General features: G+C 40.4%; 2 protein-coding genes across 2 annotated transcripts; both read left to right on the top strand.

Moving 5' to 3' along the window:
* Positions 1 to 1,589: 1,589 nt before the first annotated feature.
* On the top strand, positions 1,590 to 95,442 carry LOC101931777 (uncharacterized). The gene is made up of 20 exons (XM_005299360.5): positions 1,590 to 1,853; positions 2,711 to 2,811; positions 5,699 to 5,768; positions 7,080 to 7,210; positions 10,715 to 10,803; positions 14,314 to 14,413; positions 16,500 to 16,543; positions 17,808 to 17,885; positions 24,686 to 24,882; positions 27,382 to 27,446; positions 29,620 to 29,726; positions 34,991 to 35,102; positions 47,780 to 47,879; positions 66,371 to 66,410; positions 67,396 to 67,447; positions 76,867 to 76,978; positions 81,639 to 81,722; positions 83,446 to 83,569; positions 88,314 to 88,404; positions 90,521 to 95,442. The coding sequence occupies exons 1-20, from the start codon at positions 1,676 to 1,678 to the stop codon at positions 90,593 to 90,595; spliced, it is 1,950 nt and encodes a 649-aa protein (XP_005299417.2). The 5' UTR covers positions 1,590 to 1,675; the 3' UTR covers positions 90,596 to 95,442.
* A 2,398-nt stretch (positions 95,443 to 97,840) lies between these two features.
* LRAT (lecithin retinol acyltransferase) lies at positions 97,841 to 107,319 on the top strand. The gene is made up of 2 exons (XM_005299338.4): positions 97,841 to 101,081; positions 103,166 to 107,319. Exons 1-2 carry the CDS (start codon positions 100,470 to 100,472, stop codon positions 103,316 to 103,318), a joined length of 765 nt encoding a protein of 254 aa, XP_005299395.1. The 5' UTR covers positions 97,841 to 100,469; the 3' UTR covers positions 103,319 to 107,319.
* Positions 107,320 to 118,607: the final 11,288 nt, after the last annotated feature.

Genomic DNA, 118,607 nt, shown 5'->3' on the forward strand with positions numbered 1-118,607 from the left:
TTCAACCTCCCTGGCCACACAATAGCAGATGTAAAGGTTGCCATCTTACAGCAAAAAAACTTCAGGACCAGACTCCAAAGAGAAACTGCTGAGCTCCAGTTCATTTGCAAATTTGACACCATCAGATCAGGATTAAACAAAGACTGTGAATGGCTATCCAACTACAGAAACAGTTTCTCCTCCCTTGGTGTTCACACCTCAACTACTAGCAGAGCACCTCACCCTCCCTGATTGAACTAACCTCGTTATCTCCACACTGATATATACCTGCCTCTGGAGATTTCCATTACTTGCATCTGAAGAAGTGAGGTTCTTACCCACAAAAGCTTATGCTCCCAGTACTTCTGTTAGTCTCAAAGGTGCCACAGGACCCTCTGTTGCTTTTTACAGATTCAGACTAACACGGCTACCCCTCTGATGTTTTTATAATTATATCAACCAATGAGAATGCACCTTTCTTAGAAAATAACTGACCTACCAATGGAAAAGCTGATAAAAATTGATGATTTAAATCAAGGCTTTCCACCTGGTGATTTAAATCAATCCACCCTGAGTGCAGCCAGCATTCTGAATCAATTAGGACAGAATGCGAGTTACATTAGCTCCTGGTTTAAAGAAACACTTTGAAATAGTTTAGGATGTAGGTTTTAAGGATGGTCTTGTGGTAAATACACTGGACTAGGACTTGGGAGCTCTGACTGCAATTATTGTCTTTGCCACAGGCTTCTTTTGTCACCTTGGGCAAATGACTTACTCTCTCTCTCTGCCTCAGTTCCCCATCTGTCAAACAGGGATAATGATCTACATCATCTCTGCTTTAGTTGTTGCCTGGACAAATTGATTTATGTTTCTTATGTGCTCAGATATTACAGTGATATTGGATAAAAATCAATTTTTAAAATTCATTTGTAATATTAAAAACTTAGCTACACTACTGTGCATGCATAAAAATTATAAAGTAAAGCTAACTGAAGAAAAGGGGACTCTGGCTAGTTCAGTTTCATTCTTCAAGGTGTGAGGAATGTTTAGCTATGCCCCAAGAATGGTTCCCTGATCACCTTGTGGCATCAAGTGTGTTCATGTGCAGGCTTTCTAGAGGAGGACTTGGGATCATATATGTTAAAATACAGACACCACTCCTTCCACTGAAAGTAATACCTCAGAGCCAATTTCCACCCTGATCGTTCTGCTTGCACCTTGCATCCCTTTTTCCAATCATTGTCTGGCTGCAGCTTTTTTTAAATTGCAAACTTCTTGAGGCTGTAGTTCTGCCTTTCTATTGCTGTACAGGGCCTAGCACATTTTGGTGGCTCAATAACTAGCATATCCTCCTGCTTTTGTCTCTTTGCCCACAGGCTACCGAGGTGGCCTGCAGCAGGAGCCAGGGGTTGGGTTGTTGTTTTTCACACATGGTCGAAGAGGCCGGGTTGGTGACACTTTTCAGTAGAAGGAGATAGGAAGGGCTAATTTGTCACTAGCTGTAGGGGCCGTAGTGCTACCAGCCCAGGGCCTCTGCCCCAGAGCCAAGGCAGGGCCAGCTCCCCTCGGCCCTGGTGGTGGGGACTAGGAAGCACCGATCCAGCCGCGGGAGCCGGATCGGGCCCGGGGCTGAGTCAGCAGCGGCCCAGCCCTTCGCCTCCGCCTCCCGCCCCGGCCTCGCTCGCCCGGCGCCACCATGAGCTGCGCCGCCGCGCTGCTGGGGCTGAGGGGCGCCGCTGCCCCCCGGCTTCTGCGGGCAACAAGCAGCCGCCGCCGCTGGAGCAACCTGGGCGGCGGCTCCTGCGAGCCCCAGGCGGGCGCGGCCGTGCGGGTGGGCTGCGCTGCGGGTTTCTGGGGAGACACGGCGGCCTCAGGTACCGGCGTTGGGGGGATGGGCAGAGGGGTGGGGAGATGCATCAGCTCCCCTCCGCCCCCGGCGCACACCGCACCGCACCGCACGGCCTCCCGGCTGGGGTGGCCCATGGCGCTGGGGTGGGGTGATAAGCCCGGCACAACAACCCTCTTGTCACCGGAAGCGGATGGGGCCCGCGGCGCGCAAGATGAGAGCCGCTGCCTTGCTCCGCTCGAGCCCAGACACAGGAGTAAAGCTGGCCCAGCGCCGCTGGGGTGGGGGCTGACACAGCCGCACGAGAGGGGGTTTGTAGAGCCCGCCCTCCGTCAGCTCCCGTCCCGCGCGAGGCGCCTCCCAGCAAGGGATACCTAAACTCAGAACATTGTCAGCCCAACTTGATTGGCATGAGCATCTCTAGTGGTATTGGCAAAGCCAGCATAGGGCCTCATTTCCCCCCACCCCTATGTTGTAGGTATAGTTCTAGATATAGGTACAGTGCTTTGTGTTTGGACTGTTTGTTTTTTAAAAACTGTTTCCCCTTCCTCTCCCATACATAAATAAAACAGTGATCACAGCACAACACTAAGCATCAGCCCACAAACAACAAAATATTTAGTGTCCAATGTTACAGACACTTACTCATGTGAGTAATTTGCTCACACGTTGACTCTAACGGAATTGGTTAAGTGAGTAAAATACCTTGCATGTATGTTTGCAGGATTGGGCCCAAAATCTTAAAAGTGATATTTCTATCATTAATATATTGTTTCATGCTTTGCAGTAATGTATGTTTTTCTGATTTTGTTTTTTGAAAATGAAATGGCTTTTATTGTAAAATATGACTTCCAACTAAGAGTTACTTAATATCTTTTTGATTAGTTCCTCAGCTTCTCTATGGAGGAAAACTGGATTTTCTAGTTTTTGATTATCTTTCTGAAATTACAATGTCTCTGTTGACAGCTGCAAAAGCCAAATCACCGGTAAGGAAAGAATGATTTTAATTATGAAATAATAATTCAAGCAATTTCACATGAGAAAGGAATCACAAGAATTGTATAATTGATGGTTTGATTTAGTTAACTAAGTTTTACAGTCTGCGCTGTTTGAAATGTTCAGATATCGTCACAAAGTGATCAATGTTTTAAAAGTGCTTCAAATCTTTGCAGTTGCTGAGTGATGCAGGACAGTTGGCTGGAAAGCATTATCATACAAACATTAAGATTTTAAAATAAATCAGGCCCAATCCAGCCAACACTCCTGGGACTACTTGCATGAATAAGAATATGCAGGAGTAGGTACTTAGTATTAACATAGGAGAATGTTAATAGTCTTACAGTGCAAACATTTAGTCTTGATTATTTTAGTTTGAGATGACAGATGGCAGATCTGATTTGATTGACTAACCATAAAATCTTACTACTAAGAAATATCAGCAATATAGCTCTATTAGAAAGAGACTGTTAATTGCAATACAAACATATTGGAAGATCAGAGTGTTATTTACTCTTGGAGGAATTCTGCGCCACTATGCATGCACAGAATTTATGTCCCCTGCAGATTTCTTTGCTTCCCTGCAGGAAAATGACTTTCTGACGGGGAAGCAAAGGGTAGCCACAAGAGCGGTCACGCGACCCTACCCAGCAGTATGTTTCGGATGCCCAGGGCAGCCGGCAGAGAGGTAAATCACTGTGGGGCAGGGGGCAGGATTGGGGAAGATCCGGCTGGTGGCTCCTACCCTGCGCCAGGCTTAGCTGCTAGTGCTGGCTAGGCTGGAGAGGACAGGACTTCCTCTTCCTCTGCACGACTTCTGGGACCGGGTCAGACCATCACCAGATTTCTCCCCCAGCTACAGGAAGCTCTGCAAACTCTCCCCTCCCCCCCCCTTTCCTGTACCCCCTGCTCCTCAGCTGCAGGGGGAGGGATCCCTATACATGAAGCTGCTCCCCCAGCCACCCTACCCCGTGCATCCAGACCCCCTCATACCCAGTCTCTCCTGCTGAGCCAAACCCCCACCTGCACTCAGAACCCTCCTGATGAGCTCCACTCCCCCTGCATGTGTATCAGCCCACAGAGCCACCCGGATCCCCACCCCACCGAGCCCCACCCAGCTGCACCTGGATCCCCACCCCACTGAGCCCCACTCCCCCAGCATCTGGACCCCCCCCACTGCGCCCCCACACACCCAGGCTCCCCCCGCTTAGCCCCAATCACCTTCACCTGGATCCCCCTGCAGAGTCCCATTACCATTGCACCCAGAACCCCCCAACAAGTCCCTGTGCATCCAGATCTCCCCCGCACCCAGATCCCCCCCCCACTCCACACCCGGATCCCCCCACTCTAAGCCCCTCCACACTTGGATCCTGCTTTGCTGAGCCTGCCTGCCCACGCATGGTTCACCTGGCGTGGAGGGGCAGGGCCCTGGGGTGTTTCTGGGACAGGCCCGGTCCTTGCACTGTATCAGGGTTGGGTGCAGCTTCATCGCTGAGTCCGTGTCCTGGGCGGGGAGCTGCACAGTGATCTCCCACCTCTGTGCAGCTAGTTGCCTGTGCTCCCCAATGCCATGCTGGAGCCTCCACATTTATTTGACAAATAAAATTTGCAGAATTTTGCAGAATTTTAAAATACTCTGCACATAATTTTTCTTTTTTTGGCGCAGAATGCCCTCAGGAGTAGTCATTGTAGTTTCCATTATTCATTCTTATTCTGTAAATTATAGTCATGTCTGAATATAAGATGCCCTTTAATATAAACATAGTAATAGTACAATAGCTTCATAAGTTTAATAAACATATTATAACAAAATTTGAGATTCAAATATTTGATCTTGGCTGCTCCAGAGATCACTGCATTTCAGTGGAGGAGGAAATTATCCCTCACCATTCATATATCAATTTCAGGGTGGAATCTTGAGTGGTACTAAACATCATTAGCCTTTATTATTTCAGCAGTTGGTCAGTCCCTCATAAGGTCAGGCCTATTGAATTCCAAAGGAGTTTTCCCATTATCTTCAGTGGGAGCAGGGTTGAGTCCTTAGGCCCTGATCCTGCAAAGATATAGGCATATGAGTAATTTTAGTCACATGAGTAGTCCCATTAGATTGTGGATGAATTCAATTTAATGTTAAAAACAATGGGCCAAATATCTGCTAATGAAACTGGCAGAACTTCATTGCCTTCAAAGGAGTTCCGTCAGTTTACGCCAGCAGAGAGTTAGGCACACATGGCTTGAAATTTGAATGCATTGTCTCAATTCATATGGCTTCAATAAAACTTCTCCTTGAATGGGATAGTTGTGAAGTGTTTTTTTGTATGTTGTAAATATATTTTGTATTTTACTTTATAAATGGAATTGATTAGATCAATTGTTCCCTGTATGATTCCAAAAGCTGATTAAAAATAGTGGTATTTGAAATATATAATTAGACTCCTGTGAAAATAATCTGATGTCCATTTGTGTTGTATTTATGTTAACCTATACACCTCTACCCCAATATAACACTGTCCAAAAAATCTTACCGCGTTATAGGTGAAACCGCGTTATATCGAACTTGCTTTGATCCACCGGAGTGCGCAGCCCTGCCCCCCCCCGGAGCACTGCTGTATCGCGTTATATCCAAATTCGTGTTATTTCGGGTCACGTTATATCGGGGTAGAGGTGTATATTCTTAAGGATTTTTTTACTTTAGAGAAATGTTTTCCAGGTTTCCTTTAGAAAAATAAATCCACCATTTTTAATTATAGAATTAAGAAAATGAATATAGGTCGTTTTTCAATCTTTTCTGCAATCTAAGAGCCAATAAAGAGAAGGAGTTGATTTACCCATGACGAAGATTTGGCAAGTACATTATATAACTTTTTATTATTTCAGGATTTGGGTTACACTCCTGATTTTGTGTTGACTGCAATGGGTCCCTATATTAAGGACATTCACAGGAAAGGTATGTTATTGAATAATATGGGTTGGATAACTTTAATAATTTATAGCTTGATCTTTGAAGTGCTCATCACTCTTAACTACTATTGTCTTCAGTATTAGTTGGGGGTGCTCAGGACCTCACAAGATCAGACCCTTAGTGTTCATATCTTCATTGTGTACTTTGTTACTTCAAAGCTGAATATAGGAAGTCTGACTGTTTTTTCTATGGTTTGAATGAAAACATTCAGCAAAGGGAATTCTCATTTTCCCTTACCTAATACACTATATATTACTTACTGTATAAATTGAGCTATGCGTTTATTTTAAAAGGGAAATTACATTTTTCTTGTCTCCTTTGAGATGTACTTTTATCCAGTTTCATGTTAACTGTTTAATGAGTGAGGTGGGAAATGGTTTTCCCATCCCAGAGAATTTTCAGAATTTGAAAAAAAAAAATCCAAAACATTCCCCATCCTGAATTGGGGCAAGTATCTTGAAAACTTTAGTGAACAGAAAATCTGGAAAAAAAAATTGACTGGGTCAAATGAAATGTTTCACTTTGATAATTCTGAAACATTTTGTTTTGATTTCAACTTTTTTATTTTTCTACTTTTTTTTTTACTATAAATTACATTTCAAAATGAAAAGTCATTTCAAACTGAAATACAACTTTTTCATTTAGAAAGTGTCAAAACAGGATGGTTAGACAATTTTAAACTTTTTTTCAAAATTTTGTCTAAAATCAAAAATCTATCAAAACAAACCCTTTCCTGTGAACAGTTTCGGTTCTGATAGATCAGCATTTTCCAATGAAAAAACATGTCATTAAAAATTCCTGACCATCTCTATCTGTTTATATTAATAGAGAGACAAAGTGGGTGAAGTAATAACTTTTACTGGACCAACTTCTGTTGGTGGAAGAGACATACTGATTTATACTAATAGAAGGTTTATACTAATAGTATGCAGCCATACCAGTTTTCTTCACAACTCCTTAGAAGTCAGATTTGTGGGTAAAAGGTAGTACTAATCTCCCTAAGATCCTCTCATAATTCCAGATTATGCCTGTAATGTTAGAATAGCTGTATGTTTCTGCCCAAGAGTCTTCAGTGAAGTAGTGAACAGTGTAGACGTTTAAATTATGATTAGGTTTCAGAGTTGCACCAGTCACAACTCTGTTTATCTGTAGACTTGATAAGAAAGCACAACATTTGGTTTATTGTTCTGATTGATCAAGTGCTTGACAACATGCAACAGTGCATCCTGGGGCTCAGGGTGTTAAGCCTTGTAGTATAACTGGTGGTTTTAACACTGAACTTTTTGTTCTGTTAAGGTGTTCGTGTCATTAGTAATGCTGGTGGAATGAATCCACTTGGGTGTGCTGCTCATCTTCAAGAGGTGGCAAAGAAAGCTGATGTTGATTTGAAAATAGCTGTTGTTGCTGGAGATGATCTGATGGGCGAGGTATTTTATTGATGTTTTATGGCTCAGTAAAAGTGTGGGAAGTTTGATTAATTCTTTCATACAGCACAGGGATGACATTTAAAATATGTGGTGTCATTGGGAGCTTCACTTTTGTTTAATTAATTATTATACATTGCATCATTATTTGAGAAAATAGCCTCTATCCTTGGTCTGTTTTATATATGGCATGCACAAAGTTAAATGTATATTACTCAAATCAAATTTAACTTAAATGAGCTAGATTGATTGCAGACACAGCTGATTCCATAATCACTACTAGAGATCATGTTTTCTATTTGTTAAACTCAGAAGGCATGAGTTATCTGATCTGAGAGATTGCAAGAGTCTAAAGTGGCTCTGGTGTTTCAGTTCTTAGTGGTATATTCACAAAACTGACGTGTTTAGTATAGCTAAATAGTAACTTGAGTGTGCCTAGAAGCTAATGAATTCTGCTTTTTGAGCTGACACTGTAAGACTAGTTTTGGATTCTAATGTACTAATAGCAGGCCCTCTGTTTCTAATCATGCTAGTATTTCTAGTGGCTCATGTTACAAAAGTAGATATTTATTTGTGGGGGCAAGATGAAAATGTTTAGTAATCAGACAGGACATTTGAATTTCTAGTATGTTTAACATTGAGAAAAATGTCCAGTTTTCCCCAGCTGCTCATGAATGATGCTACATAAATTATGTGTGTTAGAAAAATAATTCATTTTAAAGGGAATGATTTGCTTCAGATCCATTTAAAATAAAAGTTAATAATAAAGTCCAAGGGTGAAACCTGGCCCTACGAAAATCAGTGGGAGTTCTGCCATTGACTTCAGGGGGCCAGAATTTCACCCCAAGTCTGCTCCAACTCCCCTTGTGCCGAGTCTAAGTAGTCACTTTGCTTTTGGCTGTGGAGAGATAGTAGAGATGCTCAATTACTTTTGCCTGGAGGATACCTGTAATGGCAGATACCCTGGCCTGCTTCAAACACTGTAGTACCTAGACTTGGCAGTCTGCAGAAGGTGTAACCCCACATGCATCAGGTCTGCAAGTCCTTGTCCACTTTGCACAGAAGCTCAGCCACTGTATATAAGGCTCTCTGAGTGCAGAGAAGGCAGGATTTAGCCCTAAGCTATTTTTAATTTCTAGTTGCCGTATAGACTAAATAATAGTGACTCTTTGAACATTCCATAGTTTGCACAGACTCAAAGCTTCATGTCTGTTGACTGCTTCCAATATAGTAGAACCTCAGAGTTATGAACACCATAGTTACGAACTGACCGGTTAACCACACACCTCATTTGGAACTGGAAATACACAATCAAGCAGCAGCCGAGAGAGAGAAAAAAATAAAATAAAAGCAAATACAGGACAGTACTGTGTTAAATGTAAACTACTAAAATATAAAGGGAAAGCAGCATTTTTCTTTTGCATAGTAAAGTTTCAAAACTGTATTAAGTCAATGTTCAGTTGTAAAGTTCGGAAAGAACCACCATAACATTTTGTTCAGAGTTATAAACATTTCAGAGTTACGAACAGCCTCCATTCCCAAGGTGTTCGTAACTCGGAGGTTCTACTGTAGCTTATAAAGTACTAGTAGGTTTCGTTAGTAGGTAACTTATTGTAATTAAGTCTAAGGTAGTTTATGGTTGGTAGGTTTGCCGTTTGGGTGCCTTAAGACATTTGAAATCTAGGTAATATTGTGCTAAGAGGCTGCATTTTCCCTCTATATGCAGACCGCCTATGCAAAAACCAAGAGAATTAGAATGGAAAATGCTGTGTTTCATATAATATCTTTTGCAGATGTGATTATTTTCCCTTTAACTCAGGAAGTCTAGCAGAAAACTGTTAGATATTTCAGTGCACTGTATGTTACACTTGATGGGAAAACTGGTATAACTTAAGACAGAGATGGCCACAGTGTTGTTCAAATGTACTTCAAGTGTCACAGATTGGCCTGCACCCTCTCAAATTATTAATACAGGGGCATGGCCAACAGACACTACAGTTCCAGTGGTGGCTCCAGGCACCAGCGCAGCAAGCGCATGCCTGGGGTGGCAAGCCGCGGGGGACAGCCTGCTGGTCCCTGTGAGGGCGGCAGTCAAGTTGCCTTTGGCGGCATGCCTGTGGTAGGTCCGCCGGTCCCACGATTTCGGCGGCAGTTCGGCAGCGGGGACGCCGAAGGCGCGGCACCGACATGCCGCCAAATCGCCGTGACCAGTGGACTGCCCTCAGGCGCGCTGCCGAGAGCCACCTGACAACCAGACTTGGGGTGGCAAAAAACATGGAGCCGCCCCTGTACAGTTCCTAGCATGCCATTAAATGTGAAGAAAGCTGGAATCTGCTCCATTGTTTACAAATTAGGTGCAACCCTTTGGCTTCTGGGGTGAAATCCTGACCCTACTGAAGTCAGTGGGGATTTTGTCATTGATTCTAATGGAGCCAGGAATTCACCTTTGGTATGTTGCTGTTCTGATCATCCCATGACCACAGTTTAGACATTCCTGATCTGCAGTCAGCATTTAGATTCTCTAATTTGTTAGTCCAGTTATCAAATGAGTGACACATAGTTATGTAGATGATAATTAGAGCCCTGTGCGGATTCAAAATTTGTATCTGCGTCCGATCCACGATTCATGAACATGGTCCTCAGATGTAAAGCAGATATCTAGATTTGCAGGGCTCTAATGATATGTATTGCTGACACCAAACATTTTAAATTGATCAATGCAGTGTGATAAAAATTTAGTGTGTGTAAAGTTCCAATCTTACACTTAATAAAAATAAATGTAGCAGAAGTGAAGATTTTTGTCAAATGCTAAGTTGCTAATCAATTAGAGTAGTCTCTGTCTTTATTAGCTTTGGTAATGAGAAATAGGGATGTACTGAAGAGAAAAGGTCAAAGATCAAGCCACTAAAATCCAGTTTATTAACTGGGTCAATACAGAAGGCCTGCCGGCACCTGTAATGTTGACAGCTGTCTAGGATTAGAAGTTAGGTTCTCAGAAAGGTTGTTTAGATAGGTAATCCAGATCCAAATATTGCATGTGATCCCAGAGTTATTCCACAATTAATGAACTGTCAGCTATCCACTGTAAGACTGAATTGATATTGTGCTACTGAAACCAGTGAGGTGAGGCCTGAGCCTTAACACTAGCTTCATTTTCTGACCTTGCAACTACTGTGATTACAGCAGATATTTCTGTGGAAAGGGTTTGATTATGTTCAATTTTAAATGTGTTAAGGACATCTGAAGAAATTGTAACTTACAATGAGTTGATAAATTGTGTAGGTTTACTATCTTTGAAGTTGAAGACTTTGTTTCCTCCGACTTCACGAAAGCTCTGATGAAAAAGGATTAACTCGGCCTCTTATTGGACAGTGTTTGTTAAAGTGATTTACTTTTTGTTAGGTATTTTAACAGTACCATTTTGCCTCGAGTTACGAAAAGATGGATATTTGCTGTTGTCTGATATTTAATACTGTAAAATATTCATAGACCTGGATGTTTTAACAGAAAGACAACCTAAAAGGAGATGGTATCACAGATATGGAGAGTGGAAAGCCATTTCCAGAGAATATTCACAGCATGAATGCATATCTTGGGTAAGATATTTTAAAAGTTGTATGTTTTGTATGTTGTTTTAAAAATGTTGATGTCATACACATTCTGTTGATTGCATCAAGATCGTTTGTTTTGGTTTGCAAGTAAAATAATAATAATGTAGTGAATTAATGGTGTTGGGCAGCCTGCAAAGTCAGATTTATTTGCTTTCTTTCTCATAAATATTTAGCACTGAGATTTTCCTGTTGTAACTCTTTGGCATCACTCACCATTCGTCCTCAGCTTTTATTTCATGCCAAAAAATTTTAGTTCAGTTTAATTTTAAACAATGCCAACAATCCCTTGAAATCCACATACAGAGGCTCCTCTCCTTGCATGGAACAGGGTTGTGGGACAGGGGGCAGCTGCTCTGGAGCCATCATCCCTAAACAAAAGTATTGGAATCTGTGAAAAAAGTAATGTAATCTTAGGCTGCATTAGCTTTTCTGTGGCGCCTCTCCCTGCTGTGAAACTCCTGATGGAGCTGGGCTGTCCCGAAGTCTCTGCATAGGTGGCCCTGCCCTCCAGAACCTTTATGGATCTGGGGATTCTGGGAACCAAACTTCCTGTCTGTCCCATGGGGAACATAACTGTTCTTTCCTCCTGGGGGAAAGGTTCAGAGAAAACTTCAGAAGAGGAACTTTCAAGAGTTTTCTTCCATTTGTCTCACTTCTGCAGGCTTTTTTGTGGAAAGGGGTGAGTTGGCCCATCATTCCTATTCTATATCACTATTTGACTGTTCAGAATTTTTTAATAGCTGTCCAGTTATAAGTATACATACATGCCTGGTTTACTTGAAGACAATGAATGTGTTGGCATATGATTCTAAAAGACTAAATGTCTTTAGTTCACTTTTCTTTTTCAAAATACTACTCTTGTAACTCTTCTCTCTTTGATTTTTGGCAGTCTAAAGTCTTTTGTTTGCAGAGAGCATAAGATATGTTTTAGCTCAACCATAAGTTATGGGCTTGATGCAGGGATCATTGGGAGAAATCGTGTGGCCTATTTGATGCAGGAGGTCAGACTAGATCAGGGGTGGGCAAAGTACGGCCCGCGGGCCGGATCTGGTCCAGCTAACATTTCTGTCCAGCCCGCCTTGACTAACATTTCTGTCCGGCCTCCTCTGCCCCCTCATGATCTCCGAGTCTGGGCTGCTCAAAGTCCCATGGTGCAGCCGGGCGCTCAGACAGGCTGCCTTCCTGCCTGCCGTGGCCCCACGCTGCTCCCAGAAGTGGCCGGCTGCTGCTGGCATGTCTCTGCATGCCCCTGGCGGGGCGGGGAGGGGAGAGAAGGCAGCTCTGCGCGCTGCCCCTGCTCCCAGCACTGTCCTCACAGCTCCCATTGGCTGGACACTGGCCAATGGGAGCTGCGGGGGCGGTGCTTGCAAGTGCGGGCAGTGCATGGAGACCTGCTGCCCCTCCCCCACAAGGGGCAGGCAGAGACGTGCCAGCAGCAGCCACCAGCAGCCGCTTCTGGGAGTAGTGTGGGGCTATGGCAGGCAGGCAGGCAGCCTGCCTGAGCCCTGCTACACCACCGGCTGGGAGCCGCCTCTGGTAAGTGCCTCCCAGCCAGAGCCTGCACCTTGCACCCCCTCCTGCACCCCAATCTCCTGCCCCAGCCCAGAGTTCCCTCCTGCACCTAAACTCCCTCCCAGACCCCACATCCCCTCCATTAATATAGTAGACATGTGTGGCCCATGGCAACTTACCGAAATTTGTGGAGTGCCCCCCCCTGCGAAAATTATTGCCCACCCTGGACTAGATGATCATAGTGGTCATTTCTGGCCTGAAAATATATGATTCTATGTAGCATAACCAGATAAGAATACAAATATATTGTAAGCTTTTTGTTGTAAGTTTACTGCTGATGAAAGCTGCCAGAGTTCTAGCCCCTACTATATATAGTGATCTCCTAACATACCAGGTACAACATAAGCAGTTCAGTATTCCCCACATAGCCCCACTATTTTGCTTTCACCCTGTTCCGTAGGGACAGCTTCTGTGGATAAGAATAGTATCCATCTCACTTAGCCTCTTTGCTGTGACTTCCCAAAGGGCTGCCCAGTCTAATGGTAATTTTTAAAAATAGCCACCTGCCCACAGTGAAGTGCACAGGGAGTCCTCCTGTTTCTTTCACATAGGCCACCAAAAGTCATTACATGTTTAAAAAACAAACAAACTCCCAAACAAAAATAGCTAATTGTTCAACTTCTCAAACATTTTCTTACTGCAAAAATCCACATTCCTGCTGTGTGAAAGTGGAGTTTTCTTTTGGTCCCGTTAAATAAATGGTTTCCACAGACTTGGATGCAGACTACATGACTGCACATCTTACCATCTAGGAAAATATTCAAGTATTCAAGGAAAGATAGTAAGTAAGTATTAAATGCAGCATACATATTTTTTCTAGATGGAACAAAAATATTGAAAGAGAGCTCTCTTAGTTTGTCAGTCAATATTTTCTTCTGAAATTGCTCTTGGCTTGTTTACTTATTGACCCTCAATATATAAAAAAGGAAAAGTCGCAATGAGCTATACACGAGGCAGCGGAACATAACATAAAAATGGTCACACTGGTCCATCTAGCCCCGTATCCTGTCTTCTGACAGTGGCCAGTGCCAGATGCTTCAGAGGGAATGAACATCACAGGGCAATTTATTGAGTGATCTATCCCCTGTCATCCAGTCCCAGATTCTGGCAGTTGGAGGTTTAGGGCGACCTAGAGCATGGGGTTGTCTGATCATCTTGGCTAATAGCCATTGATGGACCTATCCTCCATGAACTCATCTAATTTTTTTTTTAACCCAGTTATACTTTTGGCCTTCACAACGTCCCCTGGTAATGAGTTCTGCAGGTGAACTGTGCATTGTGTGGAGAAGTACTTCCTTGTGTTTGTTTTAAACCTACTGCCTTTTAATTTAATTCAGTGACCACTATTTTTTGTGTTATATGAAGGGGTAAACAACATTTCCCTATTCACTTTCTCCACATCATTCATGATTTTATGGATCTCTACCATATCCCCCTTTAGTCATCTCTTTTCTAAACTGAACAGTCCCAGTCTTTTTAATCTCTCCTCATACGGAAGCTGTTCCGTAACCTTAATCATTTTTGTTGCCCTTTGCAATTTTCCCCTCTGTGAAATAATACTTGCCCTCCTCTGTAAAACACTTTGAAATCTGAAGATCAGAGTGCTAAATATTATTGTTGTTAATAAAAAAATGGAACCCACAGATAACACATACCTCTTAGTGTGTGTGAAGACAACTTTGGCTGCATAATTTAGGTGGCTAGCTTTATTAGTTTGCCCTGTGTTTCTAATGAATGATCCTTTATATAATGAACATATTTAGGTAGCTAGAATGGGTGTTTTTAAGTTAATATCATAAAGGATGTGTGCATGATGTAATATGATACCTCTGGCATAAATTTAATTTTTAAAAGAAATTTTAAAAATAGTTATTTTAAAAGTGTGAATTAAATACTCAAAAAATGTTGTTTTTGTTATGTCAGAGCAAGACCAATAAGCAGGGCTCTTGACCTTGGAGCTGATATTGTTGTGACTGGTAGATGTGTTGATAGTGGCATTGTATTAGGACCACTCATTCATTCGGTAAGTATAAGTCGCTTTTTCATAACTGGAGCTTAACTCTCTTTTCATAGTACTGTATTGTGAATACATATGAATGAACGGTTAGTAATCATTGTCAAGTACTTTTCTTTTTAATTTAGTATCTACATTTTAATAAAATAATGAGGTCATGTAGCTTTTGGCCTTTTCTTTGTCGTTTGACATTCATATTAATATGCCATAAGGCACATGCCATCTTTTCAGTTTCATTTAATACATATGTTAAAATGGTCCCCTTAGGCTGGAGGGCATGGGGCTAGTCAACCCTGATTACTAAAGAGGCACACCTGAGTTGGATCAGGTAATTCCCTATAAAGGGCACCAAATGGCTGCAATGAAAGTAGAAGCTCAGGTAATTGTAAAGCAGGGGTTCTCAAACTGGGGGTTGGGACCCCTCAGGGGGTTGCGAGGTTATTAAATGCGGGGTCGCGAGCTGTCCGCCTTCACCCCAAACCCTGCTTTGCCTCCAGCATTTATAATGGTGTTAAATATATAAAAAAGTATTTTTAATGTATAAGGGGGGTCGCACTCAGGTTTGCTGTGTGAAAGGGGTCACCAGTACAAAAGTCTGAGAACCCCTGTTGTAAAGAAACAGTAGGAAGTGAGAAAGGTTTCTCCTATAGGAAAGACCATAATACCAGCAGAATGTAGTAGCCTGAGCCAGGATGCTGAACTCCTCCCAGGCTTTACCTGGCTGTGAATGTGAAGGACCCAGCTTTGTGAAGGAAATTTTGGAACTCAACTCCCTACCTAATTGGTGGGGCGGGGCGGTGGTGGTGGTGGTGGTGGGGGAGATTGTATCAGGGTTGGGACTTGGAGGGCCAAATTCTTATTGGGGGTGTGGGAGGGGGAGAGAGAATTGGGACCCAGCTCTGGAAAGAAGGGCTGGAGACTCCGTACCTAAGAGGGGAGAGACAATGAATTGGGGTTGGGGTCTGGAGGACCAGTGTGTGTTGAGAGGACTAAATAAATTGTACTCCCAGAACGGGAGTGACTTACTTAACTTTGGACTGAGTGAATTATTGAGGGGATCGGAAGAGGGGGATACACAGGCAGGGTGCCAGAGAGTGATCTCTGGCCATAGGGGGGCATTCAAGAGGCACCTGGTCATGGCAAACTCTCTTGTTCCATGTGGGATTTATTGTTCAAATAATGTTTTATCTGAAGTACAAAAAAATAGAGACACTGGGTGAAATCATGGCCCCATTAAAGTCAATATGAGTTTTGGTGTTGATTTCAATGGGGCCAGGATTTCACTCTTAATCTTTTCTACATTCAAATTGTAGTGCATAAGATTGTGAGATGGAAAATGTCCTTTGCCACAAGGTGGCACAAGTGCTTTTTTGTTTTGTTTATAAAATGCTGGTGAGCAGTTTTTTCTTCTTGTGCTGGTCTGTTTTCTAGGGCTAAACAATTTTTTTTTTAAATTGAATTTTAATGTGATGTTTCTCAGATTAATCTAGCTACAGAAATAACACAACGCAGGATGTGTGGCGTTTTTTGAGCACTTATATATACATAATACCTTTATGACCACACATCTTGGAATGTTGACATCTTTTTTTTCTTTTTGGTGCATATTAAATATTATTAGGTGTGTGTATGAATATAAGAATAATAAATAGTTCATTTTAAAACCTTATACTTTTTTGACTGCATGCTTAGAATGTCTAGCTAAACTTTTCCTTTTTTAGTTCAGGTCATTAGTAGTAGTTCTATCCATAACTTATTTAAATACGCGAGAGAAAAATTATTTAGTTTCTCCCACAGAAAGTTGCCATTATTAACCCCAGAGTGGCCTGTATGTGGTTTTTCATATATGGCTTGCCTTCTCTGTTAAGAAAGTAAAATGAGTAATGCTGAATATTTCATTACTTGTATTGTGTTAATTTTCATTTATTAATGCATTATACAATTAAAACAAACAAAAATCCCTTCAGATTTTCAAGGAAGATTGGGCTGCTGACAATGCTTTATTTCTCAGAGCATCCACTTAATTTTATTATCTCTTGAAGCCTGTGTGTGTGTGTGTGTGTGTGTACATAATGTATTTGTATTTTTTTTTTAGTTTGGCTGGAACAGGGATGAGTTTGACTTGCTAGCAGCTGGAAGGTAAATGATATAACTATTAAAAATGTTATAAAATTATCTTGATTTTTAAAATAAAATTAAGTGAGCTATTAAAGAGCTTCAACACACAGAATACGTGGGTGACCATTTTGTTGAATACACTTGTTTGGATGCTACAATTTATTAAATTAGCTCTTTAAAAAAGTAAACATTCTGTGAAGCTTTGGAACTTAAATTTTAATAAAAGAATGAGAAAAATTAAAAATATGCTTAAGAAACTATACAGATGGTTTGTGTCTATTTTGTGAGAAAAGGAGTGAAACCTTATGCTATAGACAATAAGGTAACGGGGCTGGATGCAGGTATTACTGGGTAAAGTTCTATGGCCTGTGGTAGACAAGAGGTCAGACTAGACCGGGGTCTCAAAGTCCCAGCCCGCGGGCCATCTGCGGCCCGAGAACCTTCCTAATGTGGCCCGTGGGGCTCCAGCAATTTTGGGGCCGGGTCTCTCCGTTGGCTCTGCCTGCTGCACCCAGGTGCGCCCTCCCACGTCTCCCCCACCCAAACTCCCTCCCAGAGCCTTAGGCAGGTGGGGGGTGGAGTTTTGGGGGGTGAGTTCTGGGCAGCATGAGTGATATTATTGGTCCGCTGAGAGGATTTGAGGACTGGCACTGGCCGTAAGGTAGATTGAGTTTGAGACCCCTGGACTAGACGATCAGACTTGTCCCTTTTTTGGCTTTGAAATGTATGAAAGAGTGATACTCAGCTAATCCCAGTGGACTCATCAACAGGGCTGGTCAAAACTCAGAATGTCTGCTCTGCAGAAAATTCTGACACTTTGAAAAAGTTTTTAACCTTATTTGGTATGAAAACTTGAAATGTCAGAATTTCCTTCAGAAGAGACATTCTGAAAAGTTTTTGTTTTGGAAAAATTGAAACATTTTGGTTTGACTATTCCAAACAAAATAGGCCAGCCAGCTGCCCAACTCCTGGAAAGTCCCCTGTGGATGTAGGGTCCCTAGAAATCCTGGGAGCTTTGGTTTTAGCTGGGGGTTCCCAGGTCTGCCAGGCTCCCAGCTGTGCAGCAGGGAGCCTCAGAGCCCCAAGCTGGGCACTCAAAATCACTAGTCATTTTTTAAAATATTGGCCTTGATATATAAACTGCATCAAATAGCTATGAAGGAGGTGTCCAGCATGTTCCCTTCTGTCTTATTTAACCCTGGTTATACTGTACTGTTATATTTGTGAATAAGTGGCAGTTTGTTTTTCAACGTAGTTACTCATTGGAGTGTTCTTTGTTTTCCAGTCTTGCAGGCCATCTCATTGAATGTGGTGCTCAGTGTACAGGTGGAATATTCACAGACTGGCATACTATTCCAGACTGGTAGGGAGCTGTAATACTGATATAAAAGTGTTTGTGTGTAGCCATTAGGCCCAGTTTTCTACTCTGTGCTTTTTCCTGTCTGTGTATTTTGTCATATTTCCTCTTTAAGATACACAACCTCCGTATTTCTATTATCTTTCCTGACTACATAGGGCCTGTCATGCTCCAAATGGAGTCTTGTCATCGATTTTGATAAATGCAGCTGTGGGGCATTTATCTGCATGTTTGTTGTCCTTGGTATTGTTTTCTCTAAAATATATGTGTATCTTCTACTTTTTAGAATGATCTGGTATTATTCTTGGTTCTCTACTGTCTGTTGTCTTCTCACTGTGTTCTTTGATACTGGCAATTGTATACTTTATAACTGCTATGCCAATCCTTCAGTTGGATCACCCAGGCTGCTATGCTTTTTCTGTTGCAAAATATATTTCTTAGTCCGGGTTTGATCCTGCAAGGCATTACATAATGCCTCCAACTCCCATTCAGGAGAGAGCATTCAGTACCTCAGGAGTTAGCACCTCGCAGGGTCAGATACTCTCTTTTCAGACCCTTGTTCATTAATGGATAGTGTTCTCCTACACAAAATAATCCTAATGATTGTACAGTTTAGCCTGAGAATCAAGTGACAGAGTTAGTGTTTGTGGTAACAAGATGTTCTGTTCAGCTTACAACATTATAAAACTAATCGTACTTACTGGGATATCCCCTTGTATCCTGCAGTACCATGAAACTGCTTAAAAATCCTATGTAACTGGATTCCAAAAGAGCTTTGTTATCTAAAGAGAGCCAAAGAAAATGCTGTTTCCTGTAAAAATGCTAGTAGATCTTTGTTTCTGGGAGTTTTTAATGCTAAATAACAGAGGTGAATGGTTTTAATAAAAAAGGAAAACATGTTTCAAATATATAAAACTCCATGAGATGTACATGTACACACACATTATGTATGGGTATATGTATCTGTGAATACTGATGTACTTATATACGTGTACATGTATATAGGTATAGTTAACTTACCTTGGTGTGTGTATGTATATACACACATTATGTATGGGTATATGTATCTGTGAATATTGATGTACTTATATACGGCTATCTAAAATCATGGTATTTCTATGACACTAGTGCTGACTGCTGGTAGCATAGAATTAGTGCGTAATAGTAGACTGGGACAAGGTACCTGAGTGGCAGAGACTGGGACTTTGGAATCAGGGGGCAGAGATAGGGATTGGCAGGGCAAGGAGCCTGGAACTGGGAATCTGTGAGGTGGAAGGAAGGGAGACAGATTTGACAAGCTTGGATGCAGGGGAAGAACTGGGACTGGGCAAAGAGACTGGGATGAGAAGTGGAAGGAGGTGAGGGCAGTGAGGTTGGATGAGAAGCCTGGGCAGGGAAACTGGGAGGAGATGGGCATGGAGAATATGGGTGGGAGAGAGAGAGACAGATCAGCGAAGGGCATGGAGAATATGGGTGGGAGAGAGAGACAGATCAGCGAATGGTGGAGGGAACTGGGACTGGAGGGACTGACCAGGCCAGAAGAGTGGGTGTGGGAGAGACTTGGGATAAGGAGTCTGGAAGGGTTGAGGTTAGGATTTACTGGGCATGGACACTGGGACTGGGATCAGAAGCCTGAGGAGTGGAGACTGTGGTTGACGAGGTGGGGAAAATGGGACTGGGACAAGGAGCCAGTGGTGAGGTAGAGACAGGATTGAGACAGGGACAGGTTGGAGGGGAAAGGGTAGAGGGGATCATGCTTGTGGGGAATGCGAAGAAGTCTGTTCCCACCAGAGCAAACTCCCATCTATTGCCTGAAATGGAACCCAAGATTCCTGAATCTCACCATTCCTCTGCTGCCAGCAAGTATCATCTGTGAAATCCACTGACAAAGTGTCTCATTCCTCTCTAGTGCTGACTAGAGGACAGCAACTTCTAGGGCTTTTTATTTTTGGTTTTAACCAATAAAATAGCCTTGAATAAAAAAAAAAAGCATTTATCCAGTTAGTATTGGAAAAACATTGGAAATAGTTACTTGTATGGAAGGGCTTGTCTACACAGAGCCGTAATGCCAACTATGGGCATGTGATTTCTAAAGCCTACTGACGTGTTACATATTTATTGGTCCATGTAGACCCTGCTGGTGTACACTAAAGGTTCCCTAGTCCGCTTTAATGTAGTGCTGTGTGAAACAGTAATACATTAAAATTCTATAGGGAACATTACAAAGAGATTACTCATGACTATATATACTACTGTAAAGAATAATGTGTATATAATATACATTACTCATTACAACATATACAAAGAGAGAACTCTGAAAAACCCAGCCCCAGATTTTTGGATATCTACATGAAGCTCAAAAATTGCTAAAAATAAACCCTGAAAAATGAAATTAATAAGCGCTGAAAAACAGAAGCCCTACAACTTACTGCTTTGATCAGTTACTGCTTTAGTTCAAGTTGCTGAGGTTGGTACTGTGGATGACCCATGTGGCTCTTAACATGATGCTACATAATGAAATTTCTGTTTCCTTTTTTAAAAACTGAGGAAATTACATTAAAACCACTCTTAAAACATTAAAAGAACATTATTAAGGGTTGCAAAGTCAAGCACTCAAAAGTTAGGAAATGCCAGAATTAAGGTTATCTGTGTAACCTTAATTCGACCCCTTTGTGCCTATGCATTTGTGACACAGTCTTTTATTACATGATCACATATTGTTTTCCCACAGGGCCCATCTCATTCAGTGTACAGATTGGATGATGCTCACTTAATGAGCAGCTATTCAATATTTTGTTTTCTTTTCAATGTGTGAACGCCTTATTTAATGACACTATTCAATCCTTGCTCTGAAGACAGAATTATTAATGTTCTTATAAGCTTTCCTCTGGTGCTCATCATTATAGTATCTGAGTGCTTCACAAACATTAATGAATTCATTTTCACAGCTCCCCTGGGAAATGAGTGGGCATTATCTCCATTATATGTTTGGTGAATTGAGAGATTAAATTCAAAAGTTTCCACTAATTTTGGGTGTCCAATTTGATTTTTCAGAGTACTTTTCATTATATAACACTTAGTATGTTCAAAGCACATTCAGTTGCAGCTACAAGTGCTCAGCGGTTCTGCAAATCAGACCTCACGGTCTCAGGTCAGGGACCTACAAAAAGAGGAACACACAATTAGTGACCACATGTGAAAAGTGGGGTGCTTACAGGTGGACCCACAGCTGGAAGTGAATCGTCTCAGAAAATTGGTGCAAAGTAAATTAAAATCAACTGACACTATCAATGCAACCTTCTTAGATGGTGAAGGGTACAACAGTCCATTTCCTACACATTGGAATCCTTGAACCAGTTCTGTGGAGAGACACTTTTTTTGAAGGAGACAAGACTTTGTGGTACAAAGGGAGACAATGGCAGGTAGTCCATTTTGGATCTTGGCTCGCTCCACAAGGAGATCAATATTCCTCGTGGAAATACTGAAATGTATCATGACCTTATCTTTCCAAAACTTCAGAATATGAAAATAAACCTCTTGGAGATTACTGAAGATATAATCAGGGAGAGTCACCCAGGGATACTTTAGCTTCTGCCCCAACAAACATTTTCAATACACAATGCTCCACTTTTGGACATGTAACTTCTACATGGATATTCACAAAAGTTATATCATCCCTCCATTGAAGCAAAAGGGATACATGTCTAAAGTTGTCTGACGACCTTCTCATGTTACACAGGGTCCAGGCTAAAAGCCTCCAGAAACATGACTTTGAGTGAACAAGTGGAAGGGCCATTTACAGCCCTCACAAAACTTTTCCCCTTTCTCTTATGTTTTGAAGGGCTTGAATGGTAATAGCTGCTATTAGATTGCCTGACATTTTCCATTATAATGCTGTTTTTAGTTGTGTGACTTTGTCAGATATTTAACCTTGTGAGCTGAAATTTTCCATGCTTTGTCTTTGCCTCAGGGTGGGTTTTGATTGTTTTTGTTTTTTGAAAGTTTGAGCAAAAATGGTTGAGCAGTTTTTGAGAATGAAGTTTGTAGGGAAAAATGCAATTTGTTCAATGTTAATTTTTTGCAAGCTTTTCTTTTTGACAAGCTTCAGTGTCTCAGTGGTTTAGAGTGCAAAGTTGAATTTCATCAGCAATACAGTCCTGGGGTTGAAGAATTGCCTTTAATGTCCATCTGAAATTGGCCAGATTAGGCCGAAGTATGAGAAGATCATTATTTCCATGTGTATAGTAGGGCCATAGTTAATTGGTGCTGTGGTGGTAGGATGGGTTGAAGCTGGGATGTTCCAGTTCCTCCTTGCCCTGCTCCTGCTAGTCTTGTGGCTGTGCTGGACTAGGTTGTTAGGAGATCCCAGAGGAAATGAAAACTTCCATTCTGCAGAATTTGGATTTGCCTGGGTGCCTCAAGCAGGCAGGATCCAATCTACAGGCAAGATGTTTGCATTACTGCTTTAAGCCGTTTGTTCTGTTCAGCACATATAGGCAGCATGGTCCAGTGAAGTAAGCATGGAGCAGGAGCCAAGAGCTCCTGAGTTCTAGTTCTGATTCTGCTACTGACTTGCTGTGTGGCCTCAGACAAGTCACTTTGCCTTCCTTTGTGTCTGTTTCCCCTACTTGCAATTTGAGATAATTACATGTGGTAGTGTACAGCCTCACAGCAATGTTGTGAAGTTAATGTTTGTGTTTTTTACAGTACATTATAAAGTGCAAAGTAAGTGTTAAAGATTATTTAATTTCCTTTTCCATTATTTACTGATCTAAGACCATATCAAATAACTTCTCAATATCTCAGTGCACTATGTTCAGTGAATTTCCCTTATCTGTTTATGGCTAAAATAGCTTCAAAGACCAGATTAATGAAGTATTACCTTTCCTGTTTGAATTCATGGTGGGCTTTTCTAAGTTTCCTGAACAGTCCTTGCTGATCTATAGTCACAGAGTTTGTCTCTTAATCCTTTATTTAAATAATGGAATTATGTTTGCAGATTCCCCATGCTAAGGAATCTCTCCAAACGCCTGTGAACTTTTACAAATGTCAATTAAGAGTTCACTGGTTTCTTTGCTTACTTCTAACTTCATGTATATCTGTTCTCCAGACTTTGTGCATCTAACTTTTCTATAACCAATTTTGTTGTGTGGAGTACACTGCCTATATTAGAACAAGAACATAATTAGTTCAGGAGGACTGTTCCAAAGGCAAAACAATTTTAAGTATGCATTTAGAGCTTGATGATCACTGATTTCAATGAGAATTGTGATGCTCAGCCTCTATCAAAAACAAGCCCTGAGAGAGAAGCTTTGGGGGACTATATAGCACCTTAGCTCCTCTTGTGCCACCATTTGTTCTTCTCCTCTCTTTGGAAAAAAATTTTTTGGACAGATCTCCACCTTCTTATGAGAGGAGTCGAGCCAGATGGCCTCTTTAGAAGCTATAACATGTTGGTTTTGTTTTAAGTGTCTTTCTTGATCATTGCTTCTATTCAGAGAAGTTCTTTGGAACAGAAAGAAAAGCCTTTAAAACTGGGAAAGCAACTTCCATAGAACCTCAGAGTTAAGAACACCAGAGTAACGAACTGACCCGTCAACCACACACCTCATTTGGAACTGGAAGTATTCAGTCAGGCAGCAACAGAGACCAAAAAAAAAAAAAAAAAAGGCAAATACAGTACAGTACTGTGAATAACCATAACGTTTGTTTGAATGAATAACCATAACGTTTTGTTCAGAGTTTCAAATATTTCAGAGTTACAAACAATCTCCATTCCCGAGGTGTTCATAACTCTGAGATTCTACTGTATTCAAGAGTTCGTCCAGATGTCCATGAAGAGTCAACCACATTTTAGCAGTGTTGGAACTGTATTTATTGCTGGTTTTTTTATCATTTTCCCTGTGCAATTACATTGTTTTTTATGAAAACCTTCTGTTTCTCTCTGTGTCATACTGCTCTTCTCCTGTTTGCCTCACTGTTTTCTCTTACCCATCTGGGTTTTATTATTTTACTGCACTGAATTATGATTTATGTGTGTCTTTAAATACTTCCAGTTTTCTGATGCTGATTTTCCATTTATTATTTATTACAAAGGCCACAAAAGTATCTTCAAAAGATATAATTAACTCAATCTCCCTACGTCCCTTTGCCTCCAAGATCCTTGAGCCCAGTCTGCTTCTGCTGTTTTGACTGCTCCTCTAGTACACTCCTGTTTTCTCCTCCCTCCATTCCACTTTACCTGCTCTAATAAATCGCCAGTGACCTCATGGCCAAGTTGTAGGGCCGGTTTTCCATTCTGATTTCCTGTATCTGCCTGTCTACTTTCAGAACTGTTGGTCATGACCTTCTGTCTGTGTTCTACCTCTTCCTTGGGTTTTCATGAGTCTTTACTCCTCTGATTCTCTTCTCACCTCTTCAACCACTGCCATAATCTATGGCGTAGTGTAGTTTAGTGTCGTAGTCTATGGCGGCTCCTTCACCCCTCTTTTAGTCGTTGGTGTCTTTGGGGGTTCTGTCTATGGTTACTTCTACATTTTAGTACTGGGCAACATAATTTATGTAAGTGTGTGGTCTTATCTGTCTTAGCCCAGGTAATACAGTTAGTTGATTGTCTTGACAGTTTATTCAGTATTTTCTTGAGTTTGTGTCTATAAAGGCTCTGTGCTGTATCTTATTGGCTAATTTTTAATTTAGTTGCTTGTATAAAAATGTTGGTGTGTGTTAGTTATTACTTATGAAGTAATTAATAATATTTTTTCTTTTATTCTGAACTCTTAACATTTTTAATGTTTTTAATTCTTTAGGCATAACATGGGGTTTCCCATAGTAGAATGTTCTTCTGATGGATGCTTTACTCTATCCAAAACACCTGACACAGGGGGCCTAATCTCTTTTGGCACCGTGGCTGAACAGTTGGTGTATGAAATTGGCAACCCTCAGTGTTATCTCTTACCAGATGTCACATGTGACTTTTCTCAAGTTTCCATTACTGAAATTCCAGGTTAGTGGCTGTTGCATGCAGAGGACCCTTATATTGAGGAAATCTATTCAGTAAGTTATGTTGGCAGACTAAAGTAGTTACTGTAGTTTCCATTTTTTCCATGTAACTTTACTTGTTAAGTCTGTTCTTTTGAAGCCTGATATTAAGATGGGCTGTCTCATAAGGATATCCAGATTGCTTTGTGCCATTCTTTGGAAATTTAGATTAGCTATGAGCAATTCAGCAGATTTTTGAGTAACCTAATTTTTTTTCTTTATTAAAATACATATATAATAATTACCCAGTTTAATAAATCATGTATTTCTGTAGCACTTAAAAATATTTTTGCTGTGACTTTCAGGAAGTACTCCCCATCTCTATTAGATTTCACTACATTTTAATCCAGTTCACCCTCCTTTTGTTACTAGTTACTGATGCAGCCCCCCCACCCCCACTGCCACACACACACACACACAGTCTCTCTCTCTAGTGGCAATGGGTAGCCACCACTCTGCTTAAGACAACACATGATAAACCTTCATTTTTTAGCCACTTGACTGTGTCACCTTTAAAAGGGTAAGATTTCTCAGCTAGAGAACAGCTGTTACAGAAATCCCACTGCACTACCCTCCAAAATACTTTAATATCAGGCCCAAATTTGAATACTAGACTTCAAGATCAGAAGTGTGGACAAGCCACCTTGCTAAACTGCTCATTTAGAGTAACTTGACATCTCTTAGTTCTTAGTCCCCATGTTTTATAGACAAACCAGTGTGAAAAGGAATTTGCTTTTTATGGATCTTATCCAATATGGGACTCTAGTTCCCTTATAAAACCCAAAACAATTAAAACTCAAACTAAAAACTCATTAGGATAAAATCCTAAACTTCATATTAGCCTTATTTTTAAGCAAAACATTTCTATCTTAAAATTGTACAGTGAACCTTCTGCTCATGCAACATAATCAAATGACAAATAGTCTGATAAGACCAGCTTGTTGCTTTTAGCCACTAGTCTTTTTAAAAAATAGAACCTTAACCTTCCAATGAACTTTTAGCTTGTAAATGACCCGATATGACACGTTTGAACTTAAAATGAACTTTCACATGAACTTTCAGTTAGTCCTCCTCTTAGAAATATAACAGATGGAAAATAGGCAGATTTCTTAAATACTTTTAGTTTTAAGTGCTTTGACACGTACACCAGAAAGAACAGGGCAGGCTATCTATTTTTGATGTTCACATTGCTGATTTTGTTGTACTGCAGGATTAGTTACAATACTCGCTTGAACTAAGAGGTTTTCTTTCTGTTTTCTTTTTGTTGATGGATGTCATGCATTTCTTTTTCACCTCATGTAAAAATCCTGCAAATCTTCCATCTGATTGTAGAGATATTATTCTATAATAGCAGAGAGGCAATTTAAATTAACACTAAATTAACCTTGCTGTTGTAGTTTTGACAGTGACATTTAAGATTATTGTAAATTTTCATTCTTCAGAAAATGTCTGAAGAAGTTCTCTTTATTTTTGGTCTTTACGAAGTTCAGAGTATTTGTATGATGGCTTTCATATTTTGCTAAACACTCGCAGGCATAGATTTGTTAGAGATAAACTGCATCTTATTTAGATGTAGGTGGGTTTAGACATACTGTATTTGAGTAAGACCCTGATCCTGCATTACTGAAGTCAATGGGAACATTGCTGTTGACTTCAGTGGGTACAGGATCAAGCCCTAAGACTAGACAGGCAGTGCTTTGACTGATTCCTCGCTCGTGTTATGATGTGCATTGTCAAGTACATTATTTGCCCTGAAATGTTCTCTAGATTATCTTGTTACTGTTATCAACAAAAAGATTAAGGCTACATAGGGCCTACATCTATACAACTTTTGCCATCCAGCTCCAGCCAGGACACATTTTCTAACCATGTTTCTTAGACAGACTCTGGTCTTTCTCCTAACATTAATTCCTTAATCTTCCCAAGTGAGGCAGCCAACTGCAGTCAGTGGTCTGGTACATTGCCACCTGCTGCTCTCTTTCCAACACCCTTTCTCTGAAGGCCTCCTCAGTCAGGGGAAGGGATCGGGTCACAATCCCAAAGATCCAAGAATTTCACCTTAATATGCTTAATATGAATTTTTTTTAAAAAAAAGCTTCAATCCTTGAATTTGCTGAGAATTGTAGATGTGTGTCATCCTTGCATTCGAACAGAAGACAACAGTTGAGTCCTAAGGCCATGTCATGTGTTACATATTCAAATATTCTGTGTGTAAATATTTCAACAGTTATGTTAAAAGGCAAATTGAAGATAGTCCATGGGTTTATACTCCATAGATTTTATGCTTGAGTTGCTAATGCAGACGTGGCTGTTCAATAGAAAACTTTCTCTTTTGCATGGATCTTGATGATAGGAGTATCAGTAACATTTTTTGCTTTGTATTGTGTCACATAAGGTGAATTGATAGTACTTTCTCAGAAATTATATTGAAGTCATTAAAATAGATGTTTTTTAACCATTGTAGGTATTGAAGGTGGGGCAGTGAAAATTCAGGGAGCAAAAGGATCACCTCCTTCAACGTTTTATAAGGTTCTTTTCTTATTGCTTTGATAATTATATAGAATGAAATGCTCTTGATTTATGAAATGTTGGTATTTTGGAGAAAAAGGCAATACTACTACCAGGTGAAACCCTTATTTTTCCACACCTAGTATATTAACGCACGTAAGTGAAATTGCTATATACAAAATTGAGGTTATGTTATAAGTCTTTGGGGAAGTCCACAGTAAACCATAGTAATTAAGATTGAGATGGTTCTTTAATTATAAAATTCTGTTTTCCGTCACAAAATCATATTTTAATTATAGTTGTCATTATTTTTTGTCTTGCTTCAATGTGAAACATATTAAGCGCATGATTCTCAAAGACAAAACACTGCATAATCACTTATATCAAGATAATTCTTTACAGTTTGATAAGGGTGCTGTGAAAGATTAATGAATTAATGTTTGTAAAGTCTTTTGATATCCCCCTATTGGAAGATGCTACATAAGTGCAAAGCTTTTTTTTAATTATGTGTTGTTATAGTCTTTACTCCCTGCAGGGACACCAATTTAGGCAACTACATCAAAGTACAAATAGGGCAAGCCTAATCCCATTTAACTCAATAACGAAATTTCAACTGACTTTCAGCGGGAACAAGATTGGATCCATAAATTAAAACTGCTCTTAATAGTGAGATAGCAAAGCAGAGTTAATTTGACTGGATCCATTTAAAACTTTTAAATTCTTTTTTAGAGATGTATAATTTGCAAATATGCTGACACTATTGTTTGTGTGATAAACTATAGCTCAGACATACCTTTTTAAAAGTCCAGTGATTACATTTAAAATATTTCTACCAGTTTGAAAGTTTGTTTTTTAATTTTTTTTAATATAATAAAAATATCTAAAGGTAGTGTTTAAGTGACCACTTTATAAAATGTATTTAAGATTTAAAAAATAAGCAGTATTGTTTTCAAAGAAGATGGAGGTATGATTTTGGACATAGGTGACCTCAGTGCAGAAGCCAAAGTAATCTCTAAAGACATTGGGTTGGAGTATATTACTAACTCTTTTTCAGATAAATGAATAGCTCCTATTTCATTTTTCTCAGGTGTGCAAACAATCCTTAAGTTTTCCACTCATGCATTATTTTTCTAATAATCATCTTTATGTCTGCTTTATAAAGGAATATATTTTGTCCTTAACTGTCACAGTATTGGCTACATACTCTATAACTGGATTCGCCATGGGTATTAGATCAAGATTTCTAATTACGTAATGTTAGAATAAAAAAACTCGTTCTGTGTGGTCTGTGCCTGGGAGCAAACTTTTTCCTCAAGTTTGGGGGGAAAAGTTTCAGTTGTTTTTGAACCTTAAGAATACCTTTAAAAATAAATAATGGAGAGGATTTCTGATTGTCCACTGATAGAACTCAGATTGCTTTGTTTTCCAGACTCAGATTTCATTAGTGAGTATGAAATCTGTGGACTAATCATTGCCTATTTTGATTTAAAAAAATATCATTTTTAAAAGAAAAAATATATTCTAAAAATGACACTGGATAAACAAATTATTACATTTCATATAAGGATAGTGTCAGAATCATTTAATTCCACATTTGAATGAACCAACAAAATATTTTAGATAAAGAAAATTTGATTAAAATATGCACTCTCTTTTTCATTAAAATAGTACTAAAATAATTGTAAATAAGTCAATAGGCCATTTAAAATATACTTGTTTCGAGACATTTTTAGAATATATACTGTAATTAAAATGATAAATATCATTTAAAATGGGAGGCCTTACTTAATGTTCTGAAAAATCAATATGACATTAATAAGAATTGTTTATATATTTATGTATTAGTTTTGTAGAACATTTTGTTTACTCAGAATCTCAGATACCATTATAATGGATGGACAGATGTCTTTCTTACATAACTCTTCCCCTCTGTCGTCCCGTCCCGTCCCGTCCCGTCCCCCGTTCGCCCCCCGAAAACCCCAAACAAAAACTTAGGCTTTATTTTGTGACCTCTGAGGAAAGAGCTAAATATGGATAGCTTTGGTAAGTGGTGAGTGGAGGGGCATGCTAATAGACTAGAAGTGTTTGAAGGGTGGAGGAAAATGCAGGAAGAAAAAATATCTAGTGAAAAAAATATCTTTTACGGTAAACTATGAGAAATCCCTCAATTCATTTTATAACCGTTAATTACTAGGTAAATGCCACTTACCTGGATGGTTTTAGAGCTACAGCTGTCTGCCCAGTGATAGGGCCAAAGGCAGTGGAAAAGGGAAGACAAACTGCGGAAAGCATTCTGAAAAGGTGAGTATTTATTACAGATATGCTTTATTTTGCCTTTTAAATTTAAAATCAAAATATAATGGTAAACTGTACTAATAAGTTGGCAGCTATATCAACTGGGAGATATCCTTGAAGATAGCATTCTTTTACATGGAAGGACATTTCAAAATATAAATGGTAGAAAAAGGTTCTATAATTTACTTCTCCATAAAATTATTATACAGCTACAAAATACTAGTGACATGATTTATCAGCAAATAGATTGTTTCTGAATAGTGCGAGAAGTTGGACTTTGTTGTTTAGCCAGTTTTGGTCCTAGACCTTGGTGACCTAGTGAACTGAATAGCTTGCTAACTTTTGACGAGGGGCCAGTTTCTGTCTAAGGCACCCTGAGGACCTTATTAGTCATTTTGGAACCTGAGTACATTTTACTTATTTTATTGATTTCTTCAAACTTTAAAAACTATAGATGTCCATCCAGGGCTCTGGGCACATATCCTCCCATACATTTAAAAATTGTAACATAAAGGACTGCTTATAAACATATCCACTTCCACCTGAACAAAAAGGGGATTAAATAGATGCCCAGAAGTTTAATGCATCTGAGCTCTGAAGGACCAAGGGTGGAGAAGAGAGTTCTACAATCAATGACCCCATCAGAGAATACTCTGCCAGCAGCCCCCTTTTGTGTATATTGACAGAGCTCCAGCTCAAGTGCTTCTGCTGATTTTGGTTCTGCCAGAACTAGACTGGGAGAGATGCAGTCCACAGTAGCTAGTGCACACTCATTACTCCACACTAACTCTCACTATGGACATTTTTACCACGCACTAACAGTGCCATTGTGGACATTAGCTTAATGCACGATGCACAAAATATGCTAAGTTAAACCACTGGAGGGAATTCTTAGTGCTCAGTAAGAGTGTCCACAGGGGGATTTAATTCGGAGTAACTAATACACTTCAAATTCACGCCCTAGCTTATTGCTCACTAACTTCCCTGTGTGCACAAGCCAGAGGTCTCAAACTCTTTGGGATTTATAGATTAAAACCAACATCTTGAATTCTATCCAGAAATATATTGGAATCCAGTGCAGATCCCAGAGTACTGGGCTAATGTGCTCTTAATGTGCAACTCCACTTAGGGCAGTTCTACATTACCGCTTAAGTTGATGTAACTTAGGTTGCCCGGGGGTGTGAAAAAGACATCCCCTTGAGTGACACAAGTTACAGTGACCTAAGCGTGGTCCACACAGATGCTATGTCAGGGGGAGATGCTCTCCCTCTGGCATAGCTTCTGCCTGTTGGGGAGTTGGAGTAATTATGCCAATGGGAGAGCTCCATTGGCATAGAGCATCTTCAGCAGACAGGCTACAGCAGTCTTCTAGTGTAGACTGCCCTTAGAATCCTGCAGACTGCTTACACCATTAGCTTCAGCTAGTGACAAATGATATCTCTGTCTCCTTCATTCTTCCCTTCCTTCCTCTCCATTGTTCAAAATGAATAATTTGCAGAAGCCTTATGAGTGGTTTTGAGTGTCTCCCCTTGGGATTTTTTGTGTGTGTGCATTCTAGTGCATTGCAAAGGCACATAAAGTGCTCTTCAAAATTATCATTGTGTTGCTAGCAGGTTATCCCAGGTAAGTACATGGTTGGGTAATATCCAGAGAAGGGAATGAATTTCATTCAAAGTAAGGAAATTCCCTCCATCTCCACTTTAATCCATTCACCCATGTTTGAGTTAAAGTGCCTGCCAAGTCAGGACTGAGCTGGCCTCTACAGGAAACCCAGCCAAGAAACAAAGCCATCATGCTGCTTTGGATAGGCACTTTGTAGAGCAGCAATGCTATTAGTGCTGCAGTAGAACGACTGCAAATCCCACAACAAGGGTTGGGTCAAAGGACCCACAGGACATAGCTATGGACTGAAAGCTGTCCACAGAACATATTTCAAACTTAAGCACCTACATTTTATATGTATCTGTTTACAGTAACTCCTCACTTAACGTTGTAGTTATGTTCCTGAAAAATGCGACTTTAAGCAAAACGATGGTAAGCAAATCCAATTTCCCCATAAGAAATAATGTAAATGTGGGGGGTTAGGTTCCAGGGAAATTTTTTCACCAGACAAAAGACTATATTATACACACACACACACACACAATACGTTTTAAACAAACAATTTCATACTGTACACAGCAATGATGATGGTGAAGCTTGGTTGAGGTGGTGAAGTCAGAGGCTGGGATATTTCCCAGGGAATGCCTTACTGCTAAATGATGAACTAGTACTTGGCTGAGCCCTCAAGGTTAACACGTTGTTAATGTAGCCTCACACTCTACAAGGCAGCACAAATGGAGGGAGGGGAGACAGCATGGCAGACAGAGACACACACCCTGTGTGTGAGAGATGCAGAGAGAGAGAGAGAGAGAGAGATGCTGACCCCACTCTAAGTACATTGCCTTTTTAAGTAGATCAGCAAGTTGAGACAGCAACTGCTGCCAGCAAGCTCCCTCCGTTCTGAGCCCTGTCCTGTCCCTGCCCTGCTCTATGGAGATGGGGTAAGTGGGGGGCAGGAGCAGGGGGAGGGGGACACCCTGACATTAGCCCCCCTCTCCCCCTCCTCCCCTGCACAGCAAGCAGGAGGCTCCCGGGTGCAGCTCCAAGGCAGAGGGCAGGAGCAGCACATAGCAGTGGTGGGAGGGACAGCTGAACTGCCTGGCAATTGATAGCCTGCTGGGCAGCTGCTGCACAGGGAACTTAGGGAAACTGGGAGCTGATAGGGGGGCTGCAGGTCCACCCTGGTTCCAAGCCCCCACCAGCTAGCTCCAATGAGCAGCTCTTTCTGCAAGCAGTGGACAAAGCAGGCAGCTGCCAAACAACGTTATAAGGGAGCATTGCACAACTTTAAACGAGCATGTTATCTAATTGATCAGCAATGTAACAACGTTAACTGGGACGACTTTAAGTGAGGAGTTCACTGTACTTCATTGGGTGCGGGGTTGCTCAGTGCATCGAAAAATCTTGGCCACTTGTATTTTGGTGTCATAAATATGAATTTAGGTGCCTGATTTTAGGCACCCAAGTTTGCAAATTTTTACCATAATGAGTAACACAGGAATATCATATTTATGAATCACTTTTAAATTAATCTTAAATACATTGGTCTCTTTACTGCTGGTCTCATGTGTAATATTGACAATTCAATGAGCATATACAATAGGTGTATTTAAAATCTTCCACTGGTGTGAAACATTCTGTCGGTTTTAATGTAATTTCCTTTTTGAACCTATAAAATCTCTTAATCTGGTGGAAATATGTAAGGGTGCCAGATATATGGTGTTGCCTCATATACTTGGTATGTGTTAAGGAAGCACTGACACTGGTAAAGGGAAACAGAAGCACATTTTACATTGTTGTTTTGGTTTTTTTTTATATATACTACCCTCCTATTGATTGCCTTCACAAAGTTGAACTTTCTGTCTGTACTAATTTTGACCTTTTATCATCTTTTTTTTATATTGATATTTTCTTGCAGTTTCAATGGAGTGGAATTATTATGACAATTTTTAGTTTGGTTACTTCCCTGGTTTTGTAACTGCAAAATTGAAGAGATCTAGTTCTGTGAATAGGGTAAAATACGTCACCTCTACTAGTTGAATGGCTTTGCAGAAACTAAGAATTATGGATTCTCTTGCACCAATCACTGTGAAAGCTCTGAAAGCTTGTTTCTAGTGTGTATTTTTCCATGTCACTAGATGACTATACAGAGTGTTTTGCTACTTGTGAGAGAGAAAACAACCTCTGGCAACAGTTCGAGGTTTTTGCATTGAGAGGTTATATAGTGTCTCTGATTTGAGCCTGAGGAAAGAATTTGGAGGATTTTAGACACAGACACATTCAAACTGTAAGTGCCACTGGGGTTTTCCCAGCTCTGTGTGGAAGAAAGAGAGGGATGTTCCAAGGATACCACCCAGACCTGTTCAGATTCTGGAGGATCCATTAGAGGCACATAGCTATATGTGCAAGTTGTTCTGGAGTCTCCTGAATCAATGCATCCACTATCCATCTTGGCTTCTCCCCATCTCTAGTCAGAACAGCCTACTTTGGGGGCTGTGCTGATTGGCTGCAGGCTTCTTAGTAGAGTGAAAATTTTCTACTACTATGGTTTGGGGTAGAAGTGTCTCAAAGCCCAGGCACCAGCCTGAGCCCAAACATCTACACTGCAATTTTTAGCCCTGCAGCCCAAGCCCTGCAAGCCCGAGTCGGTTCACCCAAGCTTTGAGACTTGGTGCCTCAGGTCTTTCATTGCAGTGTAGACGTACCCACAGTGAGTCAGTAGCTGAGCTCTTAGTAGGACTCAGAGTTCCTGATTCTTTACTCTAGACCATGTTGTATGGAATCTGGAACAGTGTAACTTCTATTATTTTTTCTCACTTCCAGTTGTTTTGACATCTGGTAAATATAGGTTAACCTATATTATCTGTGGCTCTGCTGAATATGACCTGCAATGGAAAAAAATGTGTGTATACTTCTTTTTAATGCAGTATGAAGAAAGCTGGAAAGATGTTTTTCCACTGTTTTCCCCCTTTCCTCCCTCCTGCTCGTTGTTAACTATAGACACATTAGGAATGTCAAGTCTTGCCTTCCTGGTGTTTAGTGGCAGTCTCCACTGGGAAGGACCCAGAAAAATGTATTGAGAGCTTCTCAGCTCTTAACTGAAGAGCTGGGGGTAGTAAAAATTCAACAAATAACTTTTCTTCCAACTGTTTTTAGGCATTTAATTTACATAGGAATTAACACAAAACAAGGAATTTTAAAGTCTGAATAAAAATTCCTCCTGAACTCAGTTAAGTAGATTTCATTTCTTTGGTACTTCTGATGTCATTCATGTATTTCTTAATTATTCATAGTGTCTTCCAGGGGGAGCAAATATAGGAGCTGAATTTCTAATGTGAAAGCAAGCAAAATGTATTAATTTTAATAACATTTTCTGCTTTCTTCATTCATCAGAATGAAGCAAGTAAAAAAGTACAAGCCCATTTATTTTTTCCTTTGCAGGCCATCTTTAAGATAACTTAAATAAATAGAAATTTAGAATCAAGAGGTCAGGATGTATTTTAAATATGACTAACTTGATATTGTCATATGATATAGCAGTAAATTTGCCCAGATAAGAAATATTCAAATCCAAATTTAACTAGAACAGAACTAAAACTGATGGACTGCACTGTTACTGCGTATAATATTTTTTAAGCAGTTTGATAATAACAAATAATCTGTTGCAGGACTCGCCTTATTTTCAGTCAGCTTGGGTATGAAGATTACTGTGCAGTTAACATACAAATTTTAGGTTCTGAAGATACATATGGACCCCATGCGAAAAAGAAAATAGATGATGTAAGTACTAAGCACAAGAATATGAAGCCTTTTCTGACCCATTTTAATTCCCCCATGTTATCTTTATGTAACTTTTTAAAGAGATTACTTACTGGGGGAAATTCCTGAGCTGACAACATCTTGCAAAGACTTTTGCACGTGCCTAACTTTGATGTTCACGGGTCTACACATGAACCTAATGTGAGTACTCAAATGTTAAGTAATGAGTAAATCTTTGTAGGATTGAGACCTTGCTGTGCCACAAATACATTGTTATGAAATCTAAAGAAACACTTTTTAACTTATGTGTGTGTGTAAATAAATATCTGCCCAAGAGCAAACTTCATAATAATAGGAGTTCTTTTGATGTGATCACATATTACACCTATTTAAATTATATTAAAATACTTTAAAAGAATGTTAAGGCTACACAGTTAAGCATTCAGAAGCTAGGAAATACCAGAATTAAGGTTGCCTTAATTAGGCCCCCCTTGTGTATATGCATTATGATAGTCTTTAATTACATGATAATTTGCTGTGTTTTGTGACTTGTTAAATTCATATGTACAGATTTGAATGGTAGCCATAGTGGGTGCAACTACCACGCATCTGCTTCAACTAAATCCACATATGAAGGTCTGTAAAAGACAGCAATAAATCTTGAGTTAAGTCATACACTTAAATATTTAGGTTGTGTGACTTGTTCCAAAACAGTAGCATCTAATTCTTCTTTGTCAGTTGCAAAGTCTTGCAAAATTCCAAGATACATGTTTGGCAAAGCTCAGTCTATGAATCTGATGTGAGGAATGTGTCAGTATTTTAAAATTGCTGAATATATATGTTTATAGGAGACAAGAACATGTGTTATGTAGAAAGTTAACAAACTGTTTATGAAGAGTCAATTTCCACAATAGAACTAGGTAACTTATCAGTGTAACTGTTTATTTTAATGTTTATGCTTAACTTCATTCCGCAGTGCAGCAAAACTCCCTCTGCTAAATCAGAGTGTAATACTTATGTGGCGGACCTATGCCTTCCCTTTCCAGGATCATATGCTCTGATTCTCTATTTTAAACACACACAAACTGTATTAAATAATATTACTAAGGTCAACCTCTCAGAAGTTAGGAAATGTCAGAATTAAAGTTGCCTGTGCATTATGGTGCTGTCTTTAATTACATGATATAATACTTCTCTCCCCCCTCCCCCCAGGACCCATGTTCTCAGTTAGTACACAGAATGGAGGGTGCTCACTTAATTAGCAGTTATTCAGTATTTTTGTTTTCTACTCCTTGTTCCATCTGTAGCCCTCACTTCTTATTTACTGTACAATATTAAAACCCTGCTCTAAAGACAGTATTATTAATTTCTTCATGAGCTTTTCTATGGAGCTCATCATTATAATATCTGAGTGCTTCATAAACATTCATTTATTTTTGCAACACTGCTATGAGATGAGTGGCTATTATAATCCCCATTTTACAGATAGGGAACTGACACACGGAGAATATAAGATCATCAAACCCCCTGGTCTCAACTCAAGTAGCCAAAAAAATGAGGAACACATGATTAGTTACTATCTGTCAAAAGGTTAGCTTAAGCGATTTGCTTAGAAAGTTTTTCGTAGAGACCGGGATAGAATCTAGTTCTCCAGAACCACATTCAGCTGCCTCAACCTAAGACCATCCTTTCTCTCCCTACAATCCCCTGCCTCGTTCACTACACATCTTCCAAGTTCTGGAACAAATTATGCAGTTGTCCTACAGAGAGTTTCCTTCACTACTTATTCATCCTCAGAGCAGGTCAATACCATGCACTGACTGAGGCAGAGATCCTATTGGGGGGGGGGAGGATCGCTCAGTGGTTTGAGCATTGGCCAGGGTTATGAGTTCAATCCTTGAGGGGGCCACTTAGGGATCTGGGGCAAAATCAGTACTTGGTCCTGCTAGTGAAGGCAGGGGGCTGGACTCAATGACCTTTTGAGATCCTTTCCAGTTCTAGGAGATAGGATATCTCCATTAATTTATTTATTTATTTTATAAGATTTTGTGGGTGGCATATGCAGAGCTGCTTGGGATGGGGATGAAAATGTAAAAGCAGACATTTGTGGATCTTGACCCACTCTTGGCCTCCCACTAGGGCCATGTAGGTTATTGTAGCCCCTGCAAAGCTCCTGGGTGGAAGTGGACAGCACCAGTGGGGAGATTGCTCTTCTTTAAAGGGTTGGGGGGAGACCCAAAATTTTGTTGAGGATGGTAGAAATTTCAGGGGATGGCTTTTCTGCCCCTACCTTATGATTACCAGGAGTATTAAAGCTGAAAGGGCCAAGATCTCATTTGTACTCCCTTGTTGACAATTCAGTTTCTGAGCTGTTAACTATAAACAGTGCTCTGTGGGCTGTGCAACCATTCAGTCTGCCCAGGTGTCAAGTTGGACAGAGAGTAATATACCTCCCTATTGGGAAGGTATTGTTGTTGTTTTTGTTTGTTTGTTTGTATTGCAGTAGTGTCCAAAGCCTCATTGTAGATCTTACAATCTAAATTTAAGATGAGAGACAAGATATCTGTATGATAGACGTGATAATAGTGAAACAGTTATGTATGGTATAATTAACACAGTCACAGCACACACCCCTGGATAACCATTGAGTCTACTTTCCATAAATGTCTGCTGAGGTGGGTGGAGTGAGGAGAGAGGGGTTGGCTGCATGAGCACAGCATGGTTATGGTGCCTTTCTTCAGGTTTCAGGTTAGCCTCTGTAGTTTTCAAGCCAAGGCATAATGCAGATTTAGCCAGGCCCAATGTCTGTAGTTAAAGTTTTGCATACTTCCTACAATATCTGTTCTGAAACTGTTTCTTTTAGGCCAAGTATTGTAGCATCAACTAGTCTTTAATTTAGACATATCAATCACACTTTACATTAAGAGTACGTATATAAATAGTTTTTATTAAGAAGTAATAAATGATTAAATAGATATTATAAGCGTGTTATAGATATGAATATTATATGTTATAGGTGGTTATAAGCATCCATTTAACTCAATAACAATTGATTAATCATTTACTGAGACATCTATTATTTGTTAATGCTCCACATACTGTTTATATACATATCCTTAATATAGGATATGACTGAAATATTTAACTTTGTCTAGCTAGCACTTTTTGCTAAATATGTGTCCACTAGATTTTTAAACATGACCATGTAAATCTGGATGTATTAATAACTATGCAGATATACTATACATCTGCAGTTCCCAACATTGGATTAAGGCACTGAAAAAGACAGCAATTTTGTGTTTTTTATTTTTTAGATCACTGCAGCATCCTTTATCTGAAGGCTAGGAAGTAAGCATAAGGCTGAATGGAAATATAAAAGGAATATTGAAGGCCTGATATAGTCCGGAAACAGATGTTTTATTTTGCATAGACATGTTTCCTACTAATTACCAGGCGACTTAATTGCACTAATTTAGTCCCTAAGTCTTGAAACTGTGGATGTGAAAAATACATTCCTTGTTAAATTTGAGCTGGAGGCTCCCTCCTGTTCTGTGTAGTAACAGTTCTTAAGAAGATGCCTGAAGATTGCTGCTTTGTTTGATTTTTTTCAGTTGTATAAATGTGGTCAGAGCACCGGCTGTTGCTACACTTTATAAAATATATCCTTAAAGTTTGCCCTCGTGGCACACTATCACATGTAATGGGAGCTATGAAAAATGGACTTTGTAATTTCAATTCTGTTTTGATAACTCTTAGGCCTGGTCCCCACTTAGTCCGGACTTCGGACTAAGGTACGCAAATTCAGCTACGTTAATAACGTAGCTGAATTCAAAGTACCTTAGTCCGAACTTACCGCGGTCCAGACGCGTCCGGAAGTCTCCCCCTGTCGACGCCGCGTACTCCTCTCGGCGAGCTGGAGTACCGGCGCCGACTGTGAGCACTTCCGGGATCGATCCGGGATCGATTTATCGCGTCTTAACCAGACGCGATAAATCGATCCCAGAACATCGATGGCGTGCCGCCGGACCAGCCGGTAAGTGAAGACTAGGCCTTAGTAGGGCTTGTCCTACATGGGAAGTTAAGCCGAATTAACCATTGGTGCCGAATTAACTATTGGTGCATTAAAACTCCTGTGTGGGTGCTTTCGTTCAGAGGTAAAGTGGTCTAAGAGCTTGTCTACATAGTGCCACAATGTGGACTGCAGGGGTATGAATTGTAGAGTGCTCTGAAATGTTGCGCTGTAACTGTCCCATGTGGACCCTGTTGGTGCGAACTAAAAGATACTTAGTTCGTATTAACGTAGTCATGGGACTATATCAGTGCTTTAGCTAGTACACTAAACTAAAGTGAATTAAGGCCACTTTACTTCTAAATGAAAGTGTCCACACAGGGGTTTAATGTGATTTAACTTACACACTTTAAATTTGCAACTTTAATTCATTTGGCTTCACTTTCCTGAGTGCACCAGTGTAGATATGCTCTTAGAATAGGAGAGGGTGAAAATGTCCCAACTTTATGAACAGGTAGTTAATTAGTCCAGGCTTCTATCAATCAGATACCTGTGTTTGAGTAAAAGGGGAAAAAAGAAAGTCAAATTATTATCATTTTATTATGAAAGCTTATGATTGGGTGATTTTAGCTGTGGAGTAGCTGAATCATTGATCTTCATGTCTTGAATGTGATAACAGTGAAATGAATTAATTGATTGATCGCCTTATTTAGCAAGTTTAGGTTGCTTAACAATTAAAGATAATTTTTACAAATGAATTCATACTGTCTCCTCTTGTTCATTAAGAACCTGATGCATAGTCCATTGAATTCATAGGAGTATTTCCGTGTAGTTTAGTGGGGATTGGATTGAGCATTACAAGAAGGTTCCAGAGATGACAGCACTGCTAGGACATTGGATAGTCTATAGTGTGTTTGTCCTTTGAATGAAGAGCGCATTTGGGTGCTTTTCTGGGTTTTTTTCTCACAGCTTACTATGCTCCATGTGCCCTCCATTCATCCCAAGGGAATGGGCAACAAATACGATCTGGGACATCGTAGGTTTTGATGTGAGAAGACATTAAAAATGTTGGGAAAGAAGAAGATTAAGAAAAGTTGAGACTATTTAATAATGGGTAGCATAAAGAAAACTAGTAAAACTTTCCTATTTACTTTGCCCATTGATAATATGATCAAGTGGGGCCTCTATGAGATTATAAGGCAACAAATTTTAAAATTTATATATAGAAATGCTTTAAAAATCAAATCACAGTCCAGTTGTAAAACTCATTGCCACATAATCTGATTGAGGTAGATGCTGCATCTTCGAAAAATGTAAACACTAGCTTGGATTTTAAAAAAGTTCAACAAACAAAAAAAAAGATACTTGTCAATCTTCCAGCATCAGTCATAAACTGTGTCATGCTGTCTGGATTGCCTCACAACTGAGAGTGCCTACCTCAGGGCAGACTCTCAGAAACCAGAGCAGACACCCCAAGCTGATAGGTGTATTCTGTAATTAGTTTTCACCAAGCCAGCAACAAATGTGACCTCCTGGATCATTATACCAGTCTTACCAGAATCCTGGTAATAGCACCAAGCAAATGCTTTCTCTGGGGAAAGTAAACTGTTTCTGTTAGTTCTGAAAATATTATCAGTGTGTGTAAACCCTGCAGTGGGCATCTAGCAGTAGGGAAAACTAACATACTGTAGAAATCAGATGTTTCCTGAAATGAGCCACAGTGGTGCATATTTCAAATACTGTATCTTGAGAGGTACTGGGCTGTGTATCAGCTATGTGATTTTAAGCACTAGGGAAGTTCCCTAGTGGTATATTAATACAAACCCAAGAGTATCTTATTTGTTAGTATCAGGGGGTAGCCGTGTTAGTCTGTATCCACAAAAACAACAAGGAGTCCGGTGGCACCTTAAAGACCAACAGATTTATTTGGGCATAAGCTTTCGTGGGTAAAAAACCCACTTCTTCAGATGCATGGAGTGAAAATTACAGTTGCAGGCATTGTTATACTGACACATGAAGAGAAGGGAGTTACCTCACAAGTGGAGAACCAGTGTTGACAGGGCCAATACAATCAGGGTGGATGTAATTCACTCCCAGTAATTGATGAGGAGGTGTCAATTCCAGGAGAGGAAAAGTTGCTTCTGCAATGAGCCAGCCACTCCCAGTCCCTATTCAAGCCCAAGTTAATGGTGTTAAATTTGCAAATGAATTTTAGTTCTGCAGTTTCTCTTTGAGGTCTGTTTCTGAAGGTTTTTTGTTCAAGTATGGCTACTTTTAAATCTGTTATAGAATGTCCAGGAAGATTGAAGTGTTCTCCTATTGGCTTTTGTATGTTACCATTCCTGATATCCGATTTGTGTCCATTTATTCTTTTATGTAGAGATTGTCCGGTTTGGCCAATGTACATGGCAGTAAGACATTGCTGGCATATGATGGCATATACCGCATTAGTAGATGTGCAAGTGAATGGGTTCCCTGATAGTGTGGCTGATGTGGTTGGGTCCTCTGATGGTGTCACTAGAGTAGATATGGGGACAGAGTAGGCAACGAGGTTTATTACAGGGTTTGGTTCCTGGGTTAGTGTTTCTGTGGAGTGGTGTGTAGTTGCTGCTAATGCCAGTAGGTACCTAGTCCTTCCTGCTTCACGGGGAGCTTTTGTATTATAAACGATAGGACTGATGATATTTTTTTTCTAAATAACATGGGTTATTCAAGTTTCACGCACAGAGCTATCCAGGCTTGATCTTTCATGTTTACGAGGATTGTAGTGGGGGACTCCCCATTTTGGGGAGAGGAGGAATCCCTGACCTCTTTGTGGCTGTGAAGGAGCCATCTGGGTTTCCACCGACAGCATTAGGATCATTGCAACCTCCCTCCCAGCCACTGGCTTGCTACCTGCAACTGAGCCAACTCCTCCTGTGAGTTACTATTGCAGCCTCTAGCTATAAAGGGGGAAAAGCTCAGTGAAGGAGCTGACAGGCTGCTGGAATATGGGTGGGCAGAGGAAGCAGGAACATGGTCTCCCCATTTACTCAGAGCAGTTCCCTGTGAGGAGGAGAGAAGGTAATAGCAGACTGGCAGAAGAAGTGTACGACCCAGTACCTGTTGGGGAGGAGGAAGTTAAAGGAAGGGTAGACCCTAGTGACCAGAGATGGTGCCTTCTTCTCTCTAGGGTCCTTCAGGGATGATTCTAATGGGAAACGGAAATAAAATGTGGAAGAGACAACTTAATGAAGTAAAAAGCAAAAAGGGCATTGAACAAACAGAGAATGAGGATAATCTCTGACTGGTTTGGCTCCACTTTGTTGGATTCTCCCTTTTTGGTTGCTTTACTTCTTTTGTCTTCCATTTTTTGCTAGAATATATCATGAGTCTAATATTCTTTATGCACAACATTCCAGAAGCAAAGTCTAAAGCACTATGGGTTTTGTAGAAACTAATAATATGTTTAATGTTTAATGTTGGTGTGTTTTCATAGAACATCTCCTTTCCCTGTGCAAATTTCTTTATAGCAAAAGGACAGAAGAAAATGGAAATGAGAAAAAACCCTCCTCGTCTTGAGAGGCCAAATCCTGCTTCTGTTTGAATCAATGAGAGTTTTGCCATTGTGTTAAATGGGATCAGGATTTCATGTGAACTTATCAAATAAACTTTTAGAATTTTTCTCTATGTTCACTAACAAATAGAGTAAATCTCTTAGCAAAACTAGGTTTGAGACACAAACACAGCAGTGAAGAAATTAAAGTTTGTATAAGTCTAACATGACCTTGGATAGACCTAGGGGGGTTGCAAGAAGAACTTAGCATGAACTGTAAATTATATAGCAGGGGTCAGCAACCTGCGGCACACATGCCAAAGGCAGCATGCGGGCTGATTTTTAGTGGCACGCTGCTGCCAGCCGAGGTCCCAGCCGCCGGCCCCGCTCAGCCTGCTCCCAGCCTGGATTACGGAACCCCAGACCAGCAGCGGGATGAGCCGCTCGGCCCCTTGCCAGCCAGGGTCCCGGCCGCCGGCCTCCCTCAGCCTACTGCTGGCCTGGATGGATGGAACCCGGGCTGGCAACGGGCTGAGCAGGGCCAGCAGCCAGGACCCCAGACTGGCTGCGGGATGAGCCGCTCAGCCCACTGTCAGTCTAGGGTCCCGGCCGCCGGCCCCTTGCCAGCCGGGGTCCCAGCCACCAGCCCCTTGCCAGCTCACTGCCAGCCTGGATGGATGGAACCCAGGCCGGCAGCAGGCTGAGCGGGGCCAGTGGACGGAACCCGAGACCGGCAGTGGGCTGAGCGGCTCAGCCCGCTGCTGGTCTGGGGTTCCGTCTGCTGCCTGCGCTACCGGTCTGGCACGCGAAACCTTAAATTAATGAAGACTTGGCACACCACTTCCCAAAGGTTGCTGACCCGTGTTGTATAGTATAGCTGACTATCAGGAAGAGGAAATATTTCACAACACTTTATAATTCCATGTGAGAAAAATCTGAGCTGTAGGGTTATAACTTTGTGCAATCCCATTTCATATAAAAAGTAGAAACATTTATTATTGTTCCTAGGGAACTGAGGATGGTATATTAGATTTGTATTCCAAATAACTGATATAGGGCTTAGTACTGGAAATTTGATCAAAAGGGTAGAATCAAAGCTGACCCAAGCATTTACCTTACTGAAGAACATAAATTCCCACTTGAAAAAACACAGGTATGGCTGATTGCTTGTGGTAAAAAAAGAAACCTAAAGCGGACAGAGGCTGTCATTGAAACGAGAGTAAAAGCAGAAAACTATCAGAGGAGGCTGGAGAAGGAATCTTATCCCAGCTGCAAAAAAGGAGAGTATTTAGAAATGCTGTGTTTAGGCAGATACAATTAGGGATTACATCTGCATAAGACAAGCAAAAATTGTTAAGTATAAAGAGAAAAACATACAATAGAGAGGGGGGTTTTGGGGGGCTTTTGTATTTTTTTTTAAAGGTGAAATCCTGGCACCATTGAAGTCAATGGGAGTTTTGCCATTGACTTCATGGGAAACAAGGTTTCATCCTAAAGCTTTCGCCAAAGTGTAGACCCCAATAGAGGCTCCTCCAGTGGCAGAAAGTCCATTTCAGGACAGACTTTGCAGAATGAAAATCGAAGTGAGAAATGGGTATGGTTGGCCTGGGAAGTGGAGTATGGCTAGGGAGCTAGAAGAAGGTATGGGAGGGTGGAGGCAGTGCATTGACTTAATGTGTCCCCACAGCAGTTTCTGCCAGCAACATAAGAATAACCATACTGGGTCAGACCAAAGATCCATCTAGCCCAGTATCCTGTTTTCCGATGGTGGCCAATGCCAGGTGCCCCAGAGGAAATGAACAGAACAGGTAATAATCAAGTGATCCATCCCGTCGCCCACTCCCAGTTTCTGGCAAATAGAGGCTAGGGACGCCATCCCTGTCCATCCTGGCTAATAGCCATTGATGGACCTATCCTCCATGAATTTATCTAGTTCTGTTTTGAACCCTGTTATAGTCTTGGCCTTCACAACATCCTCTGGCAAGGAGTTCCACACGTTGACTGTGTGTTGTGTGAAAAGATACTTCCTTTTGTTTGTTTTAAAACTGCTGTCTATTAATTTCATTTGGTGGCCCCTAGTTCTTGTGTTATGAGAAGGAGTAAGTAACACTTCCTTATTTACTTTCTCCACACCTGTCATGATTTTATAGACTTCTATCATATCCCCCCTTAGTTGTCTTTTTTCCAAGCTGAAAAGTCCCAGTCTTATTAAGCTCTCCTCAGACGGCAGCCGTTCCATTCCCCTAATCATTTTTGTTGCCCTTTTCTGAACCTTTTCCAATTCAGTATACCTTTTTTAATATGGGGTGACCACATCTGCACTCAGTAATCAAGATGTGGGCATACCATGGATTTATATTGAGACAATATAATATTTTCTGTCTTATTATCTATCCTTTTTTTAATGACTCCCAACATTTTGTTCGCTTTTTTGACTGTTGCTGCACATTGAGTGGATGTTTTCACAGAACTATCCACAATGACTCCAAGATCTCTTTCTTGAGTGGTGACAGCTAATTTAGACCCCATAATTTTATATGTATAGTTGGGATTATGTTTTCCAATGTGCATTACTTTGCATTTATCAACATTGAATTTCATCTGCCATTTTGTTGCCCATTCACCCAGTTTTGAGAGATCCTTTTGTTGCTCTTCACAGTCTGCCTGGGGCTTAACTATCTTGTGTAGTTTTGTATCATCTGCCAATTTTGCCACCTCACTGTTTACCCCTTTTTCCAGATCATTTATGAATGTTAAATAGGACTAGTCCCAGTACAGACCCCTAGGAAACACCACTATTTACCTCTCTCCATTCTGAAGACTGACCATTTATTCCTAGCCTTTGTTTCCTATCTTTTAACCAGTTACCAGTCCATGAGAGAACCTTCCCTCCTATCCCATGACTGCTTACTTTTCTTAAAGCCTTTGGTGAGGGACTATGTCAAAGGCTTTCTGAAAATCTAAATACACTATAACCACTGGATCCCCCTTGTCCACATGCTTGTTGACCCCTCTCCCCAAGAATTCTCGTAGATCGGTGAGTCATGATTTCCCTTTACAAAAAAACATGTTGACTATTCCCAAGCAAATAATGTTCAACTGTATGTCTGACAATTTTGTTCTTTACTATAGTTTCAACCAATTTGCCCAATACAGAAGTTAGGCTTACCGGCCTGTAATTGCCGGGGTCACCTCTAGAGCCCTTTTAAAAAATTGGTGTCACATTATTTATCCTCCAGTCATTTGGTACAAAAGCTGATTTAAATGATACGTTACAGACTACAGTTGGTAGTCCTGCAATTTCACATTTGAGTTCCTTCAGAACTCTTGGGTGAATACCATTTGGTCCTGGTGACTTATTGCTGTTTAATTTATCAGTTTGTTCCAAAACCTCCTTTAATGATACCTCAATCTGGGACAGTTCCTCTGATCTGTCACCTAAAAAGAATGGCTCAGGTTTGGGAATCTCCCTCACATCCTCCACCATGAAGACTGATGCTAAGAATTTATTTTGTTTCTCTGCAATGGCCTTATCGTCCTTGAGTGCTCCTTTAGCACCTCGATCATCCAGGTTGTTTAGCAGGCTTTCTGCTTCTGATGTACTTAAAAAAAATAAATTTGCTATTACTTTTTTTTAATCTTTGGCTAACCGTTCCTCAAATTCTTTTTTGGCCTTCCTAATTGTATTTTTACACTTCATTTGCCAGGGTTTATGCTCCTTTCTATTTTCCTCACTAGGATTTAACTTCCACTTTTTAGAGGATGCCTTTTTGCCTCTTTCTGCTTCTTTTACTTTGTTGTTTAGCCACGGTGGACCTTTTTTGGTTCTCTTACTATGTTTTTTTTAATTTGGGGTATACATTTAGGGTTGAGCCTCTATTATGTTGTCTTTTAAAAGTTCCCACACAGCTTGCAGAGATTTCACTTTTGGCACTGTACCCTTTAATTTCTGTTTAACTAACCTCCTCATTTTTCTGTAGTTCCCATTTCTGAAATTAAATGCTACAGTGTTGGGCTGCTGTGGTGTTTTCCCCGCCACAGGGATGTTCAATTTAATTATATTATGGTCACTATTACCAAGCGGTCCGGCTATATTCACCTCTTGGACCTGATCCTATGCTCCGCTTAGGACTAAATCAAGGATTGCCTCTCCTCTGGTGCGTTCCAGGACTAGCTGCTTCAAGAAACAGTAATATAAGGTGTCAAGGAACTTTATCTCTGTATCCCATCCTGAGATGATATGTACCCAGTCAATATGGGGATAGTTGAAATCCCCCATTATTATTGAGGGTTTTATTTCAATAGCTTCTCTAATATCCCTGAGCATTTCACTGTCACTATCACCATCCTGGTCGGGTGGTCGGTAATATATCCCTACTGCTATATTCTTATTATTTGAGCATGAGATTCTATGGTGCAGTTTGGTTCATTTAAGATTTTTACTTCATCTGATTCTACACTTTCTTTCACATTTAATGCCACTGCCCCACTAACGCGACCTGTTCTGTCCATCCGATATATTTTGTACCTTGGTATTACTGTGTCCCATTGATTATCCTCATTCCACCAAATTTCTGTGATGCCTATTGTATCACTATCCTCATTTAATACGAGGCACTCTAGTTCACCCATCCTATTATTTAGACTTCTAGCATTGGTATATAAGCACTTTAAAAACTTGTCACTTTTTAGCTGTAATTGAATGAGGGCACAGTGTTTTCATTGCCCTCTTCTCCGTGAGTGAATCCCTCCTGGCACAGCAGGCTCTCCTCATGTAGGGTTTGAGCCTGGCCCATTAGCTTTGACCCCACAATGTTTTCAATAGCTTCAAAATGAGACAAAAATGAGTTTGCCCACCCCAATTTGAAAGTGAAGTAAGTGTTTCTTTTACTTAAATACTGGTTGAGATCAAATTAAATTCAGAAGTTCTCTAAGGTATATTAGAATGCAACCCCAGGCTTGAATGTCATTGGATGCACATGGTTATAGTGCTTAGTAATATTGTATAGTGATTGGCTTTCTGCAGTGTCTTAATTGCAATAGTGGTAGTTCACTTTTGTATGATTCTACATGTTTAAATTTACTAGAACTCTGTATGTAAGTTAACCTTTGCTTATCATTCTTGAACCTAATACTCATAATATTTGCAAATAGGGTCCACGGGAAGCTGTTATCTGGCTTGCTGTACACCATAAGCAGAAAAAGGCTGTGGAAATCTTCTCCAGAGAGATTGCACCAGCTGGAACTGGAATGGGTAAATATTCACTACTTTCTCTTAGTATCTGCCACTTACTTTGTCGTTGTTGTTGTTGTTGTTTATTAATAATTGTGATAGAATAATTAATATTGTGATAGATTTGGGGATTGGTCCTGCTTTGACCAGAGGGTTGGACTAGATGACCTCTTGAGGTCCCTTCCAACCCTGATATTCTATGAACACAAAGACCCAGTTGGTGTCCCATGGTGCTATGTGCTGTATGAACACAAACTTGAACGTATACTTCGCTGAAATGGGGCCTAAGATATTAACAGACTTTTCAAGTATTGACTTTGTTTGGAGATTCACCTTTTACTCCTCCCATGTTTCTCAGCATTTCTGCTGCTGCTACCTTTTAAAAAAAAAATTTATTAAGGCAAAGTTGCTATAAAATGTTAACATACTACATCGTACATTATTTATTCAGGATCAGGTTAATATTCAAAGAATCTGGCTAAAGATTCTAGCGGGATGGATTTGATTTAAATCACTAATCAGGAAGACTCGATTTAATCATGGATTTCTCCATGAAAATGCATTCTTGTTGGTTGTTATAACCTTAATACATATTCTTCACAACTCAGAGATAGATCTAGGTTTCATTTTTAGAAGGTACACACTATACATTTTTAAAATGATTTATTTTGAAAAATTTTCAGATTAGTTTTACAGTGATATCAGGAAATGAATAATTGAAACTATAGAAAACGATGGTGCTCTTGAAGGTGGATAGTCTTCAGAATCCTGTATGTTGAGGATGGATTCTCATAAAATAAGACAATGCAGTTATTTAATTATTATTACCATACTGCTCATTTAGTATTACTCATTGCATTCACTGACACTCAGTACTACTTTAGAGGTGAAATTGTAAAAGGAAGATCTGCCTATTTCAGCTATTGTTTTTCATTGCAACTGCATCTAAAATGATAGTACCATACAGTATTTTTTGCTCAAACATGAGAATTCAAGGAAGTCCAGAAGGAAGACAGGCAGTCCTTAAGAAAGAAGTATGAAATAAAAAAGTTTACCAACCTGAAGATCCTGCATGTTCAGACATGTTCCTTTCATCATCTTCAAAGCAGCTTCCTCCTGAGAAGGAACACTTCTCATGATGTTGTTTCATTTGGGAACCCAGGCCTTGCATTTCTTTGTTGCACTGTTTGCATTTTGCATGCATGCCTATCTTATCCACATGTAGAGGAACTTCCATTAAAATATTCCCCAACTGGGTCTCTTTTACAGCCTGCTGCCATTATAGGTTTTCCCTTCTAGTGAGAGAATGATATGGTAGATCTCAAATCAATGAAGGCTATACTCAGAAAGACCTCAAGAATTCTGGAATATGCTGCTCAAACAGCTTCACTTTTGTTTCTACTGCCTGTCCCTCCCTTCTCACATTTATTTCCAGATTTCTTCTGCTTGTCCAGATCTATTCCACCACCAACGATTTTCTATTCATTGAACTTTTTGAAACTTTGTACTTTTAGAGAGAGGTAAGGGATTGACTCTGTGTACACAAATTTGCAGAGGGACAATAGGATTGAGGTCTGTTATTTCTCACCTCTATTTATTTATTTAAAACATTTTTTCTGTTAACAAGCATGTTATCTCTGGAGACACAAATCCACAGATTGAGAACTGCAAAACTAAGCATCTCTGGTGGTATCTTCCAGACTGAGCATTGAGTCCCATTGGGTAGATAGAAAGATGAACCTAAATAATCTATACAGAAGCCCCTGGAGCCCCATAAGATTGGTTCCCTAATCCATGAACTATTGGAAATCATTTACAAAACTTTTCTTAAACATTACATGAATATATTGTCTCATACTATAGAATTAGAATGTATAATCCCTATTCTGTGATGAATTATCTTTGAGCTATAATGTATCTTAATTAAAACTATCTTTAGATAGTTTTTTTTCCCTCAAAAAAATCCGATTTTATTTATTTATTTATTTATTTATTTTAAATCATTGATTTTTATCCACCCTGGATTCTAGGTTGCTGGTTGGGGAGCCCTCCTCATCTGGGTATTCATAGTTTTTCTTTCTGTCCACTTTTTATTGCCTTTCCACATACCTGTACAGCTATATGCTATATCTTTATTCTGTTACACCACATCCTTAGAAAACTCACAAATATCACTTTCACTAGAGGAATGCTATTTTTCTAGCAGAATTGGATTACATACTGCCATTTTGCTAGTGAAATAACATTTGTATCAGGAGATGAGTAACTCCTAGAGCAGGGGTCAGCAACCTGCGGCACGTGTGCCAAAGGTGGCACATGGGCTGATTTTTAGTGGCATGCTGCTGCCAGCTGGGGTCCCAGCTGCCAGCCCCACTCAGCCTGCTCCCGGCCTGGATTACGGAACCCCAGACCAGCAGTGGGATGAGCCGCTCGGCCCCTTGCCAGCTCCAGGTACCAGCGCAGCAAGCAGGTGCTTGGGTCGGCCAACGGAGAGGGGCGGCACGTCCGGCTTTTCGGCGGCAATTCGGTGGCGGGTCCCTCACTCTCATTCGGAGCAAAGGACCAGCCGCCAAATTGCCGCCGAAGACTGAAGCAGCGGTGGTAGAGATGAAGTGTCGCAGATCGCGATTGCGGCTTCTCCCCGCCTTCTTCTTTTTGCTGCTTGGGGCAGCAAAAACCCTGGAGCCGGCCCTGGGTACGGGAGGGGCGAGGGGTGCAGCAGAGGATTGGGGTGCAGTGTGTGGAGGGGGCTCCAGGCAGGGGATTGGGGTGCAGGCGTTGCGAGGGGTGCAGGGTATGGCAGGGGGCTCAGGGCAGGGAGTTGGGGTGCAGAAGGCATGCGGGGTATGAGCTCCGGCCCGGCGCCGCTTACCTAGAGTGGATCCAGGGTGGCAGCGCCGTGCACCACGGCCAGGGCAGGCTCTATGCCTGCCTGCCCTGTCCCCAGCCCCGCTCCGCTCCAGGAAGCAGCCGGAGTCCCTGGGGGGGAAGGGGAAACAGCACCATGTGCTGCTCTTGCTGCTCCTCCAGGTACCTCCCCCAAAGCTCCCATTGGCCACGGTTCCCAGTTCCCGGCCAATGGGAGCTGCAAGAGCACGGAGCCCTCTATTTGCCTCCCACACCCCTGCCCGGGGCTGCAAGGACATACAGTAGTTCAGCCGCTTCAGGGAGCGGCACGGGGCTCATAGCGACACGGGGTAGGCGGGGAGGGGGAGGCACGGGGAGCTTGGTGGGCCGCATGAAAGAACCCCACGGGCCGCATGCAGCCCGCGGGCCGCATGTTTGAGACCCCTGGTCTTATATGACAGGAGGAGGAGTAATGGCTACAGTAATACTGCCAAACAAATGATATATTTTCTAGATGACAGGTCTACAGAAAGATTATTGTAAAAGGTAACAAATAAGAATGCTTTGGGACCAAAAAGAATAAAAAGGTTATATTATTAAACTCAAAGGTGATTTGGTCTGAATTGAAGCTTTTCTTCCTGTTTCTTTTTCACATTTGGAGACTAAGCTTTGTAGGAGAGAGAAAGTGTACTGATTTACTCTGTACCAGATGTTCAAAAGGAATAGTAATTGGAAAAGTGTTGGTTTTTTTCTTTTTCCCACCTGCTTAGCAAGTTGACATTACATTATATTGTGTGTGCGTGCACGCACGCACTTGGGTGCCTAATTAATACTTATAGCACCTTTCATCACAAATGCTTAGTTGCAAACAAACTAAGCACTGAAACATCTGATGAGACAGGAAAGTATTATTTCGGTGTATAGATGGTTTTCTCAGCTAATACAGAGAATCAGTGCAAGAATGAGGAATAGAAATCAGAATTATAGATTCCCATTCCTCTTTCCTAACACTAGACTGATTGTGCATCTTATTCGAGATAACACAGTGGTGAGAGTAGTATAAATTCTAGGCAGTGCAGCTAGTGACACCTCTAGTTAAAATTGCCCAACACTTTTAATTTAGGACTCTCTTCAATTTTTTTATAAATTTCTCAAATGTGTAAACCACTCAGGTCAAAATTTTCAAAGCTGGGTATTTGCCTAAGGCTGAATTTTTGGGGGACATTTCTGAGGTGAATATTAGGGGAAATGTTGTTGCATTATCTGTTTTTAAAATTTTTTAAACATGTTTGTTGAGACATTCCAAAGCCTTCATGTTCTGGAGCACGGACTTAGAATTTGGCAGTGGGGTCTCCCTAGTGTTGGCAATGTGCTTTTTGCTGTCTGTGAAAATTTTGCTCTGTTTAGTTCATAGAATCATAGAATATAAGGGTTGTAAGGGACCTCAGGAGGTCATCTAGTCCAACCCCCTGCTCAAAGCAGGACCAATTCCCAACTAAATCATCCCAGCCAGGGCTTTGTCAAGCCTGACCTTAAAAACCTCTAAGGAAGGAGATTCCACCACCTCCCTAGGTAACCCATTCCAGTGCTTCACCACCCTCCTAGTGAAAAAGTTTTTCCTAATATCCAACCTAAACCTCCCCCATTGCAACTTGAGACCATTACTCCTTGTTCTGTCATCTGCTACCCCTAAGAACAGTCTAGATCCATCCTCTTTGGAACCCCCTTTCAGGTAGTTCAAAGCAGCTATCAAATCCCCCCTCATTCTTCTCTTCTGCAGACTAAACAATCCCAGTTCCCTCAGCCTCTCCTCATAAATCATGTGCTCCAGTCCCCTAATCAATTTTGTTGCCCTCCTCTGGACTCTTTCCAATTTTTCCACATCTTTCTTGTAGTGTGGGGCCCAAAACTGGACACAGTGCTCCAGATGAGGCCTCACCAATGTCGAATAGAGGGGAACGATCACGTCCCTCAATCTGCTGGCAATGTCCCTACTTACACAGCCCAAAATGCCGTTAGCCTTCTTGACAACAAGGGCACACTGTTGACTCATATCCAGCTTCTCGTCCACTGTGACCCCTAGGTCCTTTTCTGCAGAACTGCTTCCTAGCCATTCGGTCCCTAATTTGTAACAGTGCATGGGATTCTTCCGTCCTAAGTGCAGGACTCTGCACTTGTCCTCGTTGAACCTCATCAGGTTTCTTTTGGCCCAATCTTCTAATTTGTCTAGGTCCCTCTGTATCCTGTCCCTACCCTCCAGCGTATCTACCACTCCTCCCAGTTTAGTGTCATCTGCAAACTTGCTGAGAGTGCAGTCCACGCCATCCTCCAGATCATTAATGAAGATATTGAACAAAACCGGCCCCAGGACCGACCCCTGGGGCACTTCACTTGAAACTGGCTGCCAACTAGACATGGAGCCGTTGATCACTACCCATTGAGCCCGATGATCTAGCCAGCTTTGTATCCACCTTATAGTCCATTCATCCAGCCCATACTTCTTTAACTTGCTGGCAAGAATACTGTGGGAGACTGTATCAAAAGCTTTGCTAAAGTCAAGGAATAACACATCCACTGCTTTCCCCTCATCCACAGACCCAGTTATCTCATCATAGAAGGCAATTAGGTTAGTCAGGCATGACTTGCCCTTGGTGAATCCATGCTGACTGTTCCTGATCACTTTCCGCTCCTCTAAGTGCTTCAGAATTGATTCCTTGAGGACCTGCTCCATGATTTTTCCAGGGACTGAGGTGAGGCTGACTGGCCTGTAGTTCCCTGGATCCTCCTCCTTCCCTTTTTTAAAGATGGGGGCACTACATTAGCCTTTTTCCAGTGATCCGGGACCTTCCCCGATCACCATGAGTTTTCAAAGATAATGGCCAATGGCTCTGCAGTCACATCCGCAACTCCTTTAGCACCCTCGGATGCAGCGCATCCGGCCCCATGGACTTGTGCTCATCCAGTTTTTCTAAATAGTCCTGAACCACTTCTTTCTCCACAGAGGGCTGGTCACCTTCTCCCCATACTGTGCTGCCCAGTGCAGCAGTCTGGGAGCTGACCTTGTTCGTGAAGACAGAGGCAAAAAATCATTGAGTACATTAGCTTTTTCCACATCCTCAGTCACTAGGTTGCCTCCCTCATTCAGTAAGGGGCCCACACTTTCCTTGACTTTCTTCTTGTTGCTAACATACCTGAAGAAACCCTTCTTGTTACTCTTAACATCTCTTGCTAGCTGCAACTCCAAGTGTGATTTGGCCTTCCTGATTTCACTCCTGCGTGCCTGAGCAATATTTTTATACTCCTCCCTGGTCATTTGTCCAATCTTCCACTTCTTGTAAGCTTCTTTTTTGCATTTAAGGTCAGCAAGGATTTCACTGTTAAGCCAAGCTGGTCGCCTGCCATATTTACTGTTCTTTCTACACATTGGGATGTTTTTTTCCTGTAACCTCAATAAGGATTCTTTAAAATACAGCCAGCTCTCCTGGACTCCTTTCCCCCTCATGTTATTCTCCCACGGGATCCTGCCCATCAGTTCCCTGAGGGAGTCAAAGTCTGCTTTTCTGAAGTCCAGGGTCCGTATTCTGCTGCTCTCCTTTCTTCCTTGTGTCAGGATCCTGAACTCGACCATCTCATGGTCACTGCCTCCCAGGTTCCCATCCACTTTTGCTTCCCTTACTAATTCTTCCTGGTTTGTGAGCAGCAGGTCTAGAAGAGCTCTGCCCCTAGTTGGTTCCTCCAGCACTTGCACCAGGAAATTGTCCCCTACACTTTCCAAAAACTTCCTGGATTGTCTGTGCACCGCTGTATTGCTCTCCCAGCAGATATCAGGGTGATTAAAGTCTCCCATGAGAACCACGGCTTGTGATCTAGTAACTTCTGCTGGTTGCCGGAAGAAAGCCTCGTCCACCTCACCTCCCTGGTCTGGTGGTCTATAGCAGACTCCCACCACAACATCACCCTTGTTGCTCACACTTCTAAACTTAATCCAGAGACTCTCAGGTTTTTCTGCAGTTTCATACCGGAGCTCTGAGCAGTCATACTCCTCTCTTACATACAATGCAACTCCCCCACCTTTTCTGCCCTGCCTGTCCTTCCTGAACAGTTTATATCCATCCATGACAGTATTCCAGTCATGTGAGTTATCCCACTAAGTCTCTGTTATTCCAATGACATAGTTCTGGTGTTTCCTAATTTTTGAGTGCTTGATTTTGCTACCTTAACATTCTTGCAGTATTTTTGGAAGTAGTACATAGCTACACATTGATTTAGGGGGACAATAAAAATATGGATAGTCACAACAGAGAGAACCACTGTACTTGCCAATCAGTAAGTGATTATTGAAATAAACTTTTTCTTCTCTGGTGGTTTACATTGTTTGTTTGAAAATCAGTATAGAGAGACTTTAAAATAAGAAAGGTGTGCCATAAGTAGTTATGCTGATTTGGAACGGAGACTGGAATTCCATAGCAAAAACCAGTGTCTGAGAAGAAGCAATAGGAATGTTGCCTGTGTGTTGGAATTTGCTTGTGTATGTGTTCCTATGCTTTATAATAAATAAAAGGTGTTAGATCTGTCAAAGATAATGTTGAGAGAGCAGCACCTTTTAAAAATGTATATCTCCATAATGAAAAGCGAGTGAGTTAAAATCCACAGAGCTAATTCCTAACATATTCTTCCTAATCTTTATTTTTAAAGCCTAATGTTTCTTTTAAGAGAGTGTTTGCAGATGCAAACATACTTTATCAGTAATGCTATCTAAATACAAATTTTAATTTCGCATTGTCAAAATTAAATTTGAGATTCTTTCTGAGTTTAGTGAAAAGTTTGAAATTATAATCTGTGGATAAGTGATATATTGAAGAAGTTAGATACTGGTTTGTTACTCCTTTTTCTCTGTTGAAAAGGAAACTTCTTTATTGTACGATTTAGTTGAGCATTAGCTTTAGTTTGCCAGTTTATACAGTAGCTCAGATTTTATTTGAATGAGGCTGATCTTATTGAGATTAAAAGACTGCGGTCAAATAAAATGTTGTTTATAAAGACAAAACCAATGCCCTTATCTACATATGACTATTAACACCCGAGATTATTAAACCTGAAAGAATTTTTTTAAAACCCTGCCTTACTTTTTACCATGTGTTCTTTGGTTATTCCTTTTTTTTTCCCCTCTGCTTTTTAAATTAAATTAAAAGAGACCAGTAAATTTCATTTTTTAAAATAATTTCTATCAACTTCACTTACTTGTCTTCATGTATTTAAATACAGTATTGTAATATTTGGGTTACAAAAAAGGCAGGGGGATGTTAAAAAAGAAAATGTTTTCACTAAATATTTTACATTTCATCTAAATATTTCTAGTATTAGTTTCTTTTTACAAAACAAAATATTTTTGAATTTCAAAACTATATAGTGTTTAATCCCAGTAGTTGAATTCCTGGGTGGCCTAGGGGCATAGTGTTTTAAGATGAAATTATCAAAGCCAAAAATTGAAATATAGCCACAATTTTTTCAATCTAACAGATATTTTGCATGTGCAGAAATGTGTAATTTGATGACTATCCAGCAGTAGCAAAAAGATGCCGTTTGCAAGTACATATCAGAGTTTTGATGCACATGGAAATTTAGTGATGACATTATTAGAGGCTAGGATCATAGATTCATAAATTTTAAAGCCTGAATGGCTAAAGGTCATCTGGCCTGATCTTCTGCATAACACAGGCCATAGAAATTCGCCCAATAATTATAGAATTGAGAACAATAGCTTTTATTTGAGACCTCTGAAAATATGGTTAAAAGGAAAAAGACGGGTTTTTAATATTATTTGAAAATGTCTTCATAGTGATTTTAAGTCAGACCATTAACAGTTAAATAATTGTTGTAGTTGATTTGGGGGGGGGGTTGTTTGTTTTTTACTCTGAATTGTTTTCTTGTTCATATACTAGCACTAACAAAATGGCACTGTAGAGTTCTTAAGAGTGTCGGTAAGGCACATTGTTGTATGCAGTGTTGTGGTAGCCGTGTTGGTCCCAGGATATTAGCAAGACAAGGTGGGTGAGGTAATATCTTTTATTGTACCAACTTCTGTTGGTGAGAGCGACAATTTTTCACACTTATACAGGCTCTTCAGGTTTTGTGGTTTAATAAGAGTTCAGTAGCTAAGAAATATTTTACTAATAGCAAAAAATCAAGTGCTGACCCTTATTTCACATTAAAGTGACCGGAGTTTGACACCAAAATGACAGCTGGTTAATACAGCTTGAGATTTCAAAGTGCTTGAGTATATGTAAATATTATGACTGATCTCATAAGTGTGTTGGAAGACACTTCAAGAAATGTCCTAGTTGTAAGTTTACTCCAGTCCCCATGTTGGTTAGAGGATAATATCCCACAGGATGTTTTATCTGCTGACTGTAGAGGAAATGAATAGAATAATTAAGAACATATAATTGATCTCAATAAACAAAGATTATACTTATGTGCTGTACAGTATTATTATAACATAAGTGCTGTTCACTGCAGAACACAGGATTTCAGATTCCTGTAGCTTGGTAATTTAAAAAGATAATGCTTCAAAACCAGTTTGTTACAAAGGAATGTCAGTCTCCAAAACATGCTGCAAGTTCATTGGTAACATTTGGTTCAGCCTCTTTGCTTCCAAGGGAAATATGAAGGAGGAGGAATGTCAGATCCAAAAAAGGTAAGTCAGCATGGCAAGAGCCATGGCTACATTGTGTGACTCTGTGAAGTTTCAATCTGCTATGAAATATTAACTGTTCAAAACATTGTTTCTGTATATAACCTTTTTTACCCTTAAAGCATTTTACAAAATAATCTAACACCCACCATTTAAGTATTGCAAAATATCTTATTCTGTTGAAAAATATAGATTTGCACAAAATATAAATTGATATTTATGTAGTCATTAATAACCAAGGCTTATATACTGACAAAGTAAATTAAAGAGGGTAGGAACTAAAGGTAATAAGCCAAAATCAGACAGATGAGATGTGGCTTTTTAGATAGGGCTGGAATAGATTAAGATATTGTGACAGAGTTCGTTGAGGGGTTGTTCTCTGGAAAAGGAACAATATTGGCTTCAAGTTCCATCAATAAGTGGAAAGATGGATGAGGAAATTGAAAGTAGGCTAGAGGGAGTGATGAAACCAGTGGATAAGGTGAGATTGTGCAAGGAATTGAACAAACATAAGCAGATAAAGAACTATATTCTTTAGAGAGTATGAAATTCCACGAAGGTCAATATGGACCGAAGGTCAATAATTTCAAATCTGGATACCTAAAGTTAGGCGCCTAAAGTTAGGCTCCTAAATCAATACTGAGGCACCTAAATATAAGTAGCCTGATATTCAAAGCTGCTGTACACCTGCTGCTCCTACTAACTTCAGTGGGATTTGTGGGTGTCTGACATTTCTGAAAACATGCAATTTATAGATTAATAAATATAGATTTAGGAGCCTAACTTGTCTGAAACTTTTGGCCAAAGTGAACTGATCTCAGTGGGTTTTCAAGACAACGTTGTTAATTATTTTCTAGATAGGCTGGAGTTTGGTTCAAAGAAATTTAGGGAAACCAGCAAATAGAGAATTGCAGTAATTGAGATGAGCAGGAATGTGGACATGGGAAAGTATGTCGGCTAATGTAAAGATAAGGTCAGGTATGGACATTATTGCATACATTGATATGGTGGGAAGAAGTCAAGAAGGACATTGAGTTTCTCTATCATTTGGCAAGTAAGAAATTGGAATTAGTGAAGTGGGTTATGGAGAGGAAGAGCACTCTACTTTTGTCTCTGATCTTTTCTCCTCTCCTTCCCCACACAGAGGAAAGGGCTTTCCCCATCACCTTATTCCCTAGTCCTGGGCCTGAGTAGGTGACCCCCATCTCCAGGATATAAGGCCCTAGTGGCTTCCCTTCCCCGCAGTCGCATGGTCTCTGGGAAGAAAAACTGGACTACCAGGACAGGCACAGCCCTGAGAGTAAAGGACACTGTCCCCAAAAGTAGAGCATAAGGCCCAGATGGGGCCATGTCTTTAATATCTTCAGAACCCCTTGTATTACAAGTGGTGTTGGCAACAGACTCAGCTTTTGTCAGTTTGAACTTTGGACATACTGTTCTGACTAGTTCTTTGCTATGAGCCCTTCTCATTTCTGTTCCTCTCCAAATTTCCTTCCTCCTCTGCCCCTTGCCTACTTGCACTTCCCTCCCTTCCCCCCTCAGTGTACCAAAACCTTTTCCTTCCTACTTTTTCCCCCCTGCTGACGCACTCCCTTACTACTGCTTCTACAATATGGGAGGGAGTACATGAAATTTGCTAACCATCTTTCGGCTTCTCTGTTGTATCTAGAGTTGGGTAAAGAACAGTCATTCCATTTGAAATTTGTTTTTTTACTGAATTAGAATAAAAAGCAATTTTTTGAAATTCTCCAAGAAATGAAATTAACTGTTCTGTGCCCAACTGTGCTGGGAACCCTGACTCTGGGTCAGTCTGCCAGAGGCCTGCTAGGGAGCCTGGGACCTTGGGCTACTGAGCAACTGGGAAGCTCTGACTGGCTCTCTATATATCCTTTTTCTAGATGTCCTTTTTTTTTTTTTTTTTTAAGATAAGGTCTTTGGAAGGAGGATAGACTTTCCCATATGTTTAAGTGCTCGCTCAATGAGATCTTAATCCTGATTGCAGTCTGTGGGCGCTGCTGCAATTCTCATTAGTCATAAACCATTATCTGTTTAGGACTTGGCTTCTCTCCCTAATAATTATAATCTAATCTTTTATTTAAATATTGGTTTATATGTAAAGTAAATTATAGTTAAATTCTTCCAGGTAAATACTCATTAGTGTTAGTATAAATAATGGCTATGGAGGACCCAGGATTAAAATAAATAAATCTTTAAAATCTGGATTTGTAGATTTGCTCTGCAGTTGTATTCTACAATGTCTACTGAGACAGGCCTGGTGATAGAGAAGGATGTAGGGTGTAGGTTGAACCTTGTAAAACCAGTGCAGCAAACAGCTTTGGAATAGCAAGAGCTCTTAGCTCCAAAGTGTGAGCATACTTTATTGCTCTTTGGTCAGTTATTCTCTTGATAATGGTTCGAGAACTGCTTGGTTATAGGAAGCCAAATGAAATTGTGTGAGAGCATGCTAGTGAGAAGTTTTCTTTGTAGCCTTTTCAGGAAGTTAACATTGATTTCAGAGCAAATCTGGTATCCTTAATTAAAAATTATCCTACCAGGAAGTTGTCCATATGACAATCCACAGATAGGTTGATGAAGTTAGTTAATTTAAACTGTGCTTTGTGTAGAGATTATTAAATGCAGATAGCTCTCAAACACAAGTGATATTCTTGTCATCTTGAAAAAGCCTTAGCCAAGTGTTGTACAGTAACATAACTGTCGTTCTTCTATATTGTAAGCGTGATTACAATAGCCTGTCACTGCTTTTGACAGAACATAGGACAAATATGTGAACAGAACTGTATCTAAATTGGATCTTCCAAGCAAGCTTAAATATAATATAAATAAGAAACTGCTTTACATGCTGCCTGATAATTCTTCTTCTTTGTGCAATATACTTTAAATTCATTTCAGAGGGGTAGCCATGTTAATCTGTATCAGCAAAAACAACGAGGAATCCTTGTGGCACCTTAGAGACTAACAAATTTATTTGGGCATAAGCTTTCATGGGCTAGAACCCACTTCATCTGAGGCATGGAGTGAAAAATGCAGTAGGCAGGAATAAATATACAGCACATGAGAAGATGGGAGTTGCCTTACCAAGCGGAGGGTCAGTGCTAACGAGGCCAATTCAATTAGGGTGGATGTGGCCCATTCCCAACAGTTGACAAGAAGGGGTGAATATCAACAGAGTTGAATTGGCCTTGTTAGCACTGACCTCCCCCCCGCCCACATACATATTTTTAAATTCATTTTTAGTGAAGATATAATACATATTTTTAATAAAACTGGAACCAGTGCTGAGCCCCCCTCCCCCAGCCTTTCCCGTCAGTTATGCATGCTGTCCCCAAAGGTCCACCTCACCATGGGCGCTGCAGTTTATAGTTTAACTCCTTGAGGACTGCATGGCAGGTTAAAGTAGGGAACACCAGGCTTCATACACAACTTTCTTCAGCACAGTAAATTTTACCTTTAAAGCATACAAATCTTTAAGAAAAACTACAAAAGCCTAAATGCTCTGTCTCCTAAGTTATGTTCGCTTCTTGTGAGTCCTAGACCAGTCAGTGTGTCAGGCAAGTAGGGCTTCCTGCCTTCTGCAGTTCTTCTGGTGGCAGATGATGGTCAGACAGTGAAAGAGTCTGAAGCAGATCCTGCTTTTAAATAAGGATTCTGTCCCCTTTGCCATGTGACCAACTGATCAACGGCAGCTGGTTAGCCAGGAAGTCCAAGCTCCCATGAAGTCTGAACTGCAAAAATCCCTTTCATCCAGCCCGGCTCTTCTCTGGCAAAACCAAGGGTGAACCTCTTGACTGGGAAACAATTACAATTGATGACTCTTGTGTTAGCCCTTCAGAAGAGGTGTCAGGAATTATAAGCTGTCCCCTTGGTCTGTTCTTTGTAGCACTAGGCAGCTAGTATATTCTCAAAATGTAGGTCACATTCTTCAAAATGGCAGTTGTATTGTCATTTGCAATTACAATTTAATATAGACATATATCCATCTGCTACAACATGCGCCTTAGCTTCTAATATAAATAAATGGGAAGTAGAGTCTTAGAAGAAATACATGAAAGATAAATGCATTTGAGTCAAAATTAAAATACTCAGATGAGTTTTATTCAAAATACACCAAATTTGAAGCTTGGGTAAAACAAATGAGTGGCTACTGCTGAGCTGCTTTTAGTCAAATTTCCACAACAGGTTTTGCAAGTTAAAATGCACTACGCATCACACGATGATGCTTTAGTATTATGAATAGGTAAAGAGATTGATTCCTTGAATTATCTAGGGTTACCATATCTAACAAATAAAAAAAGAGGACCCTCCACGGGCCCTGGCCCTGCCCATTTCCCCACCCCCCCGCCCCAACTCCGCCCCTTCCCCGCCCTAACTCTGCCCCCTCCACGCGGAAAGGGCAGCTCGAGAGCTACCGGCTTCATGGTTTGCCGGGCAGCCCCCAGATCCTGCGCCCCCGGCCGGCGCTTCCCCAGCGCAGCTGGAGCCTGGGAGGGGAAGCGCCCAGCCTGGGGCGCAGGGTCTGAAGGCTGCCCGGCAAACCGTGAAGCCGGTAGCGCTTCGGGCAGCCCCCTTGCCTCCGGACCCTGCGCCCCCAGATGGGCACTTCCCCTCCTGGGCTCCGGTGGCGCAGGGTCCGGAGGCATGGGGGCTGCCCGAAGCTGGTAGCACTCGGGCAGCCCGGCTCTTAAACAGAGCCGAAGAGTCAGGGGAGGAGCAGAGCCGCCATTTTCCCAGATATGTTCAGCTTTTGGGCAATTCCCCACCGGACGGGGGTTTAAGTGCCGAAAAGCCGGACATGTCCGGAAAAAGAGGACGTATGGTAACCCTGAATTATCTCTAAGTCAGGGGTGAGGCGCTTCTTAAAAAATCAGTTTTACTGTATTAATCAAGTGCTGATTAGACTGGGTATTACATACAGTGTAGTTACAGCAAAGCCTTTATCACTGAGACCCATCAAACTACCATCCTTTGAGCAGACTTTTGTGAAACAGGAGAATTCAATTCTGAACTGAGCTGTGTTTATTGCAAATAAGGGTTCATGATTTCATGAAGAGATTGTAGAACTGTAAAAAAGACCTTTCCTATCTCCACAGGAAATACATGCATCCTCCCTCTGTGCTGAGAGGGAGGGGCTGGGGTTGGTGCCAGAAGCAACATGAGCACTTGAGTGGCAGCCATTTTACTGCAGCTCAAGCACACTGTCTGGATGCACCGAGGAAACACAGGGGGCAGCTTCTCAGCACTCGGAGCTGCCAGCTGCACCTGAGCCCGTTTTGCTTGGCATTTCCCCACACCAACATATATCTGGAAACATGCCTACTGAACATGTTAATGGGAATGGTACTGAAGAGCCCATGGATACTTCTGCTACATTTACCCATTCTGAGCATTTCCAGATTTTGCTTGATGCTGGTTTACAACTGCAAGTTGGTGAAAAATTAGATGGGGTTTACCTTGTGGGGCTAGTTGCACATGGTGATCTAGATAAAAGAGCTATTGAAGTTGTAAAGGAATTTAATAAAGAAGGTCTGTTGGCAGCGCTTCAGCACTTTAAAGACCCTAACGTCTCACATGTTCAGAACAATAGTGCTTTTTTTTTTTTATGTTAAGACGACACATACAGAGATAAAAACAGGGGACCAAGGTGGCAGAGTAGTAAAGAGCAAGATGGAGAAAAAGTTAAGGTACTCTTGAAAGGAACAGGTTACACATTGATGTAACTAGTGGTCAGAGGAAGCATGGTCGTCCCTCCTTCAGAACGTGTGTACTCTGGACAATATCCTTTTGTCAGTATAGAGATTTTTGTCCAGCAATATTCCAAGAGATTTACTTGAGGATGAGCTTGTTCCATATTTGAGAAAGCGGATCCTGTCTGGGATCAGCACTTCATGATGGGTCAGTTAATGGGTCTAAATATAGGATATATTTTTGTCACTATGCGCTAAAGAGGCTGCCCAGGAGGCTGCTAAATCAGACTGTATTTGTAGCAGAATCATCAGGTGTGTTTCTGTTGGGGTCCTACAGGAATTGGTTCTTGTCCCCCAGCTATTTAACATTTTTATCAATGACCTGGAAAAAAAACATAAAATCATCACTGATAAAGGTTGCAGATGACTCAGTTCAGAGTGATTTGTAAATATGAAAGAGTACTGGTAACTGATATAAAGCAATCTGGATTGTTTGGCAAAACTGGGTAGAAGCAAACAATATGCATTTTACAGTGGCCAAATGTAAAGTTATGCATCTAGGAAAAAAGAACTTAGGCCATACTTATAGGATAGGGGAGTCTACCTTGGGAAGCAATGACTGTGAAAAAGATTGGGGGTCCTTGTGGATAATCAGCTGAACATGAGGTCCCAGTGCTATGCTGTGGTCGAAGGGGTTAGTGTGATCCTTGCATGTGTAAACTGGGGAATCCTGAGTAGAAGTAAGGAGGTAATATTACCTGTGTACCTGGCACTGGTGCGACTGCTGCTGGAATACTGTGTTTAGTTCTGGTATGCACAGTTCAAGATGGCTGTTGATAAATGGAGAGAGTTAAGAGAAAAGCCACAAGAATAACTAGCAGATAGGAAAACTTGCCTTATAGTGATAAACTCCAGGAGCTCAATCTGTTTAGTTTAACCAAGAGAAGGATAAGGGGTGATTTGATCAGTCTGTAAGTACCTGCATGGGGAGTAAAACTGATAATGGATTGTTCAATCTAGCAGATAAAATATAACAAAATCCAATGGCTGGAAGTTGAAGCTAGACACAGTGACTAGAAATAATAGGGTTACCATACGTCCAGATTTTCCCGGACATGTCCGGCTTTTTGGTTGTCAAATCCCCGTCCGGGGGGAAATTCCAAAAAGCCGGACATGTCTGGGAAAATAGGGAAGGGTTGTGGGGCTTGGATCCACGCTGGGGCCGGTGCTGGGGCTGGTGCCGGATGGGCCGGTGCCCCAGGGCCCAATCCGAGCTGGAGTCGCCAGGGCCGGAGCCACTCGGCCGGTGCCACGGGGCCAGAGCCGCGCAGCTGGGGCCGGTGCCCGTGCCCCAGGGCCTGAGCCGAGCTGGAGCCGCCGGGGCTGGGGCAGGCCGGGGCCAGCGCACTCGGCCGGAACCAGGACCAGTGCCCCAGGGCCCGAGCCGGGCCGGGCTGGAGCCACCGGGGCCGGAGCCGCTCAGCCGGGGCCGGTGCCCGTGTCCCGGGGCCCAAGCCAAGCTGGAGCCGCCGGGGCGCTCCGCCAGAACTGGGGCCGGCGCCCCCGGGGCCCGAGCTGAGCCGGGCCGGAGCTGCCGGGGCCAGTGCCCCGGGGCCCGAGCTGAGCTGGAACCGCTGGGGCCGGGGCTGGCGCGCTCAGCTGGAACTAGGGCTGGCGCCCCAGGGCCCGAGCCAAGCCGGGCCCGAGCCGCTCGACCAGGGGGCCAGACTGGGTCGTACCCCCCCGCCCCAGCTTACCTGCTGCCTGCCTCCCTGTTTCAGGCTTCCTGCGAACATTTGATTCGCGGGAAGCAGGGGAGAGGGCGGAGTTGGGGCGGGGACTTTGGGAAGGGGGCGGAGTTGGGGTGGGGCCGGGGCAGAGTTGGGGCAGGGCCCCTTGGAGTGCCCTCCTTTTGTTATTTTAAAAAATGGTAACCCTAAGAAATAAGGCACAATTTTTAACAGGAATGATTACCAAGACTTGTGGTGGATTCTCCATCACTGGCAATTTTTAAATTAAGATTGAAACACTGTAATTCAAACATTAATTCATGGATGTCCTGTGGCTGGTATTATATAGGATATCAGGTTAGAGGATTGCAGTGCTCCCTTCTGGCATAGTAATCCTTGAATTCTTACTAGTAAATATCATTGAGGGATGCCATTAGAGACTCCTAAATGTCACAGGACTCCTAAGTCATAACCACATAGAAATCAACTTCAGCTAATGTGGTAGAAGTAAGTGAAGTTCCAAACTGAAAGCTTAGCTGTCTAAAAATGGTGTACTAGCTTTCTTTTGGAAGCAACTAGAGATTTGAAAGGTGCTCAGACTTCTCTACAGTTCTTTAGAGGATGCTGTCATGTAAAGACTAAGTTGAAATATACTGCTGCATGCCTTTGAAATTAATCTACCAAAGCACATGTTGCTTTTCGCAGTTATTTAAAGGTCTGTCTATACTGCAGCCGAGCAAGCCTCTGAGCCCAGGTAGGCAGATTTGTGCTAGTAGGGCTTGCACTAGCACACTAAAAGTAATTGTGTGGACATTGGGACATAGATGGAGGCTCAGGCTAGCCACCCAAGCTCGGACCCACCCTACCCCCTGCAACTAATATCTACCCTGCTATATTTAGCATGTTAGCATGAGTCCGGGCTGGGAAGCTTGCTCCCAGCTGCAGTGCAGACATACCTTAAGGACTCAACTTACTAATGGTTTACTGATTGATTTCTAGGTAAAAACTAACCAGTAAAGCATTTCCCTTTGGCATACGACTATAATTTACCAATGCTATGTATGCATGATGTCAGTCATTCTAAAAATAAATAGCAAAAGTTATTCACAATTCTATAATCATTTTCATGAAAAGGATAACAATTATTTGCATTAAACAAACTACAGTTTGGATCAGAATTGTCTGTTTTTTTAATAAATAGTTTGTTCCTTTTCTATCAAATGTATATATGTTTGGGTTTTGAAAATAAATTCATATATATGATTAGGGACTTTCATGAATATTTGTAAACCATTTCAGATGTTTTGTGAAAATTGCAATTTCTTTCATCAATTTCATAAAAACATTTTGTTTCGTATGTCTGGTGTAACACACGTTTCAGTCATTAAATTTCTAGGGAATTATTACACACAATCTCCCCAGCGTTTTGTAAGAGGAAATCATAGGAAGGGTTCAGGGTGCAGTAATATCTGAATTACAGTGGTTTGGGGAAGAAATCTATTAAGAAATTAACCTGTTTTATTTCGTTTCCATTTTTAGCACCTGGTCTTACTGCAGTTGTTGGAGGACGTCCAAGAGTGTAAGTTCACTTCTGATCTTCCCTTGTTTTACTGTGGGCATATAGTATCCTTTAAAAAAAAAAAAGTCCAGTTGTGTCTTGTGTTATATCTACTACTGGTCACAAGATAACAGTCATACTGCAAAATTCTTGTTAAATTAGCAGACTTCTCTATGTGGTTGTTGGTCACACCATATTTACCTCAGGTGAGACTCTATCTAGGGTCTTAGTGGCAACATTTCTACTAGGTGAGCCATAAGGAAAACTGTGCTAACTTTGTTTCAGCTGGAATTGGCTCTTTATACCAGCTAAGAACTGCACTTAGATCATTTATGCTTACAAAACGGTCTCCTTTTGCAATCATAGGTTGAAAGCTATGAAGCAGATTAGCTTTAGAGTAATTGTGAGCATCCCTATAAACTGGTTTTGGATCAGTATTTTTTTCATATTTAAAACTCTGTTGATGACTTAAATCTTTGTTTTAAATGTACAAACTCGCATTTCTGCTCTCACTCATGAGAACAGTTACTTCTAACTGTGAACAGTCACAGTAGAAATGCCTCAGGATGGTCAGGGTACTCTGATTGGGTACTATCTTTAACTACCATAAACTTACTCTGAGCATATATTTGTGTCAGTTTTGCCTAACCACCTGCAAAATACAATACCATATTGGACAGATATTCAGAAGGTACATGAATTTTGATTGGTCATCCTCGGTTTTATAAGCATATTAATGATACCATTTAAAGCTGCCTTGCCCCTTTTCCTTCCCTTTTTTTATTTCACTTTCTTAATAAGAAATAAGGCATTTCAGTCATTATATTTCTAGGGAGTTACTACACTTTTCAGATATACCAAAATAGCTCAGAAAAGCATTTCTGATCATGACTTTTAATTCCTATACTGTGGATTTTCAAATGCCAAATGATCTTAAAGATGAATAATCTGACATTTGTATTTGTTTCTATTTATATTCATTATATCTGTTGCTTTGTATGTCCAGGTCTCCAGTTCTGAAACCATTTTTCTTCCTTTATCCCAAAAGAAATGTCAAGGTAAGAGCTGCTCCTTAAGGGTGTGATCCTTTTCTCGTTGAAGTTAATGGAAAGATAATATTGATTGCCTGGGAACAGAATCGGGCCTTAAAACTGCAAAATCTACTAGTGAGTTTTATGAAAAGTATATTTTCCTAGCAGATTGTTGTGCCACAAAAAGTGTTATAGCCATCTGTCATAGATTAACTTTAAAATACTTCCTTTCTAGTGATTACTGAAACACTAGATTTCTCCCAGTAGGTTTCTAGGACTCCTGTCTTTGCATATACACTTGACTGTAAAGAGAGTTTATGAGAGAGACAATTAAAGATATTACCTCACTCACCTTGTGTGTCTCATATCCTGGGACCAACATGGCTACAACAACACTGCAAACATTATAGTTTATAAATACTACAATATATTAACTTAAATTAGTGGTCTTGTTGTAAAGGCAGTGAACTTGGAATCAGGAGATCTGTATTCTAATCCTCTGTGACCTTGGGTAAATCTTTTAATCTCCTTGGGTCTGATTCTACTTTTATTAACACTGGAGCAAGTCAGGAGTGACTGCTGAAATCAATAGAGCTACATTGGTGTAAAACTTGTGTAAGTGAGAGAAGAATCAGGTCCTTTGTGTTTCAGTTCCTCATCTGTAAAAATGGGAATTGTAATTCCCTACCTCATAGGGGCATTGTAAGACTAAAATAATGAATGTGAGAAACTCACTACTGTAATATCTGAGTGGAGGAGTTCCATAGAAATGTCTATGAATAAAAATCAAACTATGTCCTATAGGTCATGTTTAGTTCACAATAAGAGTTTTCTTCAGCCTGTGGAGTTCATGTTCAGGTGACTGGACAGCATGATCTGTAGAATTACAGCGGGGATGGGCATGTCTACACTAGAGGTGGAGGTAGACATACTTGCACTAACTTCAGTCAAGCTAGCATATTAAAAGTAGCAGTGTACCCATTGCGGTGCAAGCGGTGGGAGAGGCTAGTTGACCAATTGCATACTTAGGGTTTCAGACAGGATTGTACTTGGGGTGGCTAGTCAATCCCACCTGTAATGTCACCATGGCTATACTTCTGTTTTTAGTGCTCTAACTCAGAGTTAGCACAAGTATGTCTATACAAGCTGGAAATTACCCCGTTAGCTCATATGTTGACATACTTGATGTGATGTAGCCCCACATCTTTTTTGTTATGCTTGCACTTCCCTGCAGTAGATTTAAGTCTTTGTGAGAGCAGCTGGAACAGGAGATTATTCTTTTTGTGAATATAGTGTACTTATTCTTCTAAGAAAGTGTGGGTGTCATTGCTCTTCAGATAGGAACTAGCTCCTTTACCCTGTGGAGACTGAAGACCAAACTGCATATATACCCTTCCTCCTCCTGATCATTTATTTGACTTGCTCCTTACATTTTGGCTATTACTTAAATTTCATAATAAGGCATCCTAAGTGAAATTGCAGCTGATACAAAAGCTTCTTGGCCTATCCAATATCGTGAGGTAGACCAACATATATTGACCTTTGGCTAGAGTTTAAGCTCCACAGTGATGGTCTTCTAAATGGTGTGAAGATGGGAAAGCTAGAGGAGATGGGCAAAGGCAGGAAATGAAAGAAGTAAAAGCAAACTAGAAATTGTGAAAGACATTACACCTTTAGCAGAACAATTGAATTAATATGTTTACAGGATTTGCCATGGTAAAAATATTTTTCTTTAATAGAAGAAAAATGCCTTTTTCTAAATGGTTATAAGGCAAATCTAACACTTCAAAGATGACAACAAAGTGTCAGGTTCGCTGTCCTGATCCAGGTGTAACTGAGGAGACTGTTATGTGCAAATAATCTGAAAGAATGTAAGCAACTTGAGACAAGGACTGCATCTGTGAGTTTATACAGTGCTTTGCACAATAGGGCCCAGATTCTGATTGGGGTTTTTTTGGGGTATTGCTGCAATGTAAAATTAATAGTAATTAAAATACTGTAAGCAATTTTTGAACTGCAGTAGCAGAAAAAGGAGCAGGCTATTTGTCACATTTGTTCACTATATGAATTATGACTTGATCTGATAAACCGTAGTTCAGTAAAATACACGCCTCTACTAGAGATTAAATTTTGAATGACAGTCAATACAGCCTAAAGTATTTTATCAAATATCTTGTTGTTGCCAAATCTGATGTACAATAGACCTTAGCCTATTACTGTTTAAATTGATCAGATTAAACCTAAAATTGTTAATTATTTTCCAGGCTTGGTAAAATGCCTATTGAGATTAAATAGTAACCTAATCTAAGTCTACACTTGCCATTTAAAACGGAAAAAGTCCCTTTTTTGCGCAAAAACCATGGGAGCGTTTACACTTGCCAATGACTTTTTGCAGTGAAACTCAGAAGTTTCACTGCAAAAAGAAAACCACCTCCACGAGAGGCGTACAGCTCTTACCGGTGATACTTTTGCGGTGATGTGCAAGCGAAAACACATTCTTCCTGTTTACAGAGCTTTTGGCCTCCGGAGGATATCCCACAGTACCTAGGTGACCACTCTAGCCAGCAGCTCTGCTGCTCTGTTTCCAGGTAAACAGACATCCACCCCTCCCACTGTAAAGCCCTGGGAACTTTGAAACTCCCCTTCCTGTTTTCTTGGCAAGTGCTCACTTATCTGGCCAGGTGACAATGCCTGCTCCAGGGAACGAACGATCCCCTGCTTGGAGCAATGCTGAGCTACTGGAGCTGATCAGTGTTTGGGGAGAGGAGTCTGTGCAGGGACCCAGGATGCCCCTCGATCATCCCCCCCCTTCCCATAAGACCCATCATCAAACTGGAGAGAGCTGCACTGTGGGATAGTTGCCCTAGAGTGCTGCTCTCATCAGTGATGGAAGTGCTGCTAATGTAAACACTCTCTGACACCTGAGGAATTAAGTGAGTACACAAACCAGTGCTTTACTTTCACTGGTTCCCTATCACTGGTGAAACTTACAGTGCAAAAACTCTGCAAGTATAGACATAGCCTAGCAGAGAAGGAAAAGCAACAGCTTTCTACTTCCTCTTCCCTCAAACAGAGCACCTCAAAAACCTTACTCATTCAGCCTCATTTCCTGTACGTTCTCTATTTGATACATTGATAGGCTTAATCAACAATGAAATTGTATGTGACCTACCATCATTAGAGGGTGTCATTACATAAATACAAGTCTTTGATTAAGAATCTGGAGCCATGCATCAACAGTAATAGTCTACATGTAGACTGTAGCGCAGGTATGGGATGGATTTACTGCTTCTATAATTTAGGAGTTCACTTAGGGAGAGTCTGACTCCCATTGAAATAAACATACTTCAGCATTTGCCCTAAAAAGAAAAGTATTACCTAAGGAGATTTTTGAATGTTTTAACATTGCTACAATGAATTCTCTTGCTTTGTGCTCAGTAAATTAGTTTTTGTTTCCTTTTTTGGTGAAAAATGAGGATTGTCTTCTTGTTTATTTCTTTGCTCATATACAATTGTTCCAACTGAGCAGACAGCATTTATGGCTTTACAGCTGAAAAAGTTACTTAACTTTTGTTAGAAGATGGCCTTATTTGAATACATTCATTTAAAAAAACCCTGAAAGCATTTGTCAACCTAACTTTAAAAAGAACTCGCCAAAATCCCAGCAAAAATATCTAAGGCAAGAATAGTTTTTTTCCAGAATATTTTTTTACTTATGATCTCTTCACGTAAGCTTTAGAGATCTTGTTAAAAGTTCACAAATTGTGTATGCTGCTCCAAACTGACTACTGCTTCCCAGGCAATACTCTCATGGTCTTCAGACCAACATTAGGAGTGCTTCTGTGACATATTTCAACAAGAGAAATGGATAACGTTAACTGGTGTGCCCTACCAACCTTTTTCAGTCTGAAGGTGATTGGTCTCCAAGTAGACAATGAGTTTTTATGTCACACTTTAAATAGAGCACCAAAACAAGGTTGTCTCGAGTTTCCTGGGAGTTTCCCCTTTTCATGTTCTGTTCATTCAAGGTAAACAACATGAATATTTATATTTCACTTTTGCTTTCATCTCAACATGAAGAAAATCCATCATCTCTCTCTCAGTGCCAACCTTTCTCCTGACTCTAGTCATACCTGCCTAATGATTCAGGGGAGGAGACTTGTCCCCAGAGAGAAGAAAGAAAAATAGAAGTTACTCTGTCCAAATGACAAAAAAAAATTGTTTTCCAGGAAGAAATTGAATACTGTATTATATTGCAGAATATGGAGGAAGTTCAGTACATGGTGGGTACAGAGCTAAAAAGCATAAAGCTAAGTCACCCAATATTGCCCAAATAAAATATTTCCCTTAAAATGGACTTTCCCTGGGACTGAAGGTGAACATACTTTGCAACATGCTTCAACTCTTTTCATCATTCTAGGAGTAAACAAGCCAAGGCTCATCCTGTCAAAAGGTTCCTAAGAACTACAATACTTTTTTAACCCACAAGAAAGAGATTGAGTTGCTCCTTGGCGACTGAATTTAGTTCCAGATGCTCTCACCAAAACATCATTTGGATCTCTACATTTAAATTTCTTGTACTGTCTTTCTGTTTAAAGTGGCATTTGTAGTGGCAATCATCTCAGCCTGGTACATTTCCAAACTAAAGAGACTATCTGTGGAACCTCAGTACTTCACTTTTAATGCAAAATAGCGCTTCATCCGGATCAGTCTTCATCCCTAAGATAGACACAATTTCCCATCATGCTTAAGAAGTGTAGTTTATCCTTCCTTTTACCCCAAGATCATTCATCCTAATGGAAAAAAATATAAGCGCTGTCCTAATTTATCTAAAAAGGACTAAAGCCTTCAGAAATTCATTTCCAATTCATCTTCTGTCAGCCTGCAGTTAAAACTTTGAAATCCACAATTAAAACTATACATGTTGAAGCTTACAAAACAACAAATGCACATTAGACCAGAATTGTGTCAATGGGTAGAGAAATCCTTTGTATTTTATGAGATCTGCAAAGATAGGTATTTGATCCTCTGTGCACACCTTTCCTGAACATTAAAATTGGATGCACAGGTGCAGATGCTGCTTTTGGAAGTTTTGAACTGCATGCTAAAAGACCTACTTGCTTCTCACTTATATTTATTAAACTTCTTGTAAGTAGTTTAGGTATTAATTTGGTTTCCACTGATAAACACATACATATATACATACATACACATACTGCTGTTATCATAATAGTGAACTTGGCCATGAATGATGAAAGACTTCCAACAGAACTGAAAGGCAACACATTGAAAACTAATAAAAGGCATTTCCTTTTATATTGCACAAAAATTAATCTGTGAAACCGACTGCCATAAAATATCATTGAGTGTTAGAGCTTAAGATTCAAAAAGAGGTTTGTTATAAGAATGGCCCTACTGGGTCAGACCAAAGGTCCATCTAGCCTAGTATACTGTCTTCAGACAGTGGCCAGTGCCAGGTGCCCCACAGGGAATGAAAGAACAGGTAGTCATCAAGTGATCCATCCCCATTCTGCTCATTCCCAGCTTCTGGCAAACAAAGGCTAGGGACACCATTCCTGCCCATCCTGGCTAATCGCCATTGATGGACCTATGCTCCATGAATTTATCTAGTTCTTTTTTGAACCCTGTTATGGTCTTGGCCTTCACAATATCCTCTAGCAAGGAGTTCCATAGGTTGACCGTGTGTTGTGTGAAGAAATACTTCCTTTTATTTGTTTTAAACCTGCTGCCTATTAATTTCATTTGGTGACTCCTAGTTGTTGTGTTATGAGAAGTAGTAAACAACACTTCCTTATCTGCTGTCTCTACACCAGTCATGATTTTATAGACCTCAATCATATCTCCCCTTAGCCGCCTCTTTTCCAAACTGCAAAGTTCCAGTCTTATTAATTTCTTCTCATACGGAAGCCGTTCCATATCTCTAATCATTTTTGTTGCCCTTTTCTGAACCTTTTCCAATTCCAGTATATCTTTTTTGAGATGGGGCGACCACATCTGCATACAGTATTCAAGTTGTGGGCGTACCATGGATTTATATAGAGGCAACATGATATTTTCTGTTCTGTTATTTATCCCTTTCTTAATTATTCCCAGCATTCTATTCGCTTTTTGACTGCTGCTGCACATTGAGTGGATGTTTTCAGAGAACTATCCACAATGACTCCAAGATCTCTTTTTTGAGTGGTAACAGCTAATTTAGACTGCATCATTTTATATGTATAATTGGGATTGTGTTTTCTAATGTGCATTACTTTGCTTTTATCAACACTAAATTTCATCTGCCATTTTGTTGCCAAGTCACCCAGTTTTGAGAGATCCTTTTATAGCGCTTCGCAGTCTGCCTGGGTCTTAACTATCTTTAGTAATTTTGTATCATCTGCAAATTTTGCCACTGTTTACCCCTTTTTCCAGATCATTTATGAATATGTTGAATAGGACTGGTCCCAAAACAGACCCCTGGGGGACACCACTATTTACCTCTCTCCATTCTGAAAACTGACCATTTATTCCTAGCCTTTGTTTCCTATCTTTTAACTAGTTACCAATCCATGAGAGCACCTTCCCTTTTATCCCGTGGCAGCTTACTTTGAGTAAGAGCCTTTGGTGAGGGACTTTGTAAAAGGTTTTCTGAAAATCTAAGTACACTATACCCACTGGATCCCCTTGGTCTGCATGCTTGTTGAACCCCTCAAGGAATTCTAGTAGATTGGTGAGGCATGATTTCCCTTTACTAAAACCATGTTGCCTCTTCCTCAACAAATTATGTTCATCTGTATGTCTGAAAATATTGTTCTTTATTATAGTTTCAACCAGTTTGCCCGGTACTGAAGTCAGGTTTACAGGCCTGTAATTGCCGGGATCACCTCTAGAGCCCTTTTTAAAAATTGGCATCACGATAGCTATCCTCCAGTCATCTGGTACAGAAGCTGATTTAAATGATAGGTTACAGACTACAGTTAGTAGTTGTGCAATTTCACATTTGAGTTCCTTCAGATCTCTTGGGTGAATACCATTTGGTCCTGGTGACTTATTGCTGTTTAATTTATCAATTTGTTCCAAAACCTCCTCGGATGATACCTCAATCTGGGACAGTTCCTCAGATCTATCACCTAAAAAGAATGTCTCGGGTTTGGGAACCTCCCTCATATCCTCAGCCATGAAGACTGATGCAAAGAATTCATTTAGTTTCTCCGCAATGGCCTTATTGTCCTTGAGTGCTCCTTTAGCACCTCAATCGTCCAGTGGCCCCACTGGTTGTTTAGCAGGCTTCCTGCTTCTGATGTATTTAAAAACACATTTGCTATTACTTTTTGAGTCTTTGGCTAAGTGTTCCTCAAATTCTTTTTTGGCCTTCCTAATTGTATTTTTACACTTCATTTGCCAGTGTTTATGATCCTTTCTATTTTCCTCACTAGGATTTAACTTCCACTTTTTAAAGGATGCCTTTTTGCCTCTCACTGCTTCTTTTACTTTGTTGTTTAGTCACAGTGGCTCTTTTTTTGGTTCTCTTACTATGTTTTTTTAAAATTTGGGGTATACATTTAGGGTTGAGCCTCTATTATGGTGTCTTTTAAAAGTTCCCACACAGCTTGCAGAGATTTCACTTTTGGCACTGTACCCTTTAATTTCTGTTTAACTAACCTCCTCATTTTTCTGTAGTTCCCATTTCTGAAATTAAATGCTACAGTGTTGGGCCACTGTGGTGTTTTTCCTGCCACAGGGATATTAACTTTAATTATATTATGGCTACTATTACCAAGCGGTCCAGCTATATTCACTTCTTGGACCAGATTCTGTGCTGCTCCACTTAGCACTAAATCAAGAAGTGCCTCTCCTCTAGTGGGTTCCAGGACCAGCTGCTCCAAGAAGCAGTCATTTAAGGTGTCAAGAAACTTTATCTCTGCATCCCGTCCTGAGGTGACAAGTACCCAGGGATAGTTGAAATCCCCCATTATTATTATTGAGTTTTTTATTTTAATACCCTCTCTAATCTCCCTGAGCATTTCACAGTCACTATCACTATCCTGGTCAGGTGCTCGGTAATATATACCTACCGCTATGTTCTTATTATTAGAGCATGGAATTTCTATTCAGAAAGGTTCTATGGTACAGTTTGATCCATTTACGATTTTTACTTCATTTGATTCTATGCTTTCTTTCACATTTAGTGCCACTCTCCCACCAGCATGACCTGTTTTGTCCTTCCGATATATTTGTACCCTGGTATTACTGTATCCCATTGATTACCCTCATTCCACCAAGTTTGTGATGCCTATTATATCACTGCCCTCATTTAATACAAGGCACTCTAGTTCACCCATTTTATTATTTAGACTTCTAGCATTGGTATATAAGCACTTTAAAAACTTGTCACTTTTTAGCTGTAATTGAATGAGTCTTTTTTTCATTTGACTGTTTCTGATCAGACCCTGCCTGTATTTTATCATTTTCCATCCTCTCGTCCTCACTAAGACATAGAGATTCTCTATTAATAGATCCTCCCCTAAGGGATGTCCGAACCATGTGCTTCTCTGCACCTGTCAGCTTTCCCCCAGCCCTTAACATTAAAAAGGTCATAGAGCAGTTTTTAAACTAAGTGCCAGCAATCTGGTTCCATTTTGGTTTAGGTGAAGGCCATCCTTCCTGAATAGGCTCCACCTTCCCCAAAAGTTTCCCCAGTTCCTAATAAATCTAAACCTCTCCTCCCTACCCCATCGTCTCATCCACACATTGAGACTCTGCAGTTCTGCCTGTCTAACTGGCCCTGCTCGTGGAACTGGGAGCATCTCAGAGAATGCTATCATGGAGGTCCTGGACATCAATCTCATACCTAGCAGCCTAAATTTGGCCTCCAGGACCTTTCTCCTATCCTTCCATATGTTATTGGTACCTACATGTATCACGACCACCGGCTCCTCCCTAGCACTACACATAAGTCTATCTAGAAGTCTCGAGAGATCCGCAACCTTTGCACCAGGCAGGCAAGTTACCATGCAGTTCTTCCACATATGAATATGGATAATAAGAACATTCACAGTTACAAAAGATATCTACAATTTTAAAGGCTATAAACTTTCAGACTTCAAGGCATAAGCCAACCATTAACTTCATGGGGCTAGGCAGAATATGTCCTTTATAGGTATTGTAATTGTCTATTATGGCATTTCTTTCCTTTGAAGCATATGGTACTAGCCAGTGTCAGAGATAGGACACCCAACTAGATGGAGCTCCTGTTTGACCTGGTAAGGCAACTTCTATGTTCCTATATTAAAATAAGCCATAGAGTCCATCACTTTTTCCACCATACTTGAAGATGGGGTTTAGGAATAGAGAATTATAAAGCAGAAATTTTAATAAAATTCACATGCATTGCACTGCATTTCTTTTTGTGTAATTTAATAGTTTAAAAATGGGTATTTTTTCAGATCAACATCTTTTTGAATGGACAGCATGTTGAAACATTTCAGGAAGATCTTACATTTACGTCAGATGCAGTTGTTTCATTTGATTCACCAAAGACTGATGATGAGTTAAAAGGTATGTTTGTCTTTAATATCACTGACTTTTCTCTCTAGCTATTATTTATACATTTATACATTTATACATTTACTAGGTATTCATCTTTGTCTCTGTGTAAACCTCAATGTCATGAGAAATACTTGCATAAAGTTTTGATTTGTGTGGCACATAGCACTGTCCACATGTTAGATGCAGGGACCAGAACAAACTTTTTCCAGTGGCAACAGAGAGTGGAAAAAGAACAGGAGTACTTGTGGCACCTTAGAGACTAACAGATTTATTAGAGCATAAACTTTCGTGGACTACAGCCCACTTCTTGCACTGGGAGCACCCCCCGCTTGAAACAGGAGTGTGACACCTACATGTAGTGAGAGAAGGGGGGAGATAAAGAGGGGAAATGATGGTGTAGAGCAGGCAAAAAGCCATGTGGCTAACCACTTAGATTGACTCTGTAAGAGTCCCCAGCCTTTGAGTCCCTTTGGGTTTGTCTACACCACAGACGTGTGATTGCAGCATGGATGTACTTAAGCTACCTTTGATCTAGCTGGCTTGAGTAATAATACAGTGGAGTCAGGCAGTACAGACTTCAGCATAGGCTAGCTACTCGAGCATGAGTACACTTGAGGGCCCTGTGCTGCTGCAGCTTCATTGCTGTAATCACTTGAGCTAGCTAGATCAAAGCTAGCTCAGGTCTTCAGCTACCTGGGCTTCAGTCACACCTGTTGATTGCAGTGTAGACATACACTCTGTTATACATCTCTGGTCACAGATTACAGAACACAATACACTCCTGGTTTATCCACCGAGGTCCTCTGTTTCAAAAAGAAGCCAAACGGGATGGAAAACAAAACAAATGTGTATATATATCATTAATTTTCATTTATAATTTGACCTGAGGATATATATTGGAAAAAGAATGGTTATTTACTTTCCTTTTGTTCTTCCAAACTTCTTGTACTCATAATAATACCTAGCTCTTATATGGCATTTTTCATCTGTAGATCTCAAAGCACTGCTAAGATTACTCTAGTCTGCTTTGTAAATTTAATTACATTTACTAAGTTGAAATATTGTCTACACATAGAAATTTTTCCCAGACAATAGTAATTGCAGTAAATCAACAGCATGGTATTCCCAAGATATCCTATGCTCCTTTTGCTTCACTGCTGAGCAGTGTGCATTCTGGGATTTTTCTTGCTGTGCATTGTGGGATGCATAGCCAAAGCCAGGCTAGTTCCGAATTTTTAAATCTGAGGCACAGCTGATGGAGGGGGGCCTGGCTGGCTTGGTATGCAAATTGAAGGACATATTTACAACTACCGAAATGACTAACTCCTACCAACAACATATCTTTCCCTGTCCAGAAAACTAGGACATTCAATGGCAACAAACTGCTGAAGCAAAACTACCTCTGCGTTGTGATCCGTCATGCCCTTGCAGAACACTGAATTGAGCAACTTCTGAAAACCAGGAAATACAGCATTGTTTGCCAATGTAACCGTAACTCTGCCCTCTTTCAACAACCCTGTTAACACTCGTACCTTACTCTGCCAGTCCCACCGTTGTTGAAATGTACAAGCTCTTCATCTCCTCTTACAACCCATTCTCTCACCCACAGAATTCCATTTACCACTACGGAAAGATAATAAGGAACAAAAAATGCTCACGCCACCTTTCCTCTGGAAAGAGTAGCGAGAGTTCTCTGGCTGAGCTGTAGAGCCAGATCAGGCTGGTGCAAGCAGAAGGCAGTCAGGGAATCACCAGCAAACTTCCCCAGGCCACAGAGCCATGACCAGAAGGGACAGCCAGAGAGGGCTGAAGGTTGGGGAATGATGGAGAGGTGAACTAGCTGATGTCTCCAGGAGAAAGCTAGAACCAGACCTGAGAATTAAACAAGGATGAGAAGCACCCCAGCTAGAGAGGCTAGGGTTAGGGATGGTGAGAGATGCCAGAGCCATACCTGAGAGGCTATGCAGAGTGAGAGATGCTGGAGCTGTACTGGAGAGCTGGAAAGTGATAAGCGACACCAGACACGTACTGGATGTGTCAATGGACTATTGGGACTTGAAAGACTTAATTTACTCTTTGGACTGTGCTAGGGAATTCTGAATTATGGTTGTGGGAATTTTGTAATAAATTACCCCACAGAGCTAGTTATACTCGAAAAGCTTGCGTGGAATTACTGCAGATTCAGGAAGAAAGGAGAAACGGAGGCAGGCTTATCTGTTGTACTGCAGCTTGCCACAGGAGAAATGTGGGCAGGCGATTGGCCCCTGGGAAGAGGGATACTCAGAGTGCCTGGAATTTGGAAAGGGCCACTATGAGGCCACCCCATGTCAGACAAACATGGAGTTCACAGGAAACCAATTCCTATGTTCCTGTCAAATTTAGCTAATCAGATTCTTTGAGGGAATGCCAAAGAAATTCAGGGAGGGCAAAGCAGTGGCTGAGCCTGACCTATCTTTCATCAAGACAAAACTTTCCATAAAAATAAATATATTTAGAGAATTTGAGGTTCAGAGCTAAAACTGATGGGACCGTATGGTACTGAAAGTCATAGTGATGGGCTGCTAGTTATCCTGAAAGTAGCAATTAGCTGGAAATTGAAGGTTTTTCATACACTATTTATTGACAAAATTGCCCACTGCATTTTAATAACATATAATAGATGTGAATATCCCCTTCAGGTCAGTCCAGGATTGTCATTATTTCAGGTCTGCCCACCAGAGAAATGTGAGATGTTCCATCAGGCTCTTGAGCTCTATGTTGTCAGATAGTCTCAACCTCTAGATTTCATGTTAGAATTGTTTTTCGTAAGGTATATAATTCTTCGTAACAGTTTAAAGGAAAATACCAAAGTACAGATCTGCCAAGATGTTTGATGTATCTTGGGTACCAGGTCTAAGTCAGCTGATGCAGTATTCTCAAAACTGGCCAACATGTTCTGTGGTATTGGAACAGGTATAGAACGGTTGATTCTGAGGAGCACACCACCGGGGATGACTATGCCTGAGTAAAGATGGCAGGATTGAAAATCAGTCAGAGATCAGTGTCTAATTGCCATTTGTGCCTTCAAAAATATCTTCCTCTATTTACAATCTTATCCTTTGAAATAGATGCTTTTTAATATGTGGTTATTTATAACTAACATAGAACCAAATTATACCCTTGGAACTCTCATTTAAATCAGGTGCAAATGCTAGTCTGGGGGCAGAATTTAATCTATAGCTGGGGGTTCCAGGGAGAGTTAAATTAAGATTAGGAAATGACAATTTGGTCTAATTAGGAAACAAGAAGCTATTGCCCTGTTTAATAAGTGCTGGCAGTCTATTATGTCCCCAATCTGTCAAGGAAATTGTTAATGCTAAATGCTAATGAAACTCATTGCTATCAAATGCCATCTCAGCATCAGGGAGAGATCATGTCTCCTGAGATATTTGACATCAACAGTTAAGTTCTAAATCCTGCAATGTTTATTCAAAACTCACATTGACTTCTTAAAAATGAACTCCAGTGTCAGTTTTCTCTGAGTAAGAACTGTAAGATTTGGCCCTTAATGCATAAAAGTGGCTCAAGGTTTACTTACTTCTGAGAAGTTAAACTGTTGTCATTATGTATGAGACTTAGACCAATAGAGCAGATTCTGAAGGGAATAACTTTAGCTGCATTTTTTCTGTCAGCATTTAGCAAGGAGATGAGAAGTATTTTTCTTATGTTGCTTGGTTATCTTGAGTGTGAGGGACTGTTCGTTGTCTTTAAATTAGTAGATAAGGGAAATATGTGAAAACGGATTTCAGCAATGCTGCTTGCTGTGGCTCTAGGTGGGTGGAAAGGGAATTCACAATTTGCTCTAGCTTCAGAGAGAATGCTGCTTTAGTAGTTTTTCTGAGAAGTTTATGAAATAAAAAACAACTTACTGATTATTAGCCAAATTAATATATCCTTCATCTATTTATCAATGGAAACACCAGAACACTTTCTAGTTCTGCTTTGTTTAAAGGGACGTTGTCAAAGACTCGATTCATGTAAAATACTGTTTGATGGAAAGAGCAATACTGCAGTTAGCATACATGCAACAAATAAGTTTAAAAACTGTGATATTTTAATTTTTAAAGGAGCACTACATTTAGTTTTCTTTACCAACTATGAAATAGGTACAAATGACTACAAGTGGGATGACTCATGGGGTTGCAGATTCAGCCAAAACAACCAGAGAGGTGCATTGCCCCACAAAAAAGTTTATTAAAAAAGAGTGAAGTTTGAAAGTGTGTTTTAATGGAGTTGAGGTAACCCATCTTCCCCACCCCCAAATGTTACACCTTTAGGAAACTTCAACGTGAAAAAACTTAAAATGTTAGAAAGTCTAGAAATGAACATTTAAGATGGTCAATCATTTTCCCATAACCATTAATCCTCTCAATCATTCACTTTTACGCCAACTAACTTGCACTTTTTCTCCAAGGAATAAATTTCCAATAGACTATAATACTAAAACATATACAATATTATTCACTTAAAAAATCCTTATTTCCTACACAATTAAAAGTATAACCTTTATAACTTGATCTTAGTGGAACTACTAGAGAAGTACACAAAACACAAACTTCAAAGACACCTATTCCATCAAAATGTACAATTTATTTATTTATTTTATAATTTATTTTGTATTTTTACACAGATCTGCCATGTGGTCCACATACATATTGTTTAGAAGATCTTGCTTATACTAGAAGTGGAGACAAAGGCAACTCTGCAAATATAGGTATTTTTCTATTCTAATATTGTAATGTAGGGAAGATTTTCAAAGGCACAAATGGCAACTTAGATGCCTAATTCTTATTGACTTTCAGTAATAGGTGCTGAACTGTCATTTGTGCCTTTGAAAACCTCCCCCGTAATCTGATTCCTTCCTTCTACCCTGTAACATCAGTACAAGTGCTCTCTTAATGAAATATGTTTGCTTCTCTGTAGTTTATTTTAAATATCCATGAGAGTGTGTTAGCTGTTTAGTTAATTGACATTTATCCAATATGTGTTTAAATATAAAGTACATATAAAATATCTGTATATTGTATTGCATACAATACCTCTCTCTCTCTCTCTCTCTCTCTCTCTCTCACACACACACACACACACACACACACACACACACCCTTTGTTAAAAGAATGTTGTTGTTGCAAAGTTAAGAACTCAAAAGCTAGGAAATGCCAGAATTAAAGTTGTCTGTGCAACCTTATTTCTATTTTCTTGTGCATATGCACTTAAATTAATAATTACATGATCACATACTGTTTTTTCTCCATTTAAATCATATAACGTGTGTGTGTGTTTGTATGTATATATGTATATATATAAATTTAAAAAAATAGAGTTTGGAAATTTAAAATCTCTGTTTACGTGTAAGTAATTGTTTTAATTACATGTTGACACCAAGAAGTGTTGTATGCCTGTGCTGCAAACTCATTATATTGATTAGATGCCTTTTACATTTTAAAAAAAATGTCTTCTGTTCCTTACTTCTGCAAGCATCAAATGGCTCTCTTACTTGTTGGAAGATGAGTGTGTGATGTTCAAAGCTCATTATGAATTAAAGGTGCGTTTGGGATTTGATTTGCTAACAGGTGTCACGCTATGACTGATAAAGTAGATTTATTAATTTATTTGTAAAGAGACCAACATTCTTCTCCCTGTGTGTACAATTGTTTCCTGTTCAATAGTGATGAAATTTGATGATTTCTGTTGTATAACATCACACAGTGGCTTCATAGCATTGCGAAACAATGAATGAAAGACATAATTCATGGACTTTCTTGAAATATTCAGAGACAATATTTCTTCAATGAAATTTAAAATAACAGTCCTTGTTCTACCAAGCTAAAGTAACATCAAAGTCTGCAAATCCCAAGGTCGGTCTAGGCAACCGAATTAGTATGAGACGCTAACGTTCTGCTTGACTGACCCACTGGAGACACTCAGCTTCACTGTAGAGTTAAACCAGCTTTTTGGGAATCTGCTATACCTTAAGAACTATGGAGCTATGTCCGCCCCGATAACAGATCTCATACATGGAGAGGGCAAAACCATAGATACATCTTCTACCTCCATGACTGATCCTACCATGCTCTGAGGGCTAATCATAATGCGTTCTCCAAACTTCATGAGTTACTCCTGGGGAAAGAACCACACTCCTTTTACCTGCCCTTTGTCCTTTATCCTTCCTGAATTGGCAAGGACTGTCCTCAACCAGAAAAAAAGTTGCAATAGCAACACACAGCTTGGCAGCATTCCTACATGTCATGCACCTAGTTAGACCTCCATTCCACTGCAGAGCATTAATCTGTTGTTCTAGCTATTTTTGTGTAGCTGTTGATTAACAAGGACCCATATGCACAGTTTCAAATGACAGGTGATCTTAGTCAGTTTTGAAAAATAAAAATATAACGTGATTAAATTGGTTGTATTCTAACTGTGTCACATGTTACAGGTGTGATAGCACGACATCCCCTCTATTATCCATACCTAAAGAAAACATTAACTGCTCAGGCTCTGGAGGATTATTTCCAGCATCTTTTAGAGAGAGAACAACCTGAAGAGAAGTTAGTCACAAGGTGTGTATCTTTCTGACTTGTCCACATTAGCACATCCAGGCATTGTGGCAGGAGAGAAATAATTTTCAGTTGTTTTAATGTAAAGATGCATAAATTCAGGTTTGCAATCTTTTATTTGTATGCATACATCATTTGCATGGCATAATTAAATGTACAGGCTGGGCACTCTCCACCTTAAAAAACTCCAGTATAGAGCTGGATAGAGAATGGTAATTCCATTTGTGAATTTGATTTTGTTCCAATTGAAACCAAAACCCAAAAATGTCTGCATTCGCTGCAGAACAGAAATCTGGAAAAGTTTTGTGTCAGAAACACCAAAATAACATTTAGTTTCCAAGGCTTCCAGAGTTGTCCAGAGCCCCAGCAGACTGCCAGGCCAGCGGATGGGACCTTGCAAGCCCTGGGTTTGGGACAGTCCACATAGCAGGCTGGCCTGGAGCTTGGCAGTCCATCTCATGGACTGCCCCGGAACTGGGGATCCTGAGAGCCCTGGGGACCTGTTAGTGCTGGGACCCGGGACTTCCAGGCTTTCAGCCTACCAAACAAGTTACTGGAGAGCCAGGCAGAGGAGCTGACATCAAACCAGGTAGCCTTTGAAGCCTAATGGAACCTTGCATGGTTTGCATTGGAATGTCTAAATGAAACCTGGAGAGTCCAATGAATTTGCAACTTAAAAAAAAAAAAAAAGCTGTTGACATTTTTTTCAACCAGCTCTGCTCCAGTATAAACGGTCACACTCTGGCAAAAGACTACATACTTGAATTTGGCATTTAAAGGAAAGAGCACAGATTGGTTCCTTTCCTGGATTAAAAAATAAACTGAACACTTTATATAGCTTTCATCCACAATAGGGCATCCTCTGCCAGAGAGCAGGGTACATTGCAATGGTGGTTTTCCTGCTTTCTATCAGGCCCCCATGTGTTTGATGGTTGAAGAATTTGTCATAACATCAACCCGTTGCCTCAGAACTGTATTCTAGAATCTAAGCTAAGAAAGTAAAATGTTAACCCTTATGATGGTGAAGAAGCCATATTATCTCATATTGTGGGGCCTCTAACATGTCAGTCTCCAATAACTGTCTTAGGAATCCATTTCTATATAAGGGGGTGATTCTATAGCCACCTGCAAAGACTACAGTCCTCAAAATAATTATATATTTCTATCTGTCTAAGTTCCACCAAGGGCCTTTCTAGTTCCTGGAGCAGCTCAGGATTGGGAGGAGGTTTAAAGTCCACCTTGGTGACACCCCCACTCACCCTCCTGCCAGGCTGTGAGTTCTGTACTGTTCATTAGAGAGACAGCACAGAATCTCACCTGCTATTTATTAAGTGCTACCAAATGAATTTACTGATAAACGTTTTGTGTTAATTTTAAAAATGGTTTCATAACTCAGCAGAGGGAAACAAAAATGAGAAAATGCTACACATTTAATAGATCTGCTACAAGAATTGCTCATACATCAAACAACTCTCACTGGCATTGTCCTTTCTGCTTAGTTAATAGAGGTTTGCTTGTTTCTTAGTGCTGTTTATGTTCACAGACAGAGGCTAAAGTTTCCCTCTGTTCTGGATAGCAACCGTTTATTTTGATTAATTAGATCATCTCTGGTTTGGGCTTCTTTTAATGATGTGATAATGGGACTCTGTGAGTAGCGTGAAAAGCTACTGGGGAAAATAATGGATCCTTTTATAGAGTGTTTTTTAAGATTATAAGGATTATGCTCACATGTTTCAGATCTGAAAGTTTCTTTTTAGACTACAACACATTTTTATGAACGTGAAAACTAGAAATAAACCAAGCACTCTTGCTGTTTAAACCAACAGTGTTGGAAATATGGAAATGTGAATGACTTTTTGAAAATTATAATTTGGAAACCAAAATATTTTTGTACTTTTTTTTTTTAAAAGTGTTCTAGCCACAGGTCTACTTCATTGCAGATCAGAGGTTAACAGCATTTTGCCTTTCATGGCATTTCTTTAAGGCTGGTAAAATAAATAGGCATACAGCCTAGAAGGGAAATTATTTTTGTTAGATTATACCTGTAATTGCACACATTCTGAAGCTTTCAGGGTTTTGGGTAACATATAACAACAAAGGTATTATTTCTAGCAATATGGGGAATTTGCTTTTTTCCTTATAAAGCAAATTTGTCTTGAATTAATTGTACTTTTTGCCTTCTCTATGTGATATGCAACCTCAAAATAGAATAGTCAGACAAATTTGGATATACTTCCTGACAGCAAGGATGATATAACATTCACACACAGAAACTAGTTCTAACTCTAGAAAAGGATGCCAGTCTCTGGAACTCTGCAAAAAGACAGGTCTGAGCAATGCTGCTGTTGAAACCAGTGTGAATTTGTTAGCAAGGCACTGTAGTACATATAGAATCATAGAACTTAGAGATGTAAAAGATTTGCTAGTCACTTTACGCCCCCTCCTCCCCCCCAGCCTGCCAATGGAGGCTTATTTGTGAATCACTACACTTTTCAGTGCTTTATACACAACACAACACAATGCACATTCATATTCATATTTATTTAAAGAAAGATATTAGAAATACAGCATAAAACTGTAGAAATAAACTTTGTTTTCCTCTCTTCAAAAGGAAATAATAAATTATTTCTCAAACTAATGAAATCCTTCTCTTTTGTTTTAATTAGCTCATTATATACCCTCTTACACTATTAATCAGATACATTCTGTGAGCCTCTTGTCAGCACTTCAGCTGCACCTAGCTTTTATCACTTTTAATTCTGCATGCTTCTAATTGTACATATATCCATAGTAAAGGAAAATATCAGAAACATACACACAAACTGTTCTATTCAGAATTATGGCTCAATTTAGGAAACAAGATTAAAAATATTTACAGTTCTGAGGTCTCTACTTTCCTGAATGAGTGAGAGTAACAAAGTTGCTCTGTGAGCATTTTCTGGTTTCTTTCTCTCACTTTGAGCCAGGGTTATTTTCTTTCCCGGTGGATAAGGGTTCCCATGTTCAAAAAGATAATACTTGTCAGATGTATGTTTACTAGACCTTACCAGTCATTTTACATAAAATTAAGCAATGAGAAAACTATACTTATTTACATACTGAGACTCAAAATCCTCTGTAATTTCTATCCATATATTTAATTCACAATAATCAACCTCCTATATTATTCCACCACACACCTATTACACAAACATCACTTCTCTGAAACCTATCATTTCACCTCCAGCTCACTCTTAACTAGGAAGAGTGTTCTCTTTCTCTTGATGTATAAATTCACTAAGCAAAAATACATGCAAAGTATAATGTGGCCAAAGTTAACTGGGAACTCACAGAAAAGTCTTATCTCTAATGAAATACCAAGGCACTGCACTTTAGAGGAAGTAATTAAGGAGGCACCCTGTTGTGCCTAGTTATGGGAGTTCAGTTAGAACAGTGAATTTTCTTTATTTTATTAGTTTCTGTCACAATCTTAATGTTCTTTGACGTGTTTTTATTTGTTTTTTGGAGGATTTCTGCTGTTTAAAAGCAGATTTTAAAAATACTGAGTGAATTGTACAAATATATAATCTTTTCTTAGGCTTGTTTTAGATTTTACACAATTACAGTATATATCAATGCTAGGTTAATACACTGGGTAACATGTATTTTTGTTGATGTAGTATAACTGCATGTGCATTGTAATCCATCATTACAGACTTTTTGTGTTTGAAGCATGTTTACATTTGAACCTCCACAAATGTACCCATAATATTTCCAGGTGCTTTTGTTTGTGCATCTGAATAGAGTAGTTGCAATTTTATGCACTGATTTGCAGAATCATAGTGTGGTTATCTCATAGTATCTCAATAACTGATAGCGTGTGAATTCCTGGTGGGATGAAAGCCATTCTTAGCCAAAGAAAGCTCAAGGATTTGATTAATTACTGTACATATGCAAATGTTGTGTTTTGTATGCACAAAAACATGGACCCGCAGATATTGAAAATACTGCCTTCCATAGAGTTTCTGTAATTCTCATGGTAGCTAGAAATGTTGTCATAAAAAATTATTGCAAAGCCCTTGAAGTAAATAAGCCATTAACTGCTCTTCTAAGTGAATATCTATTATCCTAAGCAAAATTGTTTTACTTTATCAAAGTTCACAAATCCGAAGAATTAATCTACATTTTTAATTCAATAAAATTCCCTACATTCGAACTGGTTCTGGATGTCTGATTTGCAGAATCATAGTATGGCTATTTCTCAGTAACTGATAGCATATGAATTCCTGATTGGCTAAAACCATTCTTAGCCAAAGAAATATCAGAGATTTGAGTAATTACTGTACAGATACTTTTCAGTAACAGGACTATGAAATATTCAAATGGTTCTACTCTGAACACTATAATCCCTCTGTTTGAATTGGCTCCTGCACTAAAACTTTGCAATTTGCCCATCAAACTTAGGCTACAGTTGTTACCTAGTTAACAGAAAACAACCTTAGTTTATTAATGTTGGGACATGATATAATCAAAATTCTTGTACAGCTTAATGAGAAAAGACCAACCAAGTTCATATCCTACCTTATTACTATTAAGGTGGAGTTTTAGGGTTTTTTTCTTCTGATTTGTGTGCTTGAATCAAAATGGGGGCATCATCACAGTCCTTAAAAAATTACTTTGGATCTTTAATTTCTAAATGCTGCCTTTCACTAGAAATTAATCTAAATCTATTGTAAAACTAACATAATTCTAAATCTTACCTTTAAAGATATGAATTGCCAGGAATACATGGATTAAACTTTGTTCTGAAAAATTCCCTTGGTGGTGGCGGTATTGCATCCTTAAGAAGTGACCCACAGGTATGTATGCAGGCATTGATTTTGATTTTAGTTATTTTTTATAACTATGTATTGCACAAACTCTTTTTAACCAACACTGGGATGGAGTAATAATCTGCTGTTGACTGATAGCTACCTTTTAATTTCACAAAAACATAGTCTCTCATTCATTCTTCCAAGTTTGAAAACTAAGCAGTGATGCATAGCTCAGTTAGTGGAAAAGATTTGGTTTTACATGTGAAATGATGGATTTGCAGACTTTATGAAAGGTGAAGTTGCCATGCTTTGTGATGTGTCAGCTGTGTTTTTGACATACTAATGAATTTAGCTACTCAGAAAAATGTGGTCACATTTTTGGAGAGCAAGTGTTTACTAGACAACTTGGTTTTGAGTGTATTCTGGTATACATAGGACCAGATTTCCAACTGGTGTAACTCCATTGATTTTGATCCAATATTTAATTGGTGTAACTTGAGTGACTTCTATGGAGCCACACCAATCCACACCAACTGAGAAGCTGGCCAGGGTTTAATTCTGGTTAATCCTGTGTAGGTGTGCAAAGGGAAGATGGAGGCACAGGAAGTCTGTTAGGGTATGTTTACACTGCATTTAGATGCCCGCAGCTGGCCCATGCTAGCTGACTTGGGCTTGCAGGGCTCAGGCTTAAGGGGTTGTTTAACTGCAGTGTAGACATTTGGGGTTGGGCAGCAGCCAGAGCTCTGGGACCCTCCCACCTCACAGAGTTCTAGAGCCTGAGCTCCAGTCAGAGCCTGAACATCTAAACCTCAGTTAAACAGCCCCATAGCCTGAGCCCTGCAAGACCAAGTCAGCTGCCCCAGGCCAACCATAGCTTTTTAACTGCAGTGTAGACATACTCCTAACCCCAGCATAATTTGCTATTGCTGTCACGTCCAGTGGCACTCTCTCGTCACAAGGGGTGTGGCCTATAGGTTATGGGTGTGATGAGAGTCTTGTGCCTTTGTGATCCTGAGTGGAAATGCACATTAAACTATTCTGCAGCTCTTGTAAAAAGTTCCGCTCTTTGCGTTCCTCATCTACTTCCCCATGATCCTGTGACCTTCTGCCTGTCTACGCCACCCCAGAAACCTTGCATAGGCTCTTTGATAGATGTGAATAAATAAAGGATGATTTTTAGCCTGGAACGTTCCTTTGATATCAAATTCTTGAAAAAGTGCAAAAAAAAAAAAAAAATAGGAGGCGGCGCTGGACCCAACATTGACTGAGAGACTAGGATAACATTTTGCCAGGAGTTAGTCAAATCATCCAAAATTAAATCAAATCAACAGCTTTCACATTGTACTCCACATATACTGTTTTTCTCCAAGTACAACCCAGATGGTAGAAATGAGACCAACTTTGTATGTGCATTAGTTTCATGTTATTGGGGATGCATGAAAAAAAGCACTTTCAAAACCTACATCCCAAATATTAAGTGACATTAAAGATCAGAAATACCTCCATTAACTGTGCACAAAGCCGCAACAGTACACACACGGTGTTGACAGCCCAATTCCGCCATCCTTACTCATGGTGAGAAATACCTTACTTCACAAGTAGTCTCACTGAAATCATCTGGACGGTTCACAGAATAAAATACAATTCAACATGAATATGGTGTCAGAATTGAGTCCTAAATAAAAAAAACTATAAAGCAAAGAGATCTAGCTCACTGAACTCGGGTATGCAGTAATTTAAATAAATAAATAAGTGCTGGAAAAGCTTAGCTCTACCTACCAAAGTTTAAATGGTTGCAAATCTTAAGTAAAAGCTAAAAAACTTGACTTAGGAAAAACTTACGTGAGTAGCAAAGTCCAACAAATAAAAGGAAGAAAACCTATGTGGATTTGCAGTTCAAGGGTTGAGGAAATTACCTAAAAGCTGGTTGTAACGTTATATAATTGGCTATTGGCTTAGCCGCAAAATTCAGATCCAGACTTTGAATACACCAAAGTTCAGGGATGTTATGTAATGTAGAAGTCTGATATCCTGTTTGTTTCAAACAACTTTTTTAATTTAAAATGTATTTTTGCAAAGGTGGTATATTTAAATATGTAACTTAATTTTAGATACTTGGTTCATCCAATGCAATCTATTTTCTGTTTTGTTCTCTCTACAGGGCAAGGCATTTGGACAGATGTTACTGGATTTCCAGATAAAAAATGTTCCAGATTTAAAGTCCTTAATAGAATAATGATTTTTGGGTTCATCTGTTTTTAAAAGTCTGAATACAAACAAACATGCAAAACAAAAACTAGCTTCTTGAGTCAAATTCAAGAAACTGCAAATTAAAGAGAGACAATTCTCTCTCTCAGGCTTAACTGTAAGGCACAGAAAAGTGAATATTTTGAGTATTACCAGACAAGTAGCTTTGTCTGTGACTAATAGCATTTCCGGTCTGGTTAGTACATTGGATAAAGAGTTAATTTATTTCCTGTAAAATATAATAAAGCAATAAAATAAAAAATAAAAATTTTACAGTGAGATAACCAGACAACCACACTCCCAAAATGAAAACTACCTTTTGATCCAGTCCTCCTCTCCATCCTTCTTTAGAACTCTTAATAATTAAGAGGAATAATATTGTTGAACTCTTAACTGCTCAAGTCCACCACCTTCAGTCTGCACTGTGATCTTGCACAGTATATCCCTTATTTATACAGAACAGTCAGATAACTTGGTGCTCGTCTATTGAAAAAATCACCATTTACCAACAACTGTCAAACTGTGGTAGCTGAGGTCAGTTTTTCCCTCTAATTAGGACAGTATATAGCTGCAGTAACTCAAGCACCACTGTGTGGTGACTGATGGTGAATATTGACTTTGAATGGTGACCACTATACTTCAGGGTATTCTGCAGTCAGTGAGAGAAAGCTGAGTGTTTTCTATCCCCAACTTCTCTCATTGCCTATAACCCTTATTTGAACAGCACTGAAGTAATTACAAAATGGAGCTCTTGTCATGTGGATTATTTTGAAGAAGAAAAAATGCTAACAGCCAGATTTGATGCCCCACTCTCTCTTGTGTGGTGCTACAAAAGGGATGGAATCTGGACTTATCACCTCTGTTGGAGATTCCCCTAGGGAACAGGAGTTCCCAGCAGGTGCTGAATCAGTTTAGCTGTCCCTTGCACCACCCTTCTCCACAACCCTGGAGGGGGAGCATGTTGGGGGCAGAAAAGAGGCATGTCTGATATGCACTGTATTCCATCTATCCTCAGCTTCCCAAAAGTACCCTGCATCAGAGCTGGTGCCAAATGGTGAATTAGGGAGTTGTATCCAGCTCCCTGAAAAGAAACTCAGCCTAATAGAGATTCAGGCCTGATAATTCTCTGTATCTCCTACCACAGCAGAAAGATATGTATGTTTTGGGGTTTTTTAAATCTCTTAGTGGACAATGTTTAGATACACATTTCTGAATATAAAAGTATGTTCCTTTATTTTCAGAAGAATTTATTAACTGTTTAGTGCTGATAAAATTGAGACTTTAATAATAGTGGTTACAACTATGAATGATGTGTAGGTGCTTTATAAGCCTCATCAGAAATCTTTGGCAGTGCCTCTGAGCTCTAATCCATTCTATCACTGTTCTCCATTTGCTAGCCTATCTTTAGCAAGGATTGTAACTGAATTTTTCCAGTTTGCATTGTGGTTTTGTCCATTTGAGGACTATGTTGAGGACATCATGTGTGGAATCTTGACCCTATTAACGTTAATGACAAAACTCACATGGAATTTGATGGGGCCAGAATTTCACCCGTATTCTTTTCCCTTGTGACCTAAACAGAATGTAAGAAGAGAATATACTAATTACTGTGTCAACTAGTCATATATAGTATTATTTGTACATCATTAAGTCTGGTTGTAAAGGCAAAAATGGGAAAACCATGGCTTTGTCACAGAAAAATATGGAAAATTCAGACCATTGGGGGGATGAGGGTTAAAAAAGGTTGGGGGGAGGGGAGTTGCACAATATTTAAATTGTTTACATTTCTTTTCCATTAGAAAAGTGTTAAACAGCTGTCATCAATAGTCTGAAACCATATTAAGACAGGAAAACAGAAAAACCCACCAAATAGTCAAATTTGTTAATAACAATAATTAATGGAAGAAAGTCTTGCTCAGTAGCAGACAGACTAAGATGAAAAAGGACCATGGGCTAGACCCTCAACTGGTATAAGTAGTGCAACTCAGTAAAGTTTAATAGTTATGCTTATTTACACCATCTGGGGATCTGGCCCCATGATGTTATTATAATACCCTAAAAATGACATTTTTGGTCATGGAAATCATGGCTATGTCAAACATATACAGCCTTATCACTATGCTGTTTAAGTGATTTTGTATTTCTATATGCAACTACTTTGATATTGAAAGTAAACGGGTAAAAAAACTAGATATTTCAGTAATTTAAATAGTTTATTTTAGTATATTTTCCAATGGCAACTTAATTTAGAAAGGTTTTTAATATTAATTGTTTTGGGTTTTTTTTAACGTTTTCTGAGTTTGCATGTTGGTTCAGTTCCCACTTTAGATTGTATCTCACCCAGTTCTGTACCAAATTAAACATTCACTGTTGGTTAATATGAAAATTGAACGACTAAACAATGAACACTTTAGACCCACTGGTAGTGGTGGACTGTTGGCTGGGAGGTGCAGACCATTCACAACTGTACAACAGAGGCACAGTTTGTTCAAGAATTAAACCATGCAGTGTTCATGTTGATGGGGTAGGGAATGGAAAGGGGTTTCTCTGTCTCTGTTGGAGTTCATACCCCTCCAGACACCACTAAACCATCCCCAATAGGGATAACTTTGATCTATGGTTGGGTTTTGTTTATTTGTTTGCTTTTGCAACACACTAGATTGCACCAAGTGGCATTTATTTTCATAATATTTCCTTGGGGAATGTGTCAAAATCCCTTAGACATAGATGTTATTCCTTGGCCCTAACACCATAGTTGTGCAATAGTTAGTTTAATTCATGAATTTGTACCTATCTTAACAATCCAGAACTGACCTGAAAAGCTATATTAAAATTGCATTTATTTCTTCATCTAGAATGAAGACTGAATAATTACAAACAGAATTTGCAAATGACCTCCAGTACTTGGAATAATATTTCTCACTTATTAGAGTGACTCTCAGAGCAGTCTTCTTGTATATTTCCATAGCTTGGTTACTCTGAAGGATGGGATAAACCAGCATAATTAGGGGTTTACCATCATTCTAAAGTACCAAGGAATATTCAACCAACAAGATCACTAAATTCTCTGTATTCTGAACTGCTCCTCAGTCTTTGAGGGTTTGGAAAGTGCAGGTCAGGCCTATTTCTGATTCTAACCCCTATATTAGGACAAACGTTATTTGTGCAATGGATTATCCAACAGACCATTTCATTGTCACCATGGGAAAGAGAAGGCTTCACTTTTTATTTTAATTTTTAATTACATTTCTTCAATTTGAATCCTTATTGAACAGTTTCAAGACATCACATTTTTTCAAACTTGATGGTTGCATGATGGTATTGATAATTGCCCTTGCTGTCTATGAGAGTGGCATTCTCAGGTTAGACAAACTAGAGCTGTTCAGCTTTGCGTTGGGTTCTTATGCAGCCATCTGTAACATGAAAATAAGTGTGGGCCCATAAACGGCCAACCTATCCTACCTGAGGCCTTATTTGAGAGTGGTTGCACCAGTTTAACTAAAAGTGTGATGTTAAATCAATTTAGTGTAAATCAGTGGAAATTCCTGTGTGCGTACTCTTGTTTTGAGAGGCTTATTTCAGTGTAGCGCAACCCAATTTCTGATTTAAACTGATCAAAACAAGTGTGTTTGCTCTCGTTTAGTTTAAATATATGTTGTTAAATTGGTGCAACTTTCTGATGTAGACAAAGCCTTACTTTTCCAACTCTCTTTCTTCCTGTCTTTTGCTGGCCATGAGGGCAAGGAAACAGGGATTAATATGAAACTCCATGGAAATTTGTTTGGCTCTAGGCAGGAGGCCTTGTAGGCACCCTCCTAGTGTCGGGGAGTTCATATATAATAGATGTGAGTCCATGCCACAAAGGTGGGAATTGTTCACACCTACTGTAGCTCAAAATCTACAGTGCTGTAGTTCAAACACGAATTAATTCAGGGAAGTTCTGTGGCCTGTGTTATACAGGAGCAGAGACTAGTTGATCACAGTGGTTCCTTGTGTCATCATAATCTATGAACCCATCTCCAAAACACAGTAATTTAAATTAAAAATTGTAAATTATCACTTGCCTCTGAGCTTTCTATTCTTACTGTTTCTTATGACAGCTCTAATTCTCAAAATAAAATATATCCTAAAATGTTGCACGGTCCCTAACATTCAAAACAGATGGTACAATTTATCATATTTAAAACCAATATTTTGAGATAGTTTTGCCATTTTTGTGACAATTTAATCTGCCCATTAAACAACGCACAGAATAATTATGTACTGCAATGACCATCCAAAACAGGATGGAAAAGTAGTGTGTTCTAGAGTTGGACTAGAGGTAAAGTGCCTTTTTAAATGTTAATTATAATTCAATAAATTAAACAAATATGTTTTTTCTTCACTAAAGTATTTTCTTTCTGGAGAAATGTGTATTTCCAAGAGGTTAGTTTCTTATGTTTATGTTTAACAGAAACCATGGGCAACTTCAAATAATAGATATAAACACACCTTGTTTTGTTTTACTAAAAAATAGAATAGAAAGGGGAAGTGTTGAAGTATATATTTTATGTCTTGTTTTGCTCCCCTATTGGTTGAAAGGGATTAGGCGTGCAGGAGCCAGAGTTAGAAAAAGCCTAATATAGGTGTTCAACCAGAGATTTCCATGCAGGACTTGAAAGGTTTTGCTGCTTTTCAAAATACGTGTAATCGTCTATTTACTAACAAAGAAAAATTTTATCAGTATACAAGTTACTAAGTTTAAATGTATATTTTTGTAATAATAAGCAGTTACATTGCACCTTCTATCCAAAGATCTGAAACTTTATGAGCATTAATAAATGAAATCTCTCAGCAGCCTTGCCTTGAGGCAGTTATCTGATTGTATCTCCATCGCTGCCCTGGGGCCATGTGTCTGGGCTGGGAGCAGTAATGCTACATTTCATTGATTTCTTGTTCATCTGATGCCTTCCAGTGGCTTTCCAGCCCTCGGTATAAGCCAGCTGTCAGGAAAGGTGCTGCTTTTTCATGCTTCAGGTGCTTCACTGCTCTGTAGGTGTGGGGGTTACTCAGTGCAGTAATGCCACAGTCTTCACTTTGTTCCTTTGAAACTCAGGAGCATAAAGGCTTTGAGCCTCCTCTCCCTGTGGAGACCACCCCACTTCTCTTCTTGGGTTTCACCTTGGGTTTCCGTCCCGGATTTACTTGTAATGGACTCTGACAATTTGAGGATTAAAAACTAAATGGCCTTTAACAAGCAAACAAAGGCTGTCTCTGACTAAACAGTGAGATGATCCAGTGTGAAAACATTAGTATTAACCAAGGAGTTACCGCTCCCTCTGCATTCAACCTAACGCTACTTCTGAGGGGGAGACCCTAGGGGCCCCGGAGGCCTCCCCTTGTTTGCTGAGCACCTCAAGTTAATTGGGAAAAAACCTGCAGGAATTCCTGCCAGCGGTGTCCAGGTGTTACTCTGATGTGACAGAGGCAGGAGAATCAGCCCTATGGGGTGGGGGAAGATGCAGCCAAGGCATTGGGGGACTGTGGGGTGTAAGTGGGGTTCTAGGGAGCCGCCTCCTTATTTAGTATAAATGGAGCCATTTCTGCTGTGATCCTGCGTGGGGAAACTCCGTGTCTGCTCCAGACACCGGTGAAATCAGTGGGCAGCGGGAGGATTTGCTGTATTTCCCCTTTCTCTTCAATCCAGTCCTCCTTTGGTCATGGGGATGCTGCAAATCAGGGTTGTCTCCCCAGAGCACCTATAGGGTGCCGAGCGCCCTCCAATCCCCTTGGACCTGAGCCTAACGTTGGGGGCCATCAGCCCTTTGCAGAATCTGACCCAAGATGCCTCGTCTTCAGGTGCACTGGCATTGGGAGAGCGTCTTCAGCCGCTAGGAAATGGTGCAGGAGGGTGAGGGTGTGTAGTGTGAAGTGCAGTAAGTGGGGGAAGCTGAACCCGAAGAAGAGATGAAGGAGGCGGCGCAGGTGTATAGGGGCAGCTGGCCTGGGCTAAAATTTGGCTCTTGCTCTAAACTCCGAATAAGGATTTAAGAAGCGCTGGGGCCAGTCCTGCAATGCGCCGAGCACCTTCTCTGACTTCAGTGGGAGACACGGGTCTTCAGCGCCTCAGGATTGGGTCGATCTTCTCTTTTCTGTGCAGAATCAAAGGCGAGCGGGAGGGATTTCTGGGACAAGGGATATTCGCATCTTCTCGGCAGCGATTCTGTTGGGATAAAATGATGGCAGGGTTCACGCTGCTTGTCTAGAAAGGAGAAGAAACCCGAGGGGATGGCAGTAGCGGACAAGTGAGCAAAAGAAAAGGGCCATGTTCGTCAGTTGTAATTGTGCATACCAATCTGAATAAGAAAAGGGCCCCTCTCCATTTTCTCTGTTTGAATCTTTACTGTACCCCAGCAAGGGAGCCTCCCTCGCCGCCTGCTCTAGGGATGCATTTAAGTGTAATCTGGTGATTTTGGCAGGCGTGTTTTATATTGTTCATTTTCTGTAACGTTCTTCATTCCTATTTCCCTCCTTATTTTCACTAAACCTGGGGATCCTTTATGCGGAGTAAACAATTTATTCTTTTCTGAAAATGCACTCCGAAACGTACCTATTGGTTTAGCTTTACCAACTGCGGTTGGCGATCGAACGGAGGGAAGCATATGTTTGAAACATAAACCTTTAAAAAACACACACAGCATAACTCTGCATCCTTGAAATCGATGCTTCTGCCGTTTGGCTGGCTGGCTGAAAGTTTGTCTGCAGTTTATCCGAGAAGTTCCCACAAACTTCTTCTCAGTGCAGTTGCACCTAGAAATAGATCAATCCCTTAAAACCACTTCGATTAAAGCTGGTTTTTGCAGCAATGTTGTTTAGGGGGATGAACCAGCCACGAACCAAACAAACAAGCAAACGCCCCCCGCAATTAAATAACGTGAACATCGGCTCGAGCTATTTTCTCTTGTATACGCGGCAGACTTTGGAGCTGATCCGCGACGTGCCTAAACCTGCATTATATAATAACTTGGCTGGGACTCCCAAAAGAAACTCCCTAAAGCCTGATTCTTTCCATCCCCCACCAGTCAGAGGTGCTGGGGCAAGGGCCAGCAGTGAATGGCTACGCAGGAGGTTACTGCTGGTTTGTCACTCGGTTTGCAGATTAGAGAGGTGAAAGTACTGTTCGTTTAGCACGGAAGCTGCTTGTTACTTCTGAGCAAGATCAGGCCAGTGGTTCAAGAGTAGGGAATGGCCCTTTAAAACAATAATAATTTCATGAAATCCACGTTTCGGTTCCAAGCCCATAGTTGTGAAGATGACCCCTTTGCTGAAATGTAGCCTCTTCCAAGGAGTGAAAAGGGGAGTAGTAGTCTTTAGGATAGGCACCACACTGCGTGCTCTGCAGAAGCTTCTCCAATTTCTTATTCTCCTTTCTGCTGCACCCGGCTGTGAGGTGTCATTTACCAAATCATAGAGAACCATCAGAAAAATATTGATCGTCCAGGGCAAAAGCCCTGGGGAGGGGAAAGGAAAGACCAAAAAACGGACTAGTCCTCAAATGATCCCTTGTCTTGCTCTCTCCTACTCGTCCTCCAATATGCCCGCTCTAAGGCGGGTTTTATAGAGTGGTTTCTTTTGGGTTTCAAACACTTGACCTTAGGGTAGAGACTTTTGTGGTAAGTGATTAATTAGATTAATTATAAAAACGCTTCCAGAACGTTTGGGTTTCGGATCCATTCCGGAATTCCCGGTCTATGCTATGTCCCGTCCCCCCCGGCCACTGGTACAATGACTGAAAAGGGAAAATATTTATTTGCTCTAAGCCGGTCCTGCTTTGCCCACAAAAATGTGTCGAACCATTATACATACACAGTTCTTGCCCGCTTCTCAGCAAGTGGCCAAGGCACGCTAAATCAGTTTGTTTGCAGATGTTCAGGCAAACAAAACTTCAGGAAATTAGCTCATAAAATTTTCCCAGCCCTGCAATCTTCCTTAGAAAGGGGGACAGTGTGAAAAGCTGGCCCTGCCCCTCCTCCTTTTTCTTCCCTCCCGCTTTCTTGCCTCATGTGTAATTGGACGGAGTTTCTTTCTCCAGACGGAACTAAAAGGTTGAATCGGGAGTGTTTGTGACATGAACAAAAGTCAATAGCACTGGGTCTGGGGGACAGTAGGACTGCAGGGGCTGGGAGAAAGGCTGTGGAGAGCTTGGCCGACCTCCCTTCCTGGTCTCCAAGGCCCTGTCATTTTCCAGGTAAGATGAATGTCCTCCCATCAATCATCCCGCGCAGCCCCAGGGAAAGCCGGGAATTTGCTGGGCTACTGAAACTTATTAGCCTCAGACTGGGCGGCTTTGTTGCCCTGACAGAGCTGCTCTTTTGTGGGCTTTGTTCCGGGGATTTAAACATTTACATAATGGATTAGCGGGTAACAAGCCGCAGAGGCATGGCTCGCCACGTTTCCTCCGCTCTCTTAGCCGACCGATTTTAGCACAAGTTAATTTGTAAATATGAGTTCCACTCCCCTCCTCGCTTCGCTACCTGTTGTCTTCCCAGATAAGCGGGCACTTATCGATCGATGTACATGCAAATAGTTTTGTAAAGGAATCAAGTGCACGATCACTTGTCATTGTCACTACAATTTCCTCTCCTTGTGCACTGCGCTGTGTAATAAACATTTATTGTGCCAGCTAATCCTTTGAACTTTGAGGAACTCAGTGCGAGTGGAAAGAGCTTTGTTTAGGAGGAGGAAACAAATTGGCATTGTCGTTCGTCACGAAGTATGACAAACAGGGGGAACTGTAATTTGTAATTTAGTGTGCTTCTATCCCGGCCAGTTAATCCTTTAGCGAATACATCTATCAGGGGACATTTTAACTCCAAGAAGAAGAACAGGAGTACTTGTGGCACCTTAGAGACTAACAAATTTATTAGAGCATAAGCTTTCGTGGACTACAGCCCACTTCTTCGGATGGATAACTCCAAGGAGGCTGTAGCCACTCACAGCATCAAAAATGAGTGCTAGTGTTTGAGGTCAGATATCTTGCTCACGTGCATATTTATAACTACATATAGTCCAAGCAGACAACTGCCCGTAGGAGCTCTTAGGCATTGTAATGTTGAATGCGGTGTTTGCTACAATGACGAACGGATGATCCTGGTATAGAATAGAATCCGGTACATTAAAATGCATTCGATAGCTGATGCTCGTTTTAAAGCGATTAAAAGGAATTGCAAAGAAAACAGAACACACGAATGCAAGTGGTAGTTGGAGAGATCCAAATGCAACGGGAGAAATCCTCGGGAAGTCTTACTGGCCTTTCTATTCTACAGGCCCAACTAGATGATAATGTTCTATTTTAATGCCGTGAAAACTTGAAAAAAAATTGAACGCGGGAGAAAACGCAACTTTTTATCTTGGAAGCAGTTTGCGTTACTTTGAAGTCCCCACTTACAGGCTGTAGCTGTACACAGTTTACACCCATAACGAAATCAATGGCACTTGTGTCATTCATAACTTCCCTCAACGGCCATTCAGTTTATTCCATCGTTTCCCTCTCTCAGCTTTGGTCACTGGGCAAGAAAAACCTGGGAGCGGAGTGGTAAATTGGTGCAAACGGACAAAATGTTCGCTTGCCCAGTTCCCTAGCCCCTTTCATCTCGAACATGCAATAGAGAAGCCAGTAGCTGCTCTGGGGAGGATCTCTACCTCCCAGAGGCTTTAACAGAGCAGCAGCATCAGGGCTGGCACAGGAGACTTTTTGTAGGCGCTGCTTCTGAATAAAGGTTTATTTCACTGCCGTTTGGAAGCCGCCCACTTCCCTCTCAACCAATCAGGGTTGTGCTTGCTTGTGGCCCCGCCACTCCCGCCCGCCAGGATAAAAAGGAAGGATGCAGGGGTGGGTGGCAGCATCCCGCAGCAGGAGGAAGGCCAGGAAAAGCCCCCAGGTCCGCAGCATGAAGAACCCCATGTACGAAGTGGCCTCCCTGCTGCTGGAGAAGCTGCTCCTCCTGGCCAACCTCAAGCTGTGCAGCGTGGGCCCCGGCGCGGCGAAGGAAGAGGAGAAACACGCCAACTACTACGACACCACCTACTTCAAGCGGGGCGACCTGCTGGAGGTGCACCGCACCCTCTTCGTCCACTTCGGCATCTACCTCGGGGACAACCGGGTGGCGCACCTGATGCCGGACATCCTGCCCGCCTTCACCGACGACCAGCGGCAGATCCAGCAGGTGGTGACCAACAAGAGGCTCATCCTGGGCGTCCTGGCCAGAATGGCCAGCATCCGAGTGGACGTGGTGGAGGACTTTGCCTACGGCGGCTCCATCCTGGTGAACCACATGGACGAGGCCTTCCCGAACAAGGCGCTGTGCGACGAGGAGGTGGCCCGCCGGGCGGAGAAGCTGGTGGGGGCCACGGCGTACAGCCTGCTGTGGAACAACTGCGAGCACTTCGTCACCTACTGCAGATACGGCTCCGCGGTCAGCTTCCAGACCGACAAGGTAAACCCCGCCCAGGGTCCCGGGGCCCCGCTCAGCCTGACGCCCTGCCTCGCTAGCAGGGTGCACCGGGGAGGGGACACACCCACCCAGGGTTGCCCTGCGGTGCTGGTCCTCTGCAAATCTCCGCTCTGTGTCTGGGGGTGGGGGGGAGCAAAGCAGAGCAGATCTATTCGCTTTGGTGGCGGCCCCTCTTACCTTCTGACGTCCCGTGGAAACCCTAAACGGTAGGATGAGCTACCTCCCCCGGGTCAGGCACACCAGCTCTAGAATAACCCGGCGAAGGCAGTGCCCCCTGGCCTCCCACGCGGTCCCACCCGGCACGTGAGCCAAACACCTGCCCAGCTGGAGTGAGCGAGGACGCAGAGTCTTGGAAGACTGGTGGGTGGGGGGACTGGAGAGGAAAACTGCCCTTGCAGGAGCCGCAGCGATCTTGCTGTAACTTTAGCCTGTCGCTCCCCCGGCCTCTTTCCCCCGCGCAAGAGCAGCATCAGTAGCTTAACGTGAGCCTTCTCGCGGGGGGGCTCTCTTCTCCTCCTCCCCCTGGTTCTTTGGCTGCTATTCCAAAAGCTGCTTGCAAAAGGAGTTGTCTGAAGCCATCATTTGCCTGAGGTTTTGAATTTTGTCTACATACTTCTAGTCCCTTGTCTAGTGTTTCCTCACACCCCGGAGCCTGAAAAATGGCAAGAGACAGTCTTAACACTTCAAATCTCCCACGAGGTCAAATGACCTGACATCCTGCAATGGACCATTAACGCTGAAAGGGATTTTGGTCCTTGACTGCTAATAGTTTGCTAGACTCAGCATGAAAGGGATCTTTCCACGCAGAGGGCCCAAAATGTGTAAATACAGGTAGAAGTTACAAACTCACCCCGCTGTAGATCATTTCCGCCTGCCCCCAAAGGGAGCCTCCCCGTTTCAAACCCAATTAGAATGCTTGGAAACGGGTTAAAACCCAAGGCTGTCTGGTTCCAAGCATTGTTATTGCTGCAAATCAAGCCCCCCACCACCTTAAATGCTAACTTAGTGGAAGAAACACAGACTCTTGTAATATATTTATAAGTAAAATATTTAATCTGTTTATTAGCAATGGAGCACTTTCCATCAGTGAAAGCTTTGCCAGGTTTTACAGAAGCAGAACAGATTTTAATTGGCATTACTGTTTAGCACCTCCAGAATAATAGAGTTTTTGTGTGTGGCTTGAATAGTCCAACAAACAGCTTGGTGAGAGGCTAGGCTGTGTAAAATCTCGATCGGACTCAATCTTGACAATTCTTAAAAAAACAACAACAACAAAAACTTGTTTTTTTTCCAAGTGTGCTCCCTGAGAATTAGGTCACTTGATGCTGAGGCCTGGTTTCCGTAAGTAAGCAATCTTTTGAGCAGTCTAGTCAATACTCTCTCTGGTTCGAAGTTACCATATACTGGCACTGCAGCCACTCTGCAAAACACTGTTTCACTGTCTCTCCCTTCCCCACCCAACGCCAAGCAGGATCCTGGATATTTTATTCAGCAGGAGATCAAACAGAATTAATGGCATTTTAAAGGATTGCAAAGACTGACTCCAGGCACATTTCAGTCTGAAACCTGTAGTATGTGAAGGGGAGCGGGGAGTATCTCTATGAAAGCGTAATTTTCCAGTAGATGCTAACAGTCAGTTCTCCAAATTACAATCAGTTACAGGTTTTGCAAGTCATTAAAACAATTTCCAAGCTGCTTAGAAATAACTTAACTGGCAGCTAAATTTAACCTCTCCGCAGTGACTTTGATCTTCTAGAAAATAAAGCACGATTCATTAGACAACTAGTAATGAACTCTTAATATAGGCTTGGGGTCTCTAAGGACCCAGTTCTGCATTCACTGCAGTCAGTAGTAAAGCTCCTACTGACTTCAATGGGGCAGGGGCAGTTTCTAAGGGGAATACATCCCTTTTCACTCACCCAGGCATCCCTTTCTAGCCCACAGGAGTTGAATCGCTGGTACAGAGCAGTCTTTGAAGGTCTGCTTTCTCCTTGCCCTCTCCAATACCTATCAGTTTGGAATGACTTTCATGATTAACTGTGAACCTTTCCCTCTGACTTTTGCAGTTCTGTGAAACAGTGAAGATGATTATTCGGGACCAGAGAAGTGTTCTTGCTTCAGCGCTCCTGGGATTAGCATCTATAGTCTGTCTGGGTTTGGCACCTTCCACCACCCTGCCCACTATCATTATTCCATTCTTTCTGTGGATGGCTGGTTAACAGCAGCAGCAGCGCCTGTCAGTGCCTGTACATAGAATGTATAATATTGTATTTATAAAAGCACAAATTACTTATCAACAGTTGTGTAAAGAGAAAAAATGTGACCTGTAACTTGTGTAGTATTTTAATCACATCTTTATCCAGAACACAATGTACAAGGAGTAGCTTACTGTGTAAGCCAAATAACCAGATTTCCTGAAAATCTCACAGAAGGTAAATTTTAACACACCTTCCAAGCCATGAAAGAGTGTGTGTGTGTGTGTGTGTGGGGGGGGTGATATAGTCCTGCTCCCTGCTTTCAGTCATAAGTTAATCTAGTGAATGTATTTTATCCGGTATTTTTCTCTCTTAACTCTGTGTATCCAAGTGCCATATAAAATAGTGAAGATTAGAGTTTCATCCTGAAAGTGGATGATAGAGGCCATCTAAGTACCTAGGTAGAAATGATGGAAGATGAAAACAAGCTAATTTCACTTCCATATATATGTATTTTTCATTCAAGGAAGTTATTATTTCTAAATCCACTTGTATTAAGCCTAGAAATATCTTTTAATGGGGAATAAAAGCAGCCTCAGGATTGTATTCTGCGTTGGTAAAAACTCCTAGTTAAATATTGTTTCCTGTACTACTGTGTGGCCAGATCGGTACTGCCCATTCAGTTCCTTTCTGAGAGGTGTTCACAAATCATATATCCATTTTAATTGCACAAACACTTTATACCATCCTGAACAGTTTTTTGCCTGGGTTTGGTTGCAAGGAAAGCCTGCAGTTCCTCAGAATTTTCCTTGCTAATAAGTGTCAGTGCAGCCAATATAATTCAATACAGGGGGTTTCAGAAGATATGGAACAAAGCAATTTGGTTGGTGAAAACTAGTAACATGCAAACCAATAAGAATTTTCCTATGTTCCAGGGGAGAAGGAAAGAGGCCTTTTTTCTCTTTTCTCTTCCCTCAGTAATGGGACCAGTGTGGGTGCCATAAAGTATCATGAGACTCTGTGGCAGATATTACAATCAAGCTACTGTAATTTAACAACTAAACATACCACATACCCCTTAAAAATTATATGTCTTTCATATACTGAATGTGTGAATATTTACCTACAAGCCAGCAACTTTTTGAAGAGCATGTGATATATGGTTCAAGGGCTTTTTGGAAAATATTACTATTCTTAACTCAGGCTGATACTTCTTTAATCTCAGACCTCTAAGGATTCTTTCCTTCAAAATCCAAACCTATCTATTCACTCATTTTGAGTGACTATTCTATTTTTATTATTATTTATCTACAATGTTTATTGCTGTTTGTAAACATGCCTTTTCTGTGTACTTAGGCATTTAAGCATTATTCTGCCTCTCCTTTTAAATCTAAAGCATGCATAATCTCCAAACCTTGGCTCTCTTCACAGTGAAAGCTCAATATACGACAGTCAATTAAGGACAATATTAAATAACAAAAAATGCCTCCTTTACTACCATTTCTACAATAAGATTTGCTTTATCTTTATTTAAGAAACAAAAAAACCCCAACTGTTTGAAGTGTGGTATCTTGAATTAAGTGTCTGTTCTGTTGCTAATAGCAATGTCTCGTTTTGGCTACTCAGCTACAACTGACTGAAAATGTAAAGACCAAAGATGAAATCCTAATCTTATTGAAGTCAATTTCAAAACTCTCACTTATTTCAATTGAGATAGGATTTCACCCCAGAATTCAATACTAATACAGAATTGTATTTAAAATAAATTATATGTTCAGCTTGCAGTCATGCTCCAAAGCACCTTGATTTAAACTACCACTAAATTGTTATAAACAACTTACATTCTTTTTAAGAGAGTCCTAAGGTGCCAACCTACAGCAAATTTTTAAATTAATGTGAAATGCTATTCCATCAAGTATGTATCATAACTTCTAAACAAATTCTATTGTATATTTTATTTACTGTACATAAGGTCAGCACTGCATAATTATATAAATATAATTCATTTGTATATGTTTACTTGTGTTCTGAAATCGATGAGCATAATGGAATAGCACTTCCCTAACAATGTTTATCCCAATAGGATACTGAGCAATCCATTGAGACATATATGGTATCTAATTACATTATATGTCCGTTCCTCCCTTTTACTTGGGATTTGTAAGAATTCCGGTAATTCTCATGAGTCAGTTACAGAATAAACAATGGGTCCATGACCAATAAGCTAATCATTGTTAGGCTTGTTATGAGGTGAGTGTACTCACAGTAGCTGTAATATCAAAGGACTGATGTTGCCTCTTCGCTAATGGGGATGGGACAACCAGGGATATTTGGGGCAAGAAGACAGGACAGGCAAGATGTGATTTGTCTGAAAACTTTATTAAATGATACAAGGCACCTGGAACAGACACTGGGTTATTGTTCAGTCAGATCTAGTAAGTGAAAATTGCTCAATAAAGTATCTTTAAGGAATACTTAAGACATGCTTAGACTAAGCCTTTTAAACCTGTGATACACTTGCTGTATTTTTTTGTCAGAGCTGATTCACAGGAGGACTTCAGTTATGCACCTAGGAGTTTTCATACAGTCCCCAATTCAGCAAAGTCCTATTAAATTAAGAATATGCTAATTTGCTTTGCTAAATTGGGGCCATAGACTGAGCAGATCTAACACCGGTGTGAATTCTCTTGTTCATCCCCTTGGATTGTTTGCTCTGAAGTCTCAAACTTTAAATTTCAACACCAACTATTTTTCTAATGACTATTTTTGCTAATATAATAATCTATTTAGGGATTATGAATAGAGTTTGCCTTTCAGGCCTAGGCTCAAATATGAATTTTAAAGGACAAAACACAGGGCAGTATCGTCATTGAGATTTTGCATGTGTTGTAAGTGCAGGATTGGCACAATATATTGGTAACTATGAACGGTGGAGGATGGAGTAGATAGGGAGTGGAAATACAGAAGTTGCATTTCATTTTAGTTGGTCCTTTGTATGATTGCTTTTGAGGGTGGTGGATCTTCTTTAAGAATGTTAATGTGCAATGCGGGGACCGAAAAGGACATGAGTCTTGTGTTGCTGGGACCTGTTAGTAGTAAAGACGTCAGGTTAAAAGGACACATTTCATTATTACCTTACAAAGGTAAACAAAACAAAACAAAAAGATATAAGGGGACAATGCCAGGGTAGAAAAATATTTAAAAAAACCTTAGATTATTAAAATTCAAGTTCTAATGTTTTAATCACTTGATGCTATATTTACTTTTGTATTTTAGCTTGATGAATGAAAATAGTCAGTTTCAATTTGTGTACAGTTAGTTTCTTTCAAGTCCTTATGCACTAGCACTCTGTTACAATGTGTAGGTTGTAAAACTGCTTGGGAAAGTGTGTGTGTAAGTAAGATACCATTGAGATTTAAAGGGGAAAAAATCATGGCAAGATTTGTCAGTATTAGGTTTTGGGGAAAAAAATGAAACTACATTTTTGGCGACATATGACCTGACAGCATCTCCTGCGGGATTCAGAAAGAAAGCTATAGAAGCAAGACATATTCTCTGTTATGGCAACCGTAGGTCTGTTTTGTCCATATTGTGTGTGTATGTGTTATGTAATTAAATCAAAGGGTCTCACAACACTGTATGATGATATAGTGTTGTCTGAGAATGCTTCCTATGTTAGGAAATCAGTGGTTAGTATGCTCTGACTTTATATTTGAATATTAAATGGAAGTGACCAGATAACAAATGGCTCCTGGAGGTGCAAACTGCTCAAGCTCTGTAATACGTTAGGCCCCAATCCTACAAACACAAACATATGCTTAAATTTACTACCTGAGTAGTCGCATTGATTTCAAGTAAGTGTGTGTTTGCAGGAAAGAGGTCTTACATTGTAATACTGTGATTCATTCAGCAAGGGTGTATGTGATGTACCTATTTTTGCAGTGATCTTGCATGACCTTATGCTGTTGAAATAAACTGCCAACTCAAATCTTATTATTAAAATAAAAAAGTTTACATTGTTTAAACATCTGGGGTCAGATTCTCAATTAGTGTAACTTGGCAAAGCTCTATTGACTTCAGTACCAAATTATGCCAGTTTACATCAGCTGGAAATCTGGTGAGCTTGTGTTTTGAAAATGTCATAGTTTGACCACAATTCAAATGAGGTTTAAGTTGAACTTTTTATATTAAATAATTAACATATTACTATCAGTCACTTTATAGTCAAATTTAAACCTGTAGTTGCTATCTTACTTCACCAATATCAATGTAAGATTAGTGTATTATTTGCATAGGGACTTCCTGATTGGACCTACTATATTCATCACTTTATACCAGAATCCATTCTGCAGAGAATGAGGTTCTGTATCCTTTTTGCCTGTTGTTGCTAAGGCTATTGGTAAGAAATGTGGGCTAACTCCTGTTCCTGATGCTTAGTAAGGGGCAGAGAGAGAGAGAGGTTAGAGCATAGAGACAGGGAACATGGGCACTATTTCTGTCTCTTGCTATGTGATCTTGGACAAGTCATTTATCATCTGTGCCTCATTTTTCCCTACCCATAGAACTAAGATAATACATACCCTTCCTTACAGAGGTGTTGTGAGGCTTGGTTAGTTAATATGTGTATAGTGTTTTTAGATCCTTGGATGACATATGCTATGTAAGTACTATTAATATTAATCTCTACCAAAAGCAAAATGTTCATGTTAGCAGGGGTGCTGGAACAATTTGTACAGTGGGGGTGCTGAGAGCCATTGAACCCAACGGTAAACCCTGCATATGATGGAAACGCCTTCAAGCCAGGGGTGATGCAGCACACCCCTCCTCCCTGCACCCTTAGTTCCAGACCCTCTGCCTGTTAGTGGCATCACAATTACTCTCTCTGGAAATCACTGTGATGCCATAGGCTATGTCTACAGTATGAGCTCAGGCCAGCAGACAGAGACTTAGCTCAAGTATAAATAGTAGTGTAGCCATGGTCAGTACTTTGTGGGTAATTACTCAGCATGGTGGAGACATGTCACTGCTGCCCATACGACCGTGGCTACACTGCTATTTATTCTCATGTGAGCATGTGTACACGAGCTGGTAATCATACCCCTACCTCACAGTGTAGACATAGGCATAGAAGAATAGAACCTTAAGTGTGGAATAAGCAGCAGGAACAGATGAATGTTTATGTCCCGCTTTTCAAATAAACTTTTTACTAATAGTAGAAAACAGGATGACAAATATAGGTAATAGAATAATCATAGTGGGAGGGGGAAGGAGGATCAAAGCTCAAATGCAGCTTGCTTCTCCATTGTATCTCAATCTAAATTTTTACCTGCTTAATCATAACCACCTATTCTCCCATTAAATACTCACAGTGGCTCAGTGTATTAGTAAACATCTAATGTTAACCCCTTCAGCGTTGATGATGGTTACAACCACTTTTGGTTTGGATGCTAAAACAATTCTTATCTCTCACCTCCCCTAATGCTCACCTGTACTTCACGTGAGGTTCCAAAATCTTTGAAATAATACTATAAATTAATATATATAAATATATAAATACAAAATATTCAGTAAAGTTTCATATAATTGGGCCATTATGAAGCTGCAAACTTCATACATTTCTGGCCACAACACCACAAACGTTATAGGCCCAAATTTTTCAAGGTATTTAGGTATTGCTGCACTCGGTGTTGCAATGCCTAACTGATTTAGGAGCCTCATTTTCAAAAGAATTTGGGCACTTAGAAGTCTAAATCCCATCTACTGTCTATCGGACTTAGACTAAGTGCCTAAATCCCATTTGAAAATGAGATGTAGCCTCCTAAATAGGTTAGAAATTGCAATCCCAAGCACAGCACCACCTAAATACCTTTAAAAATCAAGGCTATAGTGCTAAAATCAATACATAAAGGTCTTCCAGATGTAGAGAAGTAGTATATATTCACCCAAGTACTAAAAACCAAAGTGACCCAAATTTGTGTTTCATACATGTAATAAACTTTGTTTTAAACCTATATATGATAGATAGTGGACACAGTGTTCAGAGCCAGAGCACAACGAAATAACATATTTTCTAAAATTGCCAAAATGGGGATTGAAGGATCTACAATTTATCTTCTGCAGTACATGAATGCTCTTTAATCTATAATTCTTCATGAATCTAATCACTGTAAAAGGACCCATTCTTCTACAGTGCATTCCTATGCAACTCTGACACATAATGTGCGTAACACAAACAGCTCTGTATAATCACATTTTTATGAGAGAACAAATGTCTACAGCACTTCAAATGCTCACATTGACTTTTGCTATTCTGAGTGTTGGAGTCTTTGCTGGATTCCGCCACATCCCAATTTTAACTCTGAAAGAAGTAACTCATCGTGGAGATACTCTGGCAATTGTAGATACTCTCTAAAGATTCTCTAAATCATTAATTCAGAGCTGCATAACTATTTCCCTTTGGAGGCAATAAAGCTTAATTAATGGGGGCAGGAATCATCCACCTTCTTGGAGTTATGCTCCACAGATACGGAAGGAGAAAGCTATCAACATAAATTCACATTTTCCATTTTTTGAGGTACTTCTAACAGCACAATCAAGTATCTGGTCTCACATCTTTTAATATTAATGGGTTGTTCACAACACTTCTAACTGACTAAAGGTCTCATAATTAAGGTAACTGAGAAGTTGCATGATGTCATTGTAGTCAGAGCTTGGAACAGAACACCCAGGTCTCTAGTTATGTTCAGGGCCAGCTCCAGCCTTTTTGCCGCCCCAAGCAGCAAGGAAAAAAAAGAAAGAAAGAAAACGATTGAGCTACTGCCGAAATGCCGCCGAGGAAGGCAGGGAGTGAAGGATCCGCTGCCGAATTGCCGCAGAAGACTGAAGTGGGCCGATTGAGCTGCCGCTGAAGTGCCGCCATCGCCGACCCGGACGTGCCGTCCCAACATGCCGCCCCTTTCGATTGGCCGCCCGAGGCACCTGCTTCCTTCACTGGTGCCTGGAGCCGGCCCTGGTTATGTTTACACTGCAGCTGGGAGCAAGTCTTCCAGGCAAGGCAAACAGACTTATGCAAGTGGGGCTCAAACTAGTGCAGTAAAAATAGCAGCAGTATGGATGTTGCAGCTGGGACTGCAGATCAGACTCTGAAGCCCACCCAACCCCCTAGGCTTGAGAACTTGAGCTGTAGCCCAAGCCACAGGATCCACACTGTTATTTTTGTGCTAGGCTAGCCTGAGTCTATCTACCTGGACTGGGAGGTTTGCTCCCAGCTGCAGTGTAGACATGCCCTAATTGGACAGAACCAAGATGCAGCCACTCAGCCACATTGGCTTTCATAATGTGTACCAAATCTATCAGTGTGGTTAGTCTATCTGCAACTACTATTCTAACCACTGTAGACCATTCTGCTCATAAAGCCAGGAATGACTGATGCCCAGCATCTTAGTGTTGTCTCAAAACAGTTTTGTAAGCCATTGGCAAAAGTGTGTCATGCCTTTGCTCTCAGGGCTGCTCCACATAGAAAATAACAGCCTATACCTGCTACTATTTGTGCCTTTATCTCAAATGAAAGACGTACAGCTATAGTCTGGATCGAAAGGTTATAAGGCCTGACCCAGTTGTATTAATACAGGGAAAATCTGATTGTCTAATTAAAGATTGTTTCCTAGTGTATAATCACATGGAGGCAGAATTAAAGTTGCATAGACAACCTTAATTCTGGCAATTCCTAATTTTTGAATGCTTGGTTTTGCAGACAATGTTCTTTTAATACACTTTTTAATGTTATATAATATAGGATCCCTCTTTAGTTTTAGAATCCAGAAATAATGTACTTGTTGAAATGATTTTATTTAGATGTGGATTTGGATGTTATGTTAATTTTTTATTATTGTATTTTTATTGTTTGTATTTTGGCTAGTGGGAGCTGACTCTAAGTACAGTGTGAGGTATGTTTTCAGGATACTGAAAGTTTTTCATGTGTGTCTTCAGAGTGGAAGACCTTGCTTGAGTAAGCTCCATAAAGGTCAGAACTTGATTTAATAAACATTTCTTTCAAGAAAGCAAGCCTTGTTCTTGAAGGTATGAAATTAGCACTTATTGGTACTTCAGAGCAATGCTAAAAGCTATAGAGCCTTTCACTTTTACATCACTAGTTTGAATCCAGCCCATGTGAGAAGGGATCAAAAGATGTTCTCGTCTACTGGATATTTGGTGCTTTATCATAAGAGATGTGTAGGGTGGGTCTTAGTTTGAGCTCCCACATTACAAACGCAACATCATACTTTGCAATAATTGGCAGACTCTGCAAAGGGGCCAAGGACTGCATGAGTCATGGAGACTGAACTAACCCTGTTTACCCATGGAGACTGACCTACCTCTAGAGGAAGTCCTTCCTCTATCCCCCTGATAAAAGGTGAGGCATGCTGACAGGGCACTGTGTGATAAATGGAGGATTTAATTCAGCAGAACTCTCAACTCAACTCCTTCCACCACTGATGGTCAAATAGGCCAACTCTTTTATCCAGTACTAAATTCATACAATTTTTTACACTGAAGTTTGTGCTTATATGCAAATTATTTTCAATATGAAAAATTCTCATTACATAATTTGCATAAAATATTACAGAAGAAACTGCACAAAATGTCAAAGCAGAGACAAATATTTAATTGCTCTTTCTAATTCCTTGCTTGGAAAGTTGTGCTTCAGCTCCACCTCCTGGCTTTGTGGTCCCTTTAGTAGCCACCCTCTGCAGAGTCCTAAACAGGTGCTCCAGAGGATTTGCACAACCCAAAGAGTGGTTTGTAGACAAAACTAAAACAGCTGGGATATGTGGAAGCAGGGGACACCCAATCATCTGAGCTAGGACTCCATGAGCTATTTCCAATACAGGACTTAGGGCCAGCCCTGTTTTGCCATGAACCATAGAACTACTAGCCCAGGTCACATAGGCAAGTTTCCCTACTACAATCTGATGTTCTGCTGCTACTGTAACAGATTGGTTATGCAGTACTGCGGGGAATATACCCATTACTCCTACACTGAACCATGTGTGGCATTGCAGGGCGCATTACACTATGGAGGCTGTTCCTGGTACTTCCATTCAGCACTGTGTAGTAACTCTCAGAAGGACATGCCTAGTACTTATGCATAAGAAAAAATATTTTAATAACTAATTATAACCAAAAGAGTAAGGGAATGTGGGGTCTGGGCACAATCAATGACAGGGGTAGCAGGAGAAAGACTATTCACACAAAATGGCATACAGCATAAGAGAGGGGAAAAAGAACCAAGTACTACTAGAACCAAACAGACCTACTTCCCTATTGACCAAGTAGGTCAATATCCTACAAGTTTGTGGCCATATCATTCCCACAGTCTTTACATAAAACTTACACTGAATTAATTTGGAATTCTGCACATGTAGTAAGTTAGGATATGTCCCTGACAAAGTCATGTAGACCAAAAGAAATGGAGGCAGCAGTAGCATTCTTCATATTATAAACTAGCTATTAGGAGCTAATAATCACAGGATCCAACATCATTCTATTTTCCCTTTTTTATCCCACCTCCTGGCTTACTCCTAGTGGTAGTGCCTCTGCCACAGGATAGGTAAGCTAAGGGGCCAGATGCCAGAACAAGAGGGGTGATTCAGCTGCCAGGGAAGGTTCCTAATTCAATTATTACTAGTTTATTTAATAGACAGACTTTAGATTGGGAATGAGGGCTATTCAAAAATTAGCCTGGAGGAAGCACAAGAACTTGTAGGTAATAATCTTTCTTTGCCAGTGAGATGAAACTCTCTGAATGTAGACCTTTTCTACCTGTAATTTCTATGATGGAACCCATAAATCCAATGGTATCAGAGTGCAGACATTGCTCAAGAAGCATGTCTCATATAGAATTACGAAATATTTTGGAATTAGTCTGAAGGATAAAGCTTCAGGACTTAAAGTTCTTATGGGCAAACTAAAAAATAACAGCTGTAGACAACTAATTAACTTCATCAGTAACTTTTTGAATTCAATTTGTCTATTTTTGGGATATTTGTGTTAAAATACAAGGTGTCTCCTTGACAGCCACTACTTGATCCTGCAACAAAGTCACAATTCTGTGTTTGTGACAACATGGTCTGTTGCCATGGGAAGGGTTAAGATGTCACAACTTCAGTATTATGACTTGACTGCATGATTAAGCAGGAAGAGAAGATGGGCTGTGAGGGAGACACTTGTTTAAACTCACACAAAAAAACAACAACCTTTGATCATTAGAAAAAATAGCAAGGGGAACGTATTAAAACGATCCAAAGATTCATTTGATTAGTATGGTCAATCTAAAGCGTTCTCCTGTATGAAAGTCCCTCATTTACTCAGCAGATCCATTCAGCTGAATTAAGTCTCTTCATTACTGAGCACACACAATAAGTGGTATGGGCTTCATGATTGTTCCCATTGAAATAAATGGGAATTCTGTCATTGACGTCAGTGGGAGCAAGATCATATATGTATTTTTTTCCCTGGTCTCTGTTGCTAATCCTTACAGAAATCTTGTTGACATGTTCAGAGCTGCAGTCCCTAATTATGAGCCTTGATTTAAATTATGACTCATAATTAATGTATAGATTTAGTAGCTTTATTTAAATGCATCCAGCTGGTGCTGATTTAGCACTCCCCAAATGTGCCAAGTCTTCTGTAAAATCTGAGATGCATGTTTTCTCTTTCCTTTGATTGTTCTGAAGTTCTGATCAGTAATAGCTGGAATTTCTTTGGATATTGCACACACATGTATAATTACATCCCATAGCCACTTATGTTGAAGCTGGGTTTTTTAGTGCCTCTCTTCATGTCAAATAAGTTCCTTGAGTTTCTTTTGGACTCAACACTAATGTGCCAATTTGTCACTAAGAGAAAAATTAACAGTGGGGCTCAGTGGTCAATTAGGTTGTCTTTCATGTAGTTGTGCAGCAGGAAACATGGTTGTTTTTTACATGGAATGGAAAGACCTGATGTATAGCCAGAAAGATATTCAGTTGAGTTTCATGACTTGTTTAAATTCAAAATAAATAAATTAATGGAGATATCCTATCTCCTAAAACTGAAAGGGACCTTGAAGGTCATCAAATCCAACCCCCTGCCTTCACTAGCAGGACAAAGTACTGATTTTGCCCCAGATCCCTAAGTAAGTGGCCCCCTCAAGGATTAAACTCACAACCCTGGGTGTAGCAGGCCAATGCTCAAACAACTGAGCTATCCCTCCCCCTTCTTTCTTGGCACTCTGCTTCCTTTATTTCAAGGTGCAGTAACATGTCTTAAACTTTCTGTTTGCAGTTAATATATCTATGAATACATTTAATCCTTGCTAATCTTTCAGTGAAAGATGGATTATATCCCAAACAGCTAATCAAAGTTCATGGCTCTAGGGATGTTCAAGTTGGAAGTAGAAATTGATGAAATCTGGTATTTTCTTTGATGAAATCTTGTTTGTTTACAAGGAATGTACAAAGTCCAGCTTCTCCGAACAGAGGAGGAACCAAGAATAAAAGAAGCAGTTTCTTAGCCTCAAGCCTCTTCAACTTGCAGACCCTAAAGATCTCTCTATAGCTTTTTCTAGGGTTACATTCTGCTCACAGGCCACTATTTGGTTTTCTTGATTTTTGCCTCTGCCTGTTCTTGCCTGTCCTAAGTTTCTGTGTTCTCCCCCCGCCCCCCACCCCATGTGTTTGACAGATAAGGAGAATCCAAAGTTGAGAAGTCTTATGGTCCCAAGATATCTATAATTATGTGGTAAGTTTTGGACTGATGTCAAGCAAAATTCACTGGTATTTTTGTTCTAACAAGATTAACTTGACTTTATGGTAGGCACCACCACAACATCCATTTTAAATTATCAGTGTTTCACTTGCAAAGAGCGAAGCTGAATACAGGTTAAGTTGAACAAGTAGAACTTTATTAAATCCTCTGCACTGCACTATGTGGCTGAGTTGCTTCCAGCCTAGCTCCCCGCATTCCTTATTCTACTGGTGTTCCATCAATAAGAGTCCTTTCAGGGCACATGGGTCTGCTGATTCCAGTTCCACTGATCATGATACAATCACTATATACTGTAAAACTTTTTTGTTATGGTATAAACTTTTTCTTGAGGGCCTTCATGTACCAGCTGAAATAAAATACTAAGTACTAAACTACTAAGAAACAATAAGACCAGCTATCATTGATGGTGCAAAGGATAAGAAAGGCCTTCTACTCCCTCCTGCAGCTCACAATGTACCCTGAGGGACCCACCTCGGGCATGTTGTCCAGCAACCTTCCTTAGTCTCCTCTAAAGGGAGAACAGTTGCAAGAACTGGTTTGTGGGAGAGGAGCTTATAAGGCCATCATCATCATTCTCTCAACTCTAATTCTCTCCTATTTGTTGAATTGCTATTGATTATTGGTCCTCCTTCATCCCATTTCTCTTCTAGCATTGCAACACTTCAGCTGCCCAATTTCACTGCCAATTATATTTCTTACATTCCTTCTCTTTCCTACCCCCTCTTCCTCCTTCCCTTTGAAACTCCCTGCCCACAGATGCCCTCTTCTTTATTCATTTCCTTCTCGATTCAATCTCTTCTTCTCCACCACTTCAGCCTTGAATGTATCCCCCAAACCCTGAATTTTTGTAACAAATTATATAAACACAAACAGAGATGTAAAACCAACATGGAACTAACATGGTAGATGCTTGTTATCATGCTGATCATTATGCTTCTATGTTGCATCTCTTTTTTTCTCCACTCTGTCTGATTTTGTCTTTTAGACTGTAAATTCTTTGGGGCAGGGACTATGTCTTCCTATATGGCACGGGAACCAGCTCACTTTTTTAAATGCTAGTTAAAGTTGCCAGTGCTCAGTCTATATCAGAGCTCCTATGCTTGGAGGAGCAGCATTGGTGGTGGTAGAACAGTGACATTCCCAAAAAGTTGAGAGACAAGGTGGATGAGGTAATATTGTTTATGTACTAACTTCTGTTGGTGAGAGAGACAAGCTTTCAAGATACTCTTCTTCAGCTCTGGGTTGCTTGAAAGCTTGTCTCTCTCACCAACAGAAGTTGGTCCAATAAAAAAAAAAATTACCTCACCTGCCTTGTCTCTCTAATATCCTGAGACCAACCCAGCTACACCACCACTGTTCCCAAAAATCTCTATTGTAGATGTCAGTTGGAGAGATGCAAAATCAAGTGAAACTCTGGTGCTGATTACATTTTGCACTAAGGATTTGGACTGTTCCCATGTGCACCAGAGAAACATTTGCACAAGTCGCTGCAAACCAAAGCGCCCTAGTTTTGCACAGCCCTGTTTTTTTAAATAACATAATATCCCCACCTAGTGGCTAGCTAGGAAGTGACATTATCTACTGCAATAATATGGTATATGAAGCCATTATTATCATTGCAGCTTCCCCTCCTTATAATCTATCACTACCCATACAGCAAAACCCACAGTTCTTTCCATAACATAAATAAGGAACAATTAGCTTTGGATCCTACTAATATAAAGTAAAAGAAAAGTAGACACGTGTTAAGGTGACATTAACCACAAAAAAGTACTGAACATTGCAGTTTGTTTCATCTCTGTTGGATTCCTGACATAATTAAGGTTTGGAGCCATCACCCTTATTCATAACTGCATATAACATTTCTGATTTTAAAAAATAATTAGAAATAGAAATGAAAGCATTCTATGGCCATAAAGATGTGAAAGAATTGACAGAAAGTAGCTAAATAAAGTTGTTCTCTACCTCCCTAGTCCTTTAGGTCATCTTTCTCCTTTTCTTCCCTTCCATTTTTTGACTGTCATTTCTGTTTCATATTATCACCATTTTCCTTTTTTCTCCCCCATCCTCCCAATTCTTCCAGTCAGCTTCTTTACTTCCATGAGCTACCATCAGGAAACAATTATTTTTCTTATTGATTGTCTGAAGGCACTGCTTGGCCATAGGGGCAATAGATTTTGGAGGCAGATATACAAGGTGGCAATAACCAATAGGTGCTGTAATCCACAGGCTAATATACAAGGTAGTAGGTATCTACTATGCTGATACGAATTTGAACTCTGCAGCGTGGGAAATAAAACAAACACTTACTAAAAGTTTATACATCTGTTCATGTATGGTTTTCTTTTTAAAATCCTTCTTGCCGCTGAAATAAAAAAAGTTATGGGACAAATTCTGCCGTCAGGTGAATTGGCATAAATATGGAGTAATTACATTTACTTCACTGAAATTACTCTGAACTGATGCTTGTGTAACTAAGTGCAGAATTTTCCCCAAGATCTATGTTTAACATTTACTGTACATATACATGTGCAAATTCAGATTCTACTGACCCATTCTTCACAGATGTATTCCTCGCTCTAAGAACAGGTAATCACATCAAAAGAGGAAGAAAGTGCTATAAAATGTTTTCTTCTAATGACTCCTTCAATAGTATCAGAATTCCACAGCTCATAATGAAAAAAATCCACTCTTTTAAAGAAGCAAACTGTACAAGAGTAAATGGCACTCTTGAAGAAGAAAGACCCTTGAGGCAGTATAACTTTACATAGGAGGATTCCACTAAACAGGCGTTTGCAGCTACCTGATGAAATGGAAACTAAATTAAAATGTATTGATGGACTGAACTGAATGCTTTTTCTAGACTGTTTACTATAATTAGATTTACAATTACATAGATTACATTTTAGGTCTAGGTTCTGTAGAGACCTTTGTCTAAACTTCAAAGGATGTCTGCTTCCTTTTAAAGTATTTGCCCTACCTTCACATCAAACTTGTCAGAGTGCAGAAATGCTACATACCAGCTTTTCCAGCTCCAGGACATAGTAAAATTTACTCTGACAAAAAAACCTTATTTTTCTATAAAAATGTATTATAACTGTAATAATAGTCTACTCTAGGAAAATATGTGATGAGACTTGCTGACATTCCAAACAAACAAAACAGAACAAAATTATGTACTATAGTTAGTTGAAACAGCTGGCAAAGAAAAGAAAAGCAACTGTCACACTTGATATTAAGTAGTAAGATGAATGGGAAAGATATTTTCAAACATACCCAAGGGAATAAATGGAATGATCTATGCCATGTTCTATCCTTGTTCTACATGCCTCAGATCAGTGAGAGTTGTGAACAGATCTGCCACATTCATACAGTAATTTAGGGCCCACTGATATCGATGGGTGCAGGATATAGCACCTAGGCAAACGGCACATTTTACTTAGATTCCAAGTACGTTTTTAGCTAGAACTTATGCCAAATGTATTTTGTAAAGAGCAAGTAACTC

This window comes from Chrysemys picta, chromosome 5 (assembly GCF_011386835.1).
Source record: "Chrysemys picta bellii isolate R12L10 chromosome 5, ASM1138683v2, whole genome shotgun sequence".
Classification (NCBI taxonomy): Eukaryota; Metazoa; Chordata; order Testudines; family Emydidae; genus Chrysemys; species Chrysemys picta.

What these genes read in the sequence shown, in the direction of transcription:
- LOC101931777 (XM_005299360.5), top strand. Translation starts at nt 1,676, where the DNA reads ATGAGCTGCGCCGCCGCGCTGCTGGGGCTGAGGGGCGCCGCTGCCCCC. An exon ending in CTGCAAAAGCCAAATCACCG is followed by an intron (nt 2,812 to 5,698) that starts GTAAGGAAAGAA and finishes TTATTATTTCAG; the next exon opens with GATTTGGGTTACACTCCTGA. An exon ending in GTTGGAGGACGTCCAAGAGT is followed by an intron (nt 66,411 to 67,395) that starts GTAAGTTCACTT and finishes TTGTATGTCCAG; the next exon opens with GTCTCCAGTTCTGAAACCAT.
- LRAT (XM_005299338.4), top strand. Translation starts at nt 100,470, where the DNA reads ATGCAGGGGTGGGTGGCAGCATCCCGCAGCAGGAGGAAGGCCAGGAAA. An exon ending in TCAGCTTCCAGACCGACAAG is followed by an intron (nt 101,082 to 103,165) that starts GTAAACCCCGCC and finishes TGACTTTTGCAG; the next exon opens with TTCTGTGAAACAGTGAAGAT.